The 144,179-nt window shown below is 40.5% G+C and overlaps 1 protein-coding gene across 3 annotated transcripts; it reads right to left on the minus strand.

Moving 5' to 3' along the window:
- Window positions 1–10,606: 10,606 nt before the first annotated feature.
- On the minus strand, window positions 10,607–111,471 carry LOC134634101 (cadherin-20-like). Of its 3 annotated transcripts, XM_063483170.1 has the most exons (14): window positions 111,380–111,471; window positions 111,137–111,282; window positions 72,878–72,972; window positions 39,061–39,364; window positions 33,746–34,040; window positions 33,324–33,443; window positions 27,646–27,813; window positions 26,003–26,190; window positions 25,327–25,580; window positions 19,153–19,289; window positions 17,427–17,548; window positions 17,044–17,161; window positions 14,890–15,141; window positions 10,607–12,404 (listed from the first exon to the last, which is right to left on the minus strand). In XM_063483170.1, the coding sequence occupies exons 4-14, from the start codon at window positions 39,277–39,279 to the stop codon at window positions 11,884–11,886; spliced, it is 2,394 nt and encodes a 797-aa protein (XP_063339240.1). In that variant the 5' UTR covers window positions 39,280–39,364; window positions 72,878–72,972; window positions 111,137–111,282; window positions 111,380–111,471; the 3' UTR covers window positions 10,607–11,883. The 3 variants fall into 3 exon arrangements, with proteins under 3 accessions (XP_063339240.1, XP_063339241.1, XP_063339242.1); XM_063483171.1 differs by having other exon boundaries at window positions 39,061–39,361; window positions 111,137–111,401; XM_063483172.1 differs by lacking the exons at window positions 72,878–72,972; window positions 111,137–111,282; window positions 111,380–111,471 and adding an exon at window positions 46,948–47,077.
- Window positions 111,472–144,179: the final 32,708 nt, after the last annotated feature.

A 144,179-nucleotide genomic window follows, 5' to 3' on the forward strand; every position in this document is an offset into this window, starting at 1 on the left:
ATGCAGCGAACATTCTTACAGGATCAAAACAGTTTGAAGTGCAGAGTGAAATTCTTGTTTCTGTCATGAATTTTTTTTAGAGTTTATAATATAAAGGAAAAAACAAAACACGCATGACTTCCTCTGTCATGTTTCTGTCATCTCTACCTGGAGGATAGCCGCCATCCATGACATCTTTCCTATACGTTCTTGTGTGTGAGGACTTTGCTGCTGTCTCTTTTTTTTATTCAAGAAGCGGGACGGATGCTTTGATGCTGCTTGGCAGTTTTGGCTCCTCTGTATGTATGTATGTTTAAGAGTTTTTATCTAAATACAGTGACATTCAAGTGACCTAATGCAGAGTGTTTAAGCTTCGAGCTTGTGTTTGACATTACTCATTTGTCCTCATTCCAAAGTCATCAAAAATGCTTTTTCTTAAAAGCAGCTCTGCACTGTCCTCTGGTAGTGGATGAGGCATCGGGCATGAGCTGAGTCTGTCACTCCAAACTCAGCATTTTTACTGTCATAAAGGAAGGTCATTTATATCAGTTTTGTTAAGTTTTCTCTCCGTGATAACCATTAACCATCCTACCTGATTAGTCTTGTCTGTGCTTTCTTCTCTATCTGCTAACGACTCACCTGTCCGCTCAGTACAGCTTCCTTTTTTTCTCCTGCAAGACTGTCTTTTTCTTTAATCAAATGTTCAAGCATTTACTCAATAATACTCCTCAGGTTTCCATTTTCAAATGGTTTTGGATTTGTGGCTGTCTCGTTTTCTTTTTCTTTGTTCTGTTCTCCTCCCTTGTGATGCGCATAGCTAAACAGGCTTGATTTGGCAGTTTTACACAACCAGATGTTTGACACGTCGCCTTTGGGCTTATGTCTCAGTCGGAAAACAAACCATCAGTCTTGCCAGGCAAAACGTGTTATGCACTAGACTATGGAGCTATGCATGTTCTCATTTCCCAGTCATGTAAATTAGTGTCAAAAAGAACAGTAAATTAGATTTTGGTGGTTGATTTCTCACAGGCTCTTTGAAATTACAAAGACCACACAAGGATGCTCCAGAAAATACATGTCATTTTCCAAAAATCTAAAATATTAACTTTTCTACCTGTGTGACACCAGCAATTAAATCATTAACTAAATTATTAACAAAAAAATATTTTCTAGGATAACCAGAGGAGTCTGATTCTTTTGTGCCAATGCCAGTTAACAAACAGGGAGGCTAAAACAAAGTGCATAATACAATGGTCTGACTGCCACCCCTCAAATGTCCCAGTGAGGTCCTCACGGGTCTAAAACTTTATTGTCACAGTTCTTGATTTTTTTTTTTTGTAGTTTTATTGTGTCTTAACATTTTAGGTGTAGCCAAAGGTGTGAATGTGGTCTGTCTCTCTGGCTACGTCCACACTAAAACGGCGTTTTTGTCTGAAAACGCTCCGCGTCCACACTAGCGTTTTCAGTCGTTTTCACAGAGTTGTGTGTCCACACTGAAACAGCCGAAAATGCTTACGTTCCAGTACTGCGAATGCATGAAACGCAAGACGATTCGACCTGCCTCATTTCTGTCAGCCGCTTATTTACTTTCCAGCTCGTTGAAACGTTGCGTCAAAATGTTGAGGAAAAGCACCGAGTTTTTTAAATGGACTAACAATGAGGTGGAGTTGTTGTTTCGAGTAACACAAAAGTACAAAGTTGCAAAAGCGAGTGAGAATGAAAGAATTAAATTACATGTACAAACTGATATTAATCTTTAACAGGGCTGTCAAAACTCAGAGCAAACAAAACCACTGCTGTTTAATGCCCTCCGCTATGTTAGTTTAATAGGTCACATGACTGCATCATATGACTAACATGCGTCATCATTTTAGAAAGTCTGCGTTTTCACTGTCCACGAAAGCACCGTTTAGATATATATGCGTTTCTGAGAGCGTTTTCAAAACGCTGCGTTTTCCATCAGCAAAAACGCCGTCTCAGTGTGGATGGGAGGCCAAAACGGAGAGAAAACGATGCGTTTTCAAACGAAAACGCATTAGTGTGGACGTAGCCTCTGTCCTAGCCCTGTGATTGACTGATGACCTTTCCAGAGTGTATCTTGCCTCTTTCCCTATGACAGCTGGGATAAACCTCGGCCCCATGACTAAATAGATGGATGGCTGGTTGGTTCTTTTGCAACTTGTTTTGGTTTTACATACTGTTTGTTTCCATTCTCTGCGATGATCTGACCTGTCTTGGCTTTTGTTACTTCACCTGCCTCTGTGTCCTGCATTTTGATCCCACTGACCTTTGTTTGACGCTGCTGGTCAAAAGACACCCTCCCGATGACTTCTGATAAATTTGCATTATGTAACGCCGTTCTTGCAACTTCATGATTATGTCCAATGAAAAGTAAAACCTAGGTCTGTGCATGCCAACATTTCCCTCAATATAAATCACAATGGTGACTTGAAGAGATTCTTTGTTTGGCTGGATGACGTGAACTATCATAAAGAAAACAGTTTAGCACCAAATTTGCTTCATACTGTCCAAAAACACCTTGATGTGCATGTAGAGCATGGATAGAACGTCCAGTTTTATGATTCTGGCCCATGCTCACCCACTTCACCGAATGTGAAGGCTATCTTCATTGTGACTGACACTGGACTGCATGCAGACATGGGCACTTAGGAAAGCTGACGTCACATTGACAAAGATAGAAAATATGAATTGGCCATAAGTGTCTGAGATTACTATAATTTAGTACCACTTTTATTCTTATTCAGTAGCTTAAAAGGTCATGAATTTTCTCCAGTGGTTTCACTTTTAGTCCAGAAACTTTTTGCAGGATCTCAAGGTGCAGATGTCAGTGTGCTGATGTTGTTCTTACACAGATTAACTGGTCTTAATTCAGATATCAACAGAGAGAAAATGTTGTGAAATATTTTTACAGTGATTAAAATATTAATATTGTTTTTGTTTTAAATTTAGACAACAATAAATGTCAGTAAGTTTCCAGCATAGCAGCTGATAGAGATCTTCTACTTAATATTCACTTCATGCTCTATGCAGAAATAATTTAGCGATAGGTCTATTAGATCAGCACAACCAGTCATGACCTATGTCCTAAACTGTCATAGAGAGATTTTATTCTAAGCTGAGAATGGATCCTGTACACTGAGTTTTTGTGAGAGCAGTACTTTCTTCTGATCATTAAAAGTAATAAATGTAGGAGAAATTGGCCTTGAGCAGCAAACTGAAACTAATGTGAACTGAAGTTCGCTGATGTGAACTGCAGATTAATCCAATATGCACTTTGATATCGACTGCAATTTTCAGGCACACCAAGAGGCCTCAGATTCTTTTATTTCTGCAACAACAAAGCCCAGAATGTCTCAAGTTTAGTTTTCTTTGTATCTGGCTTCAGATAGCACAGTGGTGCGGTAGGTAGTACCTTTGCCTCACAGCTCAAAGGTTCTGGATAGAGACTTCTGTTTGGTTGGTTCCTTTCTGTGTGGGTTTCCTCCCATGGTTCAAAGACATGCTTGTCAGGTTAACTGGATATTGCAAACTGACAACTGCACCAGCCTCGGGGGCTGAAAAAAAAAAAGCCAAAAACTGCAGTTTGTCTAATAAGTATCAAAAAGTGAGGATTTTGATTTGAAAGATAACATCTTTTAATTACTAAACCTATGCTTGTTTGTCAAGTGGCTAAAATGCAATCTAATCCTAAATAATTCAGCAGCAACCTGTTAGATGTTTATGTTGTGACGCCGGCTGTCTACGTGAAGGATTTGAGGTGGCTCTGCAATAATGGCTAGTAAACACCAAAAATCTAATGGGAGAAAAACACCCAGAGGAACAAAAAAACAAGGCTAAGAGGAATCAAGCAGATTGTTGCTTGAAAGTAAAGCTAGTGCGAGTGTCTGCAGCCGAGTGTGAAGTTTCTCTAATAGCCACTTAAGGCTGCTTCCAAAAGTGAGCTAATCCCTATACACTCCCATGTGAAAATGTCTATCCTAACAGCATAAAAAAAGTACATTTAAACCCTGTTTTGGCTTAAAGTTACTGGTTTGCTATGAAGGTAAACATTTTGCTAAATGTGAGAGCTTGCAGACACACGGAGCTGAAGCTATTAGCTAACTATTAGATCTAATCACCACTAATTCCAGTCACTGAACTAGACATCTCAACCATGTTTGTAAGGCTGAGGGATTTTACCTGACACATAACAGCGGATATTTGTATGATGCACTTTTACATTTAATGGTGTAGCCCAGTGTCTCTTGCCCAGTGTCAGGTGAGATTGATTCCAGGCCCTCGTGACCCCATGTTGGATAAATGGTTAGAAAAATGGTCCATGGATGGCTTCATAGTCAAGGCCCCAATTTCCTTAACTGCTCCTTCAGCTACAAAGAAGTTGCACCGGTGATTATTTGTCTTACAATGTTAATGAAAATGCATGTAAAAGCTGTTTCTTATATCCTGCTACTCTCACTGGCTGTGGCCCAGTCCTTCTCTCGGGGTTACTTCAACAAGAGGAGCTTGTTTGGCAATATTTCCTGGCATTGCTATCGGCGACTCTGTAACAGCTCCCACAGTGTCTGGCCGCTCTAACCTAATGTTCCTAAAATCAGGAAACAATTCGGGGTTTCGACTCAGAGTGAAAGATTTAAAAATTTAGTAGTATTTCCTTTCTTAGAACTGAGCTGGTCTTAAAAAAGCTGCTCGTATTATCAGACTGATGTTTCAATCAATGGTTTTAGTCTAGCATCCAGCAAAAGACAGACCTTACAAAGACAAATTCTGTTTTTAAAATTGTATCTTTCAATGTAATGAGTATTTAAAGTGGTGTTGTATGGCTAGAATTTCTAAAATTCAAAAATACTTACAAACATTCTCCAGTGGCCTGTAATTTGAAGCAGGCTTTGGGCTATTGAGGTAACTCAGTATTACTAAGGTGTTTCACTTCCTACCAAAGCTTACTTCTCCAGACCAGGATGTCTTAAAAGATCGGCGGATATTGATTAAGAAAAAACCTTTTCTGGTCCACTGTTCCAACTTGAATCCAAGTTCAGTGGAGAGGATTTGTATCTGGGAACTGTGGGATCACATTGCTACAAGGCCGTCAAATCCTTGAATAACCAAAGTGAGGGCAGTATCTTGTATCTGGGTGGGTGCTGGACTCCACCATGGTTTCCACTGTCTCCAATCTCTGATCCTGTTTGTGATTTTCATGGGCAGGATCTCAAGCTGTAACCAGGATAAGGAGGGTCTCTGCTTTGGGAACTTCAAATTAGCATCCCCAATTTTTTTTTGCAGATAATGTGGTTCTATTGGCTTCATCACCCTTCAGTATTCATTGGAACAGTTTGCAGCTGATTGTGGAATGGCCAGAACCTTCAGTTATCTCTGCTGGAAAACAGTGGCATGCTTCCTCTGGGTTGAGGGGGATATCTTGGGATCTTAGGTGGAGTATGTGGTAGGCATTGTACCAGACTGTCATGCTAAAATGAGTGATGATCTGAAAGGCGAAATCCATCTACATTCCAACCCTCATCCATGGTTATGAGATCTGGGAAAATGACAGGAAGACTAAGCGGCACTTGTTTGCCTTCTGAGGTTTTGCAGGGATACTCAGCTTGGAGGAATCCCTGAAGTAGACCCAGAATGCGCTGGAGAAATTATATGTATGCATTACATCTGACCTGTGAACACCTCAGGACCTCCCACAAGGAATTAGAAAGTATTGCTGGGAGAAGAACGCCTGGAATACTGTCCTTTAGCCTGCTGCCAATGTGGGTGGATAGATTTCTTGTTTGGCTTCAAATAGTCTAAACTTTATTGATATAGTAGCTCTTTTTTTCAGTCTTAACTGACAAGTGCTTTATGGTTACGCATATTTATACAGCACTTAATACTATTCTTCTCAAAGACATTCACACTGCAGCAGCTCTGTTGCTTTTACTTATATTATGTTGTATTTAATGTTTCCTAGATGTTTCCAGTTGGTCAGCTGCTCCTGTGGCTACTTTTTCATGTAAGCATAGGGGTAGCTAGATTGATGAACGTTGGGGTAACGACCTTTGTACTCAGCCTGATTTCGGCTAATAGAATAAATGAAGCCGGATAAAGATATCCTGAATATGTTGAAGTAAGTTCACCCTATTTGGTGTAAGCCCCAGGCCAGCAGCAGGGTTTAGTTCACATCTACTTCACTGTTTGCCATCATAGGGTGAGAAACATTTTTTAAGTTCCCCAAACCATACTTATTTAGCACGTGATTTAGTCCTGCATGGTTCACCAGCAACATGCTGAATGTTAAAGTTAATGTGGCTGTCTATGTGAAGGGTGGGAGCGGGCCCTGTGGTAATGGCCAATAAACTCCACAAACTTAATGTGAGAAAAACAGCTAGAAAAATAAAAGCTAAGAGGAATCAGCAGGTTGTTGCTTGAAAGTAAAACTATGTGCAAGCATCCGCAGCTGAGTGTGAAGTTCCTCTAAACCTCTGAGACGGCGATGATGTGCCGCTCAGGAGCAAAACACCCTGACGGCAAAAGCTCATGTTCTGCTGCAGCTTAAAGAGATAAAGTGGAAATAACCCATCGCTGGGCTGAGGAAGGGAGACAAAGATGTAGAAAGAGGGGGAGAAAAAAAGGTAATGGAAAACATGTAGGGCTTTTGAGTGAAAGAAAGATTAAGAGTTGAACTTGTGGGAGAATAAAGGAGGTGGAGATGCAGAGATAAGGGGATCAGAGGGAGGCAGCCCGGCAGCGATTGGGTCTGTATATGTTTCGCTCTCTGACTCTACATGTCAAATGGGTCGGACCTGCTTTTCTCTCCAGGGGCCTGGAGTTTGCCTTTCTTTCCGCCCCTTAATTTCCAACAGAGCGGAGTGTGTGTGTGTGTGTGTGTGTGTGTGTGTGTGTGTGTGTGTATGTGGTGGGGGTTTTTCACTTTGCAATAGGGGATGATTCAGTGGGTCTGCTGCAGTTTACCCTCGGCAGGATTAGAGCTGGAAGCCGTCTTATTATCTTCAACCGTTTGAGCTCTGTCGTCTGTTAGAAAGAGCAGTGGAGCTTAAGACAAATTACCCCCTCAGTGCCTTTCGGATGGCATGGCTTCAGCCTGGAAATGGCCTTGGGAGAGGTTGGCAGTGGGGCAAATGGGAAGGAGGAGGCTGCCTGTAAATGGGAGAGGTTGGAGGGATTGTTAGTTTAATTTATGCTGCAGAACAAGGCAAAGTGTAGAGGAGGGCACTGAGGAGGAAAGAGACTGGAAGACATGAGTTTTATGTGCTGACAGATGTTTTTGACTGCATATTTATAGTGAGAAGTGATGGAGCATCCTTCTTGTCTTTGAAAATATTGCCAGAATTTACAAAGCCCTTAACCTCTGAAAGATGTTATTGTTTTCTTAAATTCTTGACGCCAGAGGTGATTGGATTTTGACAAATGGTGTGGTAATAGAGTAACTAGCTTTACTAGACAGTAAATTTATTACTTTATTTCTATATGTTTGCCACTTTTTCTCAAATAAAAAAAAAAAAAACAAAAGAGAAAATTTTCCTGTCAATTTACCACTCCTCGGGGAGTCCCTTAATAATCTGTTATTATTTTTGTCACAAATGGCTGTTTCTGTCATTAAATCTGAATCTTGAGTAGCTTTGGTGTATTAGAGTTATAACCTCGATTTGGTGTTGTTTACATTTTTTCATGTAAACAACACCAAATCATCCACTTTCAATGTTTGCTAATTATTTCTGTATGCGGCAGCTATTTAGCCACTACCTCGAAGTCTGCACTGCATTGTCGCAGTAGTTTAAAACACTGATTATGAAGCAGAGATATGATGCAAGATAGTGAAAGAACAAAAGATTTGGAAACCCTTTGTTGAGTGCTGAATGCTGAAACAAAGAGTGACAAATTAGAGAAAACCCCTGCTGTGTAATTGAAGCATTCTGCTCAGTGTGAAGAGGATATGAATTCATTCAAGTTTAAATTTAAATCCGAGAAATATTGCAGGCTCATCTGCCGTGCAATTTCACTGTTGAGTGCCACCCAGCAGGTAAGCCAGAGCCACTGATTTCAGTTATTTCTGTTATTTGTTTTGACAACACAAATGGAAATTTTAAAGTAGTGGAAAATACCTTGAGGTGTAGATTATCACTTTCTCCTTTCTCTCAACGTCCACTTCTTGATTTCCCTTCATCTTCCTCCCTCCTCCTCTTTAGTTTTGCCTCTCCTTACTCTTCATTTTGATTGACATTAGCAATTAAGCGGAGCCTCTTGTTTATAATTGATTGATTTCCCATTGGCAAATATTCCATTCGTTCATGTAAACGTTACAGTGAGAGCAATCAGATGGAACGATTTTTGAGGCTGGAGGCTCAGGTACAGCAGGCGGTGTGTGGGATGAGCTTTTAATCAGTGCCGAGCATTATCGCTGCAAAACAAAATAAGTCAAGCAAATTAAGCACTTTGAGAGAAACTGTAATGAAAAGTGAATCATCTGCAGCAACACTTTAGAGGACAATTTAGCATATGATTGCAACTTTAAATAGCTGCTTTATCTTTTCAGGGACTTACACTTCTGTCACACTTCGGGGGACTGCATAATGCTCCTCACCGCCCAAAGAAGCAGTTTATTATTCCAAATTACGCTGACAAAGATGCTCAGAGAGGAACTTTTTGTTGTATTCCTCATTCCACTGTTATCATCGCTTCACGGGGTATGTTTACAAAAAGATTGTTCCCTGCAAGTCTTGTTCTGACCACTGGCACAAGCGTATTTATGATGTGGACTGGATTCATCCGTCTTTTCTCTTCTGCTTATCCTTATCATGGTCGTGGGGGTTGGAGCCTTTCTCAGCTACCATAGGCCAAGAGACGGGGTACACCCTGGGCAGAGAGAACCGGACAGAACCCATGGAACCATGAGGAGAACGTGCAAACTAACATGCTAACCACTGTGCCACCGTGCAGCCCGGGCTGGGTTCAATTCAGTTTTATTTAAACTGTGTCATCTCAAGGTAAATTGGAATTGAAAGTATGCAAAAATGTTGTAGAGGAGAAACCCACAGACCCAACATATGTGATAGAGGAAGGAGGCAGCCATCTGCAGCTGGCCTAACTATCTCAAATATTGAACCTACGCCTGCAAAGATGACTACAGAAAAACACAAGGAAAGAGAGGCTGGTCAGAAACCTCGCTTCCAGTGTACTGTATGCCACTGCACTCCAGCATGATGTCACAGTTTAGTACATTAACTGTCAACCAACCAAGCTATTTTATTGACAAAAATTACACATCAGGGTCATTTACTATGCTCTACTATGCTTTCATATGTCTCTATTTGTATTTATACTATACTACCTCTACTATCTAAAATATTGTAATTTAATAAATTATAGCTTTTAATCATTTTTATACTCAAGAGAGTTTTCAGCATTCTGCTAGATATTTATACCAAACTTGACTGAAAGTGGACCTTCCTCCAAAAGTTACCAACTGTTTGTTCAATCAAACAGTCACAGAGATCAGCATCAGAGGGTTTGGGTAATTGGGCCTCAAACATTGGGCCCTTAAAATCCCTTAAAGTAGCCTGTCCTGCATGCCTGCTTTAGTTTTATTTAAGGGTATCTCTGAAATTGATTCTAGCTTTCTTGGCCGTGAAAATATAGTGATTACAAATTAGAACAACACAAAAATAGCTGTAGGGAAAAAAAGACTGATGTAGTAAAAGATTTTTGCAATCAATTTCACAATAGTACACAGAAATATAGCTTAAATCCTAAATGACCCCACTCAGACACTTGGTTAATGGTTTCAATCCAGAAACCAGAAAATTGCTAGACAATGGAGTGACGAATTTACAAGAAAAAAACTTTATGTCAAATTATGAGAGGAAAAAAAAGTGACTTTAAAGGAAGAGAAAAATATGTGAGGAAAAAAAACTGCAACTTTATGACAAAAAACCCTTCAAATTATGATAGAAAAATGTGGCAACTTTATAGTGATGGAAGCAAATGACAACAAGAAGAAAGCATCAAAGGCATTTGATGCAAAAACTGACAAATATACAAGGAAAACATTGAAAATGTATGAGGGTGCAGAAAAATTCCCCCCCTCAAACTTTGAACCTTACTAGAAAATGAGAAGAGTGGCAATTTCCCAAGGAAGACGTAGGCAACTTTGTGAAAAAAGTGGGATATTTAGGAGAAAAAGACAGCCCTCATTTGATACGCCCCCTTTTAAAAGAGCTAAGATGGTGATGTCAGATGTTCAGAGTGGGACTTGACACACCAGTGAATGACATCATGGTGGATACTTCCACCGTTTTTTTAGAGACCCATGAAAGATTAGCTGACACTTGTTTGTTCCACAGGTTTTCTTTTCGAATGTGCACATGGAAGAGTCCAGACGAGGACTTGCAGAGATGGGTGCAGAGACTAGACAGAACGTTCTGCCTTTAGTCATGCAACTCTTCATTTATTGGACTCTGCACTGCATAATGGGAGATTATGCAAGTCAGAATTACCTACTGAGCCTCAGTGCACAGAAACAAAGAAACATGAAGACCAGAAGGCAGGCAACACTCATTTTTGACTTTTTATTACCAAGAATACAAAATATATCTACATTCACATACCACTTACTGTAGCATGACTCACAACATAGATTTCAAGTAAACTCCATCCAATTGAATTATCAAAATCTACCTCCACATCTCTCCCAGTTTGGAAAATCCTTTTGGTGTTTGTGTGTGATTTGCGTTTTTTATTTTTTCCTTCTTCTAAAATGTCTTTCATTTGTCCTTTTTACAGTTGGCACTTGATGCAGGTTCTCAATGTCTCTGTAGTCCACAGGATTGGAGGATTAAGCCACATTTGTGTGGGGACAGAAAAGCAACACGGTATCTCTAACAGGACAGATCAAGCCTCGTTGCCACCAGACTCCGGCTGGCACGGCGGTGGATCCAAAATGAAAGGCGACTCGGTCGGGCGTTTGTCCACGTGTAGTCCTTTCCGCTGTGCCGCATGTCTCAGATGAGATTTGAACATCCACTAAGACAAATCCAAGATTTTATTTAATTTTTTTTATAAAATGCTTCCCTCTCATCCTAATGAATGGATACCTGCTTTATGTTTTGGAGTTACAATACAAAGAGCTTAAAAATGGTACAAAAACAATAATACAGTAAACATATTAACTCTGAAACTCCACATGGGACTACGACATCGCCATCTCCGCAGCACGTCATGTGACATTTAGAGATGCAGCTTCTCACACGGATTGAAAACAAAGGCAGTTACATCATGTATGTTACAACGTATGCGTGATCTTTTGAAGATTTCCTCGCATGGCAGAGGCTTAAAGTACAGTGTCGGCTTGAAGGACCCAAATAACTTAGCAGAACATATAAATACAGCAAGTGGAACAAAGAAATAAGTTAAGACCTGCCACGCATGAAACAAAAACACGACTGCAGCAACGACTCCTCGCCTTGATTCTTCAAGCCCAGAACAGTGGATCAGCTTTTTCAGAGTAAGTTAGTCCCGCTGTCTTGTTTACATCTCTGGCATAAATTGCTCGGCGTCTTGAATCGAAGGGGCTCTGCCTGTGGCTGGGTCAGGCAGTTGAAGTTGGTGTGTGCTTTGAAGCCGTTCCTCAGCTTGGCCCCCAAGAGGCTGCCAGATTCGGCCTGCCTCTGAAGCCCGTCTCTGGGGTAGATTTAAAACCTGCTGCAGGCCTTCAAGGCTGTGGAGAATAGAGGCTTCGGCAGGATTTTGATTTCTAACAGTCATGGATGTGGCCATGAGCACATCTCAACTTTGTTTTTGTCACTTCTTGGTTGTTTCTGTCTCTTTTTAAAAAAAAAATCTTTTTATACGTCCGTTTGTAAAGGAAAAGGCCCCGTCCTCCTACCACAGTGGAGGACTGTTTGTCTCCAGCACGCCGTACATCTCAGCAAGTTTTTTAAAGCGAGGCCCCCAGTCATTCAGGTAGTCGTACTCATGGTCGGTGTTTGAGGTTCCAGATTGCAACGAGCTGAGGGACTCCGCGACAGAGCCTTCCCCCTCGTAAGCGTACGTCTGCAGGGAGTCGTAAGGCGGGGCGCACGGGTCCATGTCGGCTTCCAGGAGCTTCGCCAGCACGTATCCGTGAACATTGCTGTCCCCGCTGCCGCCGCCCATGACACATGCCTGAGGGACGTATCGGGACAGGCTTTCGATCTCCGGCAGCATGTCCTGTCTCATCTTGCCTAGATGGTGGTGCGCCTCACGAGGGTTCCACATGGCGGCGATGTCGAAGGCCTCGGTGTCTTCCTCGCCACCGCCTTCATCGTCATAGCGAACGATGTTCTCATGCACGTTCTCCTCCTCGTCACACAGGTAGGGCTTCTTACGATGGGTCCGCAGGGAAAGCATGAGCAGGATCATCACTGTTATAAAGGGAAAAAAATAATGAGTATAGGCCATAAGGAATCAGTGCTTAAAGTAAATGCTGTGACATTACCTTCCTTTATACCTTCTATTGATGGTATATTTCACTGTTGCTAAACAAACTAACCCTTGGTGCTTATACAAAGAGACACGGTTATTCATTTTTAAAATTCTTGGTGTTTTTATGTGTGCTTTATGTAAAATGTAAAACCAAACCTCAACCTCTGCAGCTACAAACCATACCAACAATTGAAGTTATAGTGGCTACTCCCATCTTTTATATACAGTCTATTCTAGCTACTCATGGCAAAAGGTCAAGACCGGGGTTTCCAAACATAAGGCCGGGGGTCCAGAAAGGCTCCAATGGGGCCGCTGGATGGCTTTGGAATATTTGAAGGAGTGCATAGATTTTTAACTTTTATAATAAGGACTCAACTTACTTATTCACATCTATGAATAATTAACTAACTTTGGGAATAGTAACAAGTATAAAAACATTACCAACTGATACAAAGCTCAAATAAAGATATTTTTAGAAAACACTATTTCATAACCCTTCAGCTCAAATGCATCAACAGTGTTCGGGAAGAAAAGCTTGTGCCATCAAAAGCAGAATTACTGCATCTACGAGGAAAAGAATAAAATTCACAAGAAGACGAGCAAGGATGTTTTAAAATTTACTGCTGCCTGTCAGAGCAGCAGAGTGAGTCAACCTGCTGAGCCCTCCTACCCACAGCTACAGGTCTGCAGGGAGAGATAAAGCGGGTCCGTATCATCCCCTGGGGAACTGAAAGTGTGATGCTACAGGGCAGCTGGTGCTAATGAATGCTAGACTTTCTGCGAGGGTGAGAAAAGAAATCCATATTTAATCCTACAATGCTGATGTCACACTGGGAGATTCCTCCTTTTTTTGCAAACAGACTTTTTAGCCTTCGGCTGTTGTGTTGTGTCATATCTTGGGTGATCTAAGATCTCTCGACAGGGTGCATATTTTGTGCACTTTGCTTTTTAAGTTTAGCTTCAGGGTTGATTACCTTCTTCAGAGGGGGTATCACAAATATTTAAAGTAGCACACCGACTCGCTGAAAGGTCAGGGTGTAAAACAAAGTGCGGCGGTGATTTTAATCACGGCCCGCTCCTACCCCTGAGGCTCGCCCTCAACTGGTTCTTTCACATCCTACAACAGGAGATTAAAATGTGGTCTGACTTGGAAAATGTTTTCCAGCCACATATTCTAGTGGTTTACGGCAGCTGCATGATGTCTTTCTGCATTTGTGCACTTCACGTTTGACCTGTCAATGAGGCAGGCGTCCAAAATGAGACAAACCGTGAAGATTTCGGTGCAGAAAAAGGTTCTCGTCGTGCTGGGTTTCCAACATGACATTCACAGTTTGTGCAGAGCATGATTGGACAAATCAGGGACAACTGTTTCACCAATGTTTTTCTTTTGCATTTACTTTTTTAAAACAGCAATTGCAGGACTCAAGGATAAAACCACAAAATGGAGACCAAAAGCAACATTTTATAAATATTCACAAATATTAAACATGCCTAACCCTTATCCCTTTAAATCTCACTGGTTACACAGGACACTTCAGGGTAAGTATAGTGGAAGGTTTTACTACAAATTCTCAGTGCTTTGTCCTTTAATTTCAGGTAGGTTTAGGTCATTAACTTGAAAACAGCAGCTGATGTTAACTATGACTTTTCTGAATAAAATCACACTACTGTCACACAGCTTGTTATGTTTTCATATAAACACAGGTTCAAAAAGACAGCTGAAGACAGAATTGCTTTATATCGCTTTAAGTTAAACACCCTACAATATACATCTGAGGACTGTGGGGAGGAAGAACTCCCTTTTAACAGGAAGAAACCACCAACGGATCCAGGCTCAAGGACAAATGTGACAAAACACAAGCTACAGGCATTCATTGTGACATATAAACATAAAGACAGCATAACTAAGCGATGGTTGCTTATGCAGGTTGTCTGCATTGGCTCTGTTTTGTCCACCCAGTGTAAAACATGCTTTGTTAATGCTGTCCATGTCAACCCAGAGGATTCTTATAAAAGAGATTCTTATTCTACTTTTAGAAAATATACAAGTAAGACTGTAAATGGAGATGGATAGTTTCTTCTATAAACCATAAACCTGCCCCAGTATAATTGTCATGAAAGAGAAATTTCACTATAGATAATAAAATCTTGTTTTGTAGCAGGCTGTAAATATGCTTAAAATTTGGCATTTTAGCATGGAAGTCTTATTGGTTCTTGTCTTACGGCGCCAGCCTCAAGTGGCCGTTACAGGAACTGCAGTTTTTGGCACTGTCTTTATATTAAAACTCAAACGTTCATTCCCTTTTAATATGTAAGAATAATAAACCATGTAGGGCAGCAGCACTTATGTATGTCACCTAAACTTAGGCTTTGTGAGCTTTTAGCTGACACGGTTATTTGCACATCATCGTAACAGCAGCTCACCCAGCAAGACGAAAATGCAGGCCAGGATGGCGATCAGAGCCCCCCTGCTGAGGCTGGCGGGCAGGCTGTAGGCCTCAGCGTTGCATGACATGACGTTGCCCTCCTGGTCGCAGCTACACACACGGATAGTCAGCGTGCTGGTGCTACTCTGAACTGGCTGCTCACTGTCCGAGATGAAAATGGGCAAATAGAAGACGGTCTGGTCTTGCTGTGACCAACCGCCACGGCGTGTCAGGATCCACGCTGTGTTGTCTGGAAGCGAACACAGAGGTCACAAAAAGATCAAGTTAGTGTTCAGAAATACAACAATAAGATGCTTAGTGTGAGGTAGCTGATAGCAGCAGGGTTTCATGTATGTGCTGCGTTCAGGGTAACTGTGAACACGCGGAGGAGTCATGGGATGGTGGTGAGAATTGAAGATGAGCACAGCTGTGAACATGAAATGTCGACTGAAGCTACTAAATGCAGAAATATCACACCTATTACTCACAGAGGCTTATTTCAAGACACTGATCTTTACTGTCAACATACAGGAGGAAAAAAAAAGAGTTTTAATAGCCTCACATACATTTGATCATCTCCCACGGTTTCTACAGCTGTTACTGTAGTTAAAATTATGTATTAAAATATCCTTTAGTGCAATATTTCTGTCTAGCCTGAGGGAGAAAGAGTTAGCAAAATTATCTGATTATTCTAAATTACTATAAATATAACTCTGCTTTGCATTCCCTTCCCCATGCTCCTAGAATGTAATTATAATGGAGAAACACTGAATCCTTCATTATATTTTTATTAAGTAAATGAAGATATTTGAGAAGAATCATCTTTAACAATATCAAGAACATGAAGATTTATAAGAATGTGAATTGCGTGTTTTAATGAAAGGAATTAAACTCATGTATAATCATGGTAGGGAAAAAATACAGGACATAAAAAGTCCTTAGCAAGTTCTAAAATTTGATAAATACAAACTCAGATGAACTACAGCACATGACACTTCATATTTGCATAACTGATTTAGGAAAAATGAAGCCACAATGCAGCATGTGTGGTGAATACTAAGTATACCCAAAGAGGAAAGACATCTGCAATGATCTTATAGAAGCAACTATCGCTGGACATTGGTCTGGAAAAGTTACACGATCTTTTTTAAACAATCTGAAGTCATTCTGCAATGAGAGATTCTTCATAAGTGGCCAGGAGTGGACATCCCAGCAAACTCAACCCAAGGTCAGACTGTGCAATGCTTAAAGAAATTGAGATGTAGCTCTTGGGTTTTTAACAATTTGTACAGGTGTCAGTTAGCATGCTATATGTTAAAATTCTGTTACAACTAGGAGAAGACTGAAGATGGTTAGTTTGCCAGGGTTGCCAGGTATAGGCCTGTTCTCTCTAAAAAACAACATGGCAGCATGGCTTAGGTTTGCAAAGTTGCATCTGAACAAACCACAAGACTTCTGCATTAATGTCGTCTGGACAGAAAAGACCAAAGTGGAGATGTTTGGCTATAATGTACAGCAAGTACCAATCACAGCATGCCAGCACTAACGCCCCATACCAAGTGGTGAAGGGGTGATGATTTGGCACAGGCACAGGACCTGGCCACCTTGCAGTAGTTGAGTTGACCATGAACTCCAGAGTATCTGCCTCCACTTCCAAGTATTCTAGAGCCAGTTTTGAGGCCATATGTCTGGCAGCTTCATCAAAACTGAATCATGCAACAGGACAATGATCCCAAACATAGCAGCAACTACAACAGAATGGCTGAAAAAAGAAGCGGTGTTATAGTGTAGTTTTTGTTAAAAAAAACCAAAAAACACATGCTACAGTTCATTTGAGGTTATATTTGAATAATAATTTAAAAAATTTGACTTGCAAAGGAACAGATGATTTTTAATTATGTCCTGATTCGTAAGACCTTAGAACAGAAGGAAGCTGTACTTGCTTTTTAGCACGACTGCATTAAAATGTAAAAACCATGAATATTTACTGCTGGGCTGCATACTTCCATACTACATATTTTACACTGTGGATGCTGCCCTTCCATAGATAAGGAGAAACAGCAATCTTATTTTACTGGTCCGACCCACTAGAAATCAAATTAGCCTGCATGGAAAACTCATGCATGACACAGAACCATGACTGAACATGTACCTTGGTTATCCTTCAGGGTGAAGTTAGGGTTGTTGACGGCCTCTGGAGCCAAGCTGTAGTAGAAGTGCTGCCCACCAAGCGGCTCGTCTGGATCTACTGCTGTCACGGTCTGGATCAGCTGGATTACAGACATGAAAGTCATGTTTAAAATCTGCTAATGGCTTATTTCACTTTCAGCAAGAAATGGTAGAAGTAATAGTCAAACAGATTTTATGCAGTGGAGCAAAATGTGTTTTTTTGGAGTACAGGTAATGGTGGTATAAAATGTGTCTCATATTTTACTCTAAGAACACCAGAATATAAAATATACAAGTATTTTATCACCACTAATGACTTACAGGGACTTATTTCAAACACTGTGATGCAAACTGGTGTCTCCGTACCTGCCCTGCTTTGGCATTTTCACACACATACGCCTCCAGGTAGTGCATCAGCGACGGAGGATTATCATTCACATCCAGGACCCTCACAGCCACCGACACGCTTGCGATCTGTGTGGGGTTATCTGCAGGAAAACGCAAACTGGTCAGAGGCTGATGGACGGAGATAAATGACTCTGAGAAATCCTAAGGTGCAGCATGTTTGTTGTAAAAGATTAACGGAGGAGCTCAGCAGGATCCTCACAGATTACAGTCCTGTTATTCCCCATTACAGCCTGCCATTTGCATACCCTAACCAACTGTGTAATAAGCTGTGAAAACACAATTAGTGCAAAGTAACTACTTTCTCAGGTTTCATCACATGATCCATCCATCAGAGGTGTGAGATTAGCTCTCGAGGTCAAAGCTCCGTGTGGTCTTACTGTGCTTTAATATTCACTGCAGTGAGCGTGCTCCAACTTTGCTGAAGTTGAAGAATTGGTAAATTAATAATCTATGAATTAGTTTAATTCAAACTGAACTACACTGTGTAATAAATTAAAGTTCTGACACAATCTCCAAATTAATTATCACTTTTGGTAACAAAATGTTGACTCTATCCCTAAACACATTGTCAAAATTCTTAAAAATGTTTTCACTTAATGCTTTCAGTTCTCACATAATCACCTTTTTATTTACTAGTATTGTTAGTGTCTGACTGCTTTTTGTGTTTAATTTAGGACATTTAGCAGTTTTTGGACTTCATCACATAAGCCAAATAAATTTTCAATTTCATTAACACAAGTAACACAAGTTTGTCATTAAGAAGCTAATGTAAAATTGTTGACACATCATAACACACATACCTTTCACAAACATGGCTCAATCTTAGTAATCTTATGTCCACAGGTCTAAAAATACTTATATCACAACTATAAATTTACAATCTCATGTGAGTTCCTCGTTATTTTTGCTCTTGAATTTACAGCAACATCCAAAAAGCTACTCATTTTTAAAGTATGAAGTAAAAATAAGAACTGTGAAGTAGAGAGAAAGTTTTTTATCGGCAGCTTTGCTTTGTTCCGGTTCATTTAAATTTTTTCCCTCTTCCTCTCTGTGCCCTTTCCGTCTCCGTCACATCTTTAATTAGCCACCATGCGGGAAGTTCTTTAATTAGTCATTAATTCAATTACCATCTCCTTTAAGGTGTGTCTACCAAACAAAGGCACAAACAGACAAACAAAGCAAAGGGAGGAGGGATGAAGGTGACTTTCGGGGCTACCAGCTGTGTGCGGCTCTGCGGGGCATCTCCTGCTCAGCGTTACACAACTCTGCAAGACCTGTTCTCAAAAAATCACTCAGTCTGCATTCATTCAAGTTTACTCCATCCACCTGTTTGTTTGTGTTTTCTGCATAAAGCCACTGAATGAATCTCCTTAAAGTCCTTAAATTCAAACTAACAGTTATTTGAATTTGAGCTGCTGTTTTACAGGTTATGAAAACTGTGTGCATGATTGCTTTCTATATTACTATTACATATATCTACACAACATTAGATTTTTTAAATGTTAGCACTAATCTGTGTCACGTAGTGCTCCTATACCACCTATGGATGCACATGCTGTTCAAAAACTACTTATGGTTACCTCAGTCTTTAAATAGAGACTCCACTGTAATGGCATAAAAGCAGCAAAAACAGAACTCAGTTACAGCCAGATGTGTCTTTATTTGCATGTTTATAAAGACGTACTCATCTCCATGGCGAGGATGGTGATGTTGTGCCAGCCAACTTCCTCTCGGTCTAGCGAGCGCACCGTCATCAGTGACCCGGAGGTGATTTCGATGTAGAAGTACTTGTCGGGGTCACTGGATCTGTCGATGGAGTACCTGGTGACACAAGATGATGACATAATGACAACAACGATAAATAAAATGCACCTTTGTGTAATTTTGAGGGGTTCATAGGGTAATGCATGCACACACATAATGCAGCGCGTGATCCACGTGTGGATGTGTGTGATAAGATGTCAGGCTGGAAACTCCTGAGGGAACTATGAGACGAGGCTCCAGATAAGACTTAATCAGAGTATCTGCCTCCTCTGCCAAACTTCAAACATGTTGGGACATGCAGACCTGCAGAGTGCCGCCCTGGCTCGTTTCCTGCCACCGTGGGCCGTTTTCCAGAAACGCTCTTTTGAGAGAGACACTCAGCAACAACAACAACCGGCCACACTCACACACACAGGAGGAGAGGGATGAAGAGCGCATCCTTTTCCAGGCTGTGGAGCAGAAACCAGTTTATTCACACAGAGATGGAGCTCACCTGTCACTGCCATGCTCTTCTCTCACCTGGAAGAGCCATTAATGTGTGTTTCAACCAGGAAACAAGCATTCATGCACTTTCATTTTTTCCAAACATAAGGAAAAAAGGAAAGTAAACTGTATTCTGTTAAATTCCTTAAAGGAACGTTAAAATGATGGTATAACAGAGCATCAGTGAGGTAAGATTTTCTTCTGCGGTTATATTGGACCAGTGAATATTAGACAGCACTTATTGAGCAGAAAATCTCTCATATGCTGAGGCAAGACTAGCATGCACAGATGATCAATAATAGCTTATGAAAAACCCACTTTTGTGCTATTTTGAACTTTTATAATTTGATCTGAGAGCAATGCATTCACGCAGATATAACACATCTCCTCCTTCACTGCATCCATGAACCTCCTCCGAGGCCTTCTTCTTTCCTCCTGTCTGGCAGCTCCATCTTCAACACCCTCCAAACAAAACTTTTGGCATCTTCAGCTCTGCCACCTCCAGCTCAACCTTCTATCTGCATGTTTCACTCTTGCTGCTAACCTTTAGTCAGAAATCACTCCTGACACTCATTTCCACCCACTCCACCCCGCCAGCACCCTCTCCTTCATCACGTTTGTGCATCATCCATTGTTTTAGATTGTTTACCCGAGTTATTTAAACTCAGGTACCTTCACTAACTGTACTCTTTTTATCTTCACTCCCCCTCCCCTTATCTCCCCCTCATTCACACACATGCATTGTGTATTGCTTCCACTGACATTCATTCCTCTTCTCTCCAGACCATACCTCCACCTCTGCAGCTCTCTTCTACCTACTCCTTACTTTCACTACAGATCACAATGTCATCTGCAAACATCAGAGTCTTCACCGTAGACTTCTATCTGACCTTATCTGTCAACCTGTCAAACAATAAGGGGCTCAGACCAGATATCTGATGTAATCCTACCCCCACCTTGAACCCACCTGTCACTCGTACTGCACATCTTATCGCTCTCTCGTTGTCCATATTCATGTCTAGCACCACTTTCTCTCCCACTCATAACTTCATCATGTAGTACCACAGTTCCTCCTCTGGTAACCTGTCACATGCTTTGTTTTTCACTGCTGCAAATCCTGATATTTTAGTCTGAACTTGCCCTGGTTAAGTCTTCTCTTTTAATAAATATGACCAGTTTTATTTTTCTTGTAGAAGCGCATTAAATGCATCACAACATACTGACACAGGCAACATACTGAAGGAAGAAATATTTTTGCCTTTAAATGACTAATTAACACACATGCTGTTGTGATCATCACCAGATGCAGATATCAAATGTTTAATAAAAGTCTGTCGCTGGCACACTGAGACATTAGCAGCAGACTGTCCTTGCAGACTTGCTCGCTGTGCGCATTTTTGACTGACTGCCGACAGGAAACGGTCGTGATTGGCATGTCTGCCGCGGGCGAGGATCTCCCTGAAGGATCTCTATTAATATCACTGGTCCACAGTCCTGAGGAGGGGGGGAGGGGGCAGTGTGTGTGAAAAAGCAGGTGAAAAAGTGTGAGGTGAGTGCATTCAGATGTATCTGCTAGTCACGCTGCAGCGCAGAAAGGACAGAGAGATGACAGATGAGGCAGACAGAGACACTGAAGGTCACCTGCTGCTTGTTGTTAACTGCCATCTGATGTTGCTGTTGCTGCAACAGCTGATTCCTCAGTTATCTGCAGCTCCCATTGCCAAAACTCGCTTTTTGAAAATCTCTCACTGATGCTCGTCCAGCTCTGAAGATTTTAGTGACACGACATTTTCAGACTGCAACTTCAGCTGCTCTGAATCCTGTTGCTTCCAGATATTAGAAATCAGTTTTCTGCTGATGGTCGTGATTGGGTCTTTTATTAATCATCTAAACATTGGATGGCTACCTGTAGATCTCCCATAGCAAAAAAAAAAGAAAAAAAAAGTCTTAGAGTTACTTTTGCTAGTCTCTCTGTCACATCAGTAAACATGAGGATTACTTTATAAACTCGGCCACTTGTGTCAGCCCATATAAAATAAAACATTGAGCTCATTTTCAAATTCTTACTCTAAAAGTCATTAAGGAGGATTATCCAGTGTTAGAGTTGAACACAAATCATTAACCAATGATTGTGAAGTTTCACAAATTGATCCACCTCTTCTCATCACAACAAACAAACAAAGGTGAGAGCAATGGCTTACACTATGGTTGCTCTGAACAGAATGCATCCATCATTGTCTTTAGTAACACCTGTGCTTTCCTGTTTTGAAGTGTTAAAAAGAAGCTGATTAAAAAGAAGATGGACTGTTTGTTCTGTTCTTTTCTTTGGAGACAAGCCACTTCAACAGCTTCAGAACTTCAAGTGAACAAGCTCAGCTTTTACTGATCATAGACAGACATGTGAGAGTGAAAGTCTCCTTGTCCTCATTACTAGGCCATAATAAGAAAAACGGCTTTTACTGTCAATAAATAGCAGGCCTTTCTAACAGTGAGTCAGTAAAAAATGATAGATTTGAACTTGTTCTAAGAACTTCCAGCATACCGCAGCCACTTGAGTCGCAGCAGTACACGGTAACCTCATTGATGAATGTGTACACGGAGTGTTGGCTGCATCTTGTGATTTTAAGAAGCACTCAGTCTTCAAACAGCAAACAAAAGGGCTGTTTTTAGGGAAAATGGAGGGAGAAAAAAATCAGTTTTCTGTTATGAGGTTCATTTAAAAAAAACCAAAAATAAAACACATTCTCTAGGCCAAGAGAGTTTTTTTTAATGTGTTCTGAACAATAGTTCTCCAGGCTTTTCTTTGGACATTGGCTGCTTTTCACTTATTTTCAGTCCAGTCCTTGTTAGAATATTTTAAAACCATATAATCCTGACCTACGAGTCATTAAAGGATAAAAAGGCATCTAACTGAAGGGATGAACCAGTGTTGCATCTACAAATAACAGAGCACTTAGCAAAGAACCAATTTTAAATGGTCTCCTTAGCCACTTTTTTTTACTAGCAGCCTGTTGCAAAAACACATAAACATTTTTCCCCATTTCTTTAGTTGAATCTATGAAAGATGCCAAACCGTCAAATTGAATTTTTCTACCAACAAGATGATTCTTGAAGAGCTTTTAGCTGAAAACCTGATATATCTAAGCATGGCAGTGTCCTTAAAAGATTGTGAAAATGAAGGACAAAAGAAGAAATGGCTCATTGCCACATTCACCTATTCATACAGGCACTTTTTCCTGTCCTTAAGTGCTTTCTATCTAACAGTCATACACATTCACAGCCATCTGTAAAACACAGTGGTTTGGGCTCACTTTACAGACAGGAGAAATGCTCAAAATTGATCAAATTATGAACACAAAGAAGTACAGTGAGATTTTTATCCACCATGTAACACCATCTGGAATGTATCTCATTAGTAATGGCTAAATCTTTCAGCATGACAATGATTTCAAACACACTGCCAGTGCAGTAAAATCATACCTGGGTAGAAAAATACGCACTGGAACACAGTCAGTCGTAGATTGTCCTCCTCAGAGCTCGGACCTCCACATTACAGAAGAAGTGTGGGGTCATCTGAAGGTAGCTAACATCCAAAGATGAGCTTTTCCTTCAAGAAGGTTGGAGAATTGTTCCTAAAGACTACTTAAATAAATTATAAGGAATCTTTCCTAAGAGAGTTCAGGCTGTGTTGAAAAATAAAGGTGCTCCTACTAGAAATCGACTTTCAAGCTCATTAGAATCCTCAAAACTGTTTCTGTAAATATTTTTTGTGTTTTGTTTTGCATGTGTTGCAGGTATGCACGTGTATATCCATGTACATTTGCACATGTTTAAATAAATCACCTATTTCCTCATCTCACTAGCAAAATATGAAGAAATGGGGGATGACTTAAGGCTTGCAGTACTGTTATACAGTTGAGTTGCATGACGTGTTACCTGTCAGTGAAGGGGAAAACAATAGAAGTCAATATCTATGAGTGAAAGAGGACGAAAACCCTGACACAGCACTCGGGTTAAACTGCTGAGTGTCCGTGCAGACGGATGAAGTGAGCAGCAAACACACACAGGAGTCATCTACATCGTCTTCCTTTACTTTTCACCCTGATCGAGGTTGAAAAAAGGGAAAGCTGGGACGAGGTGCAGCTTGTGTGAAGCACTCAGTCACCCCTGCAGTCGCTCATTCCTTCAGATGATTAATAGCCTAATTAAAAGGCTTTATGTCTAATTAGTTTATGAAAGGTGCAGTCTGGACGAGCAACGCACCACGCAACATCTGTTCTACCTGAGCGCAAACCAGACTGAAATAAATGACATACGTCGTCAGCGTCTCTACTTCTGCATGGTCTTTGGTTGTTACACAGATTTGTCCTCTATCTCGTGTCAGCTGTCCTGCTCTGAACATACATGTGGATAAATGGGAGCTCAGTCATATCAGCCTGCAGCTGCAGCCAGCTGTGAGTTGTGTTGTGATGCTGCCCCCTGCTGGTAAACAGGTTACTTTACTCTTATTTTACTTTAAACGAATGAAAATGCAGATTTAACTAAATATAATGCTCCAGACAGACTGCAGTTATTACATTATTAAATTACTGAATTGACAACGCTGGTAAAATTGTGATGAAATCAATAAAAATTACCTACATATTTTAAATACATTTTGGTTTATAAGTTTTCAAGCTTATATAAGAGTTGCTTAAAAAATCTCCATATTTAAAGGTGAAGAGTGGGAATTTTGTTCAACCTCTGTTTTAAATTCACCTCTCAGTGCATAATTTTAATCTCTGAGAGAACCCAAACACATTCTGTGAGTCTTTCTTGGTTCCAGTTGACTGGTTTTAGTCAATGGTGGGATTGGTAATTTGTTTGCCGAACACAAATGAACTCATTGATGCATCTCAGAATTGGTTCAGTTTACTGCCTTCTCAAGCCAGTGGTCTCAGAAGCTGATCGTGGCTGGGCTGTTGGCATGCAGGATGTTGGCATGCATATCCATGAGAGCACCATACCTGATCTGATTGTTTTTGGTGGAATCTGAGCTACCGAGATGAAGCATTCCAACCTAAGCTTGTGCCATATACAGACTTCTCTAGCCACCATTTAGTCCCTGTGTCTCTGAACATGTTGGGTTGGTGCCTTCATCAGGCTCAACCAGTGACCTTTGCACCCACTGAAGGCTACACTTATCCAAGAATGGAGAAGAAATCCTCAGATACAGATTGTGCAGTCCATGTTCAGACAGTGACTGCTTGCATCACATCCAGATACACCACACCTTATATCAAGCATCTTGTATCTACATATATTATAGTGTTGGTGCATAAAATCTGAAGCCAGTAGAAACAACAAAGGGGACTTTCAGCAGAGTGTTTCTGCCACACGTCTGCACAGAAAATCTGCTAAATCAAACCATACGAAGCACATAACTGGAGCATTATCACAAAAAATAGAAACTTTGCCTTTGAGGTTATTTTTTGTCGTATCAAGGGTATTTATTGACCTATTTAAATGCTTGAAATGTAGACTAAAATCCTGCACAGTAAGCATGTTTGCAGAAAAACTGCAAAGCTACTGAAGCACACGAAATCTGGAGTGGCTTATTTGTCATCCTCACCTCACAGTGTTGTTGGCAGCATCCGGATCCCTCGCTGACACGGTCTTCACCATAGTCCCGATCTCTGCGTCCTCTGGCAGCTCGACGTAGTACGCCGGCGAGTCGAACAGCGGGGGCTCGTCCACGTCCTCTATGCTCACGTGCACGATGGTGACGTCCTTGAAGGGCCCGCGGTGGCGGAAGGACGGATCCACGTGGGTGTTGGCTCCCTCCACCTTTAGAGTGTAGCTTGGCTTGTTCTCAAAGTTCAGCGGCTGATGGGGTAACACACAAAAAGATTTTAAACTTTTAAAAATGAACTCTGGGGTTAAGAGGTTAATTGAGATTAAGAGGTTAAACTGCTGGTATTTCATGGTAAAATCAGCAAATGCTGGGGCTATCTGCTAGGAACTGTCCAGCTCAAAATGAAAAATAAGTATTATGTATTTATTTCAGTGCTGAATTGACCAAAGAGATGCTGCCAATAGAATGTGATCTTTCCCTCACTCAAGGTGAAATTAAATTGGCAGATTCCTGAAGGGACTTTTGAGTGTAGGACAAAGAAGCCTTTCAGCCTTTTGTAAATGATAAAAATTGGACTGTTTCTTTTTAAAAAAAGAAAAAGAAATTGGATTGTTAATATCTATATCATAATATCATCTTTATCTGCACCACAGATGTGGTCTTTAGTCCGTACCTTTTTCACTGTGATGACGCCAAAGAGGTTTGTAGGATCGGTGCTGATGTCAAAGGTGTCCCTTCCATCCCCATCGATGATGCTGTACTTCATCTCAGCATTGACCCCAATGTCCCTGTCCTTCGCCCAGATGCGTCCCACCACCGAACCCACAGGAGCCGACTCAGGAATGCTCATCTGGTACAGCCCTGAAGACACAGATTAACATGAGTGTAATCAAACTGGTTCACTTTTCAGTCCTCTAGAGGGAGCCAAACCTCTTCGGCTCCTCTTGTCTCCAAACCACATCTCAAGCCGGATGAAATAAATGGCTCCATAAATGCCTCACAATTGGGTTATCTACTGTCTCATGGGTTGGCTTGAATTTCATCTACCGTTTAACCTCAAAGAAGAGGTGACAGCTGCCCAATTTGTGGAGCTCCCCGCAGCCTTAAAGCGAAACGCTTGCACATTGTGTTTGACAGAGGGGATTCCCTGAAGCTCTTCACAACCGATCAAAGTTCCATCGGAGTGATGGCGTTAATTGGTTTGGGGACTGGTGATGGAGGAGGAAGTGGGTGCTGGGTGTTTCCTTTGTCTAAGAGCAAAGCCACCGGTCGGCCAAGCCGAGATGACCGCAGACAGCTAGACAAACCCCTGACCTAATGAGAGAAGTAGAAATTGGTATATTGAAAGAGACAGCATGGGGCGTCTGGTGGCTGGGAAGAAGGAGAAGAGGGAGGGAGGAAGGAGGCCAGAGGGTAAATGACTGGGGATTGGTGGCCAGAAGTGGGCAGAGGGGCTAATGGCTTGGGTTCTCCAGAGAAATGAAGTGGATAGATGTAGAGATGAGTAGTTTTGCACAATTCTTATTGGGGGCAGTTTTAAAAATACACAAAGCACACCACGAGTGAGGTGTCAACCCTGAAATTAAACAGTGATCTCAGGGCCATTTCAGGGCTCTGAGTTTGGGTTCCTGGCCTGTCTCAGCTGCAGCACGCTCAGACTGTACTACGATGAACAACACAGAGTTCAGTGTAAAGTCAGCACCATTTTAAGGCCAAGCTTCCAGAAAGCAAAAACACCAACTGGCTCAAAATCGAGACTTAATCCTACTTCTTACCAAAAATAATAAAAGAGTATTTTTTTCTGCGTAATACTATGCTGAACCATAAAAATATACAAAACTGCATGATAAGGTCTTCCTAAAGAACGACATCTGAGCTTTCTCCAGAGACTCCAAAACTTAACTTTGAAAAGAGGACTTCTTATGAAGATTTAAACAAGTGTTTATTGCAGTAGAAGTTAAATGGTTTGTTTTTTTTCCCTTTTAGTTCAGTCATTTGTCTAACAAAAATTAAGAGCTAATTTGTGGACTGCTGGTTGGACAAATCAGCTCACTGGAAGAATATCTTCTGACATTTAAAGTAATGCTTTGTTTCAGCCCTCATTACCTCAGGGAGTCATAGCTCAAAGCTGCACAGTTTGTATATACTCAGAGGCTTTTTCTTTTGCTTTTCAAAGTTTTCCTGCAGTATATCACATGCTGCTGTTTCATAGCTGCTGAGACATAGTACATGTTGCTCCTCCTCGAGAAAAGGCTGATATGGGTTCAGGTAGAAAATCAATAAAACTAAGAAAAACATCTGCAGAGGGTTGCTTACTTTGGTCAAACATGGGCGGGTTGTCGTTGATGTCGCTAAGCGTGATGTTGACAGTAGTGGTGCCGGCTAGCCCCCCCAGCTGCCCGCCCATGTCCTTGGCCTGGATGACCACAGTGTAGTTTTCTCTGGTCTCGCGGTCCATGTCTGCCAGGGACACACGGACCACGCCTAAAAACAGAGAGGCAAATTAAAGGTCAGTTGACACAGACTGAGGTGAAACAGCCAAAGGATGGTGTCCTGAAATGAACGTAAAACCTTGATGATCAACTTTTTTCCTCTTTCCTGTTCTACTTTTGACAAGCAGCACAGTCTTGTGGCTTTTTATTAAAAAAATAACAATGACACCTGTTTCTGGATACTAATTTTCATCTACCTGGTCTCATTTTATACTGATCTGTGTCCTGTGCACACAAAAATTCATTGTTCATGAGGGATTTTTCCAGCATCTCGTTGAATCTGTGCATGAAGAATTACGCAAGTCATGAGGCAAAAAGAGTTCAAACCCATCGCTAGCAAGGTGTACCAAATAAAGTCGACAGTAAATGTGCATTCTGGTACATCCAAAAGGTGATCTGCTGGTGCCTGGGGGGCTTGAGAGGAGTGGATCCACTCCAATGTCATCCTAATCCACATGCATGCATAAATCATCCTCGCACCACCCACCACAACTAATTAGTTTCTCTAATTTAGAGTCCCCCACCCGAACACACATTACTGTTATTTCTCATTTGGATATCCAATATGTTAGTATGATATGATGTTATGGCAACTGTACACTATTTTTAAATTTTAAATTGTGCAAGCTAGCACAATGACAGTCTAGTTAGTTTATGCCTGATGAAAAATGAAAAACGTTTTTTTAGAAATCATAATTAATATTTTCCTCATTAATGATGCATCTCACAAACCATCCGCTGTTTTTCAGGATGTTAATTTTTATGCAGATTAACCACTGTGCCTGCGGACATATGTGCAATCTGTGCATCATTACAGTGGATGCCACTTAAGCCCAATAATCTCATTGTCATGTTAATGAAACCAGGTTCAAATTACTTTTTTGGCTTTGTGACATGGTGCATTATCATGCTGAGAGCAGTCATTAGGAGATTGTAAACCATGCGAATGACCAGGAACGTTTAAGGGGAGACATGGTATTCAGATAATAATGAATCAAAATCTACGGGCAAATGTCCCAGACCACAAAGAGTCAATCAACACCCAAGCTGAGAAATATGAAAGCCAATCATCTTGTTGCACTGAGACATGCACAGAGCAAAGGTTTGGGACAATTTTAATTGTGCAGCAGCAGACATATCTACTTGTTAATGTGGTAGAAATGTTGATAAGCATTCTTTTTGCTTTGCTATTGTAGCCATAGCATGACTTTAGATTGCATTTGTCCAGAGCTTTTGTGGGACAAGCAGATACACTGACCAAGTTAGCACAGATGTGCAAAAAGCTGCAGCTTTCAAAAACATCTTTATAGCCTGATATGAAAACATGTTTTTGGCCTCTATGGATAGTTTCTCTACAAAGGGCACATTATTTTAAATCATCCACCTGGATGAGTTAGGGGTCTGGCACAAGCAGATGAATGCACAGGTATTTGCCATAGACAGTACATAAGATGTAGCCAAATTAAAAATTGGTCATCCAAAGGTCCAGAAAGGACTGTTATCCTCGTGATGCTCACTCGTTCACTTGCTAATGGATTTTGATTTATTTATAGCGTGACTTCACCAACCAGTGAGACGCATCATGTTCCTGTTTATTCTGTCTTTGGTAGTTGGTAGACTTCACCTCTGCTAATGGGCGTCAATGAACTGGACCTCTGAACCGCGTAATTGAATTACCTGACAAATAATAGGGGCTGCTGCTAAAAACAGCCTGCCCAAGAAGCTTTTGTTTCAGTTTGGGTGAGAAAATCGAGTTAATTAGCACTAATTAGCAGATATAGGTGTTGCACTCATACAATTTGCCAATTTCTCATCCAAGAGGCTTCTTCGGTTTTAACAGCTAATGGGATTCCCAGCCAGTTAAACCCTAGTGGAGTTGTCACCTTGGAAGTAGACCTGAGGTTTGACTTACGCTGTTATCATGAGAGTTATTAGGGTCAGATGCATCTAGATGTGAGTGGGAGTTGAAACAGATGGGATCTCAAAATATATCTGTAGGCGACTGATCGATGATATCATTTTCAAGGACCTAATAAAAGAGTTGCCTTCAACTCAAGCACCTAAGACTACCATGACTTTGAAAAAAAAAATAACAACAATGTGGTGGTGGTCATGAAGATGTAATAATGTCCTTTTTAGATTCTATTTTGAGTCAAAAGAATCAAACTTTGTGGCTTCATATTTAGTGGACTTCAAAATAATTTTGCAGTACCTGACTTAACGTGACTTGCTTCTAGAACGACCTTGAAAAGGTCAACTGTGGTACTGAAAACATCATCTCTGACCTTAGATTTGAGCCTGCTATCTGCAGCTTTAGGACAAAAAGGAGACTAATCAGACCAAGATACATTTTTGTCCAGTTTTAGTGAGTCTGTGACCTCTGCTGCCTCAGTCAGACTCGATGTGGTCCTTTGCTGTTGTAGCCTGTCCACCTCTGACTCAAATGCTTTCTTTCTCAGCACGGACGTGAAGATTGGTTATCTATGCTACTGTCTGCCAGCTCCAACCCGTCTGCCATCTGACCTCTCACCTAACTGAACTCCAGAAGCAGCTGTGGTGGAAATCTCAGAATATCAGCAGTTGGAGAAATGATCTAAGACCACATTTCTCCTGATTCTGATGCTTTATGTTTAGATTAAATAAGCATCCGGACTTATATCTGCAGACTTTTATGTTTTGCTCTGCAAACACATGATTGCGTGATCAGATGAGCACATAATTACACAGATGCACAGGTGTTCCTAATGAAGTTTTCACTCAGTGTCCTAATCAAGAAGTGGAAATAATCACATTTACTTTAGTTCGAACTGAAAATGAGAGCAAAGTAAAGTAAGAAATTGTTGCTTCTAGAGGATTAAATAAGGTATTTTTTTGCATAGCTGCACAGTTAAAGTGCACATAACCAACCTCAACCCTGCAACTACACCTCACTATTGGCTTACAGCCTAATTTCTCCGAATCGCATTTGCGTGCTTTTTTAATTGCTTTTATTTTAAATCTGCAGCACAATTCATGCAAGGTAAAGGTTTTGTGCTACAGATTCAGAAAAGGAGTTCAAGTCGCGGGCAGCTCCAAGGCTGTCTGTGTTTAAGTTGTACATTGTGGCAGCATCAATAAAAGCTGTGCCTATAGTGGAGGCAGTAAGGCTGATTGATGGCTGCAGAGCCGACCTACAGCAGCAGCGGTAGCAGTAGTCTGACTGGCTGTTGATGGGCAGTGCACCCTCAGCGGTTTGGCAACAGATTCTGTGCTGACAAAGAAACGGGACAGCTGTGTTAAACACTGGCCAGAGATACTAATGGCTTTTTGGACATGGTAGTAAATCCTTTAACCACATCCTAGAAAGCTATAGGTTTAAAGAAATCTTCCTCTTTTACACGTTATGTTTACCTTATTTTTATATGCTGTTATTTTGTAAAACACGCTGGCCAACCAATAATCTTTATTCTTCTTCTTTCAAAAGATACCTGGCTGCAGTAATTTGATCTAATTCAGACCCAAGAGTATTAGAGAGGTCTCTCACTCTTGTGGGTTGATAATTTAGTTCATCCCAAAGCTGTTAGATGGTCAAAGTCAGAGCTTTGTCTGGACAAGTCCAGTTTTTTTCCACACCATGCTGTACGCTGGCTTCACGCACTGAAGCACTGTCATGTTGAAACAGGAAAATGATAAATACACAAAGGTGGAAGTGCACTACCAAAAATGTCTCCACTTTTTTAAACACCCTCTGTGTGTAAATATTCCTGTCTCCCTTTTTGGGATCGTCTGTTGTCATCCTGAGGTCCCTGGTTAGTCTCCATGTTGCTGTACTCTGTTTCTTATCTGCAGTTAGTATTCATGCATTATTCTTCCTGTCTTTTTGGGGGCAGCTGTGGCTGGTTGGATGGTTGGATACTTGGCTCCTCCCATCAATGGTCTGAAGCACCATTGAGTGAGAGGCTAAACCCACTAGTTACCCCAGTGCTTCATATGTGTAATGTTATGTCTAGATAAAAACACTGTATGAATGTATGTGTGACACTAGGAGTGTTAAAATGTTGTAGTTAATGCATACTTGAAAACATTTAATTAGTTAACTGGATGCAACATAATGGAATATTAGCTGGTAAAAGGCACTAACATCACTAAAAAAGACACAAAATCTAGTTCAGTGACTCAAATTAGAGAAAGTGATGACTAATAGAAAGCTAGCAACTACAGGCAGCTGTGGCTTCCAGCTGCAAGTCAAGGTCGCCACAGCAATAATAGAAAACTTAAAGCCTGAAAAAATCCAGGTGGTTAGGTTGCAGTTTTAAATCAAGGCAACAGCACAGTCATCCTAAATATACAGACAGGTTGTAGCAAGCTGTAAACATATTTATTTCTGCCATAAAGCCAGACATTTTAATGTGAGAGTCTCGGGGAAGTGACTCAGTTTTTGCCCGTGAACCAAAAACTGCTATTTTTTTTTATCTTTGCTGCAACCAAAGGGAGTATGCCACACATAAGTTTGGGGCCTTGACTTTTGTCAAATGTAGTAGCCTATATCATTTAGCTTTAAATACGGGGTGCAACACTCCTTTTTATTATCTACTGTATACTGATTATTATTTTAATTACTTCATTAAAGAAAACGTGGAGAGAACATGGAGCTAGGTCCAGAAGATGACTACCTTCCCATGGTGGTACTGACTGAAATGAAGAAGGTCAAGCTGTGTGCTCAAAAGCATTTGCAAGAAATACTTAGAAATACTTAATACAAAGCCATGTATGCTGTTTGTTTCTTGATCCAGTCTTTATGCTAAGCTAGGCTCACAGGATGTGGGTTAAAGCAGGTTTCTCAAAAACTTCAAATAGTCCTTTACTAGTAAAATGACTTAAAAATAAATAATTGTATATTTTCTGTCACCATTGATGGATTTATCATCTCAGAAGAAACTACTTGTTGATTTTGAAAGCATAAGCCAGTAACTGGGACTCAACTGCTGCTTGGAAACAGATAAAAAGAGAAAAGTGAGAAGAAACCAGCAAGTTGGTTAAAAGTACTGCAAAATACATAGTATTTAATTTTATATTTCTCCAAGCGTTTGCTCTCCACGCTATGAGGCGTCTGTCTTATTCTGTCCTCATTTTCAACAGAGAAGTCACACTTTGAGCTCTTTTTTGTCGGGTGCCAGGATTTAGAGACGTGGCAAGTTGCGTCGCGTTTCAGACAAGTGTTCGGTAGTCTCATAGCAACAACAGGAACCATGCTGAGCTTCCTACATTCAGAGTCGGTTTGGTATACACAGGGGTATAAAGTGTGGACTGCTAAAATCAGACGAAATCAGTGTGATATAGTGTTAAAAAAGAGGTGGTAGGTGCCTGTTAATAAATCTTAAGGAAGTTTGTGGACTTTATCAGGTCATCTGACATCATTCCGAGTAATTACAAATTCATATGGAGCTCATAAAATAGTTAGTAGCTGGTGAAGCTTGAAATTTCCAGCTTCTGCATGCAATGAGTGGTTTTGCAGCTTCGTACCAGTCTTGGCATCTACAGAGAAATAAGGCTGGCCCTCCAGGATGCTGTAGACCACACGTGCGCTGTTGCCATATGTGGGGTCGTCAGCATCTGTAGCGGTCAGCTGGATCACAGATGTTCCTGGAAGCAGAGGTTAGGGGGAGATGATGCAGTTATAAATAGGAAGCATCCTTTTAGGTGGAGATTTCTCCATCTGTAGACATGAACTAACTGTGCTTATTTACTTTAAAAGTATCTTTATGAATTGTGAATGAAGCAGATGGAAACGCGGCTGTAAGAACAAGCAACAGCGTCAACTCTGAAGGGCTTTTATGTACTTTGTTATTGTTCGCCATGGCTGCAAACATGGACAAACATGCACAGAGAACATTTTAGTTTCTGTCTCCTACCATGCGCCCGCCTTTCCTTTTCCTTCTGCTTACCTATTTTGGACATCTCAGGCACAGTCGCCTGGTATGGGCCATCTAGAAATCTCGGCTCGTTGTCGTTGATGTCCTGGATCTTGACAATGAACTCAGACTCGGGCTCTAGGGGCCTGTCCGTGAGGCGGTTGCGGGCCTGTGCACGGAGTATGTACTGGGCTTTCACCTCTCGGTCCAGCCTCTGGATTGCGTGGATGTCCCCCGTGCTGTCATCAATGGTGAAAGTGGTGCCTGCCCCTTCCCCCGTGAGGATGTACTTAATGGAGCCATCACCTTTGTCCATGTCTGAGTGGAGCTGTGAGGTTCAGAGTTGTTAGTTAAAAGTGAAATTCTCATGACCAGCATGAAAGACCAGTCATAAGTTGACAGTACAACAGACAATTGGTGCAGTCCAAAAGTATTAGGGCATTGATATGTTTTGGGAATGATAATTAGGTCGTATCTTCCAATTTTAGAAAAATGCAACAGCACAGCGATCCTAAGCATACAGAAATGACAAACAAACAGCTTTACTGGGACAAATGAAGCAACGTCCAAGTCAACCTCATGATCTCAGTCCAACTAAACATGTGTTATAGTTGCTGCAGAAAAAAAAACACACCCAGAAATGAGGATACACAAGAAAAGAGGCTGTAGTACATGCCTGGAACAACATCGCTCCCTATTTAGGAAATTAGTCAAGTTATCAAAGAACAGTAAAGTATGTGATGAAAATTTGCTATTTCACATTTTTGCAACCTGACTATTAGGAGTGTAAGAGTAGCCATGATTCAGTGTGCACAACAGAGTTACAGGGTAACTTTCTTAAAGTGACTTTTCCAGTTCCATATTTTTATTTTGGGCTTTTATTAGAAGGGCTCTGTCAGGGGCTTTGGATTCTCTGTCTGAAACAAGCCATTTAAGCCCCTCCCCCTGTAACCAGCTTTAGTCTTATTGACTGGCCCTAACAAAGAGACGGTTTGAATAGCAAGTAGGTTGGGTAGGTTTAACATCATACAGAGCAAAAAAAAAATCAATGCATACGCTGGCATTGTTGACAATGGTTAAGGTGATGCTTCATGGATATTGTCAAATTTGGGTAAGTAATTTGTTATCTAAAATCTGCTGCAGCCCACTCAAACCTTTGATTCAAGAGACCAAGATGAATTAAAGTATCTTTGCCTTTGTCAGGGATTCATTTTGATCTTCTGATGATTTGCTTGTTGAAGCTGATTCTTCATTAACAGCTTTCATTTGACCACCTGCTCCGTTTTACTCCCTCTTCTCTCGTCAGTAATGGATATAAGATACGCTCTGAATCAAAAGTAGGTCAACTAAAATCAGAAGAACATAATTCAGGTGATGTCGCTTTATCAGGTTTTTTTTTCATCTTTTTTCAGCCCCAGAGGTTACTCCATGGTTTCAGCCAGGGGTGTCAAACATAAAACCCGGGTGGGGCCAGAACGTCTTACTGGCAAAGACTCGTTGCCCGTCATACTGCATCAAAGTACTTTGGTTGTAGTTAAATTGCTTATTATTGTTCGTATTACATTAAATAACAGAAAATTTCCAGTTTTTATTGTTTGTTTGTTTTTTTACAGTAAAGTCACAGTAAAAGAAAAACAAAAAAGAAAACAAATGAACAAATAAATATATAAATTCAGCACTTTTTTGCAAATTAACATTGTCCTGTAATTTTTTTGTGCCGACAATGTTTTTTGAGTGTGAGCATGTAGAGCTGTGCTGGTGGGTTTGCACTGCACTACAATTTGTAGTTAAACTTCTTTTCACTGAATGTTTTCTGCATTATGTAGGATATGTACCAATAGAGTTACCAGTCTGGCCCACTTCAGATCAGTGGGTATGTGGCCGATGATTTTGGCACCTGGATCTAAGCTTTTCCTGTGGACTGGAGTGCAAAATTGAAATTTGATGTAATGTGATTAGCAATTAACTAATTTTGACCTCACCAGGGGCTCATTGTTAATGGTTTTTACTTTGTAGTCTAAATAATCTGGAAAAATATGAAATGTCCTTATCATAAATTAATGCATTAATGTCAAACTGATTTGAGTCCCCCAAAATTGTAAAATTCTTGACCTCCAGGGATGGTGTGTGCTTATGTGTTGTTCTTAATATTGTTGCTGGAAGTAGACATGTAATCACAGCTTACAGCCTGTTGCCCGAGACCCTGCAGTGCAATCAGAAGCCTTTTGTGGCCTCTAAGAGCAAATGCCATCCTGTTGATCCGCAATCAGACTTTACTTTGTACTTAAAGGGCCTCTGTGTATGATGAGTGCTTGCTGCCATCACACTAGCGGAGTGAAATTAAATGCCCCCAGTCTGTCTCATATATAATCAACAGGTGTGCAGCCAGGCCACAACACAGCACAAAATCTGTAAACAGTCCTTTCAAGACACACTTCCTTTGGCTGTTTTTCTCATCTGGGGCCGAGCTGAGGTGGTTGAACTGCTAAAAGTTTTGCTACTTGTTATGCCAGTGATAATGCACTAGTAGTTTTTACAATATCTTTCATTGCCGAGCAGCAGACAATACAGCTTTTCCTATCACTGCCGACAACATGCCCACCTGCACGCTCTCCTGCAAAGCCCAGCTCAGCCCAGAATAGATTTTCTAATCAGCACCCCATTGTGGGCTTCAGCCCTGTGTCTGGTAGTGATATATCACAGGCTCAGCTTTCCTCTGCTTATCCACCTTCTCCGGCTCCAATGCCTCCTTTCCTTCAAAGCCTTTGAAAGTAGCGAGTTTGACACTCGGGCTATCAATTACCTGCTCCTTCTCAGCTTTGGCCCAAACCCCCAAACCTCCAACATCCCAGCGGCTCTGAATACAAAGTTCCTCAGCAGAGGTAGAGAGAACTGAGGGGAAGCAAACTAAGGACGGAGGCTGCAATACATCTCTCTTCTGCTTTGTCCCGGACTTGAGTGGCCCTTTGGGTTGTAGCTCGGCCTGTCAGACTCACTTTATCCATTCAGTGTGCAAAAATTAGAGATGAGGTGAAACAAGAGATAAATGGAAGCAAAGAAAAGGTACGGGAATTTTTCACACCATATTGAAGTGGAAGTAATATTTTTCCCGCAGATCTCTCTGTCTGCATAAGCACATGGCTTTTAGGAATCTGACATTTTCCTCAGTATTCCCAAGTGGCGGTAGTGAAATTATTCCAGAAGACTAATTAAAGCAGGTTTGCATCACTCCCACAGGGTGATTTCTGAGGATGAGCAGTTAATACTGCAGTGCTTTAAAAGCTGATGAGGGATATTGAGGGAGTGGTAGTTCTGAAATCAGGGCTTTATACTTTTAGCTATTCAGGAATAACTAAAAGTATGAAAGTGTGGTTTTCTTTTTATTACAGGTAATAAAAAGAAACCCAAACAGGTTCATTTACATGCACAGAAGTATGTAAATTTAAATAGTTTGAGAAGGGTTTTAAGTGGGACCACTATTACTTTTCTGTGTATAACTACTAAAAAAAATCAGGCAAAGTCAGGCATTATGTGGTGTTATGTACCTGTTGGGCATTACAACAGTCTAAACTAGTGTTGGGTAAGGGGTGGAAAAAAATTAACTCAAATTTTCAAGATTAAAATAAAGAAATTTAGGGAAAAAAATAGCAAATATACAGGAAACAAGCTCATATTCATGTATTAAAACTGGAAGGGAAAAACTGGGAAAAACCTTGTAAATTTACAGGGGAAAAAAAGTGTGTGAACATTTTTTCGCAAGAATTTACAAGAAAAAACAAACAGGTTCAATTAAGGAGTAATATACTTCACCTTAGGAAGGTTATCTTGGAGAGAAATTCAAATATTTGGACTTCGTGGATCAATAAATCATCATTACTTTAATCTAAAAAAATAGATAATTTTTGTCCAAATTTTATACCCTCGCCCAGTTCAGCTAGTCCTGCATATACACGTGTGTTGTGCAGGAAATTGAAAATGTAGGATCATTCTAAAGAAAACAAGGCGTCAAAAAACTGTATTTATTTTTCAAATTCAAACTGGCTTATCATTTAAAGCATCTTAACAGCTTTGTGTTAGCGACTTAGCATGGCTGCCCATTCAGTTATAATAAAATCTTAAAGTTAGCGTGCAACAGGAGGGAATTAATTTGTTACTTTGGTTGTTATTTAACCATCAATGGTATAAAAGATGGAGATCACCCTTTGCGTCTTGATAAGCATTTTCTTGGAGTTTTGAAACCAGCTGTGATAAGTGAGTGATTCATCAATCACAAGTCATTAGCCAATCAGCGCTCTCAGAAAGACCAAAACTTCCACAATTGAGTTAATATTTTACTCAGAATGACCCAAACCTGGTGGTTGAGTTCAGAAAAAAGAAAGACTTCAATAAGCACTGGCTTCACATCCATCTTTCATAGTGTCTGTGGTGTTAGCTGCACTGATAATACTTATTTGTTGCTTGTAAATTGGTTAAAATTGGCTTCACAGTAAGAAAAAATAGAGGGCATGAGCATTTTGTTTAAATTTAGATACATTATTACTTCTGTATTTGTTAAAACTAAAAGAAAACATGTGCTCCTGCAGACAATTTCTATACTGTGAGAGTAATACTCAGTGAAATGGCTCCTAAATCGACTCAGATTTGTGCAGGCACTTGACACTAAATTATTTTTTTGCTTTCTCTCTTTCCAGAGAAATCTTTTTTAGTGATATAATGGCATTTTTTTTTTAAGTTTGAGCTTGCAGAAATGATGCTTCTCTCTGCCGATGATGACTAGAATTACAACTATTGATCAAATGTTCAATTCACTTTAGCAAGCGAGCAATCAAAGTGCTCCATTGTGAGCACCTCTCCTCTGCTCTTGTGAGAGCATGTCAGCGGTGCTGCAGATGTGCCGTCCACTTCTGAGAAACGGAGACCGACTGAAGCTTCGGTTCGAGTCAATTAACTCAATCACTGCTGTCTGGCTCTGGTTCAAAGTGGACAGAAGAGAGGCTGTCTCTCATAAGAACTCAGTGCATCCAGGGATTAAATTGGAATTTCTTTTTCTTTTTTTTTCTTCTTGCGTTTATTGAAGCTTGCCTTTGCCCACCCATGATCTTCTCTTTTTGTATTCATGTGCTCAGCTCTGCCGATGACCTCCAGCAGTAGAGCTCCCCTATAGATCTTTTAGTTTGCTCTGTTTGAAGGAGTTGGAGTTAAATTCACTTTGCAGCACCTATCAGTTCAAAGGTTACTTAGAAACCCTGCTCCTTACAAGGCTAGAAACCCGCACTCTTTGCATCTTATACCTCCACATGTATGTGTATGTTCCTGTTCATAAAGTGCAACTTATAGTGAAGACTGACCTTTCCAATATAAAGTGGTTCCAGTCCAGTATACTCCTCTAGGACAAAGAACTGATTCCACACCCAGCTTCGCTTTGCCCGTTGCAGCAGTGCTGAGCTCCTTACGTGTTCCTCCTCTGCCGGCGTACCCAGAAGGCTATGAGGCAGAAGGGTCAAAATGCCAAGAGCCACGGGGAGCAAGGTCCACGCAACTGCTGGAAGATGCACTCGGTCTCCCATCGTGAAACACGGAGTGGTATTTGAAAAGACTTTTCCCTTTTTCTTCACAAGTGGAGCTATATCCAGGGTCCCGTCTTTGTGGCTGCTGGAAGAGAAAAAAGGAAGAGCACAGATGAGTCTCAGATTTTGGACACATTCATTTCTGTTAATATGTGTCTTCCACAGGTCTCCAACAGTGCCACGGGATACAACAAGGACATTTCCACTGACTCCAGATTATTTCTCTACTACTGAGCTTTTGTAGAGTTATAATGAGCTGTGTATCTGTGTGAGCCTTATAACGGCTGAATGAGAGGGTTCCTCTTGTACTGGCGATGTGGAGTTGGAAAGAAATGAGGAGAATGGGTACATGTTCTTCAGATTTTTTTGTTGCCTTGAGGCAAACCAAAATAAGTTGTGCTGTATTTTTACTTTTTAAAAGTTATAAAACGAAGAACAAAAAGACTGTTGATGTCACAGGTATGTGTAACTATAACATCTCTAATGAAGATGACCTTTTGTGGTTTTTATGGGTCATTTAAGTACATTAAATTAGTCTGTAGGTGTACAAAATTCAGGAACTGAACAGAGTAATGTAACTTCCGAACCACTGTTTGTAATTTCTATTTGAATATGTTATATAAAGTAAAAAGTTTCACCCTACTCATGGTTTTTAGTAGTAGAAGTTTAGTTTACTTTGCAGTTGGACAAACTTTTAGAGCCTGCCACAGGTGGCCACTAGAACTGCAGTTTCTGCTGCAGGCTTCATTTTCCACTTCATTCTTATTGTAATTATTGAACAAAGAATACTGCTTTCTATCGGTCAACTTAATCTGTGCTTCAATTAATACTGATTAGCACTCTTAGCTACACAGCACCCAACTAAGGAAAAGGACTCAGGAACTGCACGGTTAATCCATTTATCCGCCCATCAATCGTAGTTCTTTATTTTTGTTTCTTAGCAGCAATTAGCAGGTATCTGTGTTTGTGTGATACAGTAGCTGTAGCACCTCACCCTCTCTTATAAACAAGGTTGTTTTTGGCTACAAAAACCCAAGATGGAGTCACCTAAAAAGCTAATTTGTTGCTAATGGTGGCTAATTCCATCTTTTATATACAGGCATTTCATCTTTTATCTCATATTATATAGTCATACAAAGGAAGTTGATAAAAGCCTGCACATTTCATCTTACATTTACCCAAACTTCCCCTAAAAATGTTAAAGCAATGTAATGTTTTGGAGCCTGGAGGAGATAACAGAAATAATGAAGCACCAGCTCCAGCTTCTTTCCCTCCAGCTCGGGACACAAAACATCAGCAAGTGTAAGCACACTCTTTCTCTTCCTTCCTCTTCTTCCTGTCATGAGGAGAGGTGAGCTCCTTCACACCTCCTGTAAAAGGCCCGGGGGTGTGATGTTCTGAGATTGTAGTGTTTCTGTTAACACCCCTGCTCAGCTCTACTCACACCGTGTTCTACAAGCTCCCTTCAGCGCTGCACACCGTTCATTACAAGTGTGCTGTGTACATTTTTTTTTCTTCCCTCCATATCGCAGGTTTTGAATGCCCCTATGGTGCTGCCTGGTTGCAGGATTTCGTGCCTCTAAATACCATCTCCCTCCATGTACGAGCATCACAGGAATCCTTAAGATCAGCGAGGTCACGTCTGTGAATTTTTGCAGGAGATGCTTTTTAAGGTATTGATCTGAGTTAATCAATACCTTTTCACATGCAGCGCATGGCACCTACGCTGCCTCTTCCCATCTGCATCTTGTTTTTATGTATTAGGAGGACGGCTGCATCTGCCCGCATCTTCCTGCATTAATGAGCTCAGGGGAAAATAGGCAGATTTAAGGTCTGAAAGTAGAAAAAGGGAGCGAGGAGGGGAGGGGATAAAAGGAAAAGAAAAGCAAGAAGAGAGGAGGCTGTTAGCAGAAAGTTTGCAGCAGCGGAAGAAAGAGAGACTGTTTGACTCATTGGTTGACTCCATTATGTTTTGTAAGAGAGAGTGCATTGTGCTGCCGTGGAGTCCCTGAATCGCCAAACTCAGTTAATCGTTGTTGAAGAGGCACAAAAGGCAGGGAAGGGTAGGAGGCGTGGCTGCATTGTCAGCGGGAGGCTGAGCTGTGTGTGTGTGTGTGTGTGTGTGTGTGTGTGTGTGTGTGTTAAGACAATCCCCGCGAGGGCCGCTTGGCAGGACGACTGACACTTGACCTCGCTGCTCCCCTCTTTTCTGCCTATTCAAGCCGACTGGTTGCCATTATGAAGTCAAATTAGCTCCCAGACCTTCCTCCCCTTTCAGCTCCTCCCCTCAAAGGTCGCAGCTTGCACCCGGGCATTTTGCTCCATTTTGTCGCGGCTAATGAGGTGACATGCTACGTAATTGTGCTGGCAAAACATTCTTCACATCTCTGTTCTGTTAATCTTATGGCATTTCGACTGTTTAAGCAAAACGGCAGCTGGTGTGAGCAGCGGATAGAAGGGGATGGGAAGATGAAGGGTTGAGGGGATGAGGAGCTAGGCGGAGGGCGGCGGAGCAATCATATGAAAAAGCTTTGCAAGACTTAAGGCAAAGAGGTATTTTCCCACCGGACTGAAGCATTCCTCCAAGTAGAAAAATCTGCCTTTTTATTCAAAAGAAAAATAACAAATCAAAATAGAAAAGAAGCTACAGAAACATCCAATTTGTCCAGTGTTTGTCTTAAAATGAAAGAAAGCATTGGAAGGAAGGGTTGGAGGAAGAAAATGAGTGACAGTGATTGTCAGAGGGAGCAGCTGGTGTGAGAAAATGATAGACCATATTGTCGTATCATCGTACTCCGAGTCCACCTGCTGCTCCATTAGCTGCGATCTGACAACAACAGACTATATCAAACTGTTCCTGCATGAGGGAGTGAGGTGAGTGATTTCTTCCAATGGAGGAAAACAAACTGCTGCGGTACGACTGACAGACAGAATCTGTACCTCCACCTGTTCATACTGAGTCACTGCTGCTTGAATACACTCAGAAAGCACCTCCATCCAGGTGAACTAACTGGTGGAACTTGTGCTCATAGGAGTGGGTGTTAAACCCGACTGAGCCATCATAAAGTTAAGAAGTCCCAAAAGTTAGTTACAAGAGGCTTTTGGAGACACTTTTAGGGTCATGTTGGGCTCCATCTTGGGTATTTGTGCAAAGGTTTCAGTGTCAACAGGCAGAAAACACCTGAAATACAGTGCATGTAAATTTGTACCAGATAAATCTGAGAGGTAAGAAGAGATATGGAGGAACTGCACTAGCTGTAATTGAAAACTAGTCTAATCACAGACTCCTTACTGTGAAGGAATGCTTCTGAGGCCTGACCATTGAACTGCTAGCTTCCATCAATGCTGTTTCAATCCAGTTTGAATCAACACACTTTTCAGAGGGACAGCTTAGGTTGAGCTGTTTGAAGGCAGAGTTAGAGAGGCAAGGCTGAGATGGTTTGGTTATGTCCAGAGAAGGGATAGTGGATTTATTACACAAAGGAAGTTAAAGATGGAGCTGCCATGGAGCAGGAAAAGAGGAAGACCTCAGAGAAAATTAATTGAAGCAGGGGAGGAGGACATGCACAGGATTAGTGTGACAGAAGACGATGCTAGGGATAGGATGAGATGAAGGCAGCCAAAACATGAAAACAACTGAACCCAATAGAATAAAGTATTTCTGATCTTTAATGAGCTTCACCACAAAACTCAGCATAAGGTTTTATAGTGTTATGCCCATCATGACAGCATAAGAAGAGATGCTTTGTTTCTGTATAAAAAAACTCAAAAAGAGTCAACAGTGTGATGATCACCACGTATAATCCAACAGAACAATTCCCCAACACAGTTTGAAATGGTTAAAGCTTCTGCAGTCCACCCACACCTTTAGTCACAATTCCAATCATCACACATTCAATTCAGTTCTATTGTATTTATATAGTAACAAATCACAACAGCGGTTGCCTCAAGGCGCTAAAATGTATTTTATTTACTTTGTGTTTTCATTCCTTTTGCTCTTCTGATTATTTACTTGTTGAACTTCATTCTCAATCAATAGCTTTATTTCCCACGTTAAGTTCTTTCTAGTCAAAAGTCTTTTAGGATTCCACAAGAAATCTTTAATAGAAGAATTTATTTGATTCCAGAGAGTTTTACCTTACAGGTCCTGTCCGTATGTATTTGGTAGTTTGCTAAATCATAGTCTTTTCCATGTGTTTTGTCCTTTCGTCCACATGTAAGCCGCCTTTTAGGTCACTGAAAACTCTGTAACGGCTGAAGCTTTTCAGAAGCTGAAACTGAAGGTTGTCTCGCTGCCTCAAACGTGTGCGTCTTTAACTCCTTTTATGATGTCAGACTTCATAGGGTTATTATTTGCAGGTTTCTGATTGTTCAACATTTCTATTCAGTTAGGGTTATATTTTTCCACCTGTTGCTTTGGCATGCTCTTGACATTCGTTTTTATTTTCATGTGCACAGAGATTTCTCAAAATGAATGAATAGGATTAAATAAGTTACATTTGTACTTCATGCTACTCTTTTACAAGCATATAAACTGAATGGTACACTGCTGTTGGAGGTAACTCAGTGTCCTTTTTTTCTTTTTACCAGTTAACAATCAGTTAAATGATCTAGGTGGAAAAAACTTTGTCTAAAAACTACCTCTGCACTTCTGCATATAGACTAAAAGCTTGTTTTTTTCAGTGAACAGACTTTAAACAATACATATTTATTGTAAATGGCCACTCTTTGCCCATCTGCAGTACCTTCACAGTACTCCAGGGGGCCGTGGCCCACCCTCTGGAAATCACAGCAGTGAAAAGTTTACAGAACAAAAAACAAGCATCTGCATAGCTTTTCTGACACGGATACTGTGCATGACAAAATTTGCGCTAGAGGCTTGCAGATGCTGAGCCCATAGCAACCATACCAAATTGCATGCTTCATTACCTACAAGTAGTTTCAGGAATTACAGACTGCACATTACATGTGTTGTTTCACATTGTTATGTGTTAAATGTTCATCTATATTGATATATAGAATAATATAGTGTTCAGAGAGGCACAACAAGCTGCAAAAGCTTATAAAATGTAGTACCGAGCGTGACAGTCACAGTCAAATGTTGCAAAAGTTTCTTCTGGCAAGTACACAACACACTGTGTTCACTTTGACTCAACCCTGTCAAAATAGAAAATACTACACAACTAAGTACAACAAAGCTACTATTTAGTCACTAAGTTAGCACATAGTTGGTTATGCCTGTAGCAAAGCTCGGACAGCATGACATTCCAAGTTTGGAACCTCATTATTTTTGAGGGAAAGTTCCAAAAAGTTAACTTCTTATAATTTCTAAAACATTTTTGGGATCTAAACTTTACATTATGTAAAAAACAAGCAATGTTAAAAACATTTCGAAAGTCATCTTTTTCATTTTTCATATTTTTGTTTATGTTATACGCCAGTTATTCGTCGATAATAAAAAAAGAGGTGGCTAATTTGATTTTAAATGCTATTAAATACTTTCCAGAAACATTTCAATTCTTCAAACTCCCTTTACTTTGTTAGGGCCAGCTCAGTGTGTGGCACATTAGTATGGGTTCACCCTGTTCAAGTGTTATGTGGAGCATTATTAAGTGTTAATTTCACAGTGGCCATGTCTTTGCTCCACTCACCTCAGCTTTAAAAAGAGGCCTCCCAGACTGTGGAAAAAGGTTCTTAAAAACTGGGTGGACCCATGAAAAAGGGATCCACCCACCCCGGCAGGGCAAAACGTCACGGCCAATTTGTTAACCACAATTGATTTTGCATGGTGAAGAGCGATGGTCATGTGGAAGCTCTGAATATCTCCGACCCAGGCGAGGTTGCTGCCTCGATGCACTTTTTTGAGATGCAGAAGCCCCGGCATGAGAAAGTGTCTTTCAGTAAGCCGAACACAATAAGCGGAGCGGCTGCTGTTACAAAATGCAGAAGGGCTTTCTGAATCTAATTTCACTTCCAGGGCCGAGCGTGACGGGCTGTATTCCCTATAGAAGTGTCGTTTTTTGTATATTTCTGAATGTTTATTTACTTATTCACACGTAATTAAACGGAGACTCGGCTGCTGCGTGTGCTAACTTTTAATAAACAGGCCTTTACTTCAGCGTGGCCTCTGGTGTGGTTTGTATGTGTGTGGATAAAGCTGACCACTTCTTGTGGTTTCTATACCGTCACCGCCTGCAGCAAAGACCCAGTTTCCTGAGCTGGCTCACAGGGCGAGCCTTCAAAGGCAGCATCGAGCTAAGAGGGGGGGGGGTGTGCAATCTGGCCGAACTCTCTCAAGATCACACAGTTGTTTGTGTGCTGGTATGAATATAGGTTCACAGCATGCCTGTGTGTGTGTGCCCATCAGGCTGCTACCCTGTATTCGCCTTCCTTCCTCCAACCTTGGACCCCCTCAGGACACAGATGCTGGCGTGGGCCCGGCTTTGAACCCACTTCTTTAATTGTGGGGTGCTCGGCCCGTGCAGCTGTGCACGCCACCATCGCTGCACCGCAACGAGCGTCTCCCTCCCTGCGGCTCGTTTACTGTAAGGTGTTTTTAATTACTCCTCCCTCCCTCCACACTCTGCTTCTCTTGGTGTTCTGGCTGAGCTTCAGAAGTTTGGTAACAAAAATAATCCATTCACCCTTTCATCATTCTTCCCTCTTTTTCAACATCTGTGCTACTGTACCGCTCCAGCTTATTTTTAACTTTCCATAAGGCTCTTTCATTCCATCTCTACTGTAGTTTTGGCCTCTATCTCCTCCTCCGATGCGCATTCAGTTCATTCATCGCTCAGTAGAGGCCATAAAAGGAGCCTTGTCATTTATTGAGAAATTAAATCACACAAACTGGCATTCATCCCGGGTACTGGTGCATGGAAATGATGTCACAGTTCATAAGCGTCATCTGGAAAAGTTTGCAATCAGTGTCGCAAATTAAACCGCGGCGTCTTGGGGACGGATCCTTTCAAATTAGCAGCTGGAGAAGCCCCCGCTCCTCGTTAGGCCCATTTCCTGTGCTGGAAATGTCATTTGAGAAACCTGAACGGTGTGGTGAATATGGATTCCAGCGCTCGATGCTCATCTTTCAGAGAATCCTGCTCCTGATAATGGCAAGAAAAGCCGGTCAGCTCCTGCGAGGACGCACCTGCCAATCTGGTATCTTATTTGTGGGCTTTACAAGAGAGGCGATAGCTTAATGGGTTTGATAGTGGGGAGAAAAAAAAGCCCTCATCTTGAGAAACTAGAACCTCGACTCAGGCTGTCGAATGAGGTCTGAATGCCAAACAGTGGTCCTTTAAAAGCAGATAGGCATTCCTCTCCTTCGGCATGACTTGTTTGAAGCAGCGACAGCGCAGACGTGCTGAGAATTGGAGCTACGGAAAGTTTGTTGTGCCCCCTCCTCTGCTAAAAAAATACTCACCACGACCTACTTTTGACAGCCACATGCGTGTTTCTCTAAGCACTCCCTATCAATTAATGCATACCAAAAGAAATTCCAACTATTGATCGGAGGGTGCAGTTACTGCTGAGGAATCCCCAGTGGCACTTACACCATCCCTAACTGTACCCTGTTTACAGCTTGAAAGTGTTACTGGCACAGTTCAAAATGTGACCGGTGAAAGTCACACACACATACACACACGCACACTAAAATCTATGCCTTACCTTTTTAACTTTATTCCTCCTTCTGCTCGTTTTTCTCCTCCTTTTATCTCTTTGTTCTTCTTTTCCCTGCGCGCTTGCTAAATTTGCCTTGTAAAAGTTGTGAGAGCTTTTGCCTGCAGTGAATCAGCTTCCCTAAAGTCACCCTGAGTCCACACTCCGTCTCTCACTGGCCTCTTTGTAAAGTTTCCCTTCTCTCCATCTGTATATATAAATAAATATAGATCTTCTGGTGCTGCCTGTGTACTCCGTCTCCACTGCTTTCTGCCTCTCATGCCTGTCTGCACACTCTCATCCCGGGTGTTGCTTATCTGGGAACCCAATCAGACTAAAGGACCAATTGTCCCTCTCTTTACAATCAGTGGGACGACCTCCCCCCGGCTCCAGCGTAATCCAGCAATCTACAACCTTGGTCAGTGGGTAGAGAAGAGGTGGAGAAAGAGGACGGGAGCGGTGGGGGCTCTGAGAGCAGGATAGGGGTGAAATTACAACAGGAGGGGGTGCAAAATCAAGCAAGCAAAGGATGGAGGAATGAGACGAGAGAGGCATGAGGTAGGTGGTAGATAGTATGCTGTGGAGGGGCGTGCAACCCATTTCATCTCGGGGTATTTGCAAGTGAATAAAGTGGCCAATGTGGAGTGGAACAACATGGGCTGAGTGTGGCAACTGCCAGGGGTGCAAGATCACCGACTAGAAGCAGAAAAAGGATGGAGGACAAAGAGGAAAATGCCGGCAAACCTGCCCTAATGCATTTTAATGAGCCGGTGTTGTACACCGCTGGATCTGTAGAGGGATTTATGGGCATGAAAGATGAAGCTTTACACTGCATTATATTCCGCTGCTCGCCCGGTCAGAGTCAAAGCAATTAGTTTTCCAAATTGGCAAAAAGAGCCAGAAAAAAATCAGGCGCACACCAATACACACAATAAGCGCAGCGGAAGATTAGTCATGGTCACGGAGATCTGATCCCTGTTTAGCGCCGACAGAGAGAAAATAGCAGCGTTTCATTTAAGCAATCATGGAATTAATGCAGAGGTTCTCGGAGTCGAGTCTCTTGCATACTTCTCCTCAGGAGGAGGACAGCGAAAGTGAAATCATATTGGAGATGTACTCAACCATGTTTAAACAGAAATGAGAATATATTGCACAGAAAGTGTTCTAGGCAGCTGCTTGGCTTCCTATTTTCCTCTTTCATTACACAGTTTGAACTGTTTACATATTGTATTTACAGACAAAGTAAAGTGATGGAGCAAAGTTTATCCACTGTTCCCTCTGGGACAACTTTGCTCTTTTTTTTCCACTCGACAGCCCTTTGACTCTCCTTAATCTTCCTGACAGAGTAATTTGGTGTGTTGTACAGCTCTAAAAATACAGATGAAGGCTGTTGTCACCCACCGAGCCAGATGGTCAAAAGGTTGCACTTCTCCATCGGTTCAATATGTTTTTTTTCTCTCCCACTCTGTCCCTTTCAATATGTCTTCTTTCTCATTTGGCAGGTCATTCTTCTTCACCACCGACCCCTCTCCCCTCCTTTGCTGCCCTCCCCGTCGTCTTTGTCTCTTTGAAGACCTGACTGGTTAGCGCCCCAGCCAATCTGTTAGCGAATGCTTGACTGGACCCCCGGAAAAAAGGCAGGGGCTCCCTCTTTGTTGGAGAGGATGGCATTCAGGCACACTGAACAACACCTTCCATCACTGTGGCAGAGCAGAGGATAATAATTGGCAGAACAAATTGAACCTATAGGACTTATGGAAGGGCCTCTGTCTGTGTTGGTGGACGTCTGGAGAACAAGTCCCTTTGGGCACCCGTCACAATGGTCCAGACCTGCTGTTTAAATAGATTGGATACAGCTATGTTCTGCATGTTGCCAGACTTTGGTTCTGTTGTGATATGCGGGATGTTATAAGGATACGCTGCTTTTCATGCATCGGATAAAGTACGCCTTCTCTAAACGTTTTTAAAAGCCGTGACTTGTTGTGTCACCTCAGTGCACCTTTTGCCACAACTTACAACAAACGGAGGCGTTCGTGAGGAAAGCGGATGTCATGGTTGTTAGACTTGCAGAGAAGTTAAAGGTTTTGGTACCACATCACTAATCGCTTTATTAATTGTTTTTCAGTCTTTCGCCAATCTTTAGAGAAGCAACTCAAAACAAAGCTGCATTATTGATTCCCTTTTTGTTGCACCTTAAATTATTTTCATTTGCTATTTGGGTGTAACACATTCCACATTGTATCTACAATTGATAAATATAATTTTCTTACACACAATGACATGAAACAGTCACGCCAAACTGTCAAAGTGCTAGCTTTGTTCTTGATTACAACATTTTACAATCAACTGACTGATGTTGCAATGACTGACAACCCCCAAAATTATAAAATGCAGTTCATCCATTGGCCACCAGGAGCTGCTTTCAAAAGTGAGTCAACCCCTGACACCTATGCTAGCTAATATTCCACTATAAAAAAAACCTTCTGGGGTGATTTTCTTATTCATCCAGTTTGAATTTGATCAAGTATTAAAGGTATGCAACATAAAGCCCCGTCCACACTGGAAGCTGTTTGCTTGCTGCGCATCACTTTGTATCTAATGGCTGGTCTGCAGGCTCCATCTCTCGTGTATTTACCACGCGGTCACATGTCGCACTTCATGTTTCTGTAATTATTGTGCAAACAAGAAAATAACTAAATATATTAGATATTACAAGAAGATATTATGAGCACTCACAGGATAGTGATTAGGTTGACTGCAATTGAATTTACAACCTACCAGTTTGTGTTGGGCGCACTGGCCTGCACAGCCCACGAACACCACATTGTGATGACACAAAACAACCAAAATAAATAAATAAAACTAAATTTCTCTAAGTTAAAAATGACTTTGTTTGGTTTTAATAGTGATCTATTAGTGAAAGGGTTGGAGCCATAGGGGGTTCTTTTTGTTGCTTTAGTAAAAGTGCTCTCCAGGAGAAATTGGCTGCATCCATCTCTCCGACTGCATCCACATAGCACTATTTTTTGTGTAAGCTGAAGAGCTCTGAAAACAACTTTTCAGATAGCCCAAATATTGTTTCTCAGAAAGCCTTGGGTTGGCTGGGAGACAGACATTCACAAGGCCACCCTTCTAGAAGGGAAAGTAGAGAAACCTACACTTAATAAACCCCGCTCTTCCACATTCAAATGGCTCTCAATACTGCCATGCTTCAGAGAGCCGATTAAAAATAATGACAAAGCTAAGGTCCAAAAGAAGTGATGGAAAAAAAACCATCCCGGGAAGGTAAAACCCGGCTTCTTTACTCTCACTTATCATGTAACAGCTTTCAGACGGAATAACCTAAACAAAATTCAGCCAGCCTCACTCAGCGTATCGCTTTGCCACCACAACCACCACAAGGAGAAAGCATGAAAGAGGGTTAGGTTTCAGAAGAACAAGATGAGAGAGCTCCAGAGAGAGGGAGCAAAGCCTCCATGTCATCTAAGATAAGAGGAGCAGCTCTCTTCCCTTCTGCCCGAGATTAGAAATGGCATGGAGCAGAACAAGCCTGAGTACAAAGAGCTCTTCTGTGTCTTTGGGGTGCACAGTCAAGCCTTTTCATGTCTGATTTTGGCTACGGGTCGAAACAAAGGGAAATTAGACGGGGAAGTCATTGTGTCTTTGTAGAGAGAGAGAGAGACACACACATGTGAAGGAGGATTTGTGTACGCAAGCCAAGTTGTGGTAACCTTTACAGTAATTGGTAGAAAAGACAAAAATAAGATGTTTGGCCTTAATTGTGAGGCATCAGAATTGGCACGGGGTCGAAAGAGTGAACCGTGACATTAAGTGCCTGCCTGCCTGGCTTCATCTGGCTTCCTGCTTCTCGTGCTATTGTCTCAGATAAGCTGCCTCTTTCCAGATCCCATTTTCCCGGTGACCTTTTCACCATTTCCCCCTCTCGTGTCTGAGCTACGCCACCTCAGCAGGGTATTGACTTTCACTCCACCGTGTTAAACTTCGCCATCCGTGTACGCCTTGTTGCCGAGCCTCTGCTGTGACAAGAGGCGGCATTCTGTTTGGGATAAAAGGCTCCCCGGGCTGTTTGATGCGGTATTCCAGCGGGAATAGGCAGTGACTTGGCCTTGATGAGCTGACAGGAGCTGAGGAGACGTGGGGGCCTCGAAGCAGCAGGACCACAAACCTCAGGAACAGTGTGTCTTGCTCTGATATTTACCCCTCCCTGTTCTGTCATTCCCCATAACCCCTACTCTGCGCTCTGTCCCTGTGACCCTGTCTGCGAGGCTGAATTTGAAAGACTGGAGCAACTTTTTGAAGTAGGAATTAAGGATGAGCACATGCGTTGTGACTGATGCAAGCAACAAACACGAATGCGTGCAGAACATGAAATGCCTGAATTATGAATGTATTCTGTCTGCAATGCTACTCCTGCTTAATTATTTACACGAAGCCAACAAAATGAATATAGAAAGAAGAAAGGAATACATGCTTCTCCAAATGAAAAATAGCATCCTGTTCAACAGTATTTTAAATCACACGCTGGCAGCATCTGGTAACTTTTGCATAAGCATAAAAAATATTTTCTTCAGGACTTAGTGGAATTAATAGACACATAACTCTGGTTAAAAAATTCTCACGAGGCTGATATAAGCATGTTTGACTGAGTCTGAGTCCTGATCTCCACTTCCTAGAGTAAACAAAATAACAATTAGGTTGAGTGTGCGCGCTCCATTACATGTTAGGTATGCCAGAGGCAGCGACACACATGACAAATGCCTTCTTTTGTTGGTTTCTGTGTGTTTGTAGTTCCACACTGATCCACTGATCAGAGAAAAAGAAATAGTTCAGCGGGGGTTTAAACAACACCATCCGCCACTTTCTTCCACCTTGAAACAAACTCGGCTTATCATAGTGATTCCTTTCAAAGCTTTGTGCATGAAAAGTTTTTCGGCTAAATAAATGTGATGAATCCAAAAAGAAGAACAGAGAATCGTCTTCTAAAACTTGTGCTGCCCAGTCTTGGCTGACTCCTCGTTAGTCGGAAAAAATGAAAACAATTAGGTTGGTTATGAAGTCCTCGCTTCAGCTGAAGTCTAACTCGTGAGGTCTGTCACAGCATAACATTTTTTACCCCTGTCACCTGGCAACTAAAAGCTTCAAAGGACCCGTTCATCTCAGAAGGTCTACGATCCAAAAAACCCGAGCTGTGCCTGCTACTTTATTCTTGCAAACAGACTGTCTGGAGGTCAGAGATTCTTGGGCTGCAGCAGTGAACCCTTTTACCAAAGAACACGACTTTTTCATCAGTGCACTTAACAATTATGTTGAAGAATCCCATTTTGGTGACTTTTCAAGCTGCTACGGAATAAAAGGTACTCGCATATTTTATATGTGTGTCTGGTTTCGTGTAGCTTCGTAAGCAACAACCAGCCTCTGTGCAGCCTTGCAGTGTACGCCAAACGGCATTAGTGTCAAACTTCCTGCACGAAAAGGGGGGAATAACAAGACACAGAAAGAGGTAAAGCAAAGATAACAGTAAATAGTGATGCATCAGGGAGCTGAATATAATAATCAGCTATTAATTAAGGGATAATCATTTCAGCTTGCATATAGTAAAGTCAAAAACCCTTAAACAGATACATTTTCAGAATTGTAAATGAGCTACCAGTCTACAACACTCACACTTGGAGCTTAAAGGTAACACTAATGTGAGCATGCTGACATGCTCAGGCTAAAAATACCAGAAATGTCTGACTCACAGTCCAACTCAAGTCACAGGTTAATGTAATCTGTGATGTACAGAAAGAAAGTGATGGATTTTGTTGTCATGGGTTGGCAATATTGCACAAACGAATAGGAATTAAAATCCACTGAGAAGTCAAGGAAGCACCCAAACAGTCAAATCCAGTACAAATTCATCTTGTTTCACTAAAATCTGACCAATAATGTATAAGAAGTAGAAATTACCTGGAACATGAGAAAGTGCCCATGAAAGTAACAAATGTGACTTTGAAGACCCATTAGATGACCATTGTGTTTAAGTGTGAAATTCTGACCAATCCTGTGGGAGAAGTAATGTTTTGTGAATTGTGGATGGAGGAATGATGCCTCAACATCATAAGAGCTCATCAGCCATTTGGCTGGATGAGCTAAAAATTTCGTTAATTAGGTAGCCTACTAAGAGACCCTAAAATTTAGCTATGGCAGAATAACACAAAGTGGGCAAGCCCCAAGCTGAACTCAACTATGAAGTGAGTGATTGAAGCGACTACCAATGGAATCAGAGAATATCACTGCTTGCCATAAAGGGGTAGTGACGCAATTGTAGATTGGCATACATGCTACAGTGAAAATATATTTGAATGGATGCACAATGTGATGATAAAAGGGGTGAATCTGACTGAAAAATCAAGGATTCTACCCTCACCTTTGCTAATGACTTCCTGTTTTTTACGCTACATCCACTATTTTTACTGTCTGTAGTAAAAATGTTTGTATACATGTAATCTTAACTAAATCATCCTAAAATTTGGATGTTCATTCTCAAATTAACAAAACAACCCTAAGCCGGAAAGGGACATGAATAGATATAACATTTTATGGTTATCAAGTAAAAAAAATCAGGCAAAACAATAGTCACTCAAATTTATCCTCTGGGGAACATGAATGTCTGAAGCAGATATCATAGCAAGTCACTTAACAGTTGCTGAGGCATTTCTCTTCAAACCTGAAACCTATAATGGTGCGATTGGGAAATCACTAATAACCAAAATCATTAGGGTTCACCCTCAGGGGAACATGAATGCCTGCACCAGATGTCATGGTTATTCATTAGAAAGCTGACCTTTCTATTCATGGCAAATGTCAACCTCACGGTGGCTTTAGGGAAAATGTTTTAAGATTAGGATAGGATTCACCCTCTGGGAAACATGAATGTCTGAAGGTTGTGGGCTAAATGTCTGAAAGGATAACATTTTCATTGCTTGAGAAGCTACTTTGGCTAAAAAAGAAAATACAGTTTTACAAGGACTATTTCATTTTTCAGTGTAGTTTTATGTATTTTGATCTAGGTGCTTCTTATAGGGGATTATTGGATTGCTGGCTTTCTATCTATAACGTAGATTACCCTTTAAAAAGCCCTGACTTGACTATTGTTGTGAATTGGTGCCATATAAATAACTAATGAACTGAACTGACAAGAGAGCTGCCAGTTTCCTTCTATTTCAGTGTTTTCAAGACAAATTAATATGTTTTTGGCAGTCTGTTTCAAGTTGTAGTAAAAAGTTTTCGTCTAGTGCATACTGAATAATGAATTTACTGTATAGTTACACTGATTCTTACAAAGAAAAAATGGAAATGGAGTGAACAGGCAAAAGTGAAAGAGCACAGGAAAACAAAGGTTTGAAATGCTGCTTGATTTGTGGAAAAATCTGGCACCTGTTTTTCTAGCTGATTTAATAATGTTCCTATTAACTCCATGCCTGGTTGACAGCCCAGAGGTTGGTGACAGACTGATCTGAAATCATCTCTCTTACTCTTCTAATGACTCTACTGCTGTGCTCAGCTCTACACCGAAGTAGGAATCTGGGCTGCTGAATCTGGAGGCGTAGCTGAGACGTCACCATCAGTTACTTCTAAAGAACAGTCTTTTTTGTGCTGGATAGACAGCCACGGAAAGCAAAGAAGAATTTTAATACCTCATTTACGGAGCTGACAAAAACTATCCTGAGAATGTGGAAACATTTGGTATTGACGAACGTAGAAGAAAGCAGGCCTACGCTCCTAAAGTCGGAATTAATTGCCATCACTTTGGCTGCTGCCATGAATGAGTTTTTTTAAACGTGACACTTCTGGGACTGATCTGGGCATTATCGGTAGGAAAATTAATCCAGAATTCATCCCCCGTGCACAAAATGGGATAATATGATACCTCCACATTCACCAAATTGACATCTTCGAATTTAGTAGAGATGCTGAAGTCAGGGAGTCAGTGTGACATGGCCTATTAGGAGCAGAATCGTGTCAGGGGACTTTAAAGTTCATTGGAAAAGTGACCCAGTGCATGAACCATCTCCTAAACCTATTTCAGTAATGGTAAATTTCATTACCTATAAACAGATGAAGAAAATGCAATAGAAAGCACATCAAAGTTTTACACTTTATTCTGCAGTGGAGCATCAATCGAATCTAATCTCAAAGAGCTCCAAAACTCATCTGTGTTTATAATCGAGCAGTCAGGAAGCCCATCAGCTAGTGCGCCTACTCATGGCAGCAGCGGCTGTTTTTCAAGGCATCTAGGTTCAAGACGTCCTGTTTGTTTAGTAATGGAGATAAATATGAAAGAGCTAATAAAAACCTAAATTACTATCAGATGATACCAGTGGTTTTGAGATTTGCTTCTGGTGAAAGCATTAACACCCATAATACACTTTTCTTTTTGCAAGAATGCAAATTGAAAGACTACAAGTGGAATCAGAAAACTTCCGGAACTAAAATTCTTGGCCATTTCCCTTTGATTCCACCATATATGCAGATATCCATTCATAGAGATGGTTTTTTTTTGTTTGTTTTTTTAGAATTATTTTGGGGATTTTAGGATAGTAAAGAGGATAGACAGTGGGCAGAAGGTAAGGGTGATGACAAACCTAAACTCTGGCAGTGAGAACTTTGACCCTTTAGTGAGCTGTAGGTCTGCTATAATGACATGCTCTAGTCTAGACTGTTTTTTCGGTAGTATAAAGATTACAAAGATTACAAAGATGACTTTTTTCTCTCTTGGCTCTCGACGGAGGCGGTCGCACTTTTCTCCTTCTCCATCTCCCTCTCCCTTATCTTTCCTGCTTGGCTTCTCATGTCTTTTGTATAGTCTCGCTTATTCTCTAACCCTCAAAGAGTTTCTCAGTCTTGTTCTCTAAAACCTAAAGAAGAATTATGGATTTGATCAACTGGTCTCATAACGGAATTGACACCCTCCTGGGCTTGGGAGAGCCCGATTGTCCTGCGGAGACGTTTGCTGCCGGATACTCGATGGTCGGTTGCGTCATGTGTCTGGCGACACTCTCGATGGAAGACATTGAACGACATCTACCAATTCGGAACCACGATAACAGAGTTCTGGCTGATTGGAGCTGGCCCGGACCTGGCTTAGAACAAGAAGCGGCTACAGCTGTTCAAAATCCCATAAGGCTGGCTGACATGACAGACGATTGACAGGACTGTGAGCACTCAGACTGTGTTTTGAAAGCAATATGGATAAGATCTTGGAGAAGCTCATGGCTCTACAATATAGATGACATCTTGGAGAAGAACGATGGGAATTGAGAGACTTGGTGACCAGTGATGGACACCAAGTCTAAAAATTGTAAAAATTGGATGCAGTTGTTCGCACTAAACCCAAACATTCACCATCTTCACTCATGCAGCTATCCCACTGACGCCAGTTGAAGGCCTGCCAAGGTCGAAGCTGACTGGAACAACAAAACTCTCCATGATAACAGGATTGTTGTCAGAACTCTTTGTCCCTCCTTCAAGGCCATCCACGTTGATCAAAGATTGTTGACTTTTGCTTAACCGGGTGAAGGGACACTTTCTCTGGAACACGGAGCACACACACACACACACACGCACACACGCACACATACGCATGTACACTGACACAGACCTACACTCAACCCATATCCCCTCCAAATGCCTTCGAAGCTTATGTCTTCTATGTTGTGAGATGTGATGATTCATGTGCTGAGGTGTTTTTTTCTGTTCTCAAACTGATCTCCCTGTTGGAGATCCCCTGGGGGGAGTTCTTTTTTCTCCTCGTCTTTCCTCATGTTGTGCATTTTCCATTGTTATACCTCTCTGACCTGTCTTCCCCGTGTGATGTTTGTGTAATGTATGTATGGTCGGAAGGATAAGATGGCACTGGCAAGGCTGGCAGCCTTAACCCAATTTCCCTGGGGATGAATAAAGTATTATCAATCAATCAATCAATCAATCAATCAATCAATCAATCAATCAATCAATCAAAGACCCTGTCCTAAGATTTTATCTTGGGTTTCTTTCACTCCTTTGTTTTCTAGGGTAGTTACCATACTTGTTATATCCTACTTTAAAGGATTGCTTCCTAGCTGACTTCACCACGAGGTTTTGTCTTGTTCTGTGTGTAATCCCCAGTTCATCCTCAGTGTTTATGTAGTGCTGTCTTCTCTTTGTCATAACATCTGCTCCTGGTCAAATTCCCTTGTGGCGTTTGAATTCCCTTATTGGACTCTGATGCACTGGACTTATTAAACGTAATTTTCTGTTGCACATTCTGCAAATAAAAGTTGAGTCTTTGCTGAATTCCAGTGTTTTCACCTTGCTGCAGTGACAATGAAATTACATGCAGGTGTAGTTCCAGGAGTAAAAGGACAGAAGTAGTTAGGTTTTTAATTTATTTGGTGTTCAGACTTGTCTGATATGTTGTAAGAGATGTGAGCTGGCAATGGATAATGCATTGAATTTTATCCTAATTTAATAAGTGCTTTGTGAAGATGATTTATAGGAGTTCAGTAACACTGTCCTCCCAAATCCAATTGAAAATGAACACCTTTGACAGACAGTGACAGTAATAGATGATGGACCTTCCATCAAAGCCAAGTGGTCTCCTACGAAGCAGAAAAACATGCAAGTTATTGTGTCTGTGTTGTCCCCTTTGTGTGTTTTGTTACTTCAACAAACACGGCAGATCTTCGACTCTGTCCAGTAATCAATTAGATTATCTCTGCTTTCAGAGCAGCTCTGTCTTCAAGAAATATTTTAAGCAGAAAAACAAACTCAAGTTTGCTCATAGGTTCAATTCCCTCTACAGCCAGCATACGTCCATCAACAACCATGTGTGCTTTCAAAGTGTCCTTGAGCGAGACGCCAAATCCCAAACTGCTCAGTCATGCAATATAAATCACTGTGAGCTCCGAAGGATTTCATTATCTCCATCCCTGATATTATGAAGCTTAAAACAAAAGAAGAACACAAAAGAATGTGTGTTTCTTGTTTCAAAGGGGCACTGGGCTATTTTTTTAAGTCAAGTGGATATGAGGACAGCTGAACCTTGCGTAGCAGCCTTCAGTCCCGGAGCACGCCAGACTAAGCTTTGTGCCGTAATGCAAGGCGACACGCCAGCGGAGATGAGAGGAAAAACAATTGACAGAGCTTTTGTTACATCTTTAATTACAGGCCTTGTGTTTGTCTTGTTCAAATGAGGGGCCGTGGGGAGAGGGGGCTCTCTCAGTCTGATCTGCTCTAGTGTCTGTGAAATAAATGGTCAGACCTCCCATCTCCTTGGGACTTATGGACCTCTAGCAAAACACGTGGCTGGAGAGAAGGTGCTGTATATCAGAGCAAGCACATTCTGCAACTCATCTGCTTCGGTGCATTTTGCATGTATCTGCCAACCTTCGCAAGAAGAGAGTGTGGATGTCTTCGAAGATGAGGCCCGCACGGAGAATCCACGAGGCGTGAAGTGTACCTGGGAAGCTGGGGAGGAAAAGGCATGCAACTGAGTCCCCTGTATATGCAGCGAGTTCTGGGATATGCCTGCTGGGACAGGTATGGGATCTGGGTTGCTGCCGCCAGTTAGATCCAAGGCTGTGTCAAAGCAGATGATCCGCGGCTAATATGCAGCTGTCTGACCCTATTACCTTTAGTGGCAGGGCCAGGCTGCTGCCGCCCAGAACTCCTCCTGTCCTTCAGAAGAAATTTAGTCTGGCTTTTAAACATGCCTCCATGCACTCTGTACAAGTATTTGTATCTGCATTGAGGGTTTAAAGTGGGCTGCAGCGATCCAGAACATCACCTTCAGTTAATGAGTAATTAAATCTGATAGACAGTTTAATACAAAACATTGTCAAGCGAGCCATGGAGGAAATAATGTCACCCCAGGCCCTACCTGCACACTCTGCACATCATTTTTTAACTTCTCATCCTTGTCATGTGTCAGCAGACGCAAATATAAAGAAAGTTGTGGTCACAGAACCTCAGAATCTAGCTAGCTCAGCACACAACAAAGACACAGTTGCTGTATTTTCCAAGGAGAACTAAAGGTTAATAGGGGTCGGGGTTACTTTAACTCGCAGCAAACTTTTAAGCGATTTTTATCAGATTTGACTAGATAGGCCTGCACATGCAGATTTTATGTCCCGCTGAAAGCAAGTTAATTTAGTGCTTTAAATGCATTTTAGTATGGGTGCTGAGTAACAAGAGTAGTTTCTGGAAGGGCTCTGTTAGGGGACATTAATTTGAATTTAAGTTGACGATGTTCTTTAGTAACGCTTGCCAAGATCCACCTTTATACTAGTTTTTACTGGGAACTGCAGGGGCTGGAAACTAGATGTGATTGCTCATGTAACACCTGCATACATCATGCAGTATATATTGTAGAATGCAGTCGGCTAAATCCACAAGGATTAGTAAACCCCAGAGCAGCAGCAGAAACAGCACAGGTCAGCCTGCCAACAAAGAAAATCGGCTGGAGCTAACAGTAGAAATTATCTTGCTTATTTGTAATTCAATTTTCAATTCAATTTTATTTATATAGCACCAAATCACAACAACATGTGCCTTAAGGGACTTTATATTGTCAGGTAAAGACCCGACAATAATACAGAGGAAACCTCAACAATCATATGAGCCCCTATGAGCACGGGGGTACAAACAGTGGGAAAGGCAACAGTGGGGAAAGAAAAACTCCCTCCATTTGTAAGTACCCAATTCTCTCTCAACTTTAACTTCTACTTGCTCCAAAAAATCTCTTTTGTTTAATTTGTTTGGGTTACATACATAAGAAAATGTGGTCTCAATCTGCATCTACACTCAAAGCTTTGAAGCTGATCTTTCAAGCCAGACTCTGGTTGGTAACCCTCTAATATAATTACTACCAGGTCATATGTCAATCAATGGTATCCTGTGTGCTCATTGAAAGTTGCTCGCCTGGGATTTCAAAAAAGCGTTTATCCTGGTTTCACATATAATTTACCCTAAGACCTAAGTTTGCCTAAAGTTTTGGAGAAAAAACTAATTTTTTTCATCCTGTGTGCCAAGACTTTGCAGAACGTTTTCCAAAAGCCAAATAAGTCTCCTTTTAGATATCACACAGTTAGGGATAAGGTTTAGTTGTGATTATGGTTGGATACTGAACTCGAAAATCCATGATAACTTCACTAACTCTTCCTAAGCAAAACTGAGCATTCAACTACACCCAAAGAAAATGCGTCAAGTCACAGGAGATGGACATAAAGTTGAAAAAGTCAAAAATAAAACCAGAAGTGCAAAGAAAGAAGACAAAGAAAGTAACAAAGATATGGACTAACACAAACATTAAAGAAGAAACCAGGAGCATGAGACTTTCCCAGTTCATTTTTGTAAATGAAAAACTACTAATAAGGTCACATCAGTGAGATTCAACAACTATGCATCCAAACAGATTGAAGATATTTGAGCATTTATCAGCTAAAGAGAGAGATATCCCCCTTAGGAGTTCTATAATCTGATAGTGATAAAAGAAGAGTGAATGTTGGACTCAAACACGACTCCTTACGAATGAACGATAATGGGGCCCATTCTGCGCTTGATATGTAATCAACCCACTATTAGCCGACATGTTCACCTATGCTGTAAGATCAACTTTCAGGTTTAAAGTGCAGTATCAGCTGACATATTTAAGCAGATCTCCGTGTCAAAAATCAAGTTTAGAGACCATCAACCTTGGGTCAGGGGGTATTCCATTACTGAAAAAAATTGCGCACAGAGTGGGAGTAATGGGCAGTTAATGAGAGAACCAGCACCTCGTCTTTGCCCCTGGGACCTTGTAGCAGATTAATGCAGCCATGCTAGATGCTATAACTAACTAATGAGCACCTGTTAAAAATACATTTATCTGCTTTGTATTATGGCTGATGCAAAACCTTGCAAACTATACCTTTAAAACCCCATACAACTCAAAATGAACTGAGACTAGACTTCTCCCTAATAATCTAGAGGAAACCAAGAACTTTAGCTACATATTTAATCCCTTTTTTCAAGTGCAATTTCAGTCATGTTTTTTGTAGTAAATTAAAGAAACCTGTCACACACATTTCTTCAGAGAAATGTATATTCCTTGACCAGTTGGAGAGTAGTTTCTGAATCATGTTGGCAGTTCCAATACTAAAGTAGCTGGTTTGTTTCCATGGGAGCAATCCCATAAAAGGTTCCTTCAGTTCTGGAGAAGAAAAAAAGACTTCCAAGTCCAGTTGTCTTCAACTGAAGTGCTAAACATTATCACGTGGTTTGCCCTGTGTCTAATCAGCTCTGTCTCTATATAGTCTTATGTCTTCCCTCATCAGTTGTCAGATAATCTGTTTGCCTTCTATGTTTCCATTTACAGGTCCTTCTCAAAAAATTAGCATATTGTGATAAAGTTCATTATTTCCTGTAATGTACTGATAAACATTAGACTTTCATATATTTTAGATTCATTACACACAACTGAAGTAGTTCAAGCCTTTCATTGTTTTAATATTGATGATTTTGGCATACATAACTCATGAAAACCCAAAATTCCTGTCTCAAAAAATTAGCATATCATGAAAAGGTTCTCTAAATGAGCTATTAACCTAACCATCTGAATCAACGAATTAACTCTAAACACCTGCAAAAGATTCCTGAGGCTTTTAAAAACTCCCAGCCTGGTTCATTACTCAAAACCGCAATCATGGGTAAGACTGCCGACCTGACTGCTGTCCAGAAGGCCATCATTGACACCCTCAAGCAAGAGGGTAAGACACAGAAAGAAATTTCTGAATGAATAGGCTGTTCCCAGAGTGCTGTATCAAGGCACCTCAGTGGGAAGTCTGTGGGAAGGAAAAAGTGTGGCAGAAAACGCTGCACAACGAGAAGAGGTGACCGGACCCTGAGGAAGATTGTGGAGAAGAACCGATTCCAGACCTTGGGGGACCTGCGGAAGAAGTGGACTGAGTCTGGAGTAGAAACATCCAGAGCCACCGTGTACAGGCGTGTGCAGGAAATGGGCTACAGGTGCCGCATTCCCCAGGTCAAGCCACTTTTGAACCAGAAACAGCGGCAGAAGCGCCTGACCTGGGCTACAGAGAAGCAGCACTGGACTGTTGCTCAGTGGTCCAAAGTACTTTTTTCGGATGAAAGCAACTTTTGCATGTTATTCGGAAATCAAGGTGCCAGAGTCTGGAGGAAGACTGGGGAGAGGGAAATGCCAAAATGCCTGAAGTCCAGTGTCAAGTACCCACAGTCAGTGATGGTCTGGGGTGCCATGTCAGCTGCTGGTGTTGGTCCATTGTGTTTTATCAAGGGCAGGGTCAATGCAGCTAGCTATCAGGAGATTTTGGAGCACTTCATGCTTCCATTTGCTGAAAAGGTTTATGGAGATGAAGATTTCATTTTTCAGCACGACCTGGCACCTGCTCACAGTGCCAAAACCACTGGTAAATGGTTTACTGACCATGGTATTACTGTGCTCAATTGGCCTGCCAACTCTCCTGACCTGAACCCCATAGAGAATCTGTGGGATATTGTGAAGAGAAAGTTGAGACACGCAAGACCCAACACTCTGGATGAGCTTAAGGCCGCTATCGAAGCATCCTGGGCCTCCATAACACCTCAGCAGTGCCACAGGCTGATTGCCTCCATGCCATGCCGCAATGAAGCAGTCATTTCTGCAAAAGGATTCCCGACCAAGTATTGAGTGCATAACTGAACATAATTTTGAAGGTTGACTTTTTTTGTATTAAAAACACTTTTCTTTTATTGGTCGGATGAAATATGCTAATTTTTTGAGACAGGAATTTTGGGTTTTCATGAGTTATGTATGCCAAAATCATCAATATTAAAACAATGAAAGGCTTGAACTACTTCAGTTGTGTGTAATGGATCTAAAATATATGAAAGTCTAATGTTTATCAGTACATTACAGGAATGAACTTTATCACAATATGCTAATTTTTTGAGAAGGACCTGTATTGCTGCTTGTGCTTATTGTTTTTTCCATATGTAATTATATACATATGGATCGACCATAAACAGTTCGCCTTCTAGTTACTAACTTACGACTTACTTTTTTCACAAAGGTGATGGAGAGTACAAAGTTAGATTAGATTTTTCGGGAGGTGGAGTTGACATCTCAGTCCTTGTGGAACCTGCGTGAAGCATGATGACCTGACTGTTTTGGTGCCTTCTGTTTTGTCTCCACAAAAGACCTCAAGGACAGTCCAGCTGCTTGCTGATAGAAGCTAACTGTGGCTCCTTATCAGGTGTTGGGTAGACAGACAACTCACAGAACCGCCGTGTGTGTGCTCAGCTGTCCACTCCTTGATTTCAAGTATTTAAATAATAAATAACATCTATATTTTATGCCACTATAAACTTATAGATGATAGACAGGGTACACCTGGTCTCACTGCTATTCCCAGTTATTATAAATCCTTTTTCTCTAAAAGACAGAACGTGGGAGAAAATATCTCTATAAAAAGAGAATTAAGAAAGAAAAGGCTGGTCATGAAGGTTTATAAGCTGCTGGTAAACCATCTTGAATTGGTCTTATATGTCTGCAGGTGCTCACAGTCAACTCAATAATGGGAAATAAACAGAGTGAAGTAAACTGGACTTTAACCTAAGTCACCATCTATGATTATCCTAAACCTAAACCTATGCTACTAGAATATCATTTTAGGGTTGTGACTAGAACTGTGGTCATCAGCACATCATCATAAGACATCATCAGATTAACAAGCACACACCACAGGACACCCTCTATCATTAAAATCTTGCTCTAGTCCCCTGAAGAACCCTTGAGCAGGGAAAAAAAAATCTCTGGCGAGGAGCTCCTAAGTGAACAAACAAAGCACAAAGATGCAGAAATGAGGACCTCGAGAGCAGGTGCGTGAATATTCTTTGAAGTACCAGTTTTTTCTGTTGCCACAGTGATTCATCTTTTCCTCTCTTTTCCATTGGGTGTCTGTCTTATCTACCCTCCTAACTACTAGATCTCGTTATGTTGGCTTTTCACTGAGTCAGACTGAAAACTGGCTTCATACAAAGAAGCACTGTCAGAAGTCCTGTCCTCAGTCTCCGTCAAGCTCTCACCCTGCCTGATGGAACACTAGGTTTCTCTGCAGAGATCTTGTTACAGGAGTTATGACCCATTCATAACAGCCTGTGCTCTGATGTGCTTCTCAGGTAGATTTTCTCTTGTTCGTGACAGATAAGCACATTTCTGTAACCACATATTGAGTTCTGAGTCAGAGATATGCCCAAGTGTTGCCACACTAGTGACTGCAAAGTTATATTTTAGGATACTTTTTGAAATATAGAAAAGAGTTGCTTTGCATTGCTACTAGCTTTCGTTCCTATGGATAAATTTTAACTTTATTTACCTGTATTTAACTCCAGTGGTTTTAGTTGCTTCATATCACTTTTATCCTTCCATTTCTGTGTTTAACTGTGTTTGCATCACCAATATAATTACTCATGCTTCATTCGTGTATTTTATTCCACGTCCACTTTTTGTGCTATATATTAGAGGTATAAAGCTTTCTGCAGAACACATAGCTTTAAGCAAAGTTTGTTATTGACTGGCAACATCCCTCCATTTTTTTCATGTCATGAGGCCAGCAATTCAAGCAAAGATACCCAGACTTCCTTCTCCCTAGCCGCTCTTGTGGGAGGACACTTAGGTGTTCCAGCTGTAGAGGCATAATCTTGAGGTCTCTTTGAGATCTCCTCAAAACACCTCACTTAGGAGGCAATAAGTAAGTCACTTCAACTTGCTGTTTTTAATGTTTAAAAGTTGTGACTTTATCTTACTGAACAACCAAACTCGTCACCTTGTCTCTAAGGGGGAGCTCAGGCACCCTCCAGTTGCTTCTATTGTGATCTGATTCTTTCGAAACTACCAACAGCTTGTCATTGGCTGAGGTTGAACCACAGCAAACCTTCCCTGGAAAATATCCACCAACCTGGGTTCATCTCAAACCCAAGGGCCTGTGCTGTCTTCGTTCTTTCTGCCCGCTTTCTGATCTAGTGACTGCTGCGCTATCAAAAAAAGGCAACAAGCCCCCCAAAACATACTTAAAAAATATATATATATAGTATTTAAAGCTTTAGAGTGTCTAAAACCTAATTTAAACAATTATGCAAAAAGTACCCTTTCTTCAAAAGTCATATATAAATAGAAAAACAAAAATAAAATTATGAAATATTCCCCACTACGCACCAAGAGGGAGGGAAGTGCCAGGAATATCAGCTAGGGCTCTTAGGAGAGTGAAAAGGAGAGTGAGCAGTAGTGACGGTAAAAATGATCGAAACTAAGTCTTTTAGTTTTTTATAAGAAGAATGTGTGCTTTTGGATTACACAATAGTTTAGAATAAAAGTGTCATAATGTTAATGACGTAGCTGCCTGATCTTTGTTCATGTGTGGGCGTAATCTCAAGAAAACTAAAGATGAAGATTGGATTTTTATATAGAACCAAATCCTGTTTGTCATTCACTAGTTGTAAGATCATTGTACAATCCACGATTTAGTCTGCGCTTGATTATGGTGATATTGTTTATGTTCGTGCTTCTATATCCACCTTGAAGCCTCTTGATTCTGTGCATCACAGTGCATTACAATTCATCACTGGCGATTCTTTTCTTAGTCACCTTTGCATCTTATATGAATAAAAAGGATGGTTCCGCCTAGTAACTTGAAAAGAGCAGCATTGTATGATGTTTATTTTCAAGGCTTTGCTGCAAAGATTTCCTGCTTACCTCCACTCCTTGCTTGAATTTAAATACAGTACTTACTATGTCAGTTTGTAGGACATTTTAACATTAGCTGTACCTCTTGTTCATACTGAAATGGGAAAAACTGGATTTAAATAATGTGCTGCCTATAAATGGAACAACTGTGATGCTGTATTCTTTGACTTCACTGGAACATTTTAAAGGTTGCATTAGTTCATCTGCAGCTATTCAAACATTTGTGTGTATATGTGTCCTTTTGTTATGTAGCTGCTTGTCTCAATTTTTGTATATGTGTATTTGTATAGGTGTCTTTTAAGTTCTTGATCTCCATGATTAACTTAGTACTTGTTTAACTTAGTACTAAGTACTGACTTGGGGCGATTGTGGCTCAAGAGTTGGCAGTTCGTCTTGTAATCGGAAGGTTGCCAGTTCGAGCCCCTGCTCGAACAGTCTCAGTTGTTGTGTCGTTGGGCAAGACACTTCACCCACTGCCTTCTGGTGGTGGTCAGAGGGCCCGGTGGCGCCAGTGTCTGGCAGCCTCGCCTCTGTCAGTGGCTACAATGTAGCTTGCCATCACCAGTGTGTGAATGACTGAATGTAGTGTTGGGCGCTTTACAAATAAAGGCCATTTACCATTTTAAATAAAGGAGTTAATGATAATAATATTAATAATAATATACGGCTTGCTGGGCCACATGTTTTTAATTGTTAATACATATTGTTATAGCATTGTGTAAAGTTGCACGTGCTAGCCCAGGTGGGATTTTCAGGTGGCATGTCCAGGCTCTGAATGTCCAAAGGAATGGCACCAACATGGGTTTCAACCTGGCTCCGGTGGATACCAGTGGAGGATCTGGAGGATCTCCATCACCTCTTGCTTTTCATTAACAAATAACAGCTCCCCTATCAACTCTGATGGCCCTGTCAGTCCCACCAGTTTTGCTCTGAAGTGTAAGAAAACTCACAGGAATGCTGAAGTTGTGAGATCTAATCAGGGAAGAGCAACATAAGTGAAAACAACATAAGTGAAAACAGATGTGTGGGTGTAATGTGGTTAATCATAAATTCATTTTTAACTTAACAAGAACTTTGGTGAGAATTAATTAGTCGGATGATTAAAATAAAAGCTTCTCTGGCTCTCACACTATTAATACCTATGAAAGTTTTCTCTGAAGAATTACTGACAAACACAGAGTAACTTATTTTACGAGCCCGGTGAATATTAAACAGATGCCAGGGAGCCACTATTAAAAGCAGTAGGCACTCAATTCGAGTCCAGCTGGTAAAATCTCAGTTGGGAGCTGCTGATAAACAACAACTACGGAGGTCCACTTTGAGTAAGGCTTTTCATCTTTGCTATCATTGCTGCTCTATAGGAGAGAACAGTGTTTCAAAAAATCACCAAAACCTGTATTTCTACTATATTATCGCTCATATAGACCTATGCAGAAAGTCTCTAAGTGAGTAATCTTGCAGTAAATTTAGGAAAGGCCAGGAAAAGATTACATTAAAAGAACAAATACAGAAGTAATTTAGAGTATCCGGGCCTGGAGCATCGTTACAGGTTGATCCACACACAGTGAAGGATGTATTGGACAAATGAAAACAAGCGCCGGCAATAACAGAAGCGGGTTTTGAATTTTAGCTAAAGGTGATTGGATATTTTCTAATTCATTGGCTTTAGTATAATCTAATGTGGGCTCTGAGAGTAATAAGCAATTACCGTGTGTTTATCCCCACAACTCAGAGAGAACTAATCTGCACTCAACAGCCAGGGCCAAAAATAATGAAATTAATTACGAGCATTAAGGCTATGCAACTGCCAGAGAAAGGTAGAAATGTAATTATCCACATTGAGACAGAAGCCGCTCTGTGTTTCCCTTCTGCTCTCTGTCTCATTGTTTGTGTCTCTTTTTAACTATAATGCTTCCTCGCTTTTCTTACAGGTCTTTTTCTTGATGAGCAACATCATACACTGGCGCACAAAAGGAAACAAAAGCTGTGTTTCGTCTTTGGAAACCATCCATATCATTATTTAAATTATCCCTAAAACAAATTTATGGTGATTTTTGTCATGTGGCCCGCCTTATCTCCATTTATTACGGCTTCAAAATTCTCATAACAGACAAAGCAGCTTTAGAAAGTAATACAGTTTGATAGGAGCTATTCATTATGATGGCAGGACCGGCAGATATTAAGATTATAAGGGGTTTATACAAACAACAACAAACCAGCTTGTAACGGGATTATAGCGTGCCGTCCTGCATGCCAGCTATGTTACATTGGACTGCGATGCTGTAATCTGCCATCAGGTCGAAAGTAAATCCAGTGGATATCAGTTTACATGTTATTTCAGTCGCACAAAAAAAAAAATCAAACAAGCCTCACCATTAATCTGCGTCAAGTGAGTTTAAAATGATCTACGAGTCCGCTAGATATTAAGATTTAATCATTAGTGACATAAAATCAATCCACACAAGACCCAATTCAATTTTTATTAAATTTTTCTTTTTCATCTAATTGCTTTCATATCAAAGACAACATCTACAGTCCCAGAGGAAGATTTGCTCTCACAAAACCCCCCCAAAAAATACAGATAACCACACTGTAACAAGTGAACTCAGTTCCCTTATGCTAACACGTGTGCGTGAATACAAATGAACACTATTGATTTAGTATGTTCACAGCTGTTACGATTTACAATGCCAACGTGAGCACTTCTATGTTTTTTTTAGTCCCACATCTGCAAATTGAAGGTGGCAAGGTGGATTCAGGTGGTGATCTGTGCCATTTGCTAGTACTTTAACAAGACAGAATAGCAGATTTTGTGTAATCTTGTAGGTTTTGGACATGACTAACAAGGTTGAATTATGCTTTTATAAAGCTGCAGGAGACAGTTAGGGGCATTGGACAGAGACAAATATTTTCAAAGTCCTTGCAACTGAGCCAACAGACTGAGTCATCAGCTCTAAAGAGCAGCAGATTATAAATACATCGTTTCTAAAAATCGAGTATTTTTGTGTCTGGATTATGCGGCTTGTATTTTTTCCCCTCTTCTTGTGAGATCTTATTTCTCTGTAGGATGTAACACATAATACTAGTTTTCTTTAACTTAATAAAAGACAAACCATTACCCATATAAAACTTTGTATTGTATTGTAGCGCATGCTTTTTGTGTCCATGTGACAATACATGTGCGATATTTTGTCTCCTTGAATTCGTTTTGTGCTAGTTTCTCCTACAGAGACTTTTTTGTTACAGTCCCTGGACCTTGTATTAAGGTTTTCTTTTTTTGTGGGTTTTTTCAAACATAAAGAACTACGTGAGTGTCCTAATTAGTCAGTATTTAGTTTTCTATTAATAGAGTTGTTGTTTTTACTCACTTATAGTTGTATATGTTCTGTATTTCATGGGTTCTTTATGGTTTATTTTCTAGTCTTCTTAAGTCTTCTGTTACTGTGACTTTCAGGTAGTATTTAGTTTGCGCCCTTTTTTGTTCCATTCTGTTCCAGTCTCTGTGATTTTTGTCTTTTGGTGTCTTCTGTCTCAAGTTAATCTTGTTTCAGTTGCGTCTTACTTTGTTTTATTTTGGTAGCTGTTGTTCTCTGTGTCTTGTGTTAAGTTTACCTTCCACCCGTCTCATTACGTTGTCTTCAGCTGTGCTTTGTATACCTTTTTTAAACACTGTCTCAGTCATTGTCAGATCATCTTGGTAAGCTGTGCCTTCCTTCTCTGTGCTCCTTGGTATTTATTCCTGATGTTCTCTGATTTTGAAATCCACTTTTCCTAACAGTTCATGTTTCGATTGTTGCAGGTGAACTGCTGCAAAATTAAAGCACTTTGAAATTTCTCTTTTCTTTCCATGTTTACTGACTCTTTGTTAAAGCAACTTCTGTAACAGCACAACAAATTCATCTTAGGGCACAATAAAGTATATCATATTCTATTACTTACAAACTGAACGCAAACAGATTGTTTTTTGTGATGATTTAATGATTTGCTGTTAGACTGGGCTAACAGGTAACAGCAGTTTTCCTTTGCATCTTTAATGTTTTTATTTAGGAATCAAATTCATTTGTTCTCAATATTAAATTCAGAGACTGTCTGATAGCCTAATGTTCTCTGGGTTCATTCTGCACACTAGCCCTTTCTTAACATTTGTTATTTGATTCACTGTGAGTATGAACTATTTATTTAATTAATATTGATTTGTGGAGACGTACAAGGGATCAAAACATACTGATAAGAAACTGCTGCCACTGGCAGCTAAATTATGGAAGTATGAGGACTTTAAATGTCAGACTAATGAAAGCTAAAGGTTTTTGTTAATAGGAGCTTGTTTGTGTCATCAGCTCATCTCTAGTAGCGACTACCCGCTGTGGTCAGGTAAGACCGGTGAGGCCAATCCCCGGAGCTTGGGGCTTGGTTGTCATGGGAGACAGGATGTAACGGCCTTGTATAACTGCGGGCAGCAATTGTGCTGAAACATGACTCTGCCTTTGAGGAGCTATTGTTCTCCTTCCTCACACCTTGCTCTTGTGGGAGACCGGTGTGCCTTGGGGAAGTGGAGTCGACTTTCACCAGTACGCCATTTCTCAGGAATATACTTCATGAAATGAACATCTACTTCCCCTCACGGATTCACTCTCACTTCTCTGATCTCCGTCTCTCGCTGTCATCTACCTTCACACACAAACTACTAATTTTCCTGGTGTATATTTCACACCAGGCTGACAAGAAGGAATCTGATGCTCTTGCTTTTATTGAAACCTGTTTTTCAGGCTCTTTTCGAGGAGGTGCGGTGCATGTTGCGGCGGACTAATCGCAGCCTACTTGACCCTGATACAGAAAGCTGGACCGGTTGAGGTGTTAATGGTCTCTCGGGCAGCTTTAGGACGACGCAGGCAGGCATACATATGCACTCGTCCCCTCTGTTAGCCATTTATCATGATCCGGGTTACTGTTAATGAATAAAGGTGTCTAAGTATGAGTTATATTAACATAGAGCCCCTCCCTTTTTTATCTGCATGCACAAGCGCTGCTGACCGACTGTGTGTTTAATGGCTGTATTGTGAAACCACACAGAATCAGATGCAAGCTCCTTATTGAGTAGTGGATAAATAGGTAGAAAGGGCTTTGAAAGAAAGTAAGTGCAGTTTCCCATTAACGTGCCCGTGTGAATGCATCCCTCCAGGTTTTTGCTTTCCTCTCAGCCTCTCTCTCTCCTCTACCCTCCCTGTCCTCTGAGTGGGTGATTGAATTAATTATGTTTTATCACCTTTTAGCTGATTGAAGTCTACCTTACTCTCTTTAGACAGCTTGTGTTTGTGTCTTCACGCGCCGCGCCAAATGGATCGGGCCTGTCACCCAGTGCAGACGCTGCCATCAGTGTTGTCAGAGACTTGGACTCTGAGATCTGAGCGCTGAGTCTGGGTTGTCAGTCGGTGTTTCTGCTGCTTTTGTAGTGTTTTTTCCCCCTTCATTTTCTTTTTTCTTTCATTCTCGGTAATTCATCTCCATCAAAAAATGAGTCTCAGGCCTTATCCTGTTCATTACTCACACAATGATTTTGGAACAGTTTCAGGTTTTCTGTAGCACAGTGTGTCTGTCAAGAGAGGTGAGCTCAGGTTTCTTTCATTAGCAAGATACAATAGGACTGCTGGATTAGTTTTGCAACTAATATTCATCTTTCTTATCGAGTAATCAAAGTTTATTAGTTCTGTTAATTGCTGTTTTGTGCTCTTTCTATGAGATGTCAGAAAATAATAGGGTTGTCACAACTGGAAGAATTTCGAGGGTGAAACTTTGATATGATAGTTTTTTTTTTAAACATGTGGTTAATTAGAAAGAATTCATGATTTAACCGGAGGAAGAAGCTGGCCATGTTATAACCAGGTTTGGATAACCCTTTTCTCAATAATAAATGAAATCATCATTGAAAAATGAACAAAATAAACTATAAATATATATTATTTATTTGCATTATCTATGTCTGATATAAAGCTTGTTTTATTTGCTGTAACGTGTGACAAATGTGACAAAAAAGGTAAAAAAAAATAAAAGAAATCAAGAAAAATACTAAATAAATACTTTATTACAGTACTGTAAATGCAGGGAAATCTATTCAATTCCTTTTTTATGCATGCATGGCATCACCTTGCTCACACCGTGAGCTGTTGCTCTCGGCTTGTGTGTATCACTGGCACAACAGATGCTGTCACATGTCAGAGTGTGAGCATTTTAAAGTTAAGAATTGTGAAACCCATTCACTGAACAGACCCTGTATTTGAGGTGCTTAGAATTCATTATAAATGCTTTGTGACACCACTTGTAAAAACTGGCCTTTGGTTGTCCTTGATCACCCAATTCAAATATGTCTCAATACCCATTCCACATGAAAGAAAACCAGGTGCTGTTACATTTGTGAATTTTAAAATCAACTTGCTGCTAAAGTATCAGTTGTAAACTTGTATAGCTTCACAGAGCAGAAAGAAATGTCCTCACTTTCCCAAAACCTAAAGTGATGTATTCAAATTTCTTGTTCAACATAATCACAAACAATATTTCTATTTAAAAAGCCCCTTAATTGGTATCTACAGATTTTCATTTAGTGATCAGTCGTTAAGGTGACTTTTTTCAGATAAATAAAATTCCTTGTTCCACAAAATAAAAGTATCCCTTTCCAAGTTCTTATCTTAGGTCAACAAATAATGCTGGTCTGGTTACTATTGCACACGAACCACTCTTTTTCATCAGTTTTAGCAATTTTAACTAAGGATGTGCGCAAATATTTGACTATATGTTTAAACATTGCAGCTCTTAGTAGCTGGCATTGGAAATACTAGTCATTAAATGTATTCTGCTTTATTACTGTATCGTGGCAGTAATCATGTTCATTCTTGGAGATCTTGGATTGCATCCTTGTATTTTGCACTTTTACTTTCATCCTTGTTTTACATTTAAGCACTAAAAATAGTATTTGATTGTGTTATAGGTTAAAATACCCCCACATATATCTTTAGAGCTGCATTAGAAAACAATGTTTACTTATTGTGTTTAAATGTGATGTTATGTGGTCAATCCTTGGCCAGCATACATATGTGATGAGTTGGAAGGAACAGACCTGTCACAGACAATAAAGAAGGCTGTTTTAAGGAGTGGCGACCTTACCTTGTGAGTCTGCCGTGTCCCTGGTTTCAAGATGTCAAGCTCAAGATGGCGCCGTTCGAAATGTGAACCTGAACCGATAGGTGACTTCAGGGTGTCTACAAAAAAGGAAAACAGCAAAGAATCACAATCAGGCATTCAGAATGAGTGAATATGGATATTTTTCATATCTGAAATAATGAAAGCATATACTTTTTCAATTATCTGTTTGTCCATTGCTTTTCTAACATGGATTTTGATTGAAGATTTTGAGTCAGCAGATAAAAAAAAAATATATCTATATTTTATATAAGCCTCAGTGTGATTAAGTGTCCTAGAAAAAACAATTAAACTACACTTAATTGATAATATTACAGTGAGCGTAAGTCACAGTCATGTTAACTTATGCCTTGCTTCAGTGCTTTGTTTCATATTCATCAACATGACAAACATCCACCAGCCTCTCTCCACACGTGTTCTCCACACCGCTGTGATAAACACACGTCGAAACAGGAAGACTCCTGTGCGTCAATACGATTGATCAGCTGATGGATTACGTCGAGGGATGAATTACACACAGTTCACAATTGCCGACAATTAACTAAACAGGCAGGGGATTGATCTACGAGCAGCTAACCTGGCAGGCAGGCAAGATCCTTAATTTTAGGAAGGCAAGTAAAGAAAATGTGACTGTAAAGCTTTGGGAGCGGAAAATGCGATAAGATAGGTGTAATGGGTTTGGGGGGGAGGATGATAGGGGAGCAGGAAACTACACTGGTAGCTGACACATAACGCAGTTGATGCATCCCAGATCCCAAACAACAGAACTCCTTTTGTTAGTTGCTGTGCTTGGTAATGTTTGACATCAGGGTCCTGGAAGATACTGTTTACAAAAGACTGCTGGAAGCTGGTTTCAGACTTAGATATCTCTCTCTCTTTCTTTGCATGCAGCTCATAAGATTTGCGTGTTTGACGCGGCACATTGGACTTAAGCAAATAGCAGCTTTTATGTGTCCCAGTTCTGTCGTACATGCTAATTCTAAGCAATTTAACAGGCAAGTGCAGGTCAGAGGCACTGACCAGAGAGGAAACAAAAAAAAAATCACATATGAACCAATGCACGGGTTAGAGACTCCTATCCAGGCATTAATGACAGCTGGTTAGCTCCATGAAAGGAGCACACTCTATCTCCTGCAGAAGGTCACTCAATGCAGTTAAAGCACTAGAAAAAGCAGCAATAAGGCCTTAATAACAATTTTGCTTTGTTTCCATGCAGTTTAACTGATTTTCTCTCAGATTTTTGGTAAACTAACTGCCAAAATATAAAAAATGCAACATAACTATCCAATACTTCCATACTGGGAAACAGATGCTGTGTTTATTTAAAACATTCAAATCTGTAATTGCAGTCTTCACATTCTATCCTCTACTTACATAAAAATATAAATATTTTTTCCTATGGTATTGTATAAGAATCAACACAGAATGTAATCCATAATTATAACCATACTTGAAAAATACTCGTAATTAAAACTATTGGTTCACTATGAGCTTCTGTGGGTGGTTTGTCCGAGTTATGTTGCTGTACATCAGCAGAAGGGACTACAGTGAGGTGCAATCAAAGAATGTATACAAAAGATGGATTTGGATTCGTTTTGAAGCCCTACGGTGAGTTCACACTAAACATGAAGGTGTGATTATATACAGTCTTTCCAGTGAGGTGAAGCAAACTGTTCATGCAAGTTAAACATTTCCTGTTGTGTTGAAAAAACTTGTCAGCCTTCGCCTGGTCAGACCAACAGTCGAAAATAGAGGACAAGCTTTGCTATTGCTGTCTGTTTCAGGTTCGCACTTAGACAGATCAGGGAAACAGAGGAGGGCTTGACTAAAAGCCAGTAAAGTTGTACGACTTCTTCTGAAAATATGTTGCTGTAGTTTGATTTCAGCTTTTGACTGATTCCTCATCTTCATCCCAGTCGGTGTCATGGTAACTGTCCGATTTTGGTTGGGGTTCTTTGTTCTTCTTAAATTCTTGGTTTTCGGTTAGTGTTAGGATTAGTGCTGTCAGCGTTAATCTCGTTAAAATTACGTTAACGCCATAACCGCATTAACGCGGCAAATCTCCGTTAGCGAGTTAATGCGGATCCCCCCTTGCGAGGGCTGCACAGCGTCAACGCGTTAGCGTGGTTAGCTCGTTAACACGTTAGCGCCGTGCAGCCCCTCACACGGCGCTAATGTGTTAACTCGCTAATGCAGATTTTCCGCATTAATGCGGTTATGGCCTTAACGCCATTTTAACGAGATTAACGCGTACAGCACTATTTAGGATCTTTCTTAATTTTGGTTTATTTCCACTATTATGTCAGTGTCTTGCCGTATTTAAATTATGTGTATTATGTAAGCTTGTTTTTGCCACTGAAAACTTAAAGACTGAAAAAATCCACATAATCTGCTTGAGAGTTTCAGGTGGTGGTGCAAATTTCATGGTTTTTAATGGGATTGAAGACTTTGAATTCCTTTGTTTCATGTTTGGTGTGAACACAACATTATTGTGAAGGGTTATGTTTGGCCATTGATTGTAATTTGGAGCCAGAATTATAATTGTTATTATTATTATTATTCGTAAACTGTGCAAATGCAGTGCACACTAACAGATGCCTGCTAATTAGTGCAATGTAATAGGCTAATAAGATACTCAAACCTAAAAAAAATGCTTTGACAGTTCAGCCATCCAGCAGTCTATGCTTTTTGTTGATTAAAATGCTGTCAGGACCTGGGGGATAGCTACAGCTCTGTATATCGAGACATCGGACAAAAGCGGCACCAAAAATTAATAAATACATAAAAATCAAATCTGTTGCGTTTTAAGAAACATAAAAGTAGTCACAATAGGCACATTTGCTTTTTGTTGCAGGCTGTAAATATGATTTTTTTAACCTGTAAAGTTTGGCAGTTTAACTCTGGCGTCTATGGAGATCGACTCAAATTTAGAGGCAGCCTCATGTGGACATTAACGGAACTGCAGCTTTCCTTTTTCATCTCCTGTGGCTTCATTTTAAGGTTAACCTTTGGGTTCAATCAGTCCCTACTCACACACCATACCACAGCCATAATAAAATTTTATCTGAATACATTTTATATAAAATTGAATGTGTTTTATTTCATAACCACTAAAAAAAACCCAAAGCTTTTCTTATCACTAAGTGGCTGATTTACTGTGACAGAGCCATAAAAGTAAAATGATGTTCTCAACGTGACAAAACTTAATCCCAGTGATTGAGTAAAAGCAGATGATTGAGGATTACCTTCTGTTTGTGCTCGACAGAACTTTTCATACCGAACACATGAGCGTGTCACTGCTGTATAAAAGTCATCCGCCCCCTGAGGATGTTCTTCACTTATTTGGTGTCGCACCTACCCACATCAGCATGGTGCTCATAATCACAGTAAAGCCAACCCTCCCAGGTATTATTATGATGATGACATTTGCCAATAGAAGGGCAGGCAATCACAATAGATGTTTCCATTGCACTAAAAGTGATTTATAGTGGCGCTCGTAGAAATGATTATCCAGAGAGGGAATGTGGGCGAAGGAGGATAATAGTACCCTTGTGCCCACAGCCCCTTTCCATGTGGTGTGGAGAGCCTTGACTGCCTCACAAACCCTGTTCCCTCGGATGACTGAGCCTCGTGGCCTTCACTGAGTCTATTCCTCCCTCAGATAAACGCTGCTATAAATAAAAGAACACAAAGCCAATCACCTCTCTGTTTAAAGAGACGTGCCACCTTCCCACACACGGGAGCGTTTGTTTGATCTAATCTCCCTCGTTTGGTCTGAGGCCGCCGGCCTGCCTGACTGATTGTTGGAGCTGCTACTGCTGCTGCTGTGTTTGTTGGGGAGACAGAGCCCAAGCTGTGGGTGGTATTTGCCATTTGAGGATTTGCAGCGCTGTAGACCAGATGGCTGTCAACCTTGTGTTGATCTTGGAGCGCAGTCATGCCAAGACGGCTTTCCCCATAGTGGAATAAGAGAACTCGAGATGTTAAACATGCTCCCAGCCCCAAGCTCCTGGCTTCAGTGTGCCACAGAGGGATTATGGTTGGATCTGGCCTGACAGAAGGAGTTGGTCAAGGCTGTAATAGAGCCTGAAGCGAGTGAGAGCTGGCACAGAGCAGGCTCATAGGGTGCCAAAGACTTCCTGTTTCTGCTTCCCTTCAAATCTTAATTCTTACTTTTAAACTTTATTATGATGTCCCACCCATCAGATATGAAACTGTGCATGTCCCCTAAGCCCAACAGCGTGTTTTACTACCCCCTTATCATTTTGACTCCCTTCTGCACCAATAGCAGAAAGAGGTTTCAAGAAAGGAAATCTCTGCTGTGACTCATGAGGAGGTGGGTTATCTGCTAATCAGAAAGTCAATTATTTGATCCCCAGCTCCTCTAGTCTCCCTGTCAAATTGTCCTCAGCTAAGATGCTAAAGTCCAAGTTGCCCAAATGCATCCATCAGAGTGTGATTGTGTGCTTTAAAGCTCTTACACAAAGGGCTTTTAGTGCTCAATCAGAGTAGACAAGCATTAAATACCTACCAGGCCATTTACCATTTAAAGTTGCTAATTTTCATCAAATTTTAGATTCATTTCAGAGGTGTAAAAGCAAAGCATATCAAAGGTTTCAACAAGCAACAAAAATGCAACAAAAATATGGAAAAGTTAAGTTCAGTGAAACAAAAATAAACAAGGCATAAAAATCAAAGTGCTCACTTGAACAGACTGAAGAGTCTTTCTTTAAAATTCACCACACAGTTGGCTCCAACAAATTAAGAAACTCATTTTAATAAATTAATTATTCTAAAAGTTTCACGCTGTCTGCCTGCAGCCAGTCTCTCTTTTTTGACTTTCCACTGGGCTCTACCCCAGTCTGGAGCCCTTCACCTCCTCAGCGGTGCTCTTCAGGCCTGAATTCCACTGCATATTTCTCTTTTCACCTGTTTGGATGAGTTGTCCACCCTCTGAACTATGTTTAGTTCAGCTAAGGTTACCTGGCTGCTCTGCACAAGCAGCAACCTTCCCAGTTTTCTATGTATCAAGTCTACTCTGCCTTATACTCAGTATCCAATCACCAGCCCATCCAGCCCTGCTGTTATTATTCATTCCCTGTGTATTTGTCTATCAATCAAATCTCACTAGCTCTGACTGATGATATAACAGCCTCGACCGCTGAGTGCTTCATTTTACATTGATTTTTATGGGGGTCAAAATGACAGAAAAATAAAGTCCTTGAGAGCGAAAATCAACACAGGGAACACATTGGGCAAAATGCCATAAACATTAGAATTAATGGCTAAGACAATGACAGTAAAAGCAAATGTTTTCTAAAAAGACCTGTGAAGTGATAATGGAGGAATTTACTCATTTACATGCACCTAAAGGTAAATCTACAAGTGCATGGATACGTTTTAAAATTTACCACTTTTCCTTTTCAAAAATATCTCTGTCTACATTATATCCCAGCCATATAGCCTGTACCTGTTTAGCACACCATGGGAGGCACTTGACATAATTTTTTGCTATCTAACTCCAACCACAAAGCTGTTGGCCAATCAGAAGCCATCAAACAATACAAGGGCACAGTTTGTCTCAAATGTAGATAGAGACTCGCACATCTGACTTTGTAAGATAAAATGTTGTTTTTCCTCGTACATATCTAAAAGACCGGGTGTTATACTCCAACCATAAAATAAATATAACACAAATACCTGAATGTTAATATTGTCGTTCACTATATGATGAATAAAAATAATATTTTTTTTTAAATCAAATGAAATGAGATATTACTAGCAAAACCCCACCTTAATGGTGTTTTTCCCCATAGGGTGGGGTCAAGCACAGCTGTGAAAATCTACAACTTTACTGTCTGCCTCATTTTCATTATTTGTATTTTAAACAAAGTGAGACACAAGCCGACCTGCCCGAGTAAGCTCATGCAAACTTTACGACTGTGTCTAAAAGTTCAAACCAGATTAACACTTAAACGTCCAGCCTGTATGAGAAGCACTGGCAGCCTGTGGTCATGAAAATAATATTTAATGCAACTCAAATACTTAATTAAGACTTAATTAGCGAGGCATGCTAGCACCAGTAGTTTCTGGTTATATTCATACTACCGGTTATATTAATCACCACAGAGCTTACTAACATAAGGAATGTGAGCACATGGCTATTATTTCTTTCTATAGTTGCAAACTTTACATTTACACCAAAAACAAAAAACAAAAGAAATATTTTGGAGCATTTGGAAAAAAAATAGTTAAACAGATTACAAGTTAAAATGTTTCCTGCACTTATCCACAGTAAGTGAAGAAACCACTCACTCAACAACATTTCGCTGCATCATTCTCAGATAATCCTGCTCATGTGTCTCTGTCATGAGATACTCTGACTAGTTTGTCTGTGTTTACATTCAGGAATGAGTTGGAGCACTTTTCAAACATCTCTACATCACATTAAGTTTTATCAGTAACGTAATTACAACTCACTGGTACTGGTGCAGGCAGCTGGCAGGGAAGACAACATGGAAGACTGAAAGGCAATACTGCAATTTGAACATCTCTACTCGTGAATAACACTGCTATCTTGGCGCGAACTTGATAAATTGGTATAGAGTGTAAAATTGAGTGATCAGTGAAGCCATTAGTATCAGGAAAAATCAAAACATGTTCATAAAATTTGAGACAGCACCTTTCACCCAGTCATACAGGAGCTCCCATCTTGTCTTTGTGGTTTTAACTAAACTTTGCAAAGAACCACTTTTCTCTGCCTCTGAGAGAAGGTTGTTGACAATCTCTGACTACACACCTCAAAAAAATGAAGCTGAAGTACTGTAACAGCACAGCTGTAGAGTCATCTGCCTCTTCAGATCCTCCACAGCTGTCCAACCATGATTACATCTTCACTCCTCATTTAGTCCTCTGTCCACCTCCCGCTCCACTCATCCGTATAACGACAACAGTCTCCATGTTAAAAAACAGCAGGATACTCCATCTCTCATCCGAAACTTGGTGTTTTGCTGAGCTCTGAGAGACGTGTTTGCTTCTCTGGTTGCGATCCTTCACTCTGACCCCCCCGAGCCCATCAGCCAGTCCGCACCGAGTTGTTCTCATCCCTCATTACGTCAAATTCCACATCTGCCACAGGTCACGAGGCTCATATGCAGTTGTAGCTCTCGGACACACTCGAATGTTGAGGTGCAGCTCTTCACGCCAGGTATTTCCGATCCCTGAGAGGCCTGTTGTGTACCTCAGATGCTGTTTCTAATCTATTTGGGAATGTGAGTCCTAATGCTACACAGCAGCTGAATCTTCCAATCCTCAACCTCCTGCCATGTCTCTTGTCCTTCTGTAAGTACTGTAGAGGGAGGGGGGGGTGAGCCAATATTGGGTCTCAATCCCCTTCTCAGCACATCCGAAATGAAGCAAGGCTGAAGGGATAGCCGATGAATAAAAGAACTCTCTGTGCTTAAATGCTGCAATATGTTCTCTGATCCTTGTCTGCAATGACTTCTAAAAGCAGCAGACGTGACTTGTCTGGGATGTAAGGTGAACATGATTGATTCTTAATGCGCTGCTAGTAAATAATAGTAACAGGAACACATGGAAATAGCAATAGAAATAAATCAGTGCAGCTATGCTGTATTCAAATGAGCAAAAATTACAGAAAAATAAAGTATTTAATTTAAAAACTGAAATATGCTCAGCAATATAAAATGAAGTCAGTGTTCCTGGATGAGGGCGTGAAGATGTAATCCCGGCTGGACAGCTGTGGCAGGTTTGAAGATTCTCATTGGTTAGTTTCATATTTTTTCTCAAACTGTCATTCGTTAGGTTTTAATCCCAAAAAATCTAGAACAGGTTAAATTCAGGAACCATTGTGATTTTTTCATTAAATTATACATTTTATTAAAATATACATTCACAATATCAACACCAACCCTGCATGTTAAAAAAATAATGCTTACTGAATATAGCAGAAACACGCCGTTCGTCTGGACGGCGTGTTTTCAGTGAGAGAAAAATTTAGTCACGCATCCAAGTAATGTCCTCAGTTTCTTTAGAGATGATTGCTCAATCATCCTTACCTGGATCACTGAGCATACATCAAGACTTATATTTATATATTTTGAAAATATGGTGCCAGATGGATCCTTTAGAAGAACATATATCCAACAAGTAAGAAGTGAGACCCATCTCACTTTGGCACTGTGAGGTTTTTTTCTTCTTTTCCTAGTAAAGTCAACAGCAGATGGGATGGGACAAAGGAGTGCCATCTGAAAGTAGACTACTCTGTGAATACTATGAACACCACTGCCCTGAGATAAGGCTCAGCAAAGCTAATGTTAAATCAGCTCAACCAAAAATCTAACTAACACTGGACACATCTCCTAATTCAGTACCAGCAAAGAAGATAGCACAATATCACGTACACCTCACATCCTTCATGTGCAAAGACATGGTGGGTTTTCTTGTTTTTTTAAAAAAACACAGAAGCCCAGGTATGTCAGACAGTTACAGTGTTTTTTCACAGTACCGAGGCTCACAGAGAAGTGAAGCTTAAAGTCGAGGAACGTTTGTGAACAGAAGAAAGGGTTGCATTAACTTGCAACACCTGGACGACGTCACGGGCTGTGGATTCATGTGTAACAGCTCATTATCTCAGAGCACTGGTTGCTTGCTTTCTCACGTTCAGAATGCCTGTCACAGTCCAATATTCCCACATGCTCGCATTCAGTTAAGTTGGGCTAGACTGCAATACAAACAGTTCAGTTTGCCAGGTGCATGCAACATTTATGACAGGTTTTATTGACATTATTGGCCAGCCTGTGTGCTTTATGATCCTATTTTGGAGCAATAAAAATGGCCGAGGTGAGACGAACACACTTTGTCTAATTAACATTACAAATATTGACAGCGTTTACCTTTGGGAACATGATTTGCAGAATTCTTAATTTTTCGCAATATTTCACAATATATCTTCCACAGGTGCCTTCTCTGAGTTAAGAATCTGGGTAATATGGTATCATTGGCTCGAGTAGGTGGGAGGATAGAATGTGCTTCAGATCAAATAAGGAAGTCCTTTCTCTTTGATCATAAGGATTCATGAGTTTAAAAAAAGCTGTTTGGAGCAGTCTGAAGTCAGGGATCACTCACACATTCAGCGAGCTCATTGTTGGAAATTTACTTTGTGTTTAATACGAATGTCCACCGTCTTAACAGGGTATCTATGAGAGAAAATAAAGCATAACCGACCCCCCTTTTAACATTTAAATTCCTTTAAAAGCATGCTTTTAACTTAAATTTCCATTTTCCAGTGACCAAATGCATGTCGACTCCTTGACAGGTTAATATAGCTAGTCTATAATTAAAGCAGAGATGCAGCAGAATTATAGCAATAATCTGTGATCATGGAGGCAGCTGTAAGACAGCATTTGTCTTATTTGTTTTTTTTGGCTTGTAGATAAAACGTCGTTGACATCTGTTGCAGCACAAAAGCACCTGCCTCTTTTGTTGAACACTTGAAAATACAAGGAGGCTGGTGGGGAGTCGCTGATCTCAGCACCTGGCAAAGCACTTGTTGGTTCATTTGAGGGTCATTTAGTGAAATCAGACAGCAGAGCCTACATCCTTTTTTAAAAAAGGAGTAAAACAATCAGTCAGGGGGTTGAGACTGTTTTTAAATGCAGCACCAGTTGTTTTCAGGAAACAAGTGACATTATATCGCTGTGGCGTCAAGATTGCATCATTTGATTCTCCTCGAACCATGAAGCAGTGATATTATCTCATCCGAGCATCTGATTATTTCACTTGTTTTCGGAAAAGTTTGCTGCTAGATTGAACTGTTTGTCCAGATGGGTATTTTCTTCGACAGGTCTCCTCCTGTTATCCTATTCGTATGCCCCCTTTGCACCTCTCTCCATTCAGGCTGTCTAACACGCTGCCTCTGAGGGCTTTCATGCTTCAGTAGGTGCACATACACCTAGATAGAGCTTTTCAAATGGGCAGATAGGTCAAACACTTACAGAAGCAGGAGTGTAGTCAACACAGGGTCTAGAGCTGGACACACGACCAGTGTGGCCAATTATTTCTTTCCTCTGGCCTATGCCTGCTTCTTTCCTTTTCTTCTTCACGTGTACAAACACTCCAGAGAGTCCTGCATCAAAGTACCTCTCTCTCGTTAAAGGCTTTTGGACTGAACGGAAATATGTGTTAGCAAGCTGGAAAGGTGTGGGCGGACAGCTTTTTGTGCCTTCATATCATTTTTAATCATCCTGACAGGTTTCCTGGTTGTTCTGTCAAATACCTCGGCATCGGATCGGGAAACCAACCTGTGCCAGCTCCAGTAAGAACCCATGGAAATCAATGATGTTTGGATAAGTTTCTGACATCTGCCCTGCCTCCTCTTCATCTTTTTTTCCTCTGTGGAGCTCAAGAACAAGAAAAACAAGCCTCTGAAACATTGTGCTTTGTATACACGTCGGATCAGAGCAAGCCGGGGCGAGAGGGGGCTCGCTGGAGCACGTTGGGAAGAAGTTTGTGGGGAAGGCTTGCAGGCTGGGGAACAATCGCTCTAAATTATGTTAATTTTACTCAAAGCCTGAGCCTCACATCAGCAGAGGAGTCAAGGCTGGAAAGTTTGGAGATCTCACTGTGTGAGGGATGGACTGAGGAGGAAAATATTTACTCAGAAACTCTGTGTCTTGAGTCAATATGAGGAGATATTTGAGGGAATTGTGGATTCAGATTAAAGACAATGGAATGAATAAAATCCAGTGTTTTTATTGTGTATTTGTCATCGATTGATTTTTTAAAAAATCTGAATTACTATTTTTAACAAATCAAATCAAATCAAATCACTTTTATTGTCACATCACATGTGCAGGTACACTGGTACAGTACATGTGAGTGAAATTCTTGTGTGCGAGCTTCACAAGCAACAGAGTTGTGCAAAATACAATAATGTAAAACAAGCAAAATATAAAAATGGCTAATCTAAAAAGTAATAAATATATGTACAATATGTAAAGGTATATACATTACTGAATGTGTATACTAAATATGTTTTTCTACGTGTGTGTGTTTGAGTGTGTATATAGTATGTATATACATGTTTTACAAATGAAATAAAGTAAACAATAAAATAAGATATATAAAATATACAGAGGTTGGTATGTGCAAAACAGTGGTATTTATATACAGTATGGAGTGCATAATGTTGAAGTTCCAGTAGTGAGGGTGAGGTGTCTATGAAGTGTTCAGCAGTCTGATGGCCTGATGGAAAAAGCTGTCTCTCAGTCTGCTGGTACGGGACCGGATGCTGCAGAACCTCCTTCCTGATGGTAGTAGTCTGAACAGTTTATGGCTGGGGTGACTGGAGTCCTTGATGATCCTCTCCGCTTTCCTCAGGCACCGCTTCCTGTAGATGTCTTGGAGGGAGGGAAGCTCACCTCCAATTATCCGTTCAGAGCACCGCACTACTCTCTGGAGAGCTTTGCGGTTGTGAGCGGTGCTGTTGCCGTACCAGGTGGTGATGCATCCAGTGAGGATGCTCTCAATGGCACAGCGATAGAAGGTCCTGAGGATGCGGGGGCTCATGCCGAATCTCTTCAGTCTCCTGAGAAAGAAGAGGCGCTGCTGCGCCTTCTTCACTGTTTTGTTTATGTGTACTGACCACGTAAGATCCTCAGCCAGATGTACACCAAGGAAGCGGAAGCTGCTCACTCTCTCCACAGCGGCGCCGTTGATGGTGATGGGGGTGTGTACTCCTCTGCACCTCCGGAAGTCCACTATCAACTCCTTTGTCTTTGTGACGTTGAGGGTGAGATGGTTGTCTTGACACCAGTGGGTCAGGGCGCTGACCTCCTCCCTGTAGGCCGTCTCATCACCGTTGGTAATAAGACCCACCACTGTAGTGTCGTCCGCAAACTTCACAATGATGTTGGAGTTTCTAGTGGCCGTGCAGTCGTAGGTGTAGAGTGAGTACAGGAGAGGGCTCAGTACACACCCCTGTGGAGCACCAGTGTTCAGTGTGATGGGGGATGAGGTGGTGCTGCCCAGTCTGACCACTTGGCGTCTGTCAGACAGGAAGCTAAGGATCCAGCTGCAGAGGGAGCTGCTCAGTCCTAGATCCTGCAGTTTCCTGTCCAGCTTCGAGGGAACGATGGTGTTGAATGCTGAGCTGTAATCTACAAACAGCATTCTCACATACGTGTCTCTCTTCTCCAGGTGTGACAGGGCAGCATGGAGTGTCAGGGCTATGGCTATGGCATCATCAGTGGACCTGTTGTGGCGGTATGCGAACTGTAGAGGGTCCAGTGAGTCGGGTAGTGCAGAGCAGATGAAGTCCCTGACCAGCTTCTCGAAGCATTTGCTCACGATGGGGGTCAGGGCTACGGGTCGCCAGTCGTTCAATGAGGAGATGGTGGAGGATTTGGGTACAGGGACGATGGTGGCCATTTTGAAGCAGGCTGGGACTACAGACAGAGAGAGGGAAAGGTTGAAGATGTGTGTAAACACTCCAGCCAGCTGAGCCGCGCATGACTTGAGGACGCGGCCGGGAATCCCGTCCGGACCAGTAGCTTTGCGTGCGTTCACCCTCCTGAAGCACTTCCGCACATCCTCCTCAGACACAGTGTGCGCACTGACGTCATCCGCGGTGCGCACACTGTCCGGTCTCGTGGTGTTCACTGTGTCGAATCTAGCGTAGAATACGTTTAGATCCTCACACAGAGAGGCCGTGGTCTGCGGTGTGCTGGTTTTCCCTCTAAAGTCTGTGATCGTATTTAGTCCCTGCCACATACTCCGAGGGTTGTCAAAATGTTGCTCCACCCTGTCCCTGTACTCACGTTTGGCTGCTTTGATCGTCTTCCGGAGTTGGTAATGTGCGTGTTTGTAGTCCGATGTGTTCGCGGAGGCAAAAGCGGTGCTCCGTGCCGCCAGTGCTGTGCGAACATCTCCGTTAATCCAGGGTTTTTGATTTGGGAAGGATTTAACTGTTCTGGATGGGACGACATCTTCCACGCATTTTCTGATGAATCCGCAGACTGAGTCTGTGTACTCATCAATGTCTTTAGCAGCCACGTGAAACATTTCCCAGTCCGCGTGATCAAAACAGTCCCGCAGCGTAGACTCCGATTGGTCCGACCACCGGTGCACCGCCCTCAGGGTTGGAGCTTCCTGTTTCAGCTTCTGCCTGTAGGCGGGCAGGAGCAGGATGGAGCGGTGATCTGATTGGCCGAATGGGGCGCGGGGGAGGGCTTTGTATGCATCCCGGAAAGAGGTGTAGCAGTGGTCAAGAAGCCGGTCTCCACGAGTGCTGAAATGGATGTGTTGGTGTAGTTTTTGTGAGACTTTCTTCAGGTTACCCTTATTAAAGTCCCCGGTCGTGATAAACGCCGCCTCTGGGTGTGCGGTTTCCTCACTGCTGATCGCGCTGTACAGTTCCCTGAGTGCTCGGTCAGTGTCGGCTTGTGGGGGAATGTAAACCGCCGTAATAATCACTGCTGTGAATTCCCTCGGTAGCCAGAATGGCCGGCACTTAATCATCAGGTACTCCAGGTCCGGTGAGCAGAAAGATTTGACCGGGTGCACGTTCGCATAATCACACCAGCTGTTGTTGATCATGAAACACACACCACCGCCTCTGCTTTTCCCAGTAAGCTCCTGTGACCTGTCCGCGCGGTGCACAGAGAACCCCGGTAGTTGTATTGCGGAGTACCGGGGTTCTCTGTGCACCGCGCGGACAGGTCACAGGAGCTTACTGGGAAAAGCAGAGGCGAGAACCCCGGTAGTTGTATTGCGGAGTACCGGGGTTCTCTGTGCACCGCGCGGACAGGTCACAGGAGCTTACTGGGAAAAGCAGAGGCGAGAACCCCGGTAGTTGTATTGCGGAGTACCGGGGTTCTCTGTGCACCGCGCGGACAGGTCACAGGAGCTTACTGGGAAAAGCAGAGGCGGTGGTGTGTGTTTCATGATCAACAACAGCTGGTGTGATTATGCGAACGTGCACCCGGTCAAATCTTTCTGCTCACCGGACCTGGAGTACCTGATGATTAAGTGCCACAGAGTCCAAGTGTGTTTCTATGCCAGCTTTATATAGGTTTGAGCCAATAGCATTACAGAAACTCAGTGCATTGAAGCATGTAGACATGGTCAAGACGACCTGCTGAAGTTCAAACTGAGCATCAGAATGAGGGAGAAAGGTCATTTAAGTGACTTTGAGTGTGGGTTGGTCTGAGTATTTCAGAAACAGCTGATCTACTGGGATTTTCCCACAGAACCATATCATTGGTTTACAGAGAAAATATCCCATGAGCATCAGTTCTCCAAGTAAAAGTGCCTTGTTGATGCCAGAGGTCAGAGAAGAACATCCAAATAACCACTTCCAGCAACAGGTATGAAGAAGAGCATATCAGAATGCAGAACACACTGTACCTTGAAGCAAATGGGCAACAACAAAAGAAGACCACGCCTACTTCCACCAACTACTATCTATCTATCTATCTATCTATCTATCTATCTATCTATCTATCATTTGGATTATGGAGTCAGAACAACATGAAAACATGAATCCATCCTGCCTTGTATCAACAGTTTAGGCTGACGGCGGTGGTGTAATTGTGTGAAGGATATTTTCTTGGCACACTTTAGGCCCCTGGGAGATTTGCATCACAGATGTGCAGCCAACAAATCTGCAGCAACTGTGTGATGCTATCATGTCAATATGGACCAGATCTCTGAGGAATGTTTCCAGCACCTTGTTGAATTTATGTCACAAAGAAGTGAGGCAATTCTGAAAGCAAAAGGGGTGTAACCCAATACTAGCGCGGTTCAGGTAATGAAGTATGACGACATATTGTAACAGACACGAAGTAATGCCCACCTCCAAATTTTCTCATGTAATGGAAAAGGATTGTCAGGTGTCAGCATCCAGGACTGCGGTGAATTTCAAGGCAGCACCTAACAGCTCCTTATGTCAGTGACGCCAGCGTTATCTGAGAGAACAGCAGTTTTTGATGCCATGAATGCATGGGAGACTATATAAATTTTAGCAGTAGCTAGAGTTAAGATCAATTAAAGTTATTTAATTGGATACTAGATTTGTGACATTGAATCAAAGTGTAAAGCAATTTTTAAATATTGGATTGGGCTGGATCAGGTGACCCTGACCCATCCCTCAGTTATACTGCTATAGCATCTGGCTGCTGGAGGACTTCCCGTCATGCACTGAGGACTTATTTGCCATTACTGTGTGTCATTAATTTCTGCCTTCTCTCTCATGTTGTTTGTCTTTTGTCCTTGTCTCGCTGCCCTCCTTTTTTCTCTCGTTTTTCCCCTCATTCACAACCCGTCACAGCAATGAGATATTAGAACCTGAGCCTTGTTCTGTTGCAGGTCTTTTTCTATAGAAAGGGAGTTCTTCCCTCCCACTTTCACCAACCAATTGCTCATAGGGGATTATCTGATTGTTGGGGTTTTCTTTCTAGTCTTGTGGGCCTTGACCTTACAGTATGAAGTACTTGAGATGACAATGGTTGTCAGTAAAATTGACTTGATAGATTGATAGATGTGGTCATAAATAGATAGGGAGGGAAAAATTACCACTGAATTCAAAGAAACAATGACAGCAAAGACTCATGCAAATAACACTAATAACATGATAATATATTTCGTGCTTTTCCACCGTCTCAGATTGCTGTATAATCCCAACCATAAACTTCAATCTTTTCCAAAAAATTATAGAAGGCACAGACAAAAATCTGCTTTATTTTTTGGTTTATTTACTGTAGTTTAAAATAATTAGAATTTGGAGTGAAGCAGCTTTCTCCAGTTTTAGAAGACACTGACAAATAATTACTTTATTTTAGTTTTGAGGAGTTTTACATTTTGTTCTGAATAGTTTTCTTTAATTTTCAGATATTTCTTAATTAATTTATGGTTTTTGTCTTACATAAACCAAAGATATTACAAGTTTATTACCAATTAATCACCTTAACATGGCATTTGCTGGTTTTGTCCTGTTTAGACCTATGTAAAATAACCTAATTCCTCCACGACCCCAAACCCAAAGTTCTCCCTCGCCACCTTTCAGGATCTTTATCGTTCCTCCGCTGTTTAGATGATTTATTCTGCAGAAACTAAGACATGTGCTCATAGCAAAATGTCAAGGATTGTTGCTGCCGCCTGTTGTGTTTACTTCCTCCTCCCTTTCCTTCTGTTCCAGACCGCTCGTCTCTGTTACCTCCAGGCGAGTGGGCTTCTCACATGCCCCTTGTGACATGTCCCATCTTTAAAGTGCAGCTTTGACGGCACATTTGTTAAACATGACAATGAGGATTCCCCAACCCCAGGGCAAGCTGAAATACGCCTGCACACAGATAGTACTGTGCAAGCGTGCCAGTGTTTGTACACATTTGTTGTCTTCTGCGTGTTCATATGCAGATTTATAGCTGTATATCTTCATGTTTTCCCTCACTTAACTATTGTTTATCCTGAAGATTCAAGGGATTTGTACAGAAGATATAAATCACAAATAAAAGTGATCCTCAGATGCAAAACCATAAGACCTTTTTAAAATCTTCCTTTTATCATATTGACCTTACAGCACTGAATTAACATTTTTACCAGTGCTTCCTTCTTATTAAAGAGTTAAAACAAGATTCACCAACACTTCTCCTCTTTAATGTGCCCGGGGCTCCAAATCCATTAGTGGTTATCGCCCCAATCACACCGGGAAAAACTCAGGCAATCTTCTTAGCAGCAAGGAGGTTGGAGCAAGGAAGGAGGAGGGCTTGGGTTTATTTGGGAGGGTGAGTATCCCCCTCGCAGGGTTAAAAGAAGCAACAAATGTGCCGCAGAGAAAATCACTCCTCCACATTGTGCGGACTAAATCAGAAAGCACTGCCGCCCCACCTTTCCCTCTCAGTTGGCGCTGTGGATGGTGGTGCTCCTGAGTGGGATTGTGCATGATGCGTGCGTGTTGTTTTTGCCTCATGCAGAAGTGGAAGGAGTGAGCAGTAACAAAAAAAATATCCTAAATTTTGACAGTTAGCATCTTGTTTGGTTAAGTCTGACAGCATTTGCTGGTGGATCTGCAGGCTTTGAGCAAAGTGAACAGTCATTTTTAATAATTCTGCCTGCAATGCAGGAATCATACATTGTTTTGTTAAGAGATGCTTTTCACACTGAAGACTGAAAAACAGCTTTTCCCCTGATTAAATGTCTTCAACAGCAAAACATAAACATAGAGCTTGCATTATCATTTAAATGTTCTTAATATTTGCATTAGTTTTTTGCTATGATAATAAATTATATTGTTTCATTTATGCACGGAATAGGTAACAAATTATATATATTGCACACTTTAAACACATTTTCATTGAAAAAATCAAAAGTTATTATTGTGGGGTTTTTTGTTTTTAAGTTCCTGTGCTGACATTAGTAAAATCCCTAAAAAGAGTCAGTCACTACATTGGTTGTTACACCCACCAAGATCCATTGGTGGGGGCACTCCATTCCTCTCCTGAATAATGGGTGTTCAGAAAAAAACCCCAAAACAAAACACAAAATAGCTTTTTTAATCAGCTGTAGTATAAAAGTAAGCATGGGGGTCTTTTTTTTAACACATTTCTCAAGAATGTCTCGTGAATGTTGTCTTTTTGCTTGTGTACTTATTTTAGACCCTGACTGATATAGTACTTTTGATAATTAAACATATATACGGTTATTTTAAAAAAGCTGATATACTGGCTGATATATTTTTCTTTCATACACACAAAACAGATTTCCTAATATTTGTTAAATGTTATATACGAGTCATAGATCCATACTGCCTGATTTTGATTGGATCATTTGGTTACTTTTCCAAACACCTCATGCGTAAACTTTTTGAAAAGTGAAGCCAATGCAGAATAGCCTGAACCCTGCATTCTTTTAAATTGTGATTGCAAAAATACTTAAGCATGTCTTCAGACTTGACCTCTGTAAGCATTTCCTGTTGAGTTTATTGCCCCAGTGTCTCATTTTGGAAGAAATAAGTCCAATTTACTAATTTTGGTAATTTCAAGTTTCAGAAAATAGGACTATTCCTGGTATCCTCATTGGCTCAAGATTCGTGACTGACAAGGCTTTAGCCAGTCAGAAGTGACAGATCATCATATCTGGTTTCAAAACAGCAAGGACTTCACAAACCAGTGGATAATCTGTGGATTCACCATTGAAAACGATATAGAAGAGTATGTCGACTGCTCTAGTTTCACAACTGGTAAAATGGAAGTCTATGGAAACTTTAGCTACTTGAATCTATGACCCTGCTAAAAACTTTACTGATGAGGTTATGATCATAGTTGCTTGTTGATGTCTTACTAAACATAACAAGATGTCTATTTTATAAGCTATGGTCAAATTTAGATTCAAAAAGGACAATAAACAAGATGTGTTTTAGGGTAGGCCTAGGCTTAGACCGTGAGGAACAAGGGTTTAGATATTCATCTGTTTCAAGATACCTCAAAGGTAACCAAAGGGGCTTTACTGACTAACAGGTGATGTCACCGTGATCACATGAATATTTACATACAGTACAGTGCCACCATGAAACTACAAACTTACAGAAAAATGTTGGATGAATACAGTTATGATCCCCTTAAGCCACACAAATACCACGTGGTTATGTAGCTACACTATTGAGAACATACCCTTTACACTACTAAACTCACTGAGTAGCATGTTGTTTACTTGGGTCTGGATTAAAACCTCTTAGCAATATTGACATTTACTTTTGGGCACTCTCATTGGCTGTAGATGCAGGGGTCAAACCTGCTGGCTTTTCAGCTCTCTCCAACCTTTCAGCCACCTTGCCACTGGCAGTTAATTTCCCTTAATCTGCAGGCAGGTCAGGGCAGAGCAGGGCAACAAAGGTTCAGGATAAAGATACGGCTGATTGCTCACTGGACTCTCATTTCCTTTTTAGTGGTCGTGGAGAGGAGTCAATTATAAACTTAAATAGCCAAACTTTTAAAAAAGTTACCGTCACTTAGTTGATTGCATGAGCTTTCCATTGTTTTTAGTAGACTTTCCCGGGTATTATAATTGCCTGGGTAATATGCAGAGCCTTTTATCCTGCTCATAAAAGCCAGTCGCATTAATCAGGCAGTACTGGTGTTGGTGAGCCATATGAGATGATTGGGACAATAAGTGGTGCGTGTCTTTGAGAGATGCGTGTCATCCTAGCCACGTTCCTTCCCATTAAACGTTATGACACTATACCTCCATTAAAAGTGCGGATATTACTCATGTTAGACTCCTAAACTGCTCTGGAAAGTTTATACGCTGGTGTCAATCTCATATCTCTGGTAATTGTGGAGCAGGTCATATATGGAAAACAGGAGGAGGGAGGGGAAAATAGCTTCCTCAAAAACATGGCAGATTTAATTTGTCAGCTTGGATGAAAATTGGCCAGTGAGGAAAACAAACGGCAGTTGCATGGGCCAATGGTACCAATTCGTCAGGGGGAAGATTGAGGAGCCAGTCTAGAGATAGCTCACATCTCCATAAATCATGTTGACAATTGACTTGAACTGCAAGAGGAGGAGGTCTCCCATAAAGCCAGCCTGAACAGGCGCTGATATAGGACATCTCTCTCTACCCACTGCCCAGAAATAGAATGACAGCCTAATGCATTGAGGATGGCCCTGATGGCTGACTGAAACACAGCCTGCTCGCTCACTTAAAGTGGGAATTTGTGGATTGTTTTGATTTCACTTTGGCTCCATATTTATTGGCCACCCTTTTATCAAACAAAAAAGTAATTATTAACTGAAGAGTGCAATTCCTAGATAAATTATAATGTGATGGTTGAAAGCTGTTATAGCCTGTTGAAGCTTCCTGCTTGCAAGCTGAAAGGGCTTGGTTGCCAAAAACTTACAGTTATACAGAAGTCTGTAAGGAAATGGCCCTGCCATCTCTTCTTCCGTGATCTCTGTGAACACTACTTTCAGGTCACAATAACTGTGGTGTGGATTGTAACTGCTCAAAGGCTTATGACTCTTGACTGTTAGGTTATTAGCCAAAGGGTCTGCAGTGTTCCCCTGCAGTGTTTCTCAATCTGATTCACTCCTTGCTTATTGCATTGGATTTCACAATGCCAAGATGGCATAAAACATTTGTTTGGTGTCCTGCTTTGTAGGGACAAGCCAATGGGTGGCTATATCCCATATAGCATGATGGGTGGGGCCTTAAACCTGAATGCATTAATTAAAGAGAATGCAGGTTAAGTGAATTTGATTTCTTATATTTTGTGAAAGAACTTCACAAACCTAAAAATGTCCAGCTGCCTTCTTTGTCAAGCTCACTAGAGAATTTGGAAGTGGTTTCCTTGCTTGTCTATTATGGGTTAAAAGATTAAAGATTCTTTATTTGTCACATGCATAGTTATACGAGTACAACACGCAGTGAAATCTGTCCTGAAATGCTCCTCGACTCTGCAAAAAAGAGAACATTATATACAGTAAGTGAATTATGTACAAATGTTTTGAGCCCTAAAACATGTTTTCGTTTAGGGCTCGGATGGCCTGAGGATAGAAGCTCCTCTTTCTTTTAGCCTGGATGGTGCGGAACCTTCTGGCTGTTGCAGAAGTTGGGACAGTTTGTTGCTGGGACGGGACGGGTCCTTTAATATCTGAGCTGCTCTGGACCAGCATCTCCTGGTGTAATTGTTCTGTAGGGAGGGCATAGTAGTCCTGCAGCAGGGTTCTGCCTTATGGATCACTCTCTTTGAAGAACTTTTTTGTCCTTAACACAGATGTTCCAATACCAGGAGGTATGGGAAGGACTGGATTGAAAACACATCCAATGTCCCAAGAAAAACTTTGAAAGACCTTCAGAAAACCTCAAAAACTGTAGCTTAAGACCACTTTTAAAAATCACAAGAAAGTCCTTCGAAACAAAATTTAAAGAAATGAGGTGTGACTCAAGACTTCTGCACAGTGCTGTGGAAGTCTGTGGGAAAACTGTCCTGTTTCAATTCTCATTCATATTCTGTTGATATGTGACCTTGGAAAACAGTTTACAATAATACTTGCTAGTCTCACATCTAATTGGATATAACATGATTTTCTTTTCTTCAAAATTATGTCCCCATTAGTGTCAAAAAAGATGACAAACAAGAAGACGTTCAGTCAGATCTGCCCTCACTGGTGAAACTGCTAATCTAGATCATGCTACAATACCTTTGTCCATCGTTTCTAAGCATCCATGGTTTAAACTCAACAAATAAACCCAGGATTAAAGCAGACTTGGATCTCAGATGAACCAGGAGCCGGAAAAAGTCATTAAGCTCCACTCACTCATTTAGCATCCTTAAGTCCTGCAAAATGCACATTGAGCCAATAAAACAAAGTTAAATTTGTTTCTATGGCTATTAGCCTCTCATTTTTCCTGCATGTATCCTCTATCTCTGTGCTCCTTGTTGTAATGCAGGGGTGAGAACAAAGACTCCCATAAATGAATAAGACTTAAACAGGTATGATATTTCACAATTATTTACAATGCTGTGGGTGTAATTTGAGTCACGACCTGTCGATAGGATCAGTAAATGTAATGTGATAACTAAAATTAGAGCTTTAATATCCTGCAGTACTGTGTTACAGAAAGGAGTAATGAGATTACAGCTTTATAATGCATTACTTCCACCAGAATTGACTATGATGCACTGAAAATACTCCATCATTGGCTTCTGCTGTTCTGTGTAGGTGCTTTACAACACCCAGTCGAGTGTATAAGCTTTTAAATATCCTTCGCTGCCTCTCTGTCGGTGGCTCAGAGAGCTGTATTTATGCAGGTTTCACCAGATGTTGAGTCAACTATTGAACAGATGACAGACTTAGCCAGCAGCTGAGGAGACAATTCCACAGTCCAACACTCAGCAGGCTTCCACCTCGCTTTTTCTCTGCTGGCTTTGTTTACATATGTCTGTCTCTGTCTTGCTGTCTCTTCCTGACTCACACCATCTTAACGTTCTTCACTTTTTCTTGGCACATTTTGCAGTCTCTCTCTCACACACACACTCTATTCCTTGTGTTTTTGAATACAGATCATCATGTACAGTTGCGGATTATAGTTTCAGAGCTGCAGTGCAACCAAAGAAAGTGTTGCATACGAAGCTGGGTAATTGTTGGAGAAGGAAATAAACCTTGAGAAGTAATTTACTTCAGGGGCTCAAATAAACATTAAATCCATCCAGCGACGCCAAATGTGTAAAGCTGTCGTCGGTGAAATGACAGATTAGGGCATCCACCGAGCCAATAAAACACGTCTCTGAAGGCTGCGAGCTGCTTTTCAAAATAGCAGCTCTCTCATGATTATAGACACGTTCAATTCCCATCACAAAACAAACACAAAAAGGGGGAAATTATTATTATTATTTTTTTAGTTTTTGGTTGGTTTGACCACCAGAGATTGAAAAATTTAACCAGCATGCCAGGAAGATAATTCAATGTCTAATCTCTGAAATGACATGTTGTTATCCACAGGAAAAGTCCATCTTAAAATCTGTGATGCTGTATTCTTTTTTTAACATATGTTCTCCAAATAAATGGGTTGTGATCCGTAAAATACCCCAACCCTCAGAGTTACTGACAGCCATTTGAAGCATCATATGGAGAAAAATCTATTGTAAGACACAGACCAATTTCTCAAACAACAGTGGGTTCAGCAGACCATGGTGCCATACAGCTACAAGACATGGACGCACTACACGACTCCCATTTTTTTCCTGACTGTATGTAACCCCCGACTGCATGCAGCATGCTGTCTGGCACTTTTCAAAAACATATTCTGGGAAATGTCAGAAATGACAAACTCAAGTTGACATACTCTGCAGGAAGAGGGGGAAAGTGGCTAAGAGTTCAAAAATACTATAGTAGACTGCACACCTGGAATCTACTGAACTCTTCACTGACAAACGAAATGCTTAATTTTTCTTTTTTAAATAACCATCACTCCTTGCATTTCCAGATCAGGAAACACTATTGCTATTCACATTGCATGTTAAACGTGTAAAACAAGTTTATTCACTCTCCGTGCTCGTTCGCCGTGAAATAAATCAAGAGCGGGAGCTGAAGCACATTCATTATGAATGCTGTCCTATTCTTGCATGTGCACCGCAAAGCCTCTCATCTCCTTGTTCTTAATTTGCGTCTGGCTCTTCAAATATTTAAAGGTAGGACTTAAGAATTGAAGAGACTGCAAACATGGATCCTGGTTCCACTTGATGAAGCGGTTGTAGGTTGTTGTACAAGACAGACGCTTACTCAAACATACGGCCACGAGAGTTCTTCACTGAACAAGGGATGCCAAACCACTGTGCTTCTGTCCTTGATAGTGTACAAAGTAATTACATCCAATATTATTATTATTTTTTATTAATATTATTATAAAAATCAGCATTGGCTCAGTTGGTACTCAGGGGCCCAAAGTGATGCCAAAAAATATCTCCCACACAACGGCATCAGCACATCACCACCACCAGTTTGAAACACTGACTGATATCAGGCAGGAGGGATCCATGCTTTTTATGTTGTTTACACCAAATTCTGACCCTTCCATGTAAATGTTGCAGCAGAAATCAAGACTCATCAGACTAGGCAACAGTTTTACAATCTTCTGTTGTCTAATTTTCGTGTGAATTGTAGCCTCTGTATCCTGTTCTTAGCTGACAGCAGTCGTACTTATTGTCGTCTTCTATTGCTTTGGTCCATCTGCTTCAAAGTTCGATGTATTTTGCATTCAGAGATGCTCTTCTGCATACGTTGGTTGTAACGAGCGTTATTTGAGTTTGCTTCCTATCAGCTTAATGCAATCTGGGTGTTCTGCCACGACTGCTTGCATCAATGAGGCATTTTCACCTGGAGAACTGTTGCTCAGTGCATGTTTTCTCATAAACCCTGGAGATGGTTCTTTGGGAAAAACCCAGTAGATCAGCAGTTTATGAAACAGACCAGCCATGGCACCAACGACCATGCCACATTAAACTCACCTAAATCGCCATTCATCTCCATTTCAGTGTTCAGGTGGGAATTCAGGAGGTGATCTCGACCATGTGTACATGCCTTAATGTACTAAAGTCCTGCCATGTGATTGGCTGATTAGATAGGTGTATGTAACAAAACCCAGGTATGTTGTAAGGTTTGTATCTGGCATAAAAGTTTCTTAATCTTCTATGTCAGCTATACAGTTTTGTGTATACCAGCTTTTTTACTGACTAAAAATTAAACCAGTAAATGTCCAAAATTACCACTAAAATGGCAGAAAATCAGTGAGCTTGATGATAATGTTGCTAATGTTGTGTCTGATTGAATAGGTAGCTGTTCACTGGCATGATAGCAATGTCGGCTACATAAGGTGATTTGATGTAATGAAAACAAAGTGATGTTGCCCTTAAATATTCATATATTCAATATATACTGTATTAAAAACAACCTCCAAACATCCACTTTTGAACTGAATTCGGGCCAGATGTAATCTAGATGTCTAGACATTTTTGACCTGTGAGACATCAAAACCATGCTTACTGGGAAATATTAAAGAGTTCTCCTTTACTTTTGATTTCATGGCAACCACACGAGACACAAGTCTCCTCAGGAGACATATGAGACCCTGAATAAAAGAAGACGAGAAACTGATCCACCCACTTGACTGGGAATTCCTGTAGACGGGGTGATATAAAACTCAAGCTGTGGTTATTTCCTCACTTCACTCCTCCTCTACATTTTCCATTCTGTCTCATCTACTAGCATACACTCCTCAGCTCACAAAGAGAACACAGGTAATGTGATTTCAAAGGGAAGAATAATGATACCAGGAGGAGGAAAGGAGGGAGGGGGAGGGGATGGGTGTTGAAGTGATTTCAGGGGAGCGGTGTGCCTGCGGTTCAGGGGTAGGGATTTTTTTTTTAACTTGAGTGGAGTGAGATCAAACGACTCATCCGTGTTGGTGCGTAGAGTGAGACTGAAAGTAAACACAGAAATTAACAGCCTGGAACAGCCATTTTGCTGGCTGAATTAGGGATGTCCATTAGGGACAACTTGCCAGCGGACCTAATCACCCTGGTTTGTTTACATATGTGAAGCACAGTTTCTGGAAACTCGACAGCTAAATGCAATGGCAGATTATCCCATAGATCATTCTGGGATGTTCCCCAGGCTGCATTAAAAAGATGAGGAGCTAAATTAAATGGAAGATGGGATATGGAGGACAGGACAGAGGCAGAACGACAATCACCTCTTGAACCTGGTGGGACCTATTGATGCCAAAAAATCTCCATGTAGCTGCCGAACTGAGGTGCATAAATGAGCTATAACTAATTCATTTAAAGCTCGGCAGCCAGCCTCAAACATAACATTTACATTGCACCAGCTTATAAAGTACATTTGAAAACGAAAGTACACTCTCTTTCGGTTCTAAGGTTTTACGTATCAGAATATAATAAAAAAATAATCTCCACAGCAGATCTTAAAATGAGATGAGATGAGCAACAACTTGACATATTACACCATGTCACTGTTTGTTTAACATGAACTAAGGCAAAATGTGAATGCAGTGTGAAAAACCTGTAAAGTACACACTTAATGCTTCCACAGGATTTAAGAGGGTAAGTAGCAGCCAGGTGCTGCTAATCAAATATACCTGACTAACTGATCATTAACAAACGTGAAGGCCTATATGAGATCAGAAGCTTTCACAGTTTACAGGTCTGAAGCATTCAGGTGTGTGCTAACACCACAGTGTTACCAGCAGTGGATGTTCCAGCAAATTCAACCCAAGGTCAGAGGTTGCAATGCACTGAGAAACTGTAAAAAACCAAAAGCAACATCTCAGACTTTACAGGCCTCAGTTAGCTTGTGAAAAGCTAAAGTTCATGACAGCACAATTAGAAAAAGACTGAACGAGTTGTTTGGGTTGCCAGGAGAACACGTCTTCTCTGTCATATTCTTTCTGGGAGAACGAACATGGCAGCACATCTGAGGTTTGCAAAGTTGATTCTGAACAAACCACAAGACTTCTGTAGCAATGTGCTTTGGACAGACAAGACCAGAGTGGAGATGTTCGGCTATAATGCACAGCAACATGGTTGGAGAAAACCAAACAGAGTAAATCAGCACAAACACCACATACGAACTGTAAATTGGTGGATGGGTGATTTCTTGGGCTTGTTTTGCAGCCATAGGACGTTGCACTCACTAAGTTGACCATGAAGTCATACAGGATCAAATGGAAGGACATCTGGCTAACAGCTTAAACTTTGCCATGCAACCAGACAATGATCCAAAGCCCATTGGCAAGTCTCCAACATAATGGAAGAAATAGTAAAGAATAAGGGTGGCACAATGGTTCAGTCAAGGTTCTTAATAAACTGAAAACTTAACTGAAATACTGTGGTGGGACCTAAAGGAGCTGTGCATAAATTAATACCGAAAAACCTCGATGAGCTGAAGCAACCTTGTACAGATGAAAGGGCCTAAATTCGCGAGAGATATCAACCTATACACTCTGTAAAATAAAATCTAATGTAATTTTTCAATGCCAGCAAAAACACATGAAGATGTAACTGACCCCTGTTTTGTCTACTCTATAAATCATTATTAGAATGACCCCTGATGTACAGTCAGAACACCTGTTACATAAACTGAATCAACATTTATTTAGCCGTGTGCAAATGAGTTCAGCAATATTTAACTCTTTCCTTCAAAAAGACTAGACGACCTCCCCTATACCCTTAATGATGATCAATAAATAGAGAAGTTGTCTGACAACCATAAGAACAGGTTCCAGGTTTTTTAAAGGCAGCTCTAGTAAGGCAAAGATTACCCTCAGCAACTTGTGATGCACACCAAGTAATTTTGTTCTGGAAGAAGCCCTGAAATATGACAAAAACAACTCAGTTTAGAAAGGAGAAATAAGAGAAATTTCTCTTGTATTGACAACTCTTGTATAAGAGAAATTGTTTCTCTTAAAATACAAGCAAAGGTTTAAAATACTATTTTATCACTTCTACTTGGAACTTTTTCCTCAGATTCATGGTTTTTTATCACACAGTCCTCACAGACATGGCAAACATTTTCTTCCACTGAACATCCTTGTGTCCATTATTTATATGAAAATATGTTAAAAGCAGTAAAATCAAAACAAGCACAATTGTATTTGGAGCCTTTATAGTCCAGATACATGTGATAATGTGATAACTTATCATATACAGCATATTTGTACAGCATGGCCCTGAGACAACAAAAAAATGTATTTCTTAACAGAAAATATATAATTCTCTTCATAAATATTGTTATTGACAGTTTGTGGCTTTTTTAAATAAGACCTCCAACAAACGTTGAAGGTTGGAGGTCTCACCTTCAAATGATGCCTAACAGTGACTCCCAGACCTCAAACGGACTGTTCTTTAAATCTTTTCTTACCATTTTAGCTGGACCTCGACATAAAGAAGTCTTTCTGCTGTGCATTTAGAGGCTTAAAATAAAAAATAATCTGGCTCTTTGTCTGCTAAATGCTTGACTACATTCACCAGCTAGATGCCTGCATTTAATACACTGTGTTTTAAAAAAAATGTATTAAAGCTTAAAAGCCCAAAAGCTATTGCTTTAACGAGACACAGCCAGCAGTATTTCAGATTACATATCTGAGGGCTGCTTACAGATCAACACTGTGATTAGATATTATTTGCTATAGCAGAGTTTGGGAAGAGTGCATGAACTACAACTATTTCACTTCCAGTGATTTATTGTTTTACCTCAAACAAGTAGCTTGTCTTTGCAAACAGCAGGAAAGAAACACATGTGAGCGTCTAGTTTTCTGACTTTGTCTGCATGGTCCTTGCTGTATCGATCGGAAGCTTCAGGATATGAAAGAAAAACAATGTTCGAGGAAAGTTCAGATAAAAGCTTTCCAGCCAATCAGAGAGCAAACTATCATACAACACAATATATATCTTTAAGCCTTGAGTACATATTCTGCAGAAAAAAGAAAACACGCTTGACTCACAACTACAGATGATGCGGGTGATAAATGCAATATAGGGGCCCTGTGAAATGTGTACGGTATGCTTGTGTATATGTGTGTTTGTGAGCATCCAGCACTGGACACCCGATCCTCTCTTTCATCCTTGCATCTGTGGCAAGCTGCCACAAGCCCGTATCATTTACCACACTACACCTGTTGGGATGAATTTGATACCTGGAGATAATGGATTGGAGTTCAAAGAGGAGAATGCGGACAGGAAACTTTTCCAGAGGTCGTATTTCATGAGCAATCTGCGCTGATTCAAATACACACAAACACACACACACACGCGCACACACACACACACACACACACACACACACACACACACACACACACATATATACGTGTGAAGTTGAGAACAGATGACGGGCAAAAAGAAATGTTCTCATTCTTAGGACTGTAGTAACAAGTTTCACATCAAGCTTGGACATGAAAAGAAGGTGAAAACAGCTTCAGTTACAGCACACGATATCTCAGAAAATAAATCTTCTTTTTATTGCCTCTCGTATTTAATGAAAAGTTCACCCATGAGCCAAGAAAGACTTCAGTAGTTTTGGGCGTCTATATCAACTCAAAGCACACTAATAACTTGTGAACTTTTGCAGAATTTTTGCTAAAAATACAATGTGAATGCAATATCTCCAATTATACAACAAACCTTTACTAAATTAGATATGTGATTTAGTATCACATATCACCTAAAGAGTGATGGTTGCTAGAAACGCCCATGCAGGACTTTTACAAGGAACCAATCATGCAAGTCTAGAGATCACTTGGCAAACATGGCCAAGACTAGGAGTGCAGAGCAAAGTTCCAGTTTGTCTGTATCAAAGTGTTAGCTGTTGTCCATCTCTGGTCTCTGATAGCCACATACCTGCTGCTTGATTCCTACATAGACATACCTTTCATCATTTACAAGATAGGCTTAATAGTCTATTAAACATGAGCTGGTAATTCAGCACATAAACTCATCAGGGATGTTTCTGTAGAATCACAGCTATCTAACCCTCTAGGTTAAGGAATTCACTCTCCGTACATGGAAACTACATAATTTTTTATGTTTGTGGTTGAAATCTTTATTGTGTTTTGTTCTCTATATAAAAAAAGAACTTTTAAATAAGACATTCTCCAGTGTTTACATCTTGTGGGTGATCAGTTTAACACCAAGGTTGCCCAGCATTCAGTAGCTGGTATAAACCCAAGCCATTATTTTATGGTTATTACTCCAAGTCATCTAAAAATGTTTAGCTCCTGCTTGTAAAACTCCATTGGAAATTATACACACAGCATTAGTATCTAAATGTATTTTTGATAAAATTGTCTTCTGACCAATAGATCAGCCTAAATCCAAATCATATTGAGTGAAGGTTTGAAAGTTTGAATGTATTGCATGTATTGCAGTACATTTTAGTACATTTTAAATCATTTTGGAGAAATGGAGCATTATGACAGGAGCAGGAATTGGCTCTTGCTGCTTTTTGGTGAAACATGCCCCTGCTTTTTTTTTTAAATAGACTGGATCTGTTTTGATCATGCTGTGTGTCAAAGTAAATAATTACTCTTTTCAAATGCTGGCTAATTGGTGGTGCATCATGCTTTTTGTAGTGTTAGAGATCTCGCTCTAACTCTGGTTAGGATTTAGTCTTCCATGGGTCTGTTTGAAAAATATCCAAGTGTCCTTGGATTCATTTTACTTTAGTCTCTCTCTCTCTGTAAAAATGAATCGATGGATTGAATCCAAAAAGTGGTCGACGAACAATTCAAGTAATTCATTAGCAAAATGAGCACAGCCATATGAGCACACTACGTACTGCATGTATGGGAAAAATGCACCAGAAATTCACAAAGAGTAGCACCATGCTGAGAACTGCAGAGTACAGAAACCTAATGGATGTCTGGGTCAGATTTATGGTAGCTCATCCCCTCCACTGCTATGAGAAAAATTTGACTAGAGCACACCAACTCCAGAGACTATAATTCATTCGCCATCTCACTCCATTTTATTCAGCCAGAGTACATTGGTGAGTATTGGGCTCCTTTTTTCGGGGCCAATAAAATGTAATCACTGTCTGCCAGGACCAAGGTCGAACTATATTCCTAAAGCAATGCGATGATCATTCTGGCCCTCTCTGAAGGTCGACTGGCTGTTTATTTTTTCCCTATGCCTGTAAGATGGATTGTTAAAAAATTAAATAGGGGATGTTTGCTTTTGATGAAATTGTAGATTATAGTTTAGGTGTTTTATTTTTTTCCCGATGATCGAATCCAGAGTGTGATAACTGAGCAGATAGGATGTTTGAACAGGTTGACAGTGAACACATTTCCTGTTGCATGAATTACACTTGTGAAATTTCATTGTGGTGATGGTCTCCTCAAATCCTCTATTGGCATTAGTAAAACAGTCTGACATCATCCTGTTGACTCTCATCCCTTGTGAGAGCTCTTCATAGACCAGCCTGTGTTGTAAACTCCATGATCTAAGCCTGAAACCCCCACCAGTGTTTTTCTAACTAGACTTAGAAATATTATGATTATCTTCCCAATTCTGCCACTCACCTTGAAATTAAAGATAAAAGGAAGCTGCATAGGGATTTTCATAGGGATTTGTAGTACCCGAATACCACTCAAAATGTTGTTTTCCAGAAGACATTAGAATGAACTGTTAAAAATATAGACATAGAAGCTGAGAAGTTGAGATTCTTTTTACTCACATTGTGTTTTATTTTGAAAATCACCATTTAATTTACAATTCTGTCAGGTGTACTTTGAGTGATTGCCCTTCTTCGTTATGTTAATTTTGCCAGAAACATTTTAACTATCATTAGCAAAACTTAGCTAATGTCAGAAACATGCATATTTAATATTAATTAATATCAACTAATATTAGCTAAAGCCAGAAACACACATACTGAACATCATATAATACTGTAGGGTCTCTAACTTAATATAAAGCACCTTGAGGCACTGCTGTTATGATTTGATGCTATATAATTAAAACTGAACTGAATTGAATTAAATTTGTGGGCTTTGGGTATGGTTCACAAATGCTCAAATGTCTGATTAATATCTATCAAGCACTCTGTGAAAACAGCTCTACAGGCTCTACAATTTAACAGTTAAGGAAAGTTTATGTGCTCACTTTTCCCTCCTGGCTCCAGTGAGGACCACTGAGAGAGAAAGCTCATCTCTCCGATCAGCTTCATTTAGACATTGATTTTTACATGTGGCCTTGAATGTTGAAAATTTCCTTCTCAAAACCCTGTCAGACCAGTGGGGGGAAAGACTACGGGGAATCAATTCAAATTAATTTTTCAAGATGAGGTGTTTCTGTCTATTACTGTAAGCAACTCTCATTTTGAATAGATCCATTGCCTGAGAGTCAGTCCCAGAAAAAAAAAAAAGAAAAAAAAAACATGATTGCTTTCTTCAACCCAGGAGGGCATGGAATAATTCACCATCTGAGTTTGGAGGGAGCTGCAGGACCAGCTCAATGAAATGAAAACCTGCATCATTTGGTGCGTGATCAGGTATTGAAGAATTTGTTCCAATGAACAACCGAACTATCAGCTGTGTGCACACATGTGGCACAAAGCGATGGATAATATAGCAGTGTATATACACTGAGGTGGAAAGTGAGAATATTTCCTGTATTTAAAAACTCTGAATACCATGGGAATGGACTTATTACTTGCTGTAGGTGTTCTTTAAGGATGCAGAGCTATATTAGCTGTGTTGGCACTGACAGTTTAAATTGTAGTTGTACTTTCTAGCTGCCTGAGTCCATTTGTTCACTATGTGCCTTTTCTTTAACCGCTAAACAGATGCTTCTGGCAATGTGCAGGTTCTGACTGCTAATGTGGTGCAGGACCAGAGGTCCTAGAGTTTTTTTGCCTATTTGTTTGAAATCATAAGCAGGTGTAGATGCACAGAGGCTTCTCCTGCTTCCAGCAATCATGGCTAAAACAGTAACAGCATCTCCCCGGGCAGAACTGGTTGTAGCAGAAACTCTTGCAAAAACTTCTTTGTGAAACTAGCAGTACATGTAGCCAACAACAAAGTTACATTTCCAACGTCAGCACAACCTTGTCAACTGTCAACCTGTCAGCTGACAGTTACTGAACTTGAAAATGTTAGCTTGAATAACAGCACCAAGTTTAACTTGTCCAAAGTCTCTGGGGATGTGAAGTGATCATAGACTGTGGAGTGATCAAAGAGAACCACATATCTTATTTCAGAGAAACCAATGCATAAAACCACTTTCATGTAGTTTGTCAGGTGTTATTGGTAATTCTAGATTGCCGGTAGGTGTGAATGTGAGTGCAAATAGTTGTTTCTCTCTCTGTGTTAGCCCTGCGACAGACTGGTGACTTGTCCTTGGTGTACCCCGCCTCTGGCCCTGTGATCGCTGGGATAGGCTCCAGCCTGGGTTCAACCCTGATAATGATAAGTGGAAAAGAATGGATGGATAGATGGATGTTTAACAGTGGAAATTGTGGACTTTGGTGGGTAGGTGCAACTGTAAATATCTATCTGAATGCCAATTTGGGCATAAAATTGATTTCTCAATGAAGCAAAAAAAGGACCATTTTTAGTCTACATTATTACAGCCAAAGTACCTTTGCTATTTCTTTATGAAGGTCTTCTCTAAAACCTAACAGAGTGTTTCCAATTTCAAAATCTACTACGTTCTTGTAATGCCTAAACAGAGAAATCTCTTGTGGAAAAGTAGTTTTCATTGCAATATCGAACCAAGTAGTTTCAGTGCCTAAACATAACCATGTCATTTTTATTGCCAAACCAACTAATTTTTTGTGCCTAAACCAACCCTAGTGACTTTCAGTGAGTAAACCGAACAAAGTTCTTGTAATGCCTAAACTCAAAATAGTATCAAGATGTTTTTAATGTCTACACCTAACCAACTACCGTATTTTTCAGCCAATAAGGCGCACCTGATTATAAGGCGCATCAAGCAAAACAAGCATTAGCATTCATCCTCCCTCCTCCAGCTTCACTGTTTATGTTATGCTAACATAGCTGTGTTAGCTAGCGATCACGTAACACATCATTATATACCAGCTAGCCCAACTTCAGTAACCCTACAAACGTCACTGCTGTTTAGTTTTCTCTGTTCATTTATGTTGGAAGTGATAGCAGAGCTGTACCTTTTAACTTTTTCAGAAGTCTCTCAGTCAGAACATGGTATATCATGTTTAGGTGGAAACTAGCGAGCTAACTTCCTGCTAACTTCTAACTGTGTTAAATTTAATAAATTCTGTTTTCATGGATGCCTGAATGTTAAACTTAATTGTTACACCTGGTAAAGCAGCAACGTTGATCATTTTGTTAAAGATGAAAGAATTTAGACAGTTTTTACCTCTCAGTGATGCTGCAGTGTTTGTTTGACTTTGGGCCTAAAGCAGACGGAGTTTTGGACCCAGATTACTCCGCGAGGCTCCTGACAATGGTAGCCGTAATCCATCAAGCGGTGCGGTTTCGTAGCTTACCAAAGTCGTACTAAAACATTTTTGACAGATTTTTGAGTGCCGTGCACCACATAAAATTGGTTCGAGGTCAGTAAGCACAACCAGAATTCATACATAAGGCGCAATGTCGATTTTTTTTTAAAGTAAAGGATTTTAAGTGCGCCTTATAGTGTGGAAAATACAGTAGTTTTTCTATATTAAACCTAACCCAGTAGTTTTTAATGCCTAAAGATAACCAAGTGACATATTTTTATTTTGTAACATATTTAAAAAAAAACAAAAAAACAATACGAATGGAGTATGAACGTCTGTGAAATCTGAAGACTTGAACTTCAGTCTCTGGTGTAAATAGCTCCACCACCAAGGCCTCAGCCTTTGAAGGTGACAATTTTCACCTTTTAAATATGGAGAAAAGGATAATGAGCACATATGAGACCGGACAAATGAGAAATCATATTCGGGAGACAAATCAGTAGAGCTCAAGACTATTTCATGGATGGCTATTTACTAAAACGCGCTTTTATAACAGCCAGTGCATAGCTGCTGTTGTCTCGTGTTTGTTTATCATCAACAATGATCCATGCTTGTTATTGGATCATTGTTGATTTTCCAGATAACGGTGCTGTTGAGTGGTATGATTTAAAAAAAGAGTCTTTGTATGTGTGGTGTAAATTACAGTATTGATAGTGCTTGTTTTATTATAAATGTTTGCCACATAAGTCAGGCTTTCCTGTTTACCATCGAGTAGTCACACTATGTGTGTATATTTTATATTTACAGCATTAACATTTTGCACATATATAATTCATGTAGCTGTTCGTCGTATGGATGCTGCGGGTGCTACCAAGCTCCTATTGCATTCCTGTCATGATATCCCTTACATAAAAGATTCTCCACCTGCTATGGATTGACCTCCAATTGAGCTGTGCCCCCTCATGCAGCGGTTTCCCAATGGTGCGTCAAGGCACACCAGTGTGGCTTAAGAAAGACATAATTTCTTTGCTTACATGGTGCTAATCAAGCTAATGGGGAAACGAAATATCGAGAAACTTTGCTTACTTTAGAGTTCAGGGTCTAAACTGTAAAATGTGACTGTTTTTGTAAAAAAACATGCAAATTCGAAAGCATAAATAGTCCTGCTCTTTGCTAAAGTTTGTGATAAAATGTTCTCTTTTAATCGCAGTCAGTGTGAGGTTGTTGAATGAAACTGGTTTTTATCAGCCTATTTTATATGAATATTTCCAGTTTTTGCATATTATTGCACTTGGCTGGTGTGGATAAGGCTATGTACTGGTAAGTGCAATGAACACAAAGTTAGCAAATATATCCTAAAGCATCAAATCTGAATGTACAAATGTGGGCTCTATTGTTTCTGCCGTTAAAGAATGAAGCAAAGAGCCTTGTTTCAACACCATTTACCAAATTGATCACTTTATGGTTTCTGAATATTTAGTTCAAAACATAAAACAAATTTCAGTGAATACTTTTAGTATTTTCCTTTTTTGGGGGTTCAGATCAGAAACAGCCCACAAAAACATGCAATATTCACTTTCAAAGATAACACCCAGCAACTTAGTGCACATCGCTGGAGTTTGTTAAATATGTGAAGAAGAGGTGTCGTGACAGACTCTGCTGCCTAGAGTTTCTCTGAAGTTTGTAGCTGTTGTTCATGACCTGATATTCAGCACCACTTGCAATGAGCAATAAACACCAGAAGCAAATGTAGCCCTGCCCATTTTTATACCTGTTCTAGCTGGCCGATTGCAGCTGAGAGTGAGAGAGCTGAGAACTAATGCTGGATACTAGTTGCAGAAACTGGCTCGTGCAGGACCCCCATGAAATAAGCTTTTCAGCACTCTATGACTACCAGAGCCGCTCTTCTGCCAAAAGAGATCTTTGCCATTGAGCAAGAATGGCTCAGAGAATACCAGTTTTCATGATATTACTTAATGCATCAACTATACAATACTACATTTATCCCAGATTTGAGGAATTATTTTGTTACAGTATAATAATAATGATGATGATGTTGAGGATAATAAAAAACAATTAGCAAGCAGCTTTTTTATTCCGAATAAAGAAAATATTTGAAGATTTGGACTTGATTAAAAATCGCCTATGACTGTCTCATCCCAACTAGTTAACAAACTGATGGGTGAAACACTGCAGTGTTAAACGAGTGTGACATTTAACAAATTGGCCAAAAGTATGCATCGTAGTCTTTTGTTTCTGCTGAAGTGGCAGCGAGCGCCCCGAGGTCAAGACAATCCATCAGTAGCTCAGACAGATGACTTACAACTCCGACAAAAGGATCCGCACCACCACACTATACCACGCAGGTGTTTCCGGTGCACGAAACATATCTGGTCGTGTTCCAAATTTTAAACCCCAGAGGCGGTTTTCCATCTTCGATCACAGCAACAGTACCTGTGACACGGCTCCGCGGTGTCAAATAGCACTGAGAAAATGTACTGCGTGATGATCAAATGAGCCATAAAAAGTATTTCAAAGGAAGAAAAGCTAATTAGAGGTAAAGTGACACCCGCTTCAACTCAAGCATAACATGGCAGGTGTACAAGCACTAACGCCGTCCCACAGCCGCTGTTGCCTGCCAGGCCTGGCTGATTGACATGACGTTGCTTCCCAGACCACAACAATGCCAGCAGGGTCCTTGTTATTTTGTCTGTTCTCAAAGGCGCCTTCTGGTAGCCCATAAAGCACCATCAGGCTCCAAGCCCTGCAGTCATTCAATTAAGAATTTACTGGGCTATTGATTTCACCACAAGCGAAGCGCCTCACATCTTGGAAACAATAAGGAGCCCATAAAGGCTATACTAGCCTTTTACCTAAAGGGTGATGACATGGTCTTCAGTGTGGAGAGAAAGGCAGGGGAAGGCTAATGCACAAAAAGTGAGCAACATCTGAATCGAGCTTTCTTTTACTTCAATCGTTCTCCTTTTTAATGAAGCAGTACCTTCATTTTCAGCGTGACCTTTTGAATAAATTGTGATTTTTTTTTTTTTAAAGAAAAACAATTTTTAATTAATGTTGTCAAGAATCACTAGTGTCACTGCTTCTAGAAACTAATTAAAGATTCCCTAAAGTCAGAGATGGGGTCGAATAAAAGTTTGAGAAATTAACATAAACTCTGGGGGACAATTTTGGGGTGATAAAATAGCTCTGAGCACAGTTATTGACTATTTTTTATTAGATAAATTTTAATTGAATGCATTGTTTTGCCGTTTCACTAAATTTAATGCATTTTTTCTTGTTAGCCTTCGCGTGAGCTTGCTGGCAGACAAACTCATCTTTTTCTTTCGGACCAATTACTTGACAACTAATAACAATCTTTCTGTCAGTTGTCAAACATTTTTTTTTTTCTGTGTGTGTTGACCACACGAATGAGCAAAAGGAAACAAAAAACACCAACCGAAAACTACGGCAACAAGCTTTTTGCCCACTTGGGGGCAGCACAAACGAGCTGCAAGCAACACACTGATTTGTTTGTTAGCAAATGCAAACATCCAGAAAAAAACAGAACAGCATTAGCTTTCATTTACGTCTATTTATAAGCTCTTGTAAATCTGCTATTTTCATCAGGTGGCGTTTTGCTGCTTTTGCCCTGAGACATAAGCTAAAAACTGATGACAGCAAACAAAAGCATTTTTGTGGACATGAGCTAAATAAGACTAAGGAACACAAAAACACACTTATGTGATCCACTGTAGTATAAAAATGTTGCTGATATAATTGGTAGCCACTGCAATGTTGCACTTTTTCATGTTTTAGCAGGATTTCACAGCCTTTCTTGTTATTAATGCCAGCAAAGTTCCCAAGCTGCCATGTAATAAATCTCCCATACCCCCCCCAACCTGCATCGAGCGACCCCATGTGGCATCCTGAAGCCAGGCTTAATAAACTTTGGGGTCATTCTTGCCAAAATTGTGTTCACAGTATCATCCACTACAGAGCTTTGGGGAAAAAAAATACAACTGTTGATGCAACACAAGTTGAGCTGGGCCAATTGAGACTACAATGAAAGCGAGAGAGGAGGAGCGGTCGTGTAGAGTGAGTATAAGCTGGAAAGAGGAAGGAGCGTACGAGAGTAGTGCGGCCAGGGGAGAGTACATGTAGATGCTTAATGAATTCAGTCACAGCAGCACACAATGAAATCTTTATCCATGGGGGATGAGGCAGGGGACTTGGCAGAGCCCCGGCGTATCTCGGCAAGGGTGAAAAATAGAAATCCCACTGTCCCCCTGTTGGCTCTCCCTCATGTCAGCTGCCTTGGTTACTGAATTGGCTGCCAGCGAGCCCCCGCCACTCCACTCTATCCCTCCTCCTCCTATTCCCCTCTCCCTTTCTCTGTCTTTCAGTTCAACTCTCCTTCACACTCATGTATTTTTCCCTGTTTCTGTCACTGTACTTCGAGCTGTCCCTCTGCTTTTTCTTGTATTATTAACCCATCCTCCTGAGTCAACTTCCTGCCACCGCAAGTGCACATTGCTGCTTCTCCTCGAAGTCCGTAAATGATGGCTGTAATACACACCCACTGGACGAAGACGCACTCTGCACAAGATCTTAAAATGCAAGGATTTGACTTACCTTGTTACAGGTTGTTCTGATAATTATGTTTTTATTAGATGATTTGGAAAAGAGAGGAATAAATTAAAATCCTTACCTTTTGGAGCTTCTCTGAACTTCTTTTCCTTCGCAGACACTGGGATTTACTGCAATTTTCTCACTTTCCTTCCCGACGTGTTGGTTTCTCTATCTCAGTCTTTCCACTGTGGGTTTTTTCTTGCAGAGAAAAGTCCAGCTGACCCCCTGCGCAGGGAAGACCAGGCAAGAGGGGATTTTAAAAAAAGAAAAGAAAAAGACCAGAGAGCAAGCGCTGGCAACTCCTGATGAACTCAGCTCCTACCTCGCTGCTCCTTCCAGCACTCGGGGTGAATGAAGTGTGAGACAAAGTAATCTTCAGGTGAGGAGACAGACTCCCTTTCTCTCTCCTTCTTTCACTTTCCTCCTCCTGCACGCTCTCTCTCTGTCTCCTGTGCTCGCTCTACCTGCTCAGAGCGCTGTGGATGAGCTCACACACAGCTCTCCCTCTTGTGTCTGAGCGCTGTGCTGTTGCTCCATCCATTCCCCTCATTTCTCCCTCCCTCCCTCTCTCCCTTCATCCATCCCTGTACGGCTCATGAATGTTTAGACACGGCAATTGTAGCTGAAAGGCACTGAATTAACCCGCAGGACTCAAAATACACTCTTTCGCTCCACTCACTTTTCCCCACTTTATTCTTTTGTTCTCACATTGGCTGCAACCCCTCTCACTGTGTATGTGACCCCCCTGAGCAGTACAATCAGTTCTTTTTAGGGGGAGTGATAGTCTATTAACTTTGTGGTCTTTTCTCTTTACTGGGTTTTATCAACAGACTGTCTGAAGCTTGGATAAAGGATTGTGGCCCGAACATCCCCAGCAGACTTCAGCCTGTTACATTAGAATGCAGCACACATGACTTCACATTATAAGAAAATTGGCTCATAAAATAATCATGAACAAAACAAGAAATATGTATGATGAATAAGTAAATATTTGCTTCTCCCTTGGCTGATTAATAATTAACTGTCCTTAAACAAGTCTAATTGGGCTTAATTGAAGGTATTGAGTCATTGGAAACCAGATAAAAATCAAACCGCTCATGTCCCCGCGGGCTCAGAAGCGTTTCCGATGACTTAAATGAAACCCGAGCTCGTCATATGCCCCCGAATCAAAGTCTGAAGAAGTCTCGGATTTAAAGTCTTACATCAATTTATGTCAAGTCACCGGAGATAAGTGCAGCTTCAATTCCTTAACCCCGCTGACAATTCTGCTGCTGTACTTTGAATGGCATTGGCCCGTTCTGCATCAAATTATACTTCGCTTGAAAACACACCTCCTTTTAGATTCAGATACCAATGCCACAGCAATAACAGCAGCAGCTGCAGCAATTGTTGCCCTTTCTGTCATCTATAGGGACACAGACTCTTTGAATCTTTGTGTTGCACTTAGCTTTCCAGCAAATACACTTCCTAGCTTTCATTCCCACTAACAAACGAAGGTATTGTTAAAGGTGTTTTTACGCATCATGTGTACACGTGATCCTATACTTTAGATTTTTGCTGTTTGATTATTCTTTCTCTCTGTAACAGCAAAAACAGTATTACCATACTAGCTACGTATAACAAAAAAGGAGACCTGCTTATTTTTAGGTCTATATTTTTGTCTCTACTAGGGTGGCTTTGCATGAGTCCCAGCTTAAAACAATGATTTATTATTTTATTTATTGTCTACTAAGCCTTGGTGAAGTTTCTCAGCTGATTAATTGCCTGAAGCCAGACCTTTTAGCTCCTTTCTATATACAGTGGCTTGCAAAAGTATTCGGCCCCCTTGAACTTTTCCACATTTTGTCACATTACAACCACAAACATGAATCAATTTTATTGGAATTCCACGTGAAAGACCAATACAAAGTGGTGTACACGTGAGAAGTGGAACGAAAATCATACATGATTCCAAACATTTTTTACAAATAAATAACTGAAAAGTGGGGTGTGCGTAATTATTCAGCCCCCTGAGTCAATACTTTGTAGAACCACCTTTTGCTGCAATTACAGCTGCCAGTCTTTTAGGGTATGTCTCTACCAGCTTTGCACATCTACAGACTAAAATCCTTGCCCATTCTTCTTCGCTAAACAGCTCCAGCTCAGTCAGATTAGATGGACAGCGTTTGTGAACAGCAGTTTTCAGATCTTGCCACAGATTCTCGATTGGATTTAGACCGCAGACAGGTCAAAGATAAAGTTAGTGAGAAATTTAAAGCTGGCTTAGGCTACAAAAAGATTTCCTAAGCCTTGAACATCCCACGGAGCACTGTTCAAGCGATCATTCAGAAATGGAAGGAGTATGGCACAACTGTAAACCTACCAAGACAAGGCCGTCCACCTAAACTCACAGGCCGAACAAGGAGAGCGCTGATCAGAAATGCAGCCAAGAGGCCCATGGTGACTCTGGACGAGCTGCAGAGATCTACAGCTCAGGTGGGGGAATCTGTCCATAGGACAACTATTAGTCGTGCACTGCACAAAGTTGGCCTTTATGGAAGAGTGGCAAGAAGAAAGCCATTGTTAACAGAAAACCATAAGAAGTCCCGTTTTCAGTTTGCCACAAGCCATGTGGGGGACACAGCAAACATGTGGAAGAAGGTGGTCTGGTCAGATGAGACCAAAATGGAACTTTTTGGCCAGAATGCAAAACGCTATGTGTGGCGGAAAACTAACACTGCACATCACTCTGAACACACCATCCCCACTGTCAAATATGGTGGTGGCAGCATCATGCTCTGGGGGTGCTTCTCTTCAGCAGGGACAGGGAAGCTGGTCAGAGTTGATGGGAAGATGAATGTGAGCCAAATACAGGGCAATCTTGGAAGAAAACCTCTTGGAGTCTGCAAAAGACGTGAGACTGGGGCGGAGGTTCACCTTCCAGCAGCACAACGACCCTGAACATAAAGCCAGGGCAACAATGGAGTGGTTTAAAACAAAACATATCCATGTGTTAGAATGGCCCAGCCAAAGTCCAGATCTAAATCCAATCGAGAATCTGTGGCAAGATCTGAAAACTGCTGCTCACAAACGCTGTCCATCTAATCTGACTGAGCTGGAGCTGTTTTGCAAAGAAGAATGGGCAAGAATTTCAGTCTCTAGATGTGCAAAGCTGGAAGAGACATACCCTAAAAGACTGGCAGCTGTAATTGCAGCAAAAGGTGGTTCTACAAAGTATTAGCTCAGGGGGCTGAATAATTATGCACACCCCACTTTTCAGTTATTTATTTGTAAAACATGTTTGGAATCATGTATGATTTTCGTTCCACTTCTCACGTGTACACCACTTTGTATTGGTCTTTCACGTGGAATTCCAATAAAATTGATTCATGTTTGTGGTTGTAATGTGACAAAATGTGGAAAAGTTCAAGGGGGCCGAATACTTTTGCAAGCCACTGTAAGCTGACCTTCCTCTCCACTTCTCCTTGGGAGCTTGGGAATGACCATATTAAGGATTTTCTCTTTGACATTATATAGACACAAGCTTAAAAAACAAACTCTAAAACTAGTCTAAAAAATTTATTCTGTAGCTCGTATATATAGAAAGTTGGCCAAGTTAAGCTTTTTTAGCCTACAAGCCACTTTGCAACCCACCTGAACTTCACCTTCTTCTTTTCATACTCCACCTGACTTTATCAGCATCAGTATTGTTGGTTTCTGATACCTCATCTGTTCTCTGCTGGTCTTTGATACTCTTGCTGCCTCATGCAATGTAATGCTGGTTGCATTGCCATGAGTTGCAATTTAAGAAGCACAGGTGATGCACTGGTGCTGGTTTTGATTGTAACCATAAGTCAGATGACTGAAGAGGTCACTTGGACAAGTGATAAAATGTTTCTCCTACTGAAACCATTGCATCCAGATTAACAGAATTAACGTTGTTTAATTGGATTATTGGTGTCAACATACTCCCTGCATCATACGTTCCATGCTAGACCGCAGAATAGAACCACACTGCCAAATCTACTATATATTCCTGCAGATGTATTGGCAAAATACATCTGAGACCTTATTCTTTGAAACTTTGGCCATAATGTAGTATGAGTATTCAACATGACAATGAACAATACCTATTGATTGCCTGTGGTAACTGGCAATCCAGCCCACCCTCATTCCTAAAGTGTTAAATGTTGTTTTTGGTAATACCGGGATAGATTTCTCACATCCAACTCATCAGAAATCATTGTTTACAAAAAAAGAGCTCTTAGCATCACATTTAATCACAATGGGTGGATGTTTGAAAAAAACAAAACAAAACAAAACAAAACAAAATCCTTTCCCAAACCAACAGCAATTTTTTGGTGCCTAATGCCTAACTCTTACTGTGACAGTAAAAGAGAAGTGAAAACAAAGCAAGACAAAGTGCGAAACACAAAACATGCAAATTACTTCAATGCCACCCCTCCAGCCTTTAAATGCCGAGGACCAGTTTCTTGACATTTCTTTGGTTGTTGTGTCGAGGGACAGATGCCAGAGAACACCTTATGAGTTGTATCTATGAGATGTCAGCGCCATCTGACAAAACATTTGCAGTATTCCATGTCATGGTGGTCAACCAGATGGTAGCAGCAAATCCTCTAGGTCCTGTAACACCCTGTCATCAGTTTTTCTCTCATTGGGCTACTGTCACCATGAGTCTCGCCTGTTTCACAGATGCTTCCCTCAGTAGTCCGGCCATCAAAATTTCACTTTCAGGCCTTTAAACCTGACTTTTTCTCCCACAACAAGATTAATACAAGGAAGCTGACTTTGGTATTCTCTAGAGATTATCAACATTATTCACATTGTCTGTGAATTTTCACAATGTTTAAGCTTATTGGTGTTCTGACACACAATTCTAGCAGGAGCAAATTAATTACATGCACACTGCAGGGTTCTGCTGCAGCTCACGTGTTATATGCATTGTTTTCCACATGTTTTATGGATAACTTCCTGGAACCATTATCTGAAGATTATACCGCACATTGAAGTCACGGTAGTTTCAGCAGGTTTTGACTTGTAAATGTTGTTTCCTTAAGTTAAAAAGCAAATTTTTCCTTCAAAGTGTCCAATGTGGCATGTAATGCAATGCAAATACCTGAAACCAAACACTGCGAGTGCCTCACATCAAATTTGTTGTTGGTGGTATATCCGAACTGATGTATTGTCTGTGCACAACACATAGTATATAATGTTTAGACAAACAACATGGAAATCCTTTCCGTCTCTACCATCCATCCCACTCGATCTGAATAGGACATAAATCCTAGTTCGACTGATCAATTGCATGGCATCAAAAGCTATTATAACAAGCCATTACCACCAACGTGCAGATGTAACAAACTAGCGAGAACAAAGTGAAAGTGCATGTTGGAGAATCAATGATGTCTCAAAAGAGAGAAACAACAAGCAGGAGATGGCTTGAAAACCAAAGTTAATTGTGAAAGCATTTTGAAAAAGCAGATATACCCCATGACAAAAAGTGTTTGATTTATTGAAGAACAATTTATTTTTGTTCACTTCAGGACAGCAGAATCTTATAAACTTATAATATCTAATTTTCTGTTCACACAGAAGCCCACAGAAACTTTAGTTTTAGCTCTATTTTGGTCTCCACGACCTTTGAATATCTTCAAAGATCATAAAGCAAAGCATGACGAGTACAGAAAGCGGCTGCAGTGACACTTTTCATTGTTTTTATCTCTCGGTTTCACTTCATCTCTTTGTGTGTTATAATTTCAATGTTCTCCGCGACTGGCTCATGGACCAACTACATCTCAAGCAAAGTGACCCAAAGACCGGTTGTACTTCTACACTAGTTCCATCTGACAACAGACCTCACTGCAGGCAGGTGGACAGGCCCTGGAGTGGAGTGCACGGCGAACCCACTGGCTTTACTGGACCATATATTCCACTTAACTGTGTCTCCTGTTTGATGCTGTGTGGTTGTTAGATTTCACTGTTTTAAACCTGGAAAAGCTCAAATAAAGCAGCATTACTGAAACAAGTACTTGTTGCTTATGAAAGGACTAAAGTCTTGGCTCTGCTTAGTTCCCAAAATTATTATCATTATTATTATTATTAAAACCTGGCTTATATATAGACACATGAGCCATGGGCTATATTCTGACAAGCTTGAATGTCAATATTTGGTATTTTTCAAATTTACAAATGGTCACAAAAGTAAAATGTGAAAAGAATAATATAGATTTTCTCCTCATCTGAGGCATAATCAGCCAGGATAAAAATTTAAGCAGGCCACAAAGCCAAAGTTATTCTACACTTCCGACTGGCAAATGTCAAGTATTTAAGCACTCACAGCCTGCAAGCAAATTTGGAGGCAAATTTTATGCTATGCCCGACTTAATCGTGGCTGTTGGTCTCTGATGCCTGCTCTGTTATGTGCTGGTGTTTGCACCTCTCCTCCTTCTCAGCAAAGCCATACTGAGAAATTTACTGTATTTTACTACAGATGCATTTGCAAAAATCAAATATATAGCAGACTGAAATCAGACTGACATATATTAATCCTTCTGTCTCCTATTTCTTAATATTCTTTAAAGTGTTTGCTGAGTTTGATGGAGATGTTTTCTTTTTTATAATACGTGCATCAAACATTACAACTCTTCTGCTGAGCCCAAAGGCTGATTCTGAATGCTTAGCTGTTTGGTGTTGATCCAATGGCTTATCTGACATACCTTTCTGACAGGTACTCAGTGTGATGCATTATCGAGGACAAGAGAGACTTTAAAAAAAATCCCAGCATCTTTAATCCAATACAGTATGTGATAGTACCGTTGTATCCTGAAGCCTTTATCAGCCAGCCTGAGTCATGTGTAAGATCGATAAAAAAAACACAAGCTGCAAATCTACAGTCAATGCGTGCCTGACTCAGTTGTGATGCTCCTTTTTTTTCTCTAATGAAGCCGAGCTCCTTAAAGAAAAAATGTTTGATAAAAAAAATGACAGCAGTTATCATCAAACCTTGGTGGATTTATTTCTCCACAGCTACAGTATTTTACATCTTGCTGTCCTCATGAGGGCCAGAGCGATAATGTTAGGAAGGCCAACTGCATCATTGCAAATTAGCACAAAGTACAGATAAGGATATTAATCAGTGGAACTGTAGAGACAATCACAAAATGGTAACTTTGGAAAGAAATGTGCTTCAGTCGTAAGCGAATAAAGGTATATTTTTAGCAGATGTGGATAAAAAAGGAAAAAAAAAACACAGCTCAGAGTACGACTATTAAATTGAGTATTTGGGATAAGAAAAGAGCTTGATTTGAAAAGCTTCCCTGATGGTCTTTGGAGAAAGTAGTTTTCAGGTCTGGATTGGCCCACACAAAGTGAAAGCATGTGATTGATTTCCCCGGTTTATCCCCAGGAGATGAGAAAGTTTGCATGTCTCGCTCCCTAAACCTATAAATCACATCGATCAGCCGGGATAACAAGGCCATGCCTACACATCCCCGGAGAGTGAGGTGGGAAAACAATTAGAGCAGCGTGGAAGACACAGAGACAGCGATGGAACAGAAGTAAGACCTAGATAGATAGATAATAGATATATAGATGGATAAAGAATAAAGGCAATAGAATAAAGGCAAAATGAAGATGATGCTGGTGCAAGCTGTCAGAGTTTCAGAAACAGAACATGTCAAAGAGAGGAGTCATTAAATATAGGGCAGAGCGGGTTATTTTCTATATCTTTCTCACACTGTTGCTGACATTTTTTCCTAACCCTGACCTGTGGAGTCTGTCTAACTTGTCTCAAAATACTGTAGTGTAGATATGAAATGGTAAGCAGAGACTTTCTGCAAAATACGAAACTGTAAAATAAGCATATTTTATATATTTATATATATATATATATATATATATATATATATACATACATACATACATACATACATAAGTGTGTGTGTGTGTGAGTGTCTGATGTGTTACTTGAGATTTATATAGGCTCTTGTGAAAAAGACAGTACACCTTTTGTGTGCATATAATAAAATAGGATTTATAATGATTTAACCTCAGATGAATAGTAACATATGACATTTAACAGTGTTGTTTCATGCAAAATAATCAAAAAGTAGAAGCAATGGGTGGGAAACTAAATACACCCCTACTGCTTCCATAGGAATTAAAAGTAGCAGCCAGGTGCTGCTAATAATCGAGAGTTTGCACCTCTTTAAAAATCAGACGTTTTTTCAGTTTGTAGGTCTGGAGTATTCAGGTATGTGTTAACAAAATGCAAAAAACAACAACAACAACAACAAAAAAAAAAAAACAGGACAGACAACAATGATTGTTGCTGCTCATCAAGATTATTCTTAAGTGGAAAAATAATCAAGACAGTCAGCAACCTTCTTGGCAAATTTATCCCAAGGTCAGACTGTGGAATACTCAGGGAACCTGCAAAAAACCCACAACTCTACAAACCTCACTTAGCTTCTTAAAGTCCATGACAGTACAATAATACGAAAAAACTCAATAAAGATGGCTTGGTTGGAAGGCTTCCTAGGAGAAATGCTCTTCTCTTGAAAAGAACATAGCAACACAACTTAGGTTTGCAAAGCTGTACTTGAATAAACCACAAGACTTCAACAATGATCTTTGTAAAGATGAGACCAAATTGGAGGTTCTGGCCACAGTGCGTATCAGCATATAGCACAAACACCTAAGACCTTGGCCACACATAAGACCTTAGGAGAGCTGTGTATAAACAAGCGCCTTAATTAACTCAATAAACAAATCTCACTTAACTGAAGAAACATTGTGACAAGTAGTCGACTAGAATTCCTCCATAACGTGAGAGACTGAAAAAGTCATACAGAAAGTGATCACTGTAATTTATTGCTGCCAAAGGTGTTTCTACAAGCTAATTTTTCACACTTCTGCATTTTGGCTTCTGTGTTTTTGTTAAGAAATAATGGCATGGTGTAATATGTCATGTGTTGTTGTTCATCTGAGGTTGCATTTAAGTAATTTTAGAACCTGAAGGACCAGATGACAGTTTTTATTATGTCCTGAGACATAAAACCTGAGACTTGAAACAGAGCATGCTTTCTTTTTCACACGAGTGTTGAATGTTTCTTGTAACAAAATGTTATTTTTTTAGTTTTACCATTTCAGTACCTTAATAAATGAGATCTGAAGATGCCTAATAACCTCTGGTTTTCTGCCGTCAAAGGCCCTCTCAGCTGAAGCATATGGCTGTCAACAAAATCCTATGAAAATCCAAATCAATAACTCGTGTATTCTTCTAGCAAATAAATGGACTGCATTTATCCAGCGGGTTTTTTTTACTCTTAGTGATAATCAAGCACTCACGGCGCTTTACAAGTCACATTCACAGAGCTTCTGTATCACACACCAATACCTGGTAACAAACTGTTCCACCTCCTGCCACTCTATGTTAATCCAATGTGTATGCAATAGAGCTGTAGTGTCCAAAAAGAAATAAAAAACACCTCACTGAGCTGCCATATATCAAATGCATCATCTTCTCCTCTTGGAATTGCTCCCTGCAGTGTTCTGAATATTATGGAAACTTTTCAGGACATTGTATTTGTGACTTGGAAAGTCCCAAATCTACATGACACTCTTGTTATATAATGACAGTTACTGACAATAAGAAAAATATGTAAGATAACACCAACCATGTGCTACAGTTTCTCTGTGAGCTTGACTTTCAGCTCATGTATCACTCCACCACGTCTTTGCACGTTCATTGTAGTCATCTGCCACACCCACTTCACCTGCTGCCTTAAACAGCACACAGTTTACTTGCTCTCACCAACCTGGTTTTTGCCTTTGCATTTTTTGTTCCAGCAGTCTCAGTTTTACTTTATCATTTCATTTTTCCTGCTTGCAAGCTTGTGTTTTTGGCGTTCTACAGTAAAAGGCCCTGCAACTGTTTCTGCGTGCTTGGTACATCCTGTGCCTGTCCTCACTAGTTTTTCTCATATAACCTCATTTAATCCTCTAACCTTGCAAAAGGTTGTATCACTGTTTGAAACACAATATTACACTATTTGGAAAAAGTTGCAGATCATGGTGCACCCACTGGTGAGGCTTTCTATTACTAACTACTATAAATTGTTCTTCACTTTAGTAGAGCTGCAGGTGACGAGTTCAATATCGATGGCACTGATTCTTTGTTAAAAGGTTCATTTTTACTCACAAGTTTAAAAAGATGTATTGTATTTGAGAAAAATCTCTCAAGTGTCTTATTCACAGAACCCAAGGTTATTTATTTGGTTGTTACAGTTGTACAGCAGCTACTCACTGAATTAGAATTTTTACCTTTTACCTTACGTTTTCTAGAGTTATTTCCCTTCAACCTCTGTATGAAACCAGTGTTTTTATTTTGAGATTGTTATTTCCTGTGGATTTAATACCCTTAGTGTTTCCCTAAATGTATCTTCCATAGGATTTGTGCCTTGTTCCTCGAGTGTTTCCTTGTCACCATTATTAGTGTATGTCTTTTTGATTGTTTGCAGTTTTACTTTGGAGGTTCGTTTTGTTTCGCGTCCTGTGTTAGGGGTGTGACAGGGTTCCCTTTTCAGGCTTCACAAACTTTCTCTGAATAAAACAATGCAAGAAGTTCTCAGCTCAGCTCATACATTTTCATAACATTGCATGCTCTATTTATTTTAAGATCTTACAATGCAACAAGGTCAGAAGCAACCGAAAGCCTTTATTAGAGCGGAGAGTTTGTAGTGGTCAAAGAGTATCAATTAGAATCTGGAGGTTTATTGTATTATGTGTCTTGTATTCATGCCGGACTACTACAGTCAAAAGAAAATTGTTGTTTTCCTCTCCAGTAATTTAAAAATGTATGTTTACAAAAAAATTTAAAATGTCATCCAGTCAGTCTTCATTCAACCTGGAATTATTTTCACCACATCATCAGTCAAAGCTCACTTGACCGACTTCAGCTGATTCAGATGTTTAGATTTCAACTGGCACCAAGAAATATCACCACATAACTCCTGCCGTGACAAACGTACACTAAGATTTTAAACTGTCACAAATTAATTTTAAAGCTTTCAATGAGCTTATCCCATTGTAAATAAATAACTTATAAATCTCTTGTGTGCCTGGGTGTTGCTGGTTATTCCAAGGTCTCGGCTTGCAAACAAAAGTGATCTGGCTTTTGTCGTCAGAGCTATTGTTGAAGTTCTGTATACATAAAGCTATTTTAATTTATTACATTTTATATTATGGCTCAGAGAGCATAGGCAAAACGCACATACTGAAAAGGGAAGATATTGCTGTCAACAGATATGATACTAATTAAGTCTGGCACAGTGTGAACAGAAGGATCTGGAGTGGAGGTATATTCCAAAGCAGCTTGCAGATGAGCAACAACTGAAAACTAAAAACTCTAAATCAACATTTCTTTGATTGGCATGAATATTGTGAAGTTTGCTGCTCCTACCACAACTTGTGTGCTGTGGCACCCGTCACCAGTAGCTGCAGATGCACTCCACTGTAGAGATTTATGTTGACTGTCGTCATAAAATCCAGTATTTTGACACAACACTGCATCGGGCATCATCAATCCAGACAGAAAACATGCTGAGCAACATAAAGCTGTTCGTTCAAATTCTCACATCTTCTGTGAGTTAATGCAGATGTGCAGAGATCAGGCTGGTATTAAATGACATCATACATCTCCCTGCTGGTTTGCCCGCTGTGCAGGGACATTGCAGTTTCCCTGAAAGTCACATGGAAGAAGCACTGAGGATGTGCCAGATGCCCCTAGATTGTCGTGGTTGATGACCAAATCTCCGGGATTGACAGGTGGTTAAAGTTTCTGCGAAGCATCAGTGAGCGATAATGATTGAACATGATTGGTTAAAATCCATCCTCTGTTTCTGGACCGCTGGCTAATCTCATATGAGAATGATTTGGGAATGACGATAGCTTCCTAATTGTCAGCTGTAGTTCTTTCCTCGTGACAGTTGCATGTTTGGGGACCGGCTGGCGTTTTGACGGCGGCTTTTTGGGCCAGCTGCCATTTTCTCCTTGATGGACATGTGCAGTGGCTGCCGGTCCTGGCTGTCTGATTCTTGATTGTTACTGTTAGAAGCCTCTGTGCAGAACCTGTCAAATCAAGCTCTTCTTCACTGAGTGTTGAAGCTTAAAAAAATGCACAATAAAAAGTTTCAAGGTACATATTAATGACAAAAGAAAAAACATCCAGTGTTTTCACAGTTTAAGGAAAATTTGAAATTTGCAGTGTGAAATGTGAGTCGTGGCTGTGTAGCCGGAAAATAAATCAAAATCGTCAGTTAGCACAAGAAACAAGTGAGCCACCGGGGTAACATATACAGCAAAGTAGGTTTGGAAGCCTCACACTTTTCTATATTGGATCAGTGTTGCACTGCAAACACAACTGTCACATGAAGTTTGTCATAGTTTGAAGAGAGAAGAGAAAAGAGACCCGCAGAGGCGCTGTAAATTGTTGATAAGGTCCGGCTGTAAAACAACAATGGCACAAATTCAAATGACAAACAAAATCTCCCTGAAAAGGTGTCCAAAATCCGTCAACAACACATGCAAGATTGATGTGTTGGTTTGTTTTTCAGCTTGAGGAGAGAGAAAAAAGGGTTGCACAAATTTCTTCCTTGACAGTTAGTTACCATTCTCTTGGTTCCCATTTTCCAGTGGATCGTCTGGTGTTGCTGTGATGAATAATTCGGATGCTCAGAGAGGAGTTCTGCGCTGGTCCTGCAGGTGAGGAATCAGAAGAGATCAGACTTGATATGGCACAAGCTGAGATTTTTAGGGTTTGATCATAACCCGATTCTACTGTTAGTCTGCTGATGTTTAGCTGTCAGCACCACAGAACTGATATGCAACAACCTGTCAGTCAACAAGCAAATAATCTGAATGGCCTTTTTTCTTCCTTAGCTAAACACCGTCAGTCTGCTCCACGTATCTCAGCATGACTGAGCGACTGTGTGTTTGTGCTCGGGTGTGTTTGTGTATTTATGATACGGGTGTGTGGACCCCTGGCAGAAGCTGCTGCGTCTCACCGCGGGGACCGTCTCTCTCCTCCACAAAGATGAGATGTGTGAAATGCGAGATGCCACGCAGACTGATCCATACATGCTGCGCACATGAGGATGCAAATCAAATCCAATATCTAAAATTGTACTGGAATAAATGTTACATGGTGGATCAGACATACTGAATACAACTGCCAACCCTGGCAGATGGGGGAAACAAAGGAAAAGATTTGCCTGTAAAAATAAACCTCGATCTTATGAGTGTATTTTAGACACCGGTTTCATTTGTTACAAGGCCTCACAGACTGGCCATATGAGTGACATCTGATAGTGAGCTGAGGCTGAAACAGTGTTGTTACTCATAATATCTCTTTAGATGTGCATACTGTTAAAAATATGTAGACTGAGTTTCATAGTACCACTAACCTTGCATACAAATATTTGTACATTTCATTAATTTTTTTACAGTTCTTCTTTAAACTAGCATTTTTGTTCATTGCAATGAAATTAGTTTCAAAGACATTCTTTACCAATATGGAGTTGATTTGAAAAGGAAGATGTAATTTTCTATTCAACTGGTGATATATATTAGACATTCTTAACCAGAAAGGAAAGATATTTTGTTTTTTTTATTAAGAATAGAGCAAATCTTACATTTCATTACTGGAAAGAGAAAAATGGAGAAAAATGAGCAAAAAAATGTGACTTAATGTTGCTTGAAAATGTATGACTAGTGTTTTAGATTAAAAGAATGTGGGTTTCACTCACCATTTTTAGGATAATGTGATGTGATTTACTCATTTCAGTAAACAAATATTGATGAAATTTATAGCAAATGTTTTATTTCTGTAGATCTAATGTCAGTTTATTAAAATTTATATAATATGATCCTGCAGGATTGTTGATAAGCACGCTATACATTAAGTATTCATCTGCAGATTGTTCATGTATCCCTGCAACACTATCCCCACCACTGACATCGATCCATTTGCCAGAGCGCTCAAATGAAGTGATTACAATTCTGATTCTGGTTTCCAGTTAATGACAGCATTCCCTCCTCCCAGTCATCCTGTGCATCCCAGTGTTTTCCAAACTGGTGAGAGCAGATGTTGACCTTTGGCTGCTTTGCACAGGGGGATCGGGGAATGAGGTGTTATTAGGCCACTCCATCAGTTCACAGCTTGTATGTGGATATTGGATGTAAATATTTCATGACTGCAAATCATATTGACTCGGTCTTTAGGAGCTACTCCCCAAAGCTGATTCAGTCATGCATATTTCCATTTTGGGAGCCTAATTTTTCTTTTGTGTATGAAGGCTTTTACTTTAATATCCCTGTAAATTTTAAACATTATTGCTGCATTGTTGGTCAGAATGATCCTGTCCAGGAACCGATCAAAATACGGGATGAGGTACAAGGAAAAAAATTGCTTTACTCTTTTTATATTCAACCAAAAATTATTTCTGTGTATGTTATGCACCGCAAAACACCAATTTAACATGTCTACATGTGTTGACTTCCTAGCTATTTCTTTCTGATTCCTTTTACAGTGCCTTTACAGTGGTTTTCTTGATAAGGAAAATATTTTCCTGTTACTTCAGGATATTTTGGTAAACAAAAACTGATTTTATGCAGGGTTGCCCTTTTTCATTAATTCTATTCATAACATTCATGGACAGAATGTCTAAAGTCTAGGGTTTGTTGGTCTTAGGATCTCACTCTTGTTGCTGTTCTGTTGGCTTCATCAAGGTTTGCAGCCAAGTGTGAAGCTGCTGAGATAAGAATTAGCACTTCCGAGTCTGAGGCCATGGTTCTCACTTGGAAAGGCGTGGGGTGCCCACATTGAGTTGAGAATGAGTCTCTGCCCAAGTGGAGGTGTTTAAGTATCTGGGGGAAGAAGGGACCTGGAGACAAACAGATAGCTGCACCATCTGCAGTGCTCTGAATATTTGCACCAAACATAAACAATGATCTGTCAATTTATCAGTCAATCTATATCCCCACCCACACCTATGGTCACGAGCTCTAGTGACCAAAATAACTGAAGGGGACATGAAATGCTACACAAATAAAGGCTAATATACAGCATCTATACACAGTCCTCATTTATTAAGTGCTTTACAAACCCAAACATTATGACTAACAGCTACATTTTCCTGTTTGAGTGCATCTAGCCAAACGAACAGCGACTTACTGCTAAAGACACAGAGAGTGAAAGTGGACAGTATATCCTTGCGTGTTAACATAAAAGTCATTGTTGCAGCCAGGGACAGCCCAAACGTGATCTCCTTAAACAGATTTTTAGTTTTAGTGTTGTTGTTTTCTAACTAAAATAACTAAAGTGACTAACTAAAGTAAGTCTATTAGCTCCAACCAACCGCATGACGTCATGTTCTGTACCGATAGAAGATGGCACTAAACATGTTTTTAAAACTTCAACTTTAAGCACTTATTTCTTAAATCGAGCTTCGCAGACAGAGTTAGATCTACGTCAATTTTTGAGAGCAGGGCTCAAAGCTGTAAATTAGCCTTTATATGTGTCGCGTCTCATGACCCCTTTAAAGTAGAGCCATTCACCTCCACACTGAAAGGAGCCAGTTCAGGTGGTTCAGGGACCTGATTAGGATGCCTCCTAGTGTTCTCTGTGTCCCACCAGAAGAGCTGGATGAGTTGGCCGCACTGACCTGGGCATATCTGCTCAAGGCTGCTGCTGCAACATCCTGGATATGCACCAGAAAATGGATGGAAGGATGGATGGATGATAGTCAATGCATGAATAGATAATTTTTTAAAAAGTCCAAAATATCTTTACTATAATCCTGATGATTTTGATTTGAAGGGAGGCAAAAACCATCTTTGGGGGTGGGGACCAGCTTGGCTGATTGCAATTGTAACTCTGACTTCTTCCATTTTAGTTTCTTTGACAGCTGTTTAACATTATGGCTCATTGATGTGTTTCTTGCTTTTCTATCTCAGCACCAGGCATCCAGCACAATGCTGCCATGTTTAAAAGCGAACCTTGAAGCCTTGTTTCTGATCAGAAGACTGGAGCGATTTATGGGATTAGTGTGTAATTGATTGTTGTACTTCCAGGATGCTGTGAGTGTTGATTTCCCTTCCAGTTCACTTGTGTGGCATAATCATGACTGATGGATCTCTAATGGTAAACATCTGTGATGTGCTGCTGAACCCCAGGAGAGAGGCCACAGAGGCCTGTATATTCAATATGCGTCCTTTTTCAAAGGTTCGGAGAGTGCGCATAGCTGGCCAGGCTCCCTCTGCTATCCTTACTTTCTTCTCAGGAGTAGCAGTGCTACATAGGAGGGTGAACAAAGCAAAAGCCCCCCCCCCCCCTTCTCCAGAGGTTCAGCAGTTGCTCTTTGGATTTTCTGACCCACACGGATTTGAAGGGAGAGCCGCTGGTGGAGTTGAGCTCCCTTGGGATTACCCTAGCTTGGGTATTTGGCTCGGCTTGAGACAGAACCCTGGAGAGCTTTTGGGTTAGAAGTGTGTGAGTGTGTATGTGTGCTTCATTTGTGCTGGGGAGGGCAAGTAGGGTTCTGTACATCTGCCACTTCCTCCCAGGGGATAGTGCCAGGAAGGTTAGCCTAGTTTTCACCTCCATCAGGACACTGCAGGAGACAGAAGGGTGAATTTATTCTCACCAACTGGGACTATAGAGGATGTACAGTAAACTACTCTTAGTTAGATTTTATTATGGCACGTGTAGTTCAGCGCTTTTCCCCACTGGGGTTCTATATGTGTTTGCTTTATTAATTACAGTCACAAATACAGTTTTTACTTCAGGGCCTGTTGGTTTGCCTAAAATTAGACTGCTATAACTGATGTTTTTACTATGGTTTCCTTCATCTTTATTAAGCTTTACAGTTAGTGTTAGCATTCTGTCAGGAAATGTTACAGTTTATTAAAGTGTTTAACTACTGTCTTCAATAATAAAAGAAGGAAAGCAGCAAACAGACACAGCTGGGGACTATCTCCAAGCTAAAAAGGAGCCAAAAATATTATATTATGAATATGCTACTGAATTTTAATTGGTTAAAAAAAAAAAAAATTATCTCCAACATTTTCCTCTCAAATATAATAAAGCAGACATATAAAAAATACCTTTTATTTTATTTTAGTAGCTTTCTTAGTTGCATTGCAGCACTGATGCCACAGAGTCGGCAGGAACAGACTGATGTGGTAAACTTGAAGTCAAAGAGATTTATAATGTTCTAACTGCTTCTTTCTTATTATGAATGTTTCAGTCAGCAGTTGTCATCCCTGCTGCTCAGCCTGCTTGACTTAAGAATAGAAAAAGATGAGCGGGAGAAGAAAGATGCCCAGTGAAGAGTAGCACAGGATGCAATTAAACAAAGGCCAGGGGAAGTACAGTGCATCCGGAAAGCATTCACAGTGCTTCATTTGATCCACATTTTGTCATGTTAAGGCCTTGTTCCAAAATGGATCATATTCATTTTTTACTTCAAACTTTTACTCAATATCCCATAATGACAAAGTAGAAATCATTTAAAATTCTTCTAAATGTTTAAAAAATGAAAACTAAAAATATAACATGGTACATACGTATCCACAGTCTTTGCTCGTTACTTTTCTGAAGCACCTTTGACAGCCATTATAGCCTGAAGTCTTTTTGAGCATGATGCTACAAGGTTAGCACACCTGTTTGTGTGCAGTCTCTCTGATTCTTCTTTGAAGAAGCTCCATATGCTTGGATGGGGAGCATCGGTGCACAGCCATTTTCAGAGCTCTCCAGGGATGTTCAATTGGGTTCAGATCTGGGCTCTGGCTGGGCCACTCAAGGACATTCACGGAGTGGTCATGAAGCCATTCCTTCGTTATCTTGGCTGTGTGCTTTCAGTTGCTGTCCCGTTGGAAGATGAACCTTGGTTCCAGTCCAGGTTCAGAGTGCTCTGGAGCAGGTTATCATTAAGAATGTTGCTGTACATTGCTGCATTCATCTTTAACTTGAGCCTGACTAATCTTCCAGGATGAAAAACATCCCCACAACATGGATAGCTGAAGGAATGGAAGTGGTCAGGTGATGATACGGTACCTGGTTTCCAGACATGATGTTTGGCATTCGTGCCAAAGAGTTCAGTCTTTGTTTCATCAGACTAGATATTTGGTTTCTCGTGGTCTAAGAATCCTTCAGGTGCCTTTTGGAAAATTCCAAGTGGACTGTCTTCCATCTGGCAAAGGTTAGGTTTCCCTCTCTGAAGCGCAATCTGAGAGCTTTGTCAGAGTGACCATCAGGTTCTTGGTCACCTCCCTGACTGAGGCTCTCTAATCCCAGTCATTCAGATTGGCCGGGCAGCCAGTTCTAGGAAGAGTCCAAGTGGTTTCCAAACTTTTTCATTTACAGATGATGGAGGCCACTGTGCTCATTGAGATCTTCAAGGCTGCAAAAGTTTTTCTGTACCTTTCACCAGATCTGTGCCTCAATACTATCCTGTCTTGGAGGTCTACAGACAATTAGACTTCAACTATGTGACCTTTTATAGACAGCTGTGAGCCTTTCCCAATCATGTCTAGTGAACTGGATTTGCCACAGATGGATTCTAATCAAGCTATCTGACAGACGATGCACCTGAGCTCAATTTTGAGTGTCAAGGCAAAGGCTTATGTACATGATATATATTTGTTTTTTTATTTTTATTTGCAAGTATTTCAAGCAAACCTTTTTTCATTTTATCATTAAGGAGTATTGTGTGTCGAATTTTGAGGTTTAAAAAGAATTTAATTCATTTTGCAGTAAGCCTGTAACATGACAAAATGTGGACAAGTGAAGGGCTGCGAATACTTTCTGTACGCACTGTAAGAATGAGGTAACACTAGTTTTTCATGCTCTTCCAGCATACTGTAACGCTCCTTTGCTTTCCTTGTGAACATAACTGGATTGGTTGTTCGATGCTGTTATCATCTACATATTTTGCAAACATTTGATAAAAATTAGTGCACAGCTTCAGTGGGATACTGTTTCTGTACTTTATTATTTACAGGCAAATTATCTGCTAAGCAAACACACAAGCACAAGCAAACAGCAACCAGTGGTTGGTGTTTTATTATTGTGTCTTGTGTAAATCTGACTTTCTTGTCCCCCGTGTGTAGCCTTTATTTTATCTATATTTTTGTTAGATTATTATCCTTTCTTTTTAAATAAATACTGTATTTTTATCCAAAGCAATGGACAGTGCACAGAGGAGGTGAAGAGAGAGAGTGCAGGCAGGGTGGAGAGGCTGGAGATGAGTGTCAGTGGTGACTTGTGACAGCAGGATACCAACAAGAGCAAACGGAAAGGTTCACAGGGTGGTAGTGAGACCTACTATGATGTATGGTTTGGAGATGGTGGCACTAACAAAAAGACAGGAGGCTGACCCAGAGGTGGCAGAGCTGATTTTCATTATGAGTGATCAGGATGGACAGGATTAGAAATGAGTTCATCAGAGGGACGGCTCAGGTTGAGAAGTTTGGAGACAAACTTAGAGAGGCAAGGCTGAGATGGTTTGGACATGTGCAGAGGAGGGATAGTGAATATACTGGAAAAAGGATGTTGAATATAGAGCTGTCAGGCAGAAGGAAAAGAGGAAACCCTTAGAGGAAGTTCATGGATGTAGTGAAGGAGGACATGCAAAGAGATGGTGTGATAGAGCAGCATGCTGGCAATCGGGTGAGACGGAGGCAGATAATCAACTATAGCAGGCACTAAAGAGAAAAGCTGGAAGAAAAACACCATTAGAGTAGTCACAGATTTTAAAGGCAATAATCATATAGATGCATATACTGGATATACTAATGGAAACAAAACATTGATTATGTTGCTCCACAACTGCTGAATGAGCCCACAATCAATTTAATGTGTTAATCTGTCTGTGTAGTGTTACAAGTTGTTTCTTCTTTCCACAAGGGTTCAAACAAATTGTTGCAGTCGCAGAGTGCAGATTTAAAGCCTCCAACCGTGGAAGAAATCACAGATCAACCCCAGTGCAGTGAGCAACCCCGTAAAAAGGTTTTATTAGAGTTGTCTTACTTTTCTATAAAGACAAAATAATATGGAGCCCGTACACAGGGTCTACAAAGGCTATTTTACAGTGACACGAGCCCACTGTCCATCCAGAGTGGTTAATTTCGTTATCAGCACTGGGGCAGCAGCATGGGGAACATTTAAATTATCCAATAAGTCTTCATCTGAGGGAGGATTGGGGGGAAACAAATAATTGAATGAATGAATGGCAGTCTGCATGGTGTCTTAGAAATGCTAAACAGCTTTTTTACAAGTTATAATTTGCAAGTTTGTTAATATATAAAACATTTTTTGATAGAATTTATAGTCGACACTTCTGCAAATGCCATTCAGGGTATTTGGGTTTGAGTTTTAATTGTCACTGGCAGAACTAACCATTCTTTCACATGAGGGAGATTGGATTTGTGTGAAGAGGGATTCACAGAAAACAGGCTCGGTGCATGTGCATATCTAATGTGTAATATAATTTCTGACAGATTTAGTTTTCATTAAGATAAAGTTAGAATGGCCCTCGATTGGGAGATCATAGAGGTATGAACGATGGCCTCTGAGTCTGAAAGGTTAAGCCAACATAGAAGCTCCTTCAACATACATTCTTTTCAGCGTCCACCAGGGGGCAATACCTGTGGTTTAGGGCCTTACAGGAGTCTATGGGGGAAAAGCCCTTGCCCCTGACCTCTATCAACGGTTTCCTGACAAATTTTGAGACTTTGTTTGTTTCATTATTTCTATTTCATTATTTTTAAGTGTCATAAATGAGGATTATCTGAGCTATGCTGTTTAAGAATGAGTACATAGATAGACTGCTCTGCAATCAAATTTGTTTTCAAAACACAAAGATGCTAACGACAAAGACATTCATCTCAAGACTTTATAACAAGACTTCACAAACTCATGGGTGATGTCATAGTAGCTACTTCCATCTTTGATTTAGTGAATGGTGGGGAAACCTGTCAGTCAAATTCAGTATCCAGGTAGAGGAGATGAATCTATCTCACTCAGAGCTGTTATGATAGATGGGAAATACTCCTCAGAGGCCAAACAAGCAACGTTTAAGTTATGGAAAATCTGCCCTACTCCCTACTGCATTATGGCTAAGCTGGATATGAGGGAGATGATTAGGGAAATGATATTGGATTAGAGACAAACAGAGGCAGGGGAGGGCTGGATCTTCCAAGAATGCAAGTTAGGGAAAAAATGAGGTCCTTAGAGAAGTTAAACCCAAGTTTTTATTAGCAGAGGGCGAATTCAGGCAAATTGTGCATAACTGAGACATGCCAGTTATACACAAGGAAGCCTGTTGTGCTGGCCCCTGATGTATGAGGGAAACACGACTGTCAATGCCCCAAACCAAAATCTTTTGATAACCCAAACTAAGTAGCTTTTAGTGTCTTAACCTAATCAGTGAGTGGGGGAAACATCTGATGCCATCTTCATTCCACCAATCTATGGAACATGGACTTTTTAGGTCTATAAAACGGTGCCATTATCTCTCAGCCAGAGCACCAAGGCACCAGTGCCAAAAGAAACAAAAAAAACCCAAAAACAAACCCCAAACCGCCTTGTGGCTGTCTGTCACATGGTGAGACACAGGCAGCATTGATCTAAACAGCATTATGTAACTCCCCAGAATAAGTCTATTGCTAGGTATCAAACTTTTACTTAGGTAATGAAAAGCTAACATGAGGGATTATTTTAGGAGGCTCTCTGCAGGATTTCCAGTGATATATGAAAACAACAAAAATATAACTGTGTCAACATTCAGTGTAATTACTCCCTGAGAGGAATATGTATGCACTATTTTTGATGCAGAAAGGGGAAAAAATTAAAGCTTTTATTCTTCAAATAATTATTTGTAAACTCCCTCTCACTCCTCCTTTCTATTGTAGAAGATTGACAGGGAAAATAAAGCGACTGCTATTGTGATACCCCACAACATTTCCAAGAAAAGCCTGAATCTTTGGCAATTAGAACGAATGTCAACTGGCGAGGAAGAACAGGGATAGAGGAGGGTGAAGCAGCTAATTGAAAACATAAAAAGATTCCTCAATTATTTCTGGAAGAAAACGCAATGAAACAGGTTGTGGAGAGAAAGCGTTTTAATAATTTGCATCATTAGGCAAGAGCAAAGGCGTGCTGTGCCAAGTTCCAGTGGAAATTTGTGCAAGATCCTCAACAGGGAGTGACACGAGACACTCTCATCTACCTGCTCTGGTCCTAGATTGTTTTTTGTTATTACCCAGAGTAGAGAACACTGTTAAAAAATACGCATGATAATATAAGGTGGTTGCATATGCCACTTGAAATTGCCTTTGGCCATCAGAGGAGAACCTTTTTAAAAGATCCTCAAGTGATGCACAGCTCAAAACATTTTCCATCACCCACTGTGTTTTTGTGTTTTTGCAAAGAGCATCCAAAAAAAGGAAAGAGAAAAAAACCCACTGTCAACTGTTAAGAATGCAATCCATAAAAAGCAAGCTTCCACTGCCTGTGTGAGTGAGCAAAGCGGTCACCTGTGGAAGAAAACAAAATGACTGCATGCGAACTATCAGCCTGATGGAGACGTCAGATTGTGTCAGCTGCTATAAACTGTGTCCGCTCACTGTGAAGGCAAAACAGAAGTCCCGAGATGAGCTGCAGATGCTGTCGAACTGCGTGGAGTTTATCAGAAACCCATAGATTTCATAAACAAATGCAAGAAAAAAAAAGTGAGACCGGGGGTGAGGACAGACACATATAACCAGCTCAGGTTTGGCTCGGTACACCTAATGTTGTACAAATTTATCTTACATTTCTGAGATCCCATGTCGCCGCTGACCTTTCACGGGAAGGAATAATCAGGTTGTTTTTTTCTTTTTTTTTAACTTTTGGATTCGGCTGACATTTCCTTGTATCAGTCAGATAGCTTTTGCCATGAAAGCCAAGGGAACATCTGCAGGGACCTTTTTCACTGTTATACTGGAGGGACAAAAAACGAATAATAATGAGAAGAAACCGCAAGCCTTTTTTAATGTGCAAATACAAGGAGAGCTGTGACCTGTCTTCGGTATGCTTTCCCAATTCACCGTAGAGACATCACAATAACAATGTTTCCCTAAAACAAACAAAAGAAGAAACACAGGCGGAATTTTACCCGCCGCTTGTCTTACTTATTAACAGATACTTCAAGTCTCCTCAGAAAGTGTGAAATGAGGTAAAACAACAAACATGTATTTGTTTTAGCTGCTGAAGGAGCCAGATAAAAAAAAAAAAACCACTTCTTTTTGGAGCCCATGTTATGTGAAATACTGTAAGTGGAAAATGAAAAGTTTTTTCCACTGATTAAAAGATGAGTAGAGATTTAAAAAAAGAAAAGAAAAAAAAGCAGCAGCATGTAAAAGTGTTGTCATTCAGGTGTGGATGGAAGGTTTTTACCTTCATTTTTTTCCCATGTTTTCACCTTTCGATGGGCAATAAAACTTAACTAAAGTCTTTTGACCTAGTTTAACAAATCAAATTATTAAGAACTGTTTATCAACCTCAGGCTCAATGATTTTAATTACATTAGCTTCACTATCTCTACTGGTGGCTTTATATCTATTTGGACTATTTGGACAGCTTGGTGGTGCCAGTTACTTGCTGATGGTATCCAGGTTTATTCTCTTTCACACCAGTCGAGGTTTATAAGCCAACTAGGCTAATTGACCTTAATGTCAGGAACTGGACAGCGAAAAATGTCCCATTTTAGAATTTATAAGACTGAGATTCTCATATAGATCATATAGAACAATATAGTGCCTTTGTCCTCAACTCATCATCTAATCTAGGGGTTATCTTTAAGCTATTACTTTCATACCCATCTTACAAATAGCTCTTCACATTCATCCATCCATTTTCTTCTGGTTATCCAATTCAGTCTGGAGCCTCTCCTAGCTATCATAAGGCGTGAGGCTGGGGTACACAATGGATTTCGACTGTGAGAGGAAGTCAGGGTACCCAGAGGAACCCACACAGGCATGGTGAGAACATACGGACTCCACACAGGAAGCAGCTCCAACACATATGAGTAAACTGAAATCTAAACCTTCCAAAGAGCAGCTGGAAATGTGCATCACTGTGCTTACTTCTATTCTTGTATAAACTTCTGTAATTCACAGTTTTCTTCACACTGAGTAAATCTGACCTGCACCAACTGCAGGTAACTCAAAATGTTGCTGCTCGCTAGATCAAACAGTCTCATATCATCCTACAACCACATCCCACACTGGCTGTCTGCAACATTTAGAATCCAGTTTAACATCCTCATCTTTACCTACAGTGGGGGAAATAATGAATTGATCCCCTGCAGAATATAAAGATTTTCTCACTTACTTCAACCCCCCCCCCCAAAAAAAATGGATTGAAATTTTGCATCGCCCGCAATAAACTTGAATATCAAATGCTTTTCTTTTTGTGTCACATTAATGGGCTTCAATTTTGTAAACCTTTAGAAGCAACTGGATGTATGGTGCTGCCGTGGATGCTGCGAGCTACACTGAGGGCTGCAGGATGAGTCAGGTTTCTTTTAGCATACAATTGCTGACATTTCAGAAAATTCAGAATCCACTCTCAAGACTTCTTTTTTTGCGATTTACCATTAGATGTACTAACAGATATCAATGAATCACTGTTTTCTTTTCTAAGTAAATCATGAGAAAAAGTTCAATTTCCTTGAACATCTTGCGTGGAAAGGATGATTATAGATTGGTCTTCCATCATGGCCACCTACCAACAGAAAGAAAAAAATAATGTGGATATTTCCACAAGAGAAATCCCACGCGTGGACCGTCGTTGAGCGCCGCCATGATTCTAGCCCTACGTAACAGCGTCATGTGCGCTTTTTACACCCAACACGAAAACTGCAGTCGTGGTGCTTTCGATTGTACCAAGAACTTGGAAATTCTGCCTTCCGAATAGGAAGATGTAGGTAACACCAGACTGCAGATGAGCTGCATACAGGGCTGGACTGGGACAAAAAAATCGACCCGGGCATTTTGACTAGAGACCGGCCCGCCATTATAGGAAAAATCATAAAGCCTTTGAATGAAAACAAACGCTGTTGTGACAGTGATGTAAACTGTTTTGATGGTATATATGCATCAGTCTATCAATCGTCATTGAGTGGCCTAGTAAGTCTCCACATCTCAATCCTAGAGAAAATCCATTGTGGAAGCTGAAGCTTCAAGTTGCCAAGTATCAGTTTCTTTACGGTGGACTGAGCCAAAATCCAGTCGGAGACGTTGGCAAACCTGGTGGCGAACTGCTAGAAACACCTTACAGCTGTGATTACCAACAAGGGTTTTCCATCAAGTTCAAAGTCACGTTTTGCTCAGGGATCAAATACTTATTTCATTCAAGGACATGCAAATTAATTTATGTGATGTGTGTTTTTTTGGGGGGGGGGGGGGTTTGCTTCTTCAGGTTCACTTGCAAACTGTTTGTTCAGCTCACTTGTCTAAGGACTTTTGGTAAAAGAACCTTTGAGGCAATGGTGCCTGAGCTGAGGAACACTCTAATTGTTCACTTGAGGTTTGCTGATCCTGTGAAATCTTTTAAAAGCCAGCTAAAGACATATCTGTTTACTCAGGCATCTCAGTAAAACACTCTATGCCAGTTCTGCCTTTGCACAGTTTACATGCTGACTTTTATTCTCATACTGCTCTTAATCCTTTTTAATAATTACACTTATACATTTTATACATTTGTGTTTGGCTTTTATCTGTTTTAACTTTTATCTTATATTTTTTGTGCAACCACTTTGGGACTCCTGTTTGTCAAAAGTGGTTTACAAGTCATGCTTGCTTCATTTTAATGTATTTTTTTTACCTTTCTGAGATGTTGGTTGTTTTTCATGTTCTGTGATAAATAAAGTATTTATTTTATCTTATATGTTGTGCTGTCAGTGAGCCAGTGTATTCTTAATGTCATGACCAACACTTTCACCAAAAAATTAGCCAAATCAAATTCGAATTTAAACCAGGTGATAGTCAAGGTGATATTGTGGCTTGTTGGGTTATTTAAGAGGGAACAGTGTAAAAAAACAAAACAAAACGAACATCAAAACTGTAAGTAACTTGGCCTTGTTGGATAAATATGGAGGATGATAAGGTCGGACAGCAAGTATCCCTGAATTGATCTCCTTAATGCAGTTAGCAAAATGTCGATTCCCGACAGCAGCTAATTTATGTGTTCACTTCCAGTCAGACTCAAAAAGAGATCTTTAAATAATTAATGCAATGATTTCATTTAATGAATATGAACTTGAATATCAAATGCTTTTCTTTTTGTGTCACATTAATGGGCTTCAATCTTGTAAACCTTTAGAAGCAACTGGATGTATGGTGCTGCCGTGGATGCTGCGAGCTACACTGAGGGCTGCAGGATGAGTCAGGTTTCTTTTAGCATACAATTGCTGACATTTCGGAAAATTCAGAATCCACTCTCAATGCTTCGTTTTTTGCGATTTACCATTAGATGTACTAACAGCTATCAATGAATCACTGTTTTCTTTTCTAAGTAAATCATGAGAAAAAGTTCAATTTCCTTGAACATCTTGCATGGAAAGGCTTTCTGTTCCCTAAAGAATATTTTCAACTATAACAGTTTAAAGCAGCCATAAAGAGCTGCAAAGCTTCCCTGGTTTTCTTATAAAACTGAACAAAAAAAAATTAGAGGCAAGTGCAAACAAACAGTTTTAATTTTCAAATTTGTGGGTTGCAAACATAACGTCAAGTTAGGCATTTGAATTCAGTTTATTCCAAACAACAAGTCATGATGACATGAAAGACTTGCTGGATGATCTCAGGAGTGACATTACCTGTTCTGAGGCAGTATGAACATCTGACAAAGTAATTCAGAGGAGGTACAGTATTCGCCTCCGGGGCTGAAGAGGTGCGGCGTGTTGATTTGGCTCATGAAAGCTCTCAGATAAAGCTTGATGCCAGATGACTCCGGGTTGGGGGTGCGTGCGTGCACTTCTTTGCTCCTTGCAGGGGGCTAATATGAGATGACGAGGTGCCTGCTTCCAGAGAGGGAGGGGGAAGTTTCCGGCGGTATGCGTGGTCTTTTGGCGATGATTGGCTCTGTCAGCTTTCCGGGCTACCTTGTAGTGAACATCCTGCAAGGAACCGAGTAACACTGATTGGCTTAGACTTTTCAGCCTGCTATCTTTCTCCCTCTCCAAACATGATAAGAAGATAGACTTAGGGTGCAACTGTGAGGAGAAGAGAAATTCAAAAGGATGATGTTTATTATACAGCGAATGGGGAGAACAAGAAAAGCAGACCAAAAATACAATAATCTAAATACTGAGGGACTCAGAAGCTGTTCTTTATATAGTCTGTTGTATGTAGCAATTGCCAACTTTTCTACAGAGATATTCCAGATGAGTTTATTTGGCACCTAGGGGAATGTTGCACACTAGTGGGAATGACTTCAGAAGGTAATTCCACTTCTTACAAATATGTGATGCCAGTTCTGAATGTTACTGTTCAATAAGGAACTCTTAAAGGTCAATTAATTAATGTTTTGGGGGCTGTAGAAATAGCTATAAACACACCACAGGATACATTATGATTTTACCACACTTCTGTATTTTTATATATAAAGCTAATAAATGGTATGTAAATGTTTGGATTCATTCCTGTGGGCTGGGGAAGAGAGGCTGCCCAAAGTTCAAGTATCTTGGGAAGTTTTTCATAACTGATAGGAAATTGGATCGTGAGTACTGTCAGACTGGGACGGTGTTAGCAGTAATGTGGGTGTTGTGCCAGACTGCCATGGTGAAGAGAGAGCTGAGCCGAAGGTGAGGTAAAGCTTTTGATTTACTAGTCCATCTTGATCCCAGATACATGACCAATGGTCATGAAATAAGGGTAATGGGTAAGGTTGCTAATAGAAGTGGCTAAAGTGAGTTTCCTCTGGGATCAGACTTAGAGAGAGGAGCTCAGGCATTCAAAGTTATCTCGGTGTAGATCTGCTGCTCTTGTTTTTTTATTTATTGAGTAAAATGGGATGCTGAGACACTGAAGACGCTGACATTATGGCTTCAACTGCTGGAAAAAGTATGAATCACCAAATAAACAAAGGTTTAAAAAATGAATAAACATCCTCCATGTGTTGGGAGTGGTTGTATTATCTCCAAAATTATGCAACTCACACCAAATTCATCTAGATGAATGGATGGATGGATGGATGGATGAATGACTAATACAGACCAGAGATACATTTATAGATTTGATTTGGGGACTTACTTTCCCTTTGGTTGTATGTTTTGTTTATTTTTCTTTTGTGAAGCTCCAATAAGTTCCCGCTCAACTCCAGTGTCGGTGAGGAAACCAAAATAATTAGCGTTAATGTTGCTCCACACTGTGAGGTCTATTGATAACCCCCTGTGGGTTTCACACTATGAGCAACTCTTTAACATTACTCATACCTATCAGCCAGTTTGTTAATAATATATATTGATCATCGCAGCTTTAAGGCTTAAAGAGAGTTTCCACTTTATTATGTTCAGCTAACTGAAACAAATGCTGTCTAATATGGCGAGCATGCAATAAATCTTACAGTGATGAAGGTTATTAACGATCGGTTTTGGTTGTTTTGTGCGATTGAGTTAAGTTTGTAATTATTATGCTGTTTGTTTGATTTTTTGTTTTTCCTGAAATATTATCCCCAAAATTTAGCAATGTGGACAAACTCTTAGTGAATTTTTAGCAGAATTTCCTTTCTTTGAAGATAAAGAAGTCACTGCACGTTTGTTTAAGAATCTGTTAAACTGGTATGATTTATGATCAGGTTAACTGTATTATAGCTGTCATAAAGGTCAGCTGAGAACAGTTGGACTTTGTTTGGGACCAGGTAAATCATAGTGATGTGAAAGGAAGCGTAAATGTGAAGTGTACCAGTGATGAGGATATTACTGTACTTTAACATTGCAACAATTTTTTATAGCCACTTTAAATGCTTCCCTCTCTGCAGTGTCCTGGCCTGTGCATACTGTAGTATGAGAAAAAGTAACTAAACATGAAAACATGTGCAGTTATTAACAACTGTATGTAAGATGAACAGAGAAAAAAATAAACATTTTTCCTTCTGCACGCTATGAGAACGAAATGCTTGTTTGTAATTGTGCAAATAATAATTTTCATACTGAGGCTAGACATAGATGCTTCGAAGAAACTGAAGGGCAACAGTCAAAAAATAAATTATATAGTTCATTTTACTTTATTTTATTTATGCTGCATTTTTCATAGGTGAAAAAAACCCCACACAAAGTGCTCTACAGTAAAAACCAGCATGAAAGAAAACACAGAAGACAAAAGTATAAAACAGAATACATATATCATGCACCCTCAAACTGGTTAAAAGTGAGTCTGTAAGTGAATCTTCAGCTGCTTACAAGGCCAATGTGAGTCTTCTTCAAAGAGCCTCAATTTTTCCCCTCACAGGACAAACACACAAGTGTCTGCTGCAAATAACATGAATTTTAGGACTATATAAGAAGACCTTTACTGATAGGGAAATAGTAAAGGAGTGCTTGGAGACTGTTATGAAAAACAGAAAAGATATGAACTGTGAAAACATTAACAAAATCCCAATTTCAGCCACAAAAAGAACAAAAATATCAGCACAGGATGTGCAGCCATTGCTTGTTGATGCTTTTTAGAGTGCACCTTACATAGCTCTGGAGGCCGATGAATCAACTAATGACAATGCTCAGCTTTTGTTGTATATTAGATGAAATGCTTCACTGAGGATACAGCACTTCCAACACACGAGTGGGAGCGGAACGCTAACACCGAGCCACAAGAGAATACGGGATCCTGAAAGACCTTCCGATAACAGGAAAAGAAAAGGCAGAGGTGCATCTTATAAGACAGGATAACCCAGACTGTTACTCCTGTCACTGTATTATCCATCAGTGTAATCTACCCTTATTCTCTAACATGCAGAGGTTATAAATTCAGTGATGAAACATATTCACTTCCTTATCCCATCAGCATTGCCTGCTTTAAGAATTCCCGACAGAAGTTGATGCAGTTTTAAAGACTTACGTTTGCACTGCAACATTAATTTACGTTTGCACTGCAACATTAATTTTTATTCTGTTGTGCCAAGAATAAAAAATATTCTTGGCACAACAGACGAACCATGAGGCCAGCCAGTTTCACCCATTTCTGAAAGATGAAAAAAAAAGAGGATATTATGGTACAGTAGGTTGCCATGCCATCGCTGCTAATTAATGGCTATTTATAAAATAACGTTTTGGTCAACACCTTGAATCGGAGATTGACGTTTGCTTAAAATGAGTGGACTCTGTGTGGGATTATTTAGTAATAACTGTTCAAGTCTCTCCAGCGATAGTTGGAGACTTTTATAACGTGGAAGATCAAGAGGACTGTACACATTTTGCCACAATAAAATAATTTCAGAGCTTCTTCTCATGCTGACTTCAGAGAAAACCAGCTGAACAATTACTTTGACAACTTCAACCTCGAAGGACAGCACCTCATTTTCTGGTTTGTCATTGCATTTTCACAGAAGACTGAGCACATCTACAAGTGGGCAGACTTATACCAAGTTTATACAGACGGGCACCTGTATTCAGCAAGCCAATCACTCTCCTGAGCAAGTACCTGTTTTTTGTTTTTTTTTGTATTCTTCCAATTTTACGTCTTTTTGTTTCTACTTTTCCACTTTTCTGCTGCCCTCTGTTCTCATGTCTTTCTGTTTGGCACTTTTACTTTGAAGGTTATTTTTCTTGTTTTTGTTTTTTTTACTTCCTGCCTTTGTTCCTTATCCACCCTTTTCTGATCATCTGGTTTACCTTAATTGTTCCCACCTGTGTCTCCCCCTCTGTTTAACATCCTGTTAAACTCATGTACTCCCAGGCTTCTGTAAGCTTGCTGTTTTTGGTGCTTCTTTTAGTTTTTGTGAATTATTTCAGCTTGGAACTATCTTGCCACTTTCATGCTGTACTTTCTGTTGCCATTAAGTTCTGTTTAGTCTTTCTTTTGTTGGGTCCACTTTTTGCACTGAATCATAACAAGCCAATTTCTCTCCTTCAATTAGAGAAGTCAAGAAAGTGCATGCAAAGTTTGTGCTTCCATCTCTAAATAATTGTTAAGCTTAATTGGGCCCAAAAGAGCACTTTAATTTCATCTTCCTTTGAAGATTTCATGTTTTTTAGGGACTAAAAGGAACATATTTACAATGCAAATTTATAAAAGATGGGATTGTTGCACTTTGTTTTGTTTTTTTACTGAGCATATGTTTGTCCAGCATGCTCCTGTATTTTCACTATATGAAGTCATGATTGAATTTTTATCCTCATTAAAATATCCTGCAAATACGTCCTGGATTGTAAACCCTGCTAAAACCATATTGCAGCTGCAAATGAATATGTTATGTTGTATTCAATAAAAAATAATAACAACACTCATTCATCAAGGTGGAATGGCTGATAATTAAGTCAATATAAGTCTTTCATAATTCAAAGTGCCTGAAAAAGCACACAAATGATGCAGGCCAGCTGAAACCTGTTGCTTTGCAGCAATCAAATCCAAAACTCAGAAATATAGCACTTTTATATAAATGCATTTAACCTCCCTGTGCAGTTACACAAGTGTGTCTTCTATTGTTTTAAAGTTGGATTTGATCCAGGCTCCTGGGGAAATTATTATCTGGCTCAAATTCCTGTATTTAAAAGCATTAACAAAAATAACTGAGTTCTTTAATGTAATTTGTTCAGTGTAGAAATCCCCAGGCTTCCTGTGGGGGAAAAGCAACCCCCCGCTACACAGTAGACTGATACATTATAAATCACAACAAATAGTAATGCTGTGAAATAATACCAAATTAGAGCTACTCACTGCAGGTGTACAACGCTGTCCGTGCTTGTCATTTGAGAGCTGGAAGGATGGGTTATAGTCATGTACAAATGCAAGAAAAGGTTTCATATTGCCCGGATTTCTGTGTTGATGCCTCATTAACAGTGGCACCTTTTATATCTTTATTTCACAAACTGAGTAATCATTCAGAGTCCAGGATGAAAAATGTAGAACCTGTTAAGCTAATGACTTTTTCGAAATTTACTTGGAGGCAGATGTTCAAGTTAAGAAAATGAGAGTGGAAGTGTGTGCTACTGTGGTGGCCTCCCTATAAATACCAAGCATACAAAGTCTGCACAAAAAGAGTGCAGTCTTTGTATGAAATATGAAAGAGAGGCTACAGAAGCATCTCCAAAGACCTTAGTATTAAATTTCAAATAGGGTAAAATTTCTACAAATTCAGGGAATTCAGGACTATTGCTGCTCTTCCTGTGAGTAAGTATCCTTGAAAGATCACACAAAGAGTGCAATCTTACCAATCAAGGTGAAATCAAAGGACAGATGAGGGAACATTTAGAACACTGTTGGCAAAAAAAAGTTTGCTGTCTCAATCTGGACTTTCTGAAGGAACAATGAATTCAAAATTCTATCAGTCACTTCTTTTATTTTTTTTTAAACACAGGACAAGACAAGTGTAGCACTTCACTCTTACCAGAGGTCAGTGGATGAAACAAGTGTCATTGTCACATTTTTCTTTTCTTTGTGGCCTTTAAGTTTTGATTATTTCTGTTTTGATTTTAATGAGAGTCATGATGAGCTTCAGTTCTTTTTATCCAGAGTTCAGAGCACAGCAGCTGTTATTGGCCCCGCCCAGGCACATTTGTCCAATGAGCCACTGGTTTGCATTTTGGTTCGCTAGGAGTTCACTTGGGTTTAGAAACTAATCACAGGGAAAGCTACAAGTTTCCAAATTCATCAACTCATTCAGACCAGAGTAAACAATCTACTGCATAGGTCTGAAAACACCTTTAGACCCAAGAAACTGTCATGGAACTAGTTTTATTTCATTGATTATTGTATTTTTCTCCATGTTTCCTGTTTTATTGTGAAGGAGTCTTGTGTTCTTTGTTCATTGTATTTAGTTTCACTTCCCCTGTCCTGTCATTAGGTTCATGTCAGTCAGCTGTTTC

Source organism: Pelmatolapia mariae, linkage group LG9 (assembly GCF_036321145.2).
Source record: "Pelmatolapia mariae isolate MD_Pm_ZW linkage group LG9, Pm_UMD_F_2, whole genome shotgun sequence".
Classification (NCBI taxonomy): domain Eukaryota; kingdom Metazoa; phylum Chordata; class Actinopteri; order Cichliformes; family Cichlidae; genus Pelmatolapia; species Pelmatolapia mariae.

Bases quoted from the DNA above. Each gene is read 5' to 3' on its own strand.
- LOC134634101 (XM_063483170.1), bottom strand. From the start codon at position 39,279: ATGGGAGACCGAGTGCATCTTCCAGCAGTTGCGTGGACCTTGCTCCCC. The intron at 26,191-27,645 runs GTAAGCAACCCT...CTGTGTCTTCAG, and splicing joins CCCGCCCATGTTTGACCAAA to GGCTGTACCAGATGAGCATT. The intron at 17,162-17,426 runs GTACGGAGACAC...TCTGTAATCCAG, and splicing joins AAAATGCCAAAGCAGGGCAG to CTGATCCAGACCGTGACAGC.